The sequence below is a fragment of the Aulonocara stuartgranti genome (assembly GCF_965226115.1).
Source record: "Aulonocara stuartgranti genome assembly, chromosome: 22".
Taxonomy (NCBI): Eukaryota; Metazoa; Chordata; class Actinopteri; order Cichliformes; family Cichlidae; genus Aulonocara; species Aulonocara stuartgranti.
The window spans coordinates 29352488-29474383 of NC_138957.1; the positions used below are offsets into that span (position 1 = coordinate 29352488).

Consider the following 121896-nt stretch of genomic DNA (forward strand, 5'->3'; position numbering starts at 1 on the left):
AGCTTTCAGTCACACAGACCTAGTGATCAGTTGGTGATCCCCGCCTCCGGGTTTGGCCGGTGGCTGCTGCAGGTTCGTGGCTGTTTCCAAGTGACAATGCTCACAAAAACATCCAACTTTTAAAACTTGACTCAAACTGCTGCAGCGAATATGTTTCCATATTTTAAAAGAAAATCGTCTCTGTTTACTGTTTCTTGCCTTTGCACTTTTAACAGTTTCACTACCACTCCACAGCAAATTAGAAAGTGCTTGCAGACAAACTGGCATCTTGGGTAACTATGAAAATCATGCAAGAGGAAAGGACAGAAGATTAACCATTAAGTCTCATTATCCCACTATCTCATACTTTAAAAAAAGAAAAGTTCATGGGGGAAACATTGAACATTACTGGTTCCCAAAAGAAATGTGGTTAGAAGCAAGACTGCAAAAAATCTTAGAATTTGGATTTTCTGACCTTTTAAGGAATCAGACCAGGACATAAATAAGTTCTTGTGTACATACATCCACTGGATTCAGAAATCTGAGCCGACTGTAAGGACTGACCTGCACGAAACAGGTTTTCTGTTTTTTCCTGTAACCTGGCTCAAAGTAAAAGCCACAATCTGTGCATCTGCAATCAATATCAGTGTGTTTACCAAGTAGCTTTTACATCACCTGTAATGATCTGACATGTTTTGTGCGACTGTGGAATTGATCGGTATACTGCGTAGGGTTAGAAGAAAAGCCATTTAGCAATTTACTTGAAGTAGAAAAGAAAAAACGAGCAGTTTTTACCCTTTACATTAAAACAAAAGAGACAGAAGCCAATGTTTCCTCCAGTGTGAGTATTCTTACAATAAACATTTTTCACGTTATCCTGTGCATTCAGCTAGTAACTGTGTGCAGTCATTTTTGAGATGTAAACTTTATCTCAAGAAGTGGGAGTAAATTTATTTGAAACTTCATCCTGTAATCAGTCAAAAAGACATTAGTTTGCCACCAACTGACAGGTGATTTCTGAGAACCGCAGAGGCAAATCTCCACAGCAATTACCCATTAGCAACAAGGACACAATCAAAAACTGTAGATTACCACTTAAAATCACGCTCCTTGTGTGACAGGATATAATTATCAGGCAGGCAGCGGGATGCAGGCCGGGAATTAGATGAATCACATTAGTGTCCCTCTGGAAGCTAAATAGCAGTGTATAGGCTGGATTTAGCTTAATCAAGAGTCAAAACAGACAAGAGTAAAGTTATTAGATAGAATGATACAAAAAAAATGCACTGAAATACATGATACAGTTAGAGAAAATGAAAATAAGGAAAAATGGGCAGTGAAGGGAACATATGCAGGTAAATGCAGTGATAAGAAACTTTATGGCTCATTAACTCTGAAATGAATGTGTTTCAGCCCAATAAAACGAGGTTGTTCTGTGATAATGGGACTGTAAGGTACATTATAACACCCCGGACTGAGACAGCAACAAAGACGAGGGGTGGTGTAATTGCAGCTCTCTTGCTGCAAGCGTGCAGCCTTCAGCTTTTATGAATAAATACATGTAGAAGAAAACGAACTTCACAGAACGCCTGTTCAAAGAGAAATCGCTTGTTTTCTGAAAGGACAAAAATATTTTGTATTAAACAGCTTCGGTGTTGAAACCATGTGTTGTAAAACCTAGACAGTGAAAGGACCGAAACCTTTAATGAATTTGCCACCAAGTATTGCTTACTGGTCAACCATCCAAAGCAACAGACAGTAAATAAGGGAGGTGAGGAAGAAAGTGTGGGCAGGGTGGAGACAGGTGAGAGATGATGTTGAATATGGAGCTGCAAGGCGGAAGAAAAAGAGGAAAATCACAGAGGAGCTTCATGGATTTTTATTCAATAATGTGAAATAAGACCTGCAGAGGGTTGGTGTGAAAACAGATGATAGCAACAGTTGATCCAATGTGAAAATCCCTAAAGGGAGCAACTACGAGAAGAAGAATACTAATATACTGTGTACACATCAGCGAGTCACAAAAAATACATATTTCTTTATTACAATAAGTGTGAGCTTCCAGTCATGGAAACAAACACCATCTGGAAGCCTGAAAAACATAAAGACATGTATTTAAATGATGGATGTAGCCATCACAACATCACCCACTGGTTTCGGGAATCTGCATTTTGATGCCTCAGTGTCAGTTTTTTGGCTGCCACCATGTTGTTATTGTTTTATTGTTTTGATTATTTTTTTGTTTCTTGCTTTTTTTTTTGGCTTAGTTTGAACTAGAAGATACTACATTTGAACACGAATGTTACGCAGGCTCAGAAATACACATACCTGCTAATTAGTAACAGATTAATAAAATACCAAAATTCTACTCACAAAAACTGAAGCACAAACCTCGTGCATGATCTATAGCACACAGCAAGCCATAGCATATGTCTGACAATTACACGAAAACAGCACAAACACAGTTCAGTGACTTAAATTAGTGCAGATGCAGACAGCAATCAGCTAGACGTACTATTTTAGCACACTTGCCATGTCTAAGGATTTTGGGACTGAAGAGTAAAGAAGACATAAAGCTGTCCTTGCATCTTTTTTTCTGTTATTTTTGATATGTTGTCTTTAAAGATGCTTTAGTCAGCACTGTGGAACAATCAAATTACTATGCAATCCCTTTAAACATGCGTCTGCATATGAGTACGCAACTCTGCAAGCAAGATCTTAGCTATCAGAAGCTTTCTGTTTTCTGTTTGTAGTCTGTGTAACATTGCTCAATCGCATTTGAGCAGGCTTTGTATTGTAGATTTAAAAAATTCCCTTGAAAAGCAAAAGGAGGAGAGTATTTGAAGAAATTCAATCTCAAAGCCTTCAGTTCTCGTCTGATGACAATTTCCCTTTTTATTTCCTGTTTGTAAATTTATCTACGTTCGCAAACACTGACGGGAACAGAAAACAGGAAGTCTTAGCCTGGATATCTACCGGCTTCACCGACAGATTATCAAGATGGTATTTGGTGAATTTCCAGATTGATTATTTTGTGCAGTGTCAACGAGGCAGAAAATCATCACTTTACTGTGCAGCTCCTGAGACCCTTTATCCTCATATAGGTTTTTCTCCATCTTATATTTCTACTTTGTTGAGCAGTGTTGGCTTTATTGTGTTATTCTGTAAAATAAACCAATTGTCTCCATATATGCAAACACACTGTTAAAAAAAGAAGTGCGTAACAACTACATAATGAAGTAAAATCTTCCTGTTCAAAGTTGAAGCAGAGTTTTTGCATGTAGCAGGTCCAGCTAATCTCACACAGCTTGGAGAGATTGAAACTGCCCCCCAAACATGAGGTCAGGTCACAGGAGAGTGAAGCTTTACAGAGCTCCAAACAATCAGTCAGCTGTCATTCATTTACAGCTTGCTCATAAACACATCAATTGCTGGTGGAGAGTGAATACTGAAATGTCCTTAGATGGCCAGAGAGATAGATAGAAATGACTGTTAATGCTGCTCTGTAAATACTGGACTTGTAAATAAGTAACATTTGATCCTGATAAGTTGGTATGTTATTGCTGTCACGGTTCTGGGTCGGTTCGACCCAGCATTTTGAGTTTATTATGTTTGGGTTTATTTTTTGAATGATCGTTTTTGTTCCTCTTGTGCTTTGTCGATTATTATTAGAATTCTATCTTTCTGTTTATTCGTGGTCAGGATTTGTTGTCTCATGTATTGTTTGAGTTTCATGTATTATTTTCTGTCTGCCCCTCTGTGTTGAGTCCGTGTCTTTGAGTAGTGATTCATGTTTCCTGTTTTATTGTGAAAGTCTCTGTCTTATGTTAGTGTGTGTGCAGCTTTGCTCCCCCTGTCTCGTTAGCCCTGTTCTCTCCCAGCTGTGTCTCCCTCCTGTTGCCCATTCCCTCATTACCACCCTGTGTATATAAGCCCTGTGTTTTCCCGTGCTCGGTGTCGCGTCGTACCTACTTGGTTTCTGTTTCATGCCAACAATAAAAGCTGTGGTTTTCAGTTACATTTCGTCTCGGAGTCCTGCATTTGGATCCACATTTCCACCTGCCCGCACACAGAGCCCTGACAATTGCTGTCTTTACAGTCTATTTCAACCAGCAGTGGAAATAGCTCCAGGTACAAAATTCTACTGTGAACAACTCAAAATGCACTCAGAAATGATTTGCAATGACAAACTAAAAATACTCAGTTTTTCCTGTCCATTCCAGTATACGTGTGAGAAACTGGCTAAAGGTAAAAAAAATAAAGCCTTTTTTTCCTCAACACAAAACACAAGTTCATTCAGCGTACATGATTATTACATTTCTATCTAGGATCCTCTAAAACGCTGACTGTTGACCACAGAGGCTATGCTGTTACAAGAAGCCTTGTGGCTCCCTAAATATATTTGTAAAATATAAAATACTAAAAACAGAGAGCTAACGGTGTTAGCTTGGCTTAAAAAACACAACAAAAGTTTTAAGGCGTTGCTTCCAGTTATGCTAAATTAAGCTTGCTGACCTCTGCATTTCAGTGCTATTGACCTTCTCATTCACTTTTTTTGAAGACTGCATTGTTGTGTGTAATGAGCATCCATGCTCTCCTGGTCATCGGGGCAGAAGTCCAAGTAGAGATGCCCAGACTGTCGTCTCCTTGGCCACCTCCTGCAGCTTTTCTCTGGGGACAGCAAGATGTTCACAAGCCACCTCAAGACACTGAACAAACCACTGAACTACTTCTTAAATGTTAGTCTGCAAAATGATTACAATGAAACTGATTGGGTCTTTGACAGAGTCTACAGCCTATAATTTTCTGTGATTAAATCAATAATTTCACTTAGAAAAACTGGTTTGTAAAAAATCTTTCAATGAAATTTGAGATCCATTAATTAAAAACTGAGTAATCTGCCTCATTTCAAGTTGATGGCACTTTCTGTGGTGATGTAGCATCCACCGTCCGTGGACAAACGATCATGCAGGTATGACATCAGCGACTCCCTAATTATTTTCATCCGTGGATTGATGCCATCCGGGTGGAGCTCCATTCATTACCAAAGAATGTGCAATCAACTCAGGACTAATTTACCTACACAAATCTCCTGCTGGGAAAGTTTGTGGGTTTGTTTGTTTTAATTGTTTAATCATTTAAAAAGGTGCCAATTACACCTGCAGAGAAGTGCGTTTCCATCACGAGGAGATGAGCTTTAATCACAAACCAATTGTTTTTGTTTTTTCAAAACCTCTCAGATCTCCTCACAGTAAAACTGACAAATTAATGCTTAAACCATTTATTATCACTAAATGTATTTTATGTATTGCATGTTGTGTATCCCCCCAGCGCTGCAAATCGCTACCTTACCATGGTGGAATAGTTTGTGTATCCCAGGGATCCCAGGGGGCTTTTGCCCCCCAGTAGGGACTCCCATGGCAAACTGGTCCTATGGGAGGGCCCAGACAAAGAGTTATTAAGGAGTCCCCTATAAGTATACAAACAAGGGAACAGTTCAGCCTGCCTGGGAAATGTTTTGCCTTTGTTCTGCAAGAAGCTGATCATCATACAAGGGCACAAAACCCTAAAAAGGATAAGGGGCTAAGCTGCTGGGTGATTACCAGTCTGTACAATAAAGATGGATGTAGCTTCTTGGAATGGAGAGTATAAAACATGGACGTGACCACCATTTTCATTTCTTGGAGCCAGAACATACCTTATATGGGTGAAGAGCTGGTACATCAAATTGCCAGCTAAAGCTAGCAGGGTTGGTTTGCAAGGGACATTCATAAACTGTACTGTCACACATATTGGTCAACTAGTACTAACATGTGCTCTAAAAGCCATCAAAAGGAAGAACACATCAAAGTCCCTGATTTTAACATGGGAGCCTCAGTTTGAGGCGTCATGACCAGTGGGTTATGTCCATCTTTTATATACAGTTTCGTGACGACAGACCATAACGCATGGACACAGCCACTGTGATGCCGTTGGCCAAAGCCGTCTTGGTTTTCTGGAGTCTAATGTCATGTTTGAATGAGTTTTTCATCATATTTAGACGAGAGAGGGAGCACTAAGACTAAGACACAGGTATTGGCTAATTAAACACACAGCACACCATATTATTTGGCTGATCACTGCATTAATACGTTTTCTGTCACGCCAATGTGATGCTGTGTATTGTTTAGTACCTCTGTTCCTGCATTTTTGCTAGGATGTGCTATACTGTACATCTTGGTCATCCACAATAAAAAAAAATACAGCTCTTATGCTGCAGTCTGTTAATGTGCCGACATATTTCTGCACTGCAGAGTGTACTGCAAAGCACAGATTCATCTAATCCTCACAATGACCCTGTATCTACTTCTTGTGCTTTTCTTCTGCAGTGAGTTACATTTTAATCAGTTGACCTTGAAGAGCAATTTCATAAAGCAAATTATTTTAACCGAGCGTTATAAAAAGTTATTTAAACTGAAACTGTAGCCTGAACCACTGCACCACCCTTATTGTCTTTCCTATTTCATTATGATTGTATCCGTCTCTATATATGAATGAGTGTGCTCTGGTGGCGAAATATGAGTCAGATGCATGTCGCCGTCTCAGGAAACTTGATTTTAATTTAGAGCCAGACTGACCCTGCAGCGAGTGAAACTCATTCAGAGAAACTGATTAGATTTTTACCAAATTTATTGCTGTTAGTCACAGAAATGCTCTTTTAATAAAACTCCCTCAAATCTCAGTTTATAAACTCAGTTGGTGTTTACCTGAAGACGGCAATATTAAGGTTTGGGAAATGCAGACTTTGAGCAGTTACAGTTTCTCATTCTCTAATTCTCTGCGGCTCGATGGCTTGACAACATGTTTTTTTTCTTTCTTTGTGTCTGAGTAAACACACAGCCCATCCTCAGAGACATTAGCAGCTTTGACAGGCTGCCTTCAAGTAATCTCGGGATGCTGGTACAGCTAATAAAAACAAGCGGTGCGTCCTAATGCAATTGCACACAAATAATTAAATAAAAACAGAGTGAAACTGGATTTTCCAGAGCAAAACAATTATATAGAAACTAGAAAAAGTTGATTACCCACAGCCTATTGTGAGTCTTTGTAGAGTCAAGGCAAATGGCTCAAAAAGCGTCAGAACTCAAGGGAACCGAGGGCACAAATTGTGGATAGTCTTTACAAAACTGCCCATTGTGAGAAACAAGCTAAATTGCTCAGGCAAACTGCTTTGATTCTGTAGTTTCATTAAGACATGCGGCGTCCATCAGTCGTTCCACTTCATGCAACATTGGCAATCTCAAGGCATCAATATAGGTAATACTGTGATTGGTTAGAGCTATTCTTCTATACTTTGTGAATATTGGCAGGCTGATTCTGGCTGATTATTGTTACCTTCAGTTGAATATGAAGAGACACTGATATAGATCCATTTCTCACAGAGGCTAAAGGTAATGTTGTGTTTAAGCTTTTTGCTTTTTCAGAGCCAGTCCCTCATTCTACTGCTTGTGCAGCTTTTTCTCTCTCTCTCTGCTTTTTCTTGTGTTACAATCACAAAAACAGCAAGCAGACCATCCCATTCTTTTTACAGAAAAGTCCATTAGTGTTTCTCTTCAACCTCTGCTTATTTCTTGGTCGATTGTATGAGTGGCCTTCTTCAAGGTTTCTTAAAGAGGAGGAAGGAAAGGTTGCTGCTGAACAAGCAGCAAGGCAAGACTCTAGCTTTGCCATAAAGATGTGAAAAATTTACAGCTAATGCAAACGGCAGCTTTTCTTGTGTTTGATGCTGGAGAAAACACACAAAAGTTTAAACTGTGAACTCCATTATCCAGCTCAGATTTCTACAGTTTAATAGATCAGAGGAAAAATATGTCAGACACAAAATATAGTCGCAGCTTGTATGACAAGAACAGCATTTCCATTTAAATGTTGCCCACCTTAAAAACGATGAGAAAAAAAAAGTCCCTTTCGAATACGACATGATTGCATTTTTAGGCCTCTTGAGATTTTAGGTTTCAAGAATAACCACTCTGTTCAAGATTGAGGCTGATGCAACAGAAGCCAGTGTGATGTGTGAAACATGTTTATGGAAATTTATGGAAATGAATAACAGCCTCTTTCATTTTTCTGATTGCAAACGAGCCAAAGAGAGGGATTTCCTCACCGTTCACATCCTCACTGACCATCTGACAATACTACAACCAAGCAGCCTCCAATGAACCACTTATTCATTATGAGAAATTTACACCATCCTGTTAAAAGAATGTATTTCATCAATTAAAAAAACTCAGTAGAAATGCAGAAATATATGTTTAAATCTACAGAAGTCATTCAATTAAAGTCTTCAAATATATGACCTGATTTTTTGAGGGTAGATGCAACTGGTAAAGCTCAGGATAACTAATGGCTCAATCACACTAGAGTAAAAGTAGGATAGCACCCTCTTGAGGTTTTTTGCTGTCAGGCTCTATTACAAATAGTTATAGCATACAAAGGTGGAGGGTGTTCAATCATCAACCTCTTGGAAACCAATTTTGATTGCAAACCAGTTGCACAGGTTGCCTAGTGGGAGGCAACTTGTCTCCAAAAAAATTGCGGTCTGACTCGGACTGACTGCAATAAGTCTCAGACAGACTAGTGAAGACTTACAAATAGTTGCAAGGTCTGCCTGCACCAATGGGAACAACTCATCTGTGAAGGCGATATTCCTACATAAAGGTCTCCATGTCATTTTGCAATCTTAGCCTTGATCTGCAGCAAATACACATCTATTTGTGGAGGAATTTGTGTTTCAAACCTATGAGTCTGATTGTAAGTATTTAATATGAATTTCTGTGCATGCAGATTTGCAATTTTTTCCAAGTTATCACAGTTAACAGTGCTCGCTGCATTATCACAGATGTAATTGCCAGCATAACCCCATTCAACAGACAGCAGAACGACTCCATCTTACTCCCGTATTTAGTGCAACTGACCTAGCCAAGGCCTTCGAAGCAACGATTTCAAAGGCAGCAAAATCACAAGTCCATTGCAAACGGTAACAATGATTTTGGTTGTGCTGCTCTCAAACTGTTAAGATTAATGGTTTATGTCTTAGTGAAATTTTGTATTACATTATTACCGTAAATGTTACACAACATAACATAATAAATGAAATATCTTTATTGGATAAAGCGAGGTTCAAAATTTGTATTTGATTTGATAGATTTAAATCGAAGTTTTCTCACAGAGGAGTATATCTTTTTTGAATCAGCTCACATATCAGACTGACAGGAGGAAACACATCTACTGTATATTCGCCATGGTCTAAGGAAAGAATGTGCAATACACACTTTGTAAAAATCTTCAGGACAGAGACAGGACAGGAACTAGAAAGTTTTCTGAATTTAGATGAAGTATAACGTTCCATCAGTTTTACTGGAAATGAGAATTCAAATTTTAAGTAACAGAAAGGTCATTCCTCTGATTATGTGACAAACTGAGCCGTGTAGGAGTATGTTGTCCGACTTAAGTTAGCACAACATGTAACGAGCAAAGACTTAAACACGCCAGTGTGTACCAACATCCTTGTTTTTTTGGGGTTTTTTTAGAATTGTTGTCGGTCAGTTAATGAACTACAAACAAAGTGACAGACCGCACCTAAAGCTGTAACGCTGCATGAGCTCGAAAGGAGACCCGAAGAACTGAAGCAGAGCATCGATACAATAAAACACTGAAGTTTATCACATGAGACTGAACTGATCCAGTATCGCTGCACTGTTTAGCTGATGTTTAGCTGATGTTTAGGTAGATGTCTGACACATTATGGCACTCATGGTGCCTTGTTTCTCTGCGTCTCTACACTAATAATAATTTACTAAAACTATTTGCTAACACTAAACAATTCGCAGAATGCATGAGTGCCTTTAATACTTAGATTAAATGTTATGTTACATGTTTATTCATATGTTATATATATATGTCATTATGCAAATAAAGAATTTTACTGCAAATAGGTAAATTGCATAAATGTCCTAAAGAACATACCTACATGTATGTTTTGGATTTATTCGCAGAGTGGTTTGAAAGAAGTCGAGTTATGGAAGCCAAATAGTCCAAATATGTTTCTCCCTGTGATATCTGCCTCATTCATGTCAGTAATCCAGTCACAGAGGGAAAAAATCAATTCAAGAAACATTTATTTTGCACTTTTTTCTGTAAGAACATGATTTTTCACTTCTTGATCATGTAGATTTTTGTAACACACAGAAGACATCTGAAAAGGGAAACACGAGGAGGGGTTCATCCCGCACAAAAAGCACAAAGGATCATTTTTCAGCTCAAGCAGATAATCAGCCTTTAGTGTGGAATGATGGAGCTCTCAGGGGGTAGTGAGATGAAAATCTAACAGAGTCCCAAATCTAATTATTATTGACCTTTAGAACAAAGAGATTACTGGAGGTCAGGATGTACAGTCTCTCATTGGTCGCTCTGAAGCCCAGGATTGGTTTGTCGGAGTCCAGGCTGGCCACCTGTTGCTTGGCAACCTGTCCTACCTGACGGCCCTGCTTCCTGTTGAAGAGGACGGTCTCCACCGGGGAAGGCTGGCGGTAGATGAATGCACGGCGGAGACATTCACACAGTGAAGCGTAGGAGAAGTTTGGAGCGCAGGTGGCAAACTTCTTATCTCGTTTGGATGCCTGGACATAACCTGCAAAAATAAATAAATATAAGATCAGAGACATGCAGGGACAGTTTCTAACCTTCACTTTATACTGTCTCACTGAAATAAGGACACAGAGTGTTACTCCAGATAAGCTTGATTTATAGTCCTGTGTTCTGTGACAGCAGTACTAATACCTGCTTGGAAGCTAATTTGGTTTCCACAAGGATGAGCAGCATTTTTAGGACAGAAGGACTCTAAAAGACAATTTAAACTCACCAGTCCAGAAACATTAAGACTAAAAGCCACCACTTTAAAGTGTGGCGGGCCACATAGTGCAGCGTCTATGTGCGGGACAACAGATGCCATAGGGGAGTTGACCGATGTGCTGACATTAGCTTAAAGTGATCTGATGGCATCTAACAGCAACCTCTGCAGCTGTAGCAAAATGCAGAATGGCTCTTTGAGACTCTTTGAGGCTGGCTCCAAACACAAGTTAGCAAAAATATGAAAACTCATATTCATCTTTATAGCAAATCGTTCTGTGCAAGTAGCATTTTTTTAAATAACTTACTTATTAAATTTGATAAAAGTCTCAGGTTGCAGGAACTAGCTGTCTCTTCACCTCAATTAATTCAAGTCACTGAAGTGGACATGTCGGCCATATCCATCCAATAAGTCCGTGCTTCAGATTAAGTGAAATTCTATTATTTAATTTATCTGTTAGTCATTTCTGTGATCTACAGAACTACATTAGACAACAGCTGCCTAAATGGCAGGGTGGCCAGCTGGTGTAGCTCACGTGGGTCTTACAGGTTATAAAAACTGGCTCAGATGAACTGTTCACCTGGCATCATTTGTTAGTTTATGTTTAACATGCTCCATTTTATTTAAGTAAACATCCTGTGTCGACTTCCACGTATAAACAGATAGGTGTGTCTGTGCTGGACTTGGCTGATAACTAAGGTACAGTTATGGGTACGCTGGTACAGTTTATAAGCGCAGCTTGCTAGGCTTAGCCGATAACTTCCACGCTTTCAACTAAATATAGTCACGAGGAAAAGATGGCAGAAGTCATAAAGTAATAGTGGAGGCTTAAAAAGCCACAAGCCAGAGGGTGATGTCACAGTGGATATATCCTCCTTCTCTCTGTGGAGGAAACCAACTACTTAAATTCTAAGACAATATCTTTGTGATGGCATGATTGTTTCTGGTTGTTGGAGTATTTCTCTACCTCAACAGCTAGTATTTGAAGAAGCGAGGAGATGGAGCTGCTAGTGAGAGGAAAAGAAATCTTTTTTTTTTGGTCTTTCAGGCCTGGAAATAGCACAGGCGTGAAGTGCTGTAGAGTGCTATGGCACGGTGTGTCGATATGTGGTTGGCCTAGCTGCTGCTGGCGTGGGCTTGAACATAGAGAATAACACACACACACTGTTCCACAGTCATGTGTTTCTGACTTAATGCACATTCTCAGTAAGAGGCACTTACATTTTGAAATAACTGAAGTAATTCAGAACCACAAAGGTTGTGAATAATCTGTCTTATCTTTGAATCTCACAAATGGAAATATTTCCCTTATGAGCCACACGCCCCAAACTACAGATAAACAAAGATCACATATGGCATATGAGATTGTTTTGAGTTTCTACACAGTACGTTTTTTTCCTGTATTCAATGTAATTATTGTTAGGACGAACAGGAGGGAAATGCAGCTCTTTTCCGTACCTGCTGGTCCAGGACTTGAAACTAACTTGTTACAGGATCAATCTACCTGCCACTACCCATAACCCTACTCTCTCCATCTAACAGCCAAGCGTAAAAAGGTTTTTGTTTTTCCCTATGGCATAGTTTTGCTGCACAAAGCTCCAGGCGCGGATCCAAATCACAGTATTGGGTGAAGAGAGGTTTAAAAATCTACCCCGGAGTAGCAATGACAAAAACACAGCTGAGGAAAAAGCTAATTGCAGGACGAATAAGAACTCAAGTGAAGCTAAAATATTTCAGTCCCCCCAAACATTCCTCAGAGATCCATGTTTTTAGAAGGGTGTTCAATACAGAAAGCAGACGTGTGATCAATGACCCAGAGAATTCAATTAGCTAGAAAGAGAACGCACCACAGCAGACATGTTCAGTTAATAGTTACAGATACTGAAAAGGTCTAAATAGATGTAACAGAAAGAAAAGAAACAGTCACTGATTCATTCATTATTTAAGTAATTTATCAAATTACTGTAAATACAAAGAATTTTCCAGTTTCAGCCTCTTGAATCTAAAATCAGAGACAATTAAATTCCTTTAAAGATGCCCCCTTTGAAATTTGGACAATTAATCAATAAGTCAGTTAGTTTGGCAGTGATGCTTTAAATCATGTTAAAAGCTGAAACACTGACAAAGCTTTTCCTTTTTTGGCAGCCTGTCCAGGACAACAGCAAGGACAGGCTCCAAAATCCTGAACTGCATAAGTAGTTAAGAAAATGGATGGATGGACGGTTCACTCCTTAAGCTTTGAACAACATAAGTCTTTGATCATTTGCTTTCACTGAACTGGAAATTGCATATTTGCCAAGGTCACTTCAAGAAGACCAAAGAGCTGGGCCAAAAGCACGAAACAGTCATTCTTACTCATCTGATTTATAAAGATGTTTATAAGTGTCGAGTCATTTTCATACTGGGAGATGTGCACAGGCCTGATTTGCACTCCCACAGTTTGCATTCGTCCGTGTAGCTGCACTAGCTATTACATCTGTCAGTGTGAAGCGCTGCAAAGACAAACAGCTATTTCAGCTGTGTCAGTGAGTTTCTGCACCTGCAGCAAACCGGCTTTCATTAGCCGTGTAAACCTGTAAAATCATCAATAGTAGCGACATCCTAATAATCAGAATCAAATACAGAAAATGCTGAATTCTTCATTGGAAAACACTTTACCTATATAAACTACATTAAGTAAAAAGACCACCGCATAGAAAGAAACAGTTGGATGTTAATGAGAGTTCATGATTATTCGTAAATAACTGAGTTACTAAATGCCCCTCTAATTGCACCTAAGGTTTCCATCCACCATCGTTTATTTTATCGTCTCATCACATCAGCCACATGACTCTAGAAATGTTAGACAGTGCTGTAAAGTTTCATTTAGGTGAGTGCGTGTAATTGCTTATAAATACCAGGTTGCTCCAGTACGCCTTCACATATGTACACATTGTTTGTACATCTGCTTCCTGATATTAGTGACAGTGAGACTTTATTGTTCCTCTGCTGCTGAAAAACATCTTTCACTCTTGCAATCTGATGAGCCACTTCCTGCATGCCTAAGATTTCCCATCTGACACCACAGCAGTTCAAAAACGCAAAACCAGCAATTTCTCTCCTGCAGCTCAACATTTGTCCTTAATAAAATTAGCTTGTGTAGTTGTGTTGTGTAGCAGAGCCTTAAGCAGCACAATCAATACTAAACACACTACAGGTTTATAGATTTCAAATCTCTGAAAAGTATTATCTAAGGAAACATATCAAACACACACAGATATATGCAAGTTAAATATAAGAGGTTTTAAGAGCTTCAAAACACCAATCATGGAATGGAAGCACACATTAACCACGCTGTGGTTTCATTATTGTGAAAATAAAAACAAAAACAGCACCGTTGCCCTCACATATATACCACTGTCCCAAGTTTAAATCACCTTCTATCTGACCAATAAGCATTTAGGGACACCAGCTTTAAACCAACAGGAGTGTCTGTTATTTTCAAGCTATTTGACAAAACCATTATCCATCTGCCCAAAGAAAAACAGCCTGTGCAGGTGGGTCACACTACAAAGCAAGGCCATAACAACGCAGTGGTACTGCCTCATTTACATGAATAGAGGGGCCATAAACTCCATCACTGCATGCTGGAAATTCTTGTGGGGTTTTCATTTATAAAGACTATAAGACCACATAGTTATAGCTACTATAATTATAGTAGTTATGGTTATAGTAAAAGAGACTGTGCCACCTTACTTCATAGTTCTTTTCTTCTCTTATTTTTGGCATTTGACAGTCAAATTATCTCTTTTCTTTGCAGGAAAACCCCTACCTATTAACAAACTTTTTAAGGACTCTTTCACGTAAATACATTTAATGGTGGTGTGGCATAGTCGTTTCTAGTACGTTACAAGGATGATCTCTGGTACTCAAGCATCCACATTTTGAGTCCTGTTTCTCTCTGTGCCTTGTTCCGACTGATCGAGGTAATTTCCGAAAATATCACCAGGGATCCATCTGCAGTCCAAAACTGGATGATATACTCCAAACAGAAATGTGCTGTTTGGTAAGTGCGCCTTCTTAACAAAAGAGAAATGAAGAAGTCACGGCTGTCAAAGTGCTTCAGGTGTCTGTTGTTTTAAGATGAGAAGAGACAAGTGAGGAGATAAATTACACAGACCAGGAGACTGAAAGAGACGCGGCTCTGGAAACAGGCGCAATCTCAGCACATCGGTGAGTGTCTGAGCTAACAGACACGTTACGATGCAGTCCTCACACTCAGGTATATTATCCAGAGCAGTTTAAAATGTTTATATGCAAAGCCGTCCCCGTTATCATTAACTACACTTTTAAAGCAGTCATTTAGTTGTCTATCCTCTGAAGTTGTGAAGCAGCAGGAGCAGCAGCAGCAGGAGCAGCAGCAGCAGGAGCAGCAGGAGCAGCAGCAGCGTGATACTGGACTTAAATGTAAAGTTATCAGCGCGTGAAATTAATTATTCATCTTATGCTGTCTTTTTTTTTTTTGATCATAAAGATAGAGTTTTACATCAGTTTGACATTTACTGTGACTCATACATCTTGGGATAAACTTTGCACTACAGACATAGTGGCGTACCTTCTCTGCTAATACAGGTGATTTTTTACAGAATAAAAGCAACTCTTTCTGCAAAACGATATTTCTGTTTGGATTTGAAACAATAATATTTCCTCTAAGCCCTGACTGTAGTATCATTTCCTTTATTAAATATAAAGCCGAAGCTACTGGCTAGCCATCGTCCCAGTTTCTGCCTCTCACACACAGCTGGAGGTTGTTTTAATGTTAACAGGCCCGAGAAGCGCCTGGGAAGCAACATTTATTCCTCTCGAGTGGCAAATGGCTGCAAACAGTGTTGGTTTGACAACATAACCATATTTGTTAGGCTTAAAAGGCGCTGTAGTGTGTTATCATGAAAGATGTGCTGAAAACCGGAAACTCAGCAACTGTTAAAGATTCACTGCAGCGCTATTGTATGAAGATTTAGTATAAAACTACAAATGCTGGGACCTGTTTGCCTTCAGTTTCAAAGAATTTGTCTTTTTTCTGCTTTGAACCTAATATTTGTAAAACCAGGTTCAATTTGTACTTCCTGTCATCAACACCACTTTGTGTAAACTGAATAGTAAACAATTTATTAGGACCCAGCAAAGAATTTTATTTTGAATAACTTATCAGTTGTTGTTTTTTTTCAGTGTCCGATCAAGGTAGAAAAATAGTTCCAAGACAACAGTTCAAGGTTTCACTTCTTAAATGTAGCCAGGGCACTGTTGTTAGACTTCCTAGTAAGAGAAAGTCTGAGTTTAAAACTTGTTTCTGTTATCTCTTTATCGATTTGAAAAAAATTTAATGAACCAAACCTTCATAAAAGAAAAAAAAAACACTTCAGTGGTGACTCAAACTGGTGATGTCCAGCTTTCAGGCCCATACTTTTCCTATAGAGCTGACTTGGTTTAAGATGCTGACACCGAGGAATAGGAGGGGATGGCTTTAACAGTCTAATGCAGGGGTCAGCAACCTTTAACACCCAAAGAGCCATTTGGACCCGGTTTCCACGCAAAAGAAAACACTGGGAGCCGCAAATACTTTTTGACATCTAAAATGAAGATAACACTGTATATATTGTTTTTTACCTTTATGCTTTGTGTGAACAACTAAGGTGTGTTGCTTATGAAATCCATGAAGTGCTATTTTATTTATGTAATTAACACATGTTGAACTCTTAAAGAAATATAACAAAAGGAAAAACACCCAGCTGAACTAAAAGGATCCATGTAGCAACAAAAACTGTTGTGAGCCGCCATCCTTATATCGCCTTTGGGCTTTTGGAGCCTTGACCTGACTTTTAAAAAATAATTGGAAAAAAAGCACTATGCTGCTACAAAATGAAAAATAGATATTTGCAAAAATCTGCCTTTGTGACCAGTTTTGATCCTGGAGATGATCTCAGGGTTTCAACCATCTTCACTAATGCTGGAAGCCCACTGGGGGAAGCCGCTGGACCAAACTGTGACTACAGCACATTTCAGAGGCAGATCTTTGCTCCTCTAACAATATGTTCCGAGCCTTATTTTTCTTTTTTGAGCAGATGAGGCAGGCAGAAAGTCAAACAGAGGAAAAAGCTTTGAATATCCAGTCAATTCTCAAACTACAAACACTCTTAAATGGCTAAAAAGGATGGGCACCAGTACAGTTTACTGATTGACCAGGTGCCCGTATGCCTTACGGCCCAAAAGCAGTGGCTGAAGTTCGAGTCCGACCTGCTGTCCCTTGCTGCATGTCTTTAACTGCTCTCTTTGCCCAAAATTAAAATAATAAAAAAAAAGGTTAACAGGAAACTTTGTAGCAGAGGCAATGTAACAGACCTGAGTCCAGGGGGGCATAAATTAGGTTTCACTTTTGACTGAGACTGCAGATTTGTACACTGGCAGCTAAAAGCCTCAAATCCTACCACATCTTATTGGATTCCTTTACAGTGACTGGGGAATCCATGACAGATCTCAGAACTCATTTTTAGCCAATTCGCTTTATGACATTGTTTATAGTCATGCTGGAAGCCCCCAGACTGAGGCCATAAAGGGATGCAGCTGGTTAGCGACAGCACTCAGATAGGCTGTGGCTGGTGTTCAGTGTGACAAGAAAAGTTTCCACGCCATCACAGACCTACTGACACCAGCAGTCTGGACTGCTGAGACAAGGAAGGCTGGTTCAGAAAGGATTCATGCTGTCGAGGGGAAGTGACTACCATCTGCAGTCTGGGACAGAAATTCAGAATTACCAGATCAGGATGCGTTCTCTCCAGTATTTGTACAGTTTCTATGAGTCTGTGCTTCCTGTGGCCACAAATTTCTATTGTTTGCCAACAAGAATTGAGGTCTTCTTCTGCTTGCTTGGCCCATCTGTCTCCAGACTTCAGATCGGCACAGATGAAGAGCTTTCCTCTCATCTTCTCATCAACAAAGCATTCCTTTCAGCAGAACTGCCCCTTATATAATCCCACGTTAGCTCTACAGACTGTTGTGGCAAACAACAAATGAGCATTTTGGATCAGACCAGCCTGTCTACTACCAACAACCATGAGAGAACAGATGAGATTTACCTTCATTCAGATGTCTGATGTGAACATTAACCCCTGACCTTCATCTGAATTTTATGCATTACACTGTAGCCTCATAGGATAATTGTACAGGTGTTCCTTATGTGTTTGGGTTTAGTGGGTCTATAATTGAGGCAAATTCACAGAGTAAGTGTTGCAACTTTAAACTCTTACCCAAAGCATTGAATGTGGCGATGTGCTCCCACATGTTACCGGGTTGATCAGGACGAGGCTGCCAAACGAGAGCGTCCACGTCATGTCGGAGGCAGAGGCACGGCATTTCGGATGGGTTCGCGTCAACCGTGAACAGGTACTGGTGACTCCCTAGATTCACCTGGAGACACACAAACATGAGGGTTTTATGTTGATGTCCCGAGGTTGTAGAGGTTCAGCAGCAAAGACAAAGGTGGTGATGGACTCGTGAAGTACTGTGATTTTTTAGTTGTACGAGGTGATTTCTTTCTGATCTCCTCCACTGCACGATGCAGATAAAACAAAACATGAAATGCTATTCCCTGTATTTTGCATCTTAACCTGAGTTCAGCAGGTTTGTTTGTATTTGCCTCATACTAAATTCTGATTAATGTGCTTGTCCTAACTCTGTGTGGTTTGCTGCTATTCTGTTCCAACTCCATTTGTTCTGGAGAGAAAACGACTGTTGTTATGACATAACTCCTTTTCGGCATCTGACTGTTCACACTGATTCCTCACTTGATGAAAACTGCCAACTTGTCTCAGAGGCTGTCAGGCGGCGTTGTCCTCCCCATCTCAATACACTTTTGACAAGCATTCAAAACGCTGCATAAACCAGCTCATAAGCTGGTGGATGATTGTAGCAAACAATGAAGAGCCATTTAGGAAGCCGTCATCTCTCCTCTCTAAAACTCATTTTCTTGCCAGTTGTGGTTGACTTGGAGTGTGAGGCTTTGGTACAGCCTCTGTGTGTGTTTATGTGGGGGAGGTGACTGATAACGATGCCACTGCCTGCCCTGTGACATGACTAGTGAATACGAAACAAACAGTGGAAATACAAATAAGTGTACCAAATTAAATTGACTTAAATCACAAGTTTGTGAGCTGCCAGAGGAGGACGAGTGCAGGTTTCATTAATTTGAAGGTTACTGCATGTGATCTCATTGATTAGTTCTCCCTCTCCCTATAAACCATTTAATGTTACTACCATGGATCTTGTAGTAAGTAAGCAGTCAGCGTGACTACATCTGATGAAAGACTTCAACAGGGAGTCAGAGGAACAATGACCTATTCAGGCCTAGACATATAAAAAAGAAAGCCTGTGATAAGATACTGAGTAATCTCTGCTATAAAACAGTACCACTGCATACCAATACATGCTTCACATTTGAAAACATCACCGTTAAACGCAGTTTCAGCTGTATTAAACTATAAAAGTGACAATTAGCACTACATTGGCTCAATACTGGCTCTGCTGACTAATACTGACATACCAACATCCAGGGTTTCTGCATACAAATTACATGCCTGGTAGGATCACTACCACCTGTGGCTTTTAATATATGAATCAAAGAAACATTTTTTAGACCAGAGTTAGAAGTTAGCTAATGGTAAGTCCTTAAAAAATTAATCACATAACCACACACTGTAAGGTTTATGCAACAGCTGCCATAAATTAACAGTACTGGTAATTATCAAAAATTAAGTTCTGTTTCTATAGCTCTTTGATTGAAATTACTTTTTTGTAACTAAAATATAATTATTGTTATTATCCATGAATTTCAAATAGCACATTATTTTTTCATTCAGATGCCAAATTACAGACATTTACTTGCATCCCAGAACATAAAAATTAGTCCCAGTGGTTTAACATGCTTGACTGATTTCTAGGGACCCGAATAAAATTTGGGTTTAAAAATGTGAACTCAGTTTGCTATTTGCCTAATAAATAGCATCATTTTTTTTTTTTTAAAGATTTTTAAAAATCTGTTTTCTTGTTTTTTATTACATGTGGTCTCATATATTTGTTAAGCACTGTAGGCGAACCTGTTTTTGCCTGTTCTTAGCATGATTATTGTACATAAAACTACCTACGTGTGGATGAGGTAAATAAAACTATTTTCAGAATACTAATATTCTGCTGCTTGTTTCCAGGAAAGGAAAAAAACAAAAAACAGAAAAACAATCTTAAGCCTTTTATTGCATTATTTTCACAAACACCTTTCTCTGCAGGGGGTTCAGGTCTCACCTTACAAGCTGTGGCAATTTAAACCCAGACAAAAAGTAAACAGAGTGACACTAAAAAGATTATAGAAATAGTGATTGTATTAGTATTGTATTGTATTTTGTATTGTATTCTACTTTAGCTTCTTCACAAAGCCTTTATTGAATAAGAAGGATTTAACTGAAGGGAGCAGTGGATTATCCTTCTGAATCCAGAATTCCTGCTAATTCCTGTATTAGCTTCAACACGGAGATACAATATTCACAACTGAGAGTGATAAAAAAAAAATGTAAAAGAACAGGCGGAGCTCTTAAAGAAACAGAGGACTTTTGTCTGTCAGTAGGAAAGGTTCAATCTAATGCAGCAACAGTATAGGAAAGAATAAGGTGAATGTCTCACTGTCTCATCTTTTCTTCCTTCATCTTACGTCAGTTTTCCTGCATCTCCACAGAACGTGCACATAAGAAAATGCATTAAAAAAAGGCATTAAGGCCACTGAATATGATTAAGAACCGGGGGTGGTTAAGTTGCCACAATACATACTGCTTAAATGGACCTAAAGAGAAGTGCTTTATGCATTCAGATCGTTTTTGTTTGAGATGCTCTTTGGAAAGGAGAAGTTTATATAGAATATATACAAGTATTCCAAGGCACTTACTTTCAAACGACATTTAAAATGCATTAGTTTTCATGTGTAATCTAAAAGAAACAACCTCCCTGATGAAGGCTTATAAACTGAACTTGGCATTTTTTAAGTTAAACATAACTTTTAAAAAAATGGCCTGTGTATTGCTACAGTGGAAATTCCTCAAAAAGACACACTCTCCATTTTTATTGTTCTGATCAGTTTGAAGTGAGCAGGGTTCAGCTGATGTCATGCATGTATGCACCAATCAGGATCTTATGAATGAAAACACAATGAAAAATGTGTCTTCAATAAAATAAATTAATAAAAAAAAATGGATGACTTGTTTAATTATTCTTTATTTCTAGGCTGAGGTATTACCCTTTCATTTCATCATGATGTCACCATAGCTCTGTGAAAAGCCTTCAGTTGATCCAAAACACTGGGACTACAAAATCATATTTCTCCATTTAAGCATCTCTTCACTAACTTTTTGTAAAATCCAGAATACAAAATAAAACCCTTCTCCCTTAATGACCAAGCTCCATCATATCTTAAATATCTCATAGCACCATATTATGGCAACAGAGCAGAACTTAGCCTTCAACTATCGGGCTCCTCCTCTGTAGAATCAGCTAGTTCGCCTTCCTGCAATGTCAACAAATGCCATTTTTGTCACATCTGCAAGCATAACTCAGTTACACAGCAGGCCTCCTTTTGTGTCACTCCCAATTCTTGACTGTCAATCCCAACTTCCCATCAAGAGAGATGATTTTACTCCAAATCATGATCCAAGTATTTATTGCCTACATTTAGTGTGAAACAAAACAAATGAAAAAGAAGCAAAAAAGCAAACCACGGTCTCCTGCTCGATATACATGCTACTTAAGACTGAAATGTTATCTCTTATAAGCAAATACCGCTGATGCCAGTGCATCAAAGGCACTGATCCCAAAGGAAACCTTATGCATACTGGGGAGATGCAGGTGGCATCTGAAAACATCACATTATATTATGTACCAGGATTAGAACATGTTGGTGGAAGCACTATTTGGCATTAACATTTGGTCTTCTCTTTACAGCACCTCATACTTTTTCCTCTTTGTTCTTTTTTACCTGAACCATAACTGTACATAGAGGTAGTGCAGGTACTGTATCTTTTGGATGCAGAGCAACATGTTTTTGTTCTGCAGTCACTCGCGCCTACAACCTGCCCAGTGTGGGTTTGTCATTGCACAATACTCATCTATTCATTCTGCTCTCTTTTCACTCCAAATAGTCGACAGCCACCCACCCTGTGGTTGGTTCTGTCAGAGATTTCATCCAGAAACCAATCCAAGCCTTTTTCCTCACACATACTGCTGCTTCCTTAACCCTTTGAGGTCTCAATTGTCACCGTGATGACATCAACCCTAAACATAAGCAATCAAAATATGTAATTTTAGCTTTAATTTAATTGCTCTCCCAAGTTTTGGTTATTCTTAAGGTTGAAAACATCCAGTTCAGAGACCTTTGATCTGTATCTCAGTGCTCAATCACTGCTTTTAACTTCAAGAGAAAGACCATGACATGGTTAAAAAGCTGCGTAAATAAGCCAGTCTGTGAGTTAAGACATTTTTAGGTATATTATATAGCGGTTGCATAATATATGCACAATGCAAGGTACTGCCACTGAAGCCTGTATAGAAAAGTACTTAATAATTACTCATACCTGCTAACATTTTCAAAAAAAGCAAAAAAACCTGTCAGTAAAAGCTGTTTTATTTTTAATCAAATGGTTTATAGATGATGACAGGAAGTGGGAACTTGGTATTGCAGAAAAGGGGAAAAAATGCATCTGTATGCAGGGGCCAGATGTCTGTTATAACAGCTGAAATGCCAACTCCCTCTCATCACTGCTGCCGTCACGCTCTTAGAAGGCTGCTGCTCACTCGCCTTTACAGAGAGAGGACAAAGCGTTGTTTACTTACACTCTAATCAGCCCGAGACGCTCAATTTTATCTTTTAAAAACCATCCAAGTGTTTTGTTTGACAGCAAGGGAGCCAGCTGCACCAAAGGGCAGTCAAATATGACCTTCAGTTATAACCAGAGTGTAAAATCAAAGCCTTTTTTTAGGAAATTGCATATCATAAATGTGTGACTCTACCTCCACCTGAGGAGGCTGGGATGTCTCTCCCAGTGATTGTGCGTGTTTGTGTTGTAATACCCATTGATCAAACCCCCCCAAAAACAAACTGCAGTTCAGGGAAGCTCTTTGTGCTCTGCAATTGTCAGATGACTAGTTTGTAGAATCACACCTGTCCTGGTCGACAATGCAACACCTGAACAGATGCCAGCTTCACACCACATTTGTATCTTCACACTGAAATTAAGCACCTCTACACTGCCTCTCGGGCCAATTGAAATAAAAAAAAGTTAAGTTTTGTAGCTGTTTCACAGTGATTTCCTCGTTGCTGTAATGAAATACACGAAAATACAAGGTACACAGTCGTCCAATCTTGATTGTAAACCTTGAGAATGACACACCTGTCTTTCTGAGAGTGTTCCTAACTTGATTAGATGTTGTGAAGGTGTCTTTGTAAACTATTCCAGTGAACACCTACTATATACAAGTTCAATACTTGGAATCAGCTGAAGATATTTGCTGAATTTGTAACAAATAAAAAATGTGATAGTGTTTGGAAGAAAGAATTTTTACAAGTCTAACAAATTATAAATTAAACTGCACGACCAGTACCAGTCTAAATGAAAGGATTAGAAGGTCAGAACAATGTGAATTTCCCATTGTGTCTTAGATAAGACAGATCTCTCCTTTAATTATTTATTTATTGTTTGTAAATTATAAGTCATAACGGTTCTGGCAGAATTTGCTTAAAATTATTAAATTTAAGTTGCCTTTGATGTAATAGCTGAGGAACCAAGATAAAATATAATAAATAACAGTGCGGTAGTCTGTTTCACAATGTCATCATTGTTTTGTCTCATCATAAATGCAGTGCACTCGCTTTCTAATGAGAACTGGCTTCTGTCGCTCCTTAAAAGCCCATATTTGCACTTAGTGACTGTGATGTTGACTGCATTAGGAAGGGTTCACAGGCAGTCATGGCCAGGATGTTAACATATAGAAATTTGCAGAAATTTGCTCGTTTCTGAACATTTTAGCAATCTTATACTAACCCCAACAGGGTTAAACTGAGTTCCCTTCCAGACATAAAGTCATAACAGTATGACATTCAAAGGTCGGACTGTTCGTAATAACTCTACCTCATCCAAGCAGGAAATTGCTGGCAAATTTAACAGCAACAAAGAGCGTAGAAGAGCTCTGAACAGACGAAGCGCTGACAGACTGCCATCAACAAACAGAAAACTTTTTCACAAGAAAGAGCAAAACACCCATTCTCAGAACATTCAAATATATCTTATAACTTAAATGTCTGAAAACGTTTCAATCCAATTATCATTTTATGGTAACAAATGATATCATAAAATACTTTCTGATCCTGCTGCACAGCTTACATGATGCTGAGATAAGCACGGCTGCAAAATCCATTACAGGTGTCCAAAGTAGATGTGACTCAGCCTCCATCTGAGGAAAGCACACAAAAACCATTCTTCATCTTTTTCAGGTGGGATCAGAACCGCAGACAAACACACAGTCAAAGGTGGCAAATTAATAGGAGGAGCCCAAATTTTAAGCTAAAAGGCTTTCTGAAAAAGGTCAGGTATCCTAGTGGGCAGGCAGGCGGCTGAAGGATTAAGGTGGATAAAATGAGGTACGGAGCCAAAGAATGGAAAAGTAAGGCTTCCTGGATGAAATCCTGTACACAGACACGCTCACGCATCCATGTACACACACACACACACACACAAACACACAGATTTAGCCTTCCTTCAAAAGACTGATGGAACAGAAACAACTACAATCAAACTTATTTAAGAGCTGCAGGTTGCCTGGTTGTACTATTTGCAGAGTAAATGAAGGGAGAAACATTAAAGGGCTTTTATTCCTATTTAGCCCTTCATCACAGTCTGAGCAGAAACACTGTACTGGACACTCACTAGTTGTTATTAGGCTTTCATTAAATAATGAAAGGCTTCAATTTTACAGAGTTTTTGTGACGGGGAATTTTTCATTATGAACACAGGAATTATTTTGCCCAAACGAAACACAGAAAAGTGAAAAGGGAACATCAGTGACGGATGTACTGTGGTCTAATATTCACACATGAATAGAGCTTTTGCAATTGGCTATATACAGTATCCGGGCTGGTGGAAGACAAACATCCAGTTATGCTCCTTCAGAAGTGAGGTTGAAACTGCTGCTTTTACAAACACGTCATCGAGTGGAGTGTGCAATAGGATGTTGTTGGGTTTTTTTTTATAAATGTGAAAGCATACTTGACATGTCCTTAAAATACAAATGCAAAACCCATTAAATCCTTTCTTTCCTTATCAACTGTGAATCAACTAAAATAGATGTTGTTCTAAAGAAACTGCAAACTGTGACGTCCGTTTTTCACCTTGGGGCGAATAATGGACAACAAAGACAAAGTTGCTAATTTCTCGTCATGCAAACTGAATGCATTCAAGAAGCAAAAAAAATGCAAATAATATAGGGATGATATTTCAGTGTGCAGCTTTACAAACCTTCTGTTGGAAGAGTGCAGTAAAAACATTATTTAACACTTTGTATTTTTGCTTGTTTGGTGTGAGAGGAAATAAAAAGTCACTTATTTGTTACATTTGTTTAAAATGTAACAAATGTTACAAATGTTTAAAAAGGATAAAAAGTAGCCACAAAACTCGGTGACCCATGTGACTGATTTGCAACTGGTTGCTGGTAGTCCCGAGGCGAAATTAGTCCTAAAAAGGATGTAGTCCTGCACCGAAAACCTCCTTACAATTGTTTTGGTTGCTAGCAGATTCCCACGGATGACAATAGTTTGCATGAAAGACATCGACTCATCTAGAAACATCTAGTCTCCATCTACTCTCAGAGTGCTGGTGAACTTCAAAAATGCGATGCAAACTGTGAAGGGTGACCGTTCACTTTCAAAGTAAAAACTGTGCATTTCAAAATATGATGACTGCGGTCAGCGAGGCTCAACTTTTAATTTTAAGATCAACATTTGGTTTCTGGTTTGTTTTACACTTCAAATTTTAAATGGACTGGATCTTTCTTACCTTCTACTCTGCCTGAGCACTCAAAGCACTCCATACTTCAAGCTTTCTATAGATAAATGAAAAGAATTTCATCTCTTTTGTTTAACTATTATATACACAATCACACTTTCTAACTTTCCAAATAGAACTGATATGAAGACACATAGCAGCTGCCTCACTCAAGGTTAAAAAACATGAGACAGCAAGAAAAGAAAGACTTTTCTGGCATACACCATTATCAAAATGCTAATGCTAAAATTGATTCTCCCTAAAGACTGTCTGGGTTTTGACAAAAGGCGCCCTAGTGATCCAAAGTGTTTTATATTCAGTGGACAGATACCATCAATCTCTCTGGTGACAAGTCCACATCGTTGTCCATACAAAAGGAAAAAGTCAATATATGACTCAGCTGTGATCTGAACAACAATATAAAATCCCCTGAAACAACCAGAAAAAAATGACAGGAAAATGAAAGCAAAGATCTCAGACATCAGAAAGCAAATCTGCACTTTGATGCAGCACATGAGATCAGATCCATTTGTCAGCGATGCACAGTGCCTCTAACCACTTGACCACCCAACGTGGAGCCATGTTGCTCCTTGATGAATATATTGTGCACACACAGGTTTATAAGAATAGCCATCAGGTACAACGTTTCACCTTCTTACTATTCATATCACGAGGATGAGTGATGAAGTAGGTGTGCCTGTTCTTCTTCAGTGGGCCTTTGTGGTGCTCTCTGATCAAGTGCCTTGTTAAAGGGCAATGCCAACAACAGCTCATTCACCGGGGCAGACGCTGAATACAAACATGCTCACACAAAGCATCAGGTAGCTAACAGTGTGCTTGAAGGAAATAACGGATGGACAGAGGTGACAGCTGTCTGGAAATGTTAAATCTGAGGGCTCAGAATTGAAGAGCTGGAGACTCAAAGTGTTTACCGGTGAAGAAGAGAAAGGATACTCACCACCTGAGTGGGCTTGAGTGACTGCTCATCAAAGTGTGTGAGGCTAAAGCTGTCTTCAGGAAACCCATCGCAGTCCTCCAGCTCCTGAGAGTTACAAGGGGGCTTGTCCCTGTCAGGGTTTCCATTCTGGACAAAAAAAGAAAGCAAGACAGAGGCCATGGTTACACTTGCTTTGCATTTATTAACATGTAAAAGGCAGAGCTAGCACCAAGAGTCTCAAGTGGACCCAGACGATACTAACGAAGGGCGAGGATTAGAGAGGAGCTGCCTAAAAATGCTGATGAACAGGCAACTGTGAGCGACTCTTGAAAACTAGAGAGCTACGATGTGTACAAGTCGTCCAGAGGAAGAGGGCTCAGAGCAGCTGAAGAGGAAGGGAGCAGAGATGGGAGACCTTAGGGGAGGAGGGGATGTTAAAAGAAAGAAGAAATGTAAGAGAGGTCATGAGAAAACCTCCAAAGAAAGCAAAGCCAATATTTCAAACACATACTGCTGAGTGATTTAACCACACAGAGGGTCGGGTGAATATAAACTGCTTAAAGATTTTCCCACACCTTCTATACCAAGAAACCCTCTCTACCCATCTATTTTAATACGTATGCACTATATATATAAAACACAAGTATATAATATGTGGCAGTGTGACAAATCAGAGAAAAAGACAGCTTTAAAGGAAATTGATGTTTACAAGAGTATTGTTGTAACATGAGGAATAACTTACTTATCAGGAACATTAAAAAAAACATCTCATTGATAACTTCCCAGTTATCCTTGAATAAGTTTAAGTTGTCATGAAACTCCACTTTTACCATTACGATGGTTTAAAAAAACCTATAATATCTTTATATTTCAATCATATAGTATAGCAGTAAAACCATTTTTGTATTTCTGTAATCTGCCAGTATAGTACATGCAAACTCTTCAGTTGAAATTATATTTTTAATGCCTAAAATATAATAATGTAATTAATAACTACATTTTGCACAGCCTCCATCTTGGATCATGCTAGCTGTGGTAAACTTCTGCCTCTATGGATCTGGTAAATGTGCTGCCATGATTGGAGCCTCTTTGCTGTCTTTTAACCTGGCCTTTTCTAGCCACTGGTAGAATGTTCGATCGGGGCTCAAGAGTTGGGAGTTCGCCTTGTAATCGGAAGGTTGCCGGTTCGAGCCCCAGCTTGGACAGTCTCGGTCGTTGTGTCCTTGGGCAAGACACTTCACCCGTTGCCTACTGGTGGTGGTCAGAGGGCCCGGTGGCGCCAGTGTCTGGCAGCCTCGCCTCTGTCAGTGCGCCCCAGGGTGGCTGTGGCTACAATGTAGCTTGCCATCACCAGTGTGTGAATGTGTGTGTGTGTGTGTGTGAATGGGTGGATGACTGGATATGTAAAGCGCTTTGGGGTCCTTAGGGACTAGTAAAGCGCTATATAAATACAGGCCATTTACCATTTCATGTCACCCACCTCCTCCACCTGTGGATGGTAAATCATCTCTAACACTCACTCACTCAACACTGGAGACGTCCAGGCATTGTGAGGAATTTTCCTGTCTTAACATCAGTATTACTCCAGCTGGGTTTCTGATGACCAATAGTGTGCATGTACTGATAGTTTGGATCTTATTCCTGCCAACTGGCTTTTCAGCGCCTGTTTTAACTTGTGAAAGGTATTTGGCTGAATCTTCATCATGGTGCCTGTTGGCCTGTGGTATACCCATGTCAACATGAACCAAGATCTCTAAAGAATATTTCCAGCAGCTTAATAAATCTATGGCTCTTTAATAACATCATATCCAATAAGCTCTATGTCACAGATATTTTAAGTCTAATTCTTCTTGCTCGTGGGATGGAGGGATTTTGTTTTACTTCAATGCAATCCTGCAATGTCAACTTTGAATTAAAAGTATATAAAAATACAAAGTTTCTTTCATACTTTGTATTCTAAGGAGCTTGGAAAGAAAAATGACTGGACTTCTTTACATTTTTTGAGGATGTTTCACCTCTCATCAGAGAAGCTTCTTCAGTTCATTCATTCATTTTCATATGTATGTGTTTCATACCACCACTCCCGTCTTTAATTTTAATTTGCTGTCATTAAAAAATATACATAATAAAAATATACAGAAACTGGACAGGATGGGGCTAGTCATTTAGAATATTGGTTGTACAGATAAAAGATGTTTCTCATTATATTTAGCACTGGATTTAATCAGTGTAATGTGAAGAGTGAGCCTCACCAAGTCTTCAGAGGTAAGGTGAGTCAGTCTTTCATGAATGAGGGCGGCCTGCTCATCACTCATCACATACTCCCCTCTCTTGTCGCCCATCACCAGCTCCGGCCACATGGGCCCCTCACCACGCTTCTGCAGGGTCACCTCCAGGCTGGGGACAGAGTCGGAGAATACAAAATTACAAATCATACATGTATTACTCATTAGCAAAAGGGCTGTCGATGAAATAGCATTACATTTAAGCACATAATGTGCAAACAGGCAGCTTCAGAAAGCTCACTAAGCGATTTTCTAAATTACACAAGATGGTTTAAGCTGCAAGTTCTTCTTCCACAATTTAAGAAACTATCTGAGAGCCTGCAGAGTATTTATAGTACTTTGGATGAAAATGATGCAATCAATGAGTAAACATCCAATCAGTAGCAGCTTAATAGGCTAATTTCCAGTGATGATGACAAAGGTCATAGAAAGGCTTGGAAAGATTGAGACGGGCAGAAACAGTTTTGACATGAATCGTCTTTCTCTGAAGCAAGAAGTGTCTGAGGCTGTGCTGCAGAATACATCAAGGAGAAAAACTGGAATGTTACCAACTCCTATCCTAATATCATTAAGAAGCTGCAGTATTACTTCTCGTAAAAAGATCGTCTCTGTCCTTTCAATGGAATGACTGAAATTAAGACTAAATTTACAATAAATCAAAATAACTGCAACATCATAAAGCCTTAGTTTGAGGTGTATTTTGAGTTTTTTGAAATAATTAATCCAGGAACTCAATTAATGCAATTTAATTCATGTGGTGGGAATTTCCAGCTTTGGGTGAGTTGTCCGGCTGCTCTCATTTGCTACTTTTCTTACACGATTTCAAGCTGAATATTTTAGAGATTTATTTCAAACTTTTGACAAGACTAGATAATAAAGAAAGAGAAAATGAGTGGCAGATTGATCAGGATCAATAATAAACAATAGCTGGGCCACTTCTCCAATATGTTTGACAAAGCTTTAATGTTTACTATCAAATTCAAACAAAAAGCTTGTAACTCTAGCAGCTAATGTATTAAAATCAAATGCAGCACAAATTGTTTCTGCATACTTATTTATTACTAAGAATAAAATAAACATTTCGGTTTCAATTTTGTCCATTTACACTTAAAATCTATAATAAACACCTTAATAAAGGAAATTATTATTTAAAAATCGGGCAGCATCGTGGAGCGGTGATTAGCACTGTTGCCTAACAGCAAGAAGGTCCTGAGTTCGACTTCACCACCTGGCCGGAGCCTTTCTGTATGGAGTTTGCATGTTCTCCCCATATTTGCGTTGGTTCTCTCTGGGTACTCCGGCTTCCTCCCACAGTCCAGTGACATGCACATGCGTGGGTTGAGGTTAACTGATCATTCTAAATTGCCCATAGGTGTGAATGGTTGTCGGTCTCTATGTGTTAGCCCTGTGATACCCTGCGGGCGATAATAGACGGATGGCTCTTTTCAAAACTGCATTTTATATTTACTTGTGTTATCTGGGGTGGCTGTAGCTCAGGAGGTAGAGTAGATCATCTACTGGTCGGAGGTTTGTGGTTCTATCCCTGGCTCCTCCAGTCTGCATGTCAAGTATCCTTGGGCAAGATACTAACCCTAATCCTAAACCCTAATCGATGATTGGGTGAATGTGGTATGTTGTATAGGGCGCTTTGAGTACTCCGGGAGAGTAGAAAAGTGCTATATAGGAATCAGTCCATTTACCATTTATCTCTGCCTAATATTTACATTTTTCTAAAGTATGAAAAATATGAAATAATAATAATAATAATAATAATAATAATAATAATAATAATGAAGGGGGCAAATGCTTTTTCACAGCACCGAGGCTCCACAGTCACTGCAAAGTACTACGTGCTTTTTTCTTTTAAGCAAATGCAGCATAATGAACTACGTTGGTGTGTAATCGTGTTTCCTTGTAATGAAATTACCGCCGGTCACTGGTATAAATGGTGCACAGAGTGATTGTAAAGTTTCACATTTCACAACATGCAGCTTAACAGTGTCAAAACACAGTGATGATCATCAGTTCAATGAGCATGTCAACCAAATCGTTTTCAGTCAGCAGCAACATTATGCAATGTTAATTAAATATATCAGAGACAGTGAAGTAACAGAAGCTGGCAATTAGGCTGTAAGCATGCGATATTATGACATTCACATAAGTTTAGCTGACTGATTCAAATAAATTGAATCTGTTACAGTCAGTTGTTACAGCCCACTTTGTGAGCAGCAATATAAAAGGCCGACTGACAGCAGAGTTTACAAAATAAGAGTTTTATCTAAATAAACTTTCAGTCATTTGACTACAGAGGGGTGGCGGGTGGGGAAGCTGTGATTACGGTTTCCCAGACTGGGCCTATAACCATTTATTCTCCTTCTGCAGTCTAATGGTTTTCAGTAAAATGTTTTCCTCTTGTTGCAGTTATCTCTCACTGCGTCATTTGGGGATGTTCGGCCTCTCATAGAGAGGCCGAACTGCTGGCACCGGGGTGCACATAAGTGGTCCGCAGGTGCGCATTCGAGGCGTGCAGCAGATAAGAAGTTGCAACGTGCGTTTGCGTACATATAAAAGGCACTGTTTTTGTCCGCTAGAGTGGGATTTTGTGGCATATTCTGCACCACATCTCTGTGCGGTCATCATCTGTTTGAAGCCAGCTCACCTCCTGCAACCACTTTTCCGAGAATAGGCACTTCTTTTTGCGGTTCAGACTCCTTCTGACATTTCTTTGGAGGTGGAGGAACACCAAAGTGCGCCCCAGGGCAGCTGTGGCTACAATGTAGCTTGCTATCGCCAGTGTGTGAATGTGTGTGTGAATGGGTGGATGACTGAATGTAGTGTAAAGCGCTTTGGGGTCCTATGGACTAGAAAAGCGCTATACAAATGCAGGCCAGGCAGGCCAAAGTAATTGCTTAAAGTAGCTTCTTCGACATCTTTAAGAGTTCTAAACAAATGTCTATCCCCCTCCAGAAAATCTTATGTACGCAAACTTGCAACTTCTTATCTGGTGCCCGTCTTTTATTTTGACAGCGAATGCGCACCTGTGGACCACCTATGTGCATCCCTGTGCTGGCATACTGCCTCCACAATGGTCTTGCTGTGCGCACCACGTTATAGAAAGTCAGGAGGTGTCATACAATCTGACACTACACCAAAGCAGCTATGACATTACTTTTGGCAAATGGCCCCACGCTCAAGGACAGCAAAGGCAACATGAAACTTTGTGTTAACAAAATTATCCCAATGCACGGCCCAAAGACTTGCACTGCCTGGGTACAGCCAGCAGGGGGCTGCACATGGATACAAGCATCTCTAAAGACAAGTTTGAAGCTGTTTAGTTGAAAAGCAAGAAGACCTTCTGCTCACAGCTGATGTCACCACTGCTGTCACCTCAGCCAAGTGAAGGTTAATTTTAATCTGATAGGTTCTGCTGTGAGGCAGGCAAGGCAGAAACCAGAGACAGAAGGCAAAACATGGATGCAGAGGGAAGAGAATGGGGATGCAAAAAGGGTATAAACAACGTCCCAGTAATTTAACGCACAGACAACCAGAACATAAAGAAAACAAAAGACCAGAATCTCAACAATACAGAACTATAATGCAAAGATAATCAAAACAAGAAAACCCATGAATGTCCGCATAACTCAAAAGTGTGGACCAACAACAATTTGCCTTCTACCAACAATACATGAAAAGCCTGCAAACTAAATGCTTTCTGTATATAAGAGACCTAGGTTTCAGTAAGATATTGCTAACCATGGTCCACTTTATCATTGCTCACTCACTGAATCCAAGCATAATATAGCACAATGTACCTCATGAAGAGATCTGCCTCGGTTTTCTGAATGACATCACTCCCTCTATTCTGATTTTACTGATAAAAATAGTGAACTTTCTACAGCGTTCATCTGTGTGCGCACACTGCAGCTTCTCTCTGGCCTTCAGACTCCGGTCTCATTCTTACTCTATTGTATTGCTGAATGTTATGAAATCAGTCTATATTTGGGCAAAAATGAGAAGATATAAAAGAGACAAAAAAGGCAGCTTCTTAATTCACTTCAGGGCACATGGAAGAAAAATGGTGCTCAGCTGTCTGTCTATGAAGCGTATAACACACTAGTACTGAGAAAATGTTCAATCGAAACAATGGAAGAACAATTGGGGGAGTGTTTTCAGGTATTTGCATTAAATACAATAATTAAAATTCAGTCTGCAAAGAAACAAAAATACAATTTCACATTTTTTTAAAACAGGAAACAAATAAACTGTGTATTTTGCTGTCTACCATAAACTGTTACGGACAACAGTCAGCACTGCCGACAGAGGTGCGATTTCTGTAAGATATTCCGAGCTCAGAAGAACTTCCGGATATGAACTTCATCCCAACCTCACACACACAGAATAAAAGAAAGTGACACTGATGGTAAAATGTATCTCTGAGAGATAATCAGGCTTAGAGAATACAAAATAAAATGATAGCTTCTCACATTCACCTCCATGATTTAGTTTTGTTTTTTTTCTCTGGACACAACAAAGACAGACAGACAAATGCATTCATACTCCCTGCCTCTCAGATACAAGAGCCTTTAAAGTTATCAAGGATTATCAGAAATAGACTGTGTAATAATAATAATAATAATAATAATAATAATAATAATAATAATAATAATAATAATGGATACTTTATTGATCCCCATGGGGAAATTACTTGTTTTTCTCTGCATTTGACCCATTCACTCAGTGAAGCAGTGGGCAGCCCACTAAGCAGGCGCCCGGGGAGCAGTGTGTAGGGACGGTACCTTGCTCAGGGGTACCTCAGGGTAGCCGTTAAGTGGATTCGAACCGCCGACCTTCCGATCATGGGGCGACCACTTTACCTACTGAGCTATCCCTGCCCCTTGGTTTAACGTGGTTTCACACTGAATGGAGCACTGGAGGACTTGTATTGAAGGAACAGGAAGCAAAGATGGTAATAAAAATAAAAGGTTTTATACCAGAGGATGTGACTCAACTCATATTGAGTACTGGATCAGCAGAGCCAATTTATATGAAAAGTATTCAGCACTAACTGAATCATAGTGGATGAAGTTTGTGTTTGTCAAATGATGGACGGAAGATGTTACAATACCCTTAGTCAAGTTTAAATTAGTTTAATTTAAACGGGAACGGGAATGAGGATCAGCACCTCCAAATCTGAGACCATGGTTCTCAGCCGGAAAAGGGTGGAGTGCCCACTCCGGGTCAAGGATGAGTTCCTGCCCCAAGTGGAGGAGTTCAAGTATCTCGGGGTCTTGTTCGCGAGTGATGGGAGAAGGGAGCCGGAGATCGACAGACGGATTGGGGCTGCAGCTGCAGTAATGCAGACGCTGCACCAGTCCGTCGTGGTGAAGAGGGAGCTGAGTGTAAAAGCGAAGCTCTCAATTTACCGGTCGATCTACGCCCCTACCCTCACCTATGGCCACGAGCTGTGGGTAGTGACTGAAAGAACGAGATCGCAGATACAAGCGGTGGAAATGAGCTTCCTCCGAAGGGTGGCTGGCCTCTCCCTTTGAGATAGGGTGAGAAGTTCGGCCATCCGGGAGGGGCTCAGAGTAGAGCCGCTGCTCCTCCACATCGAAAGGAGCCAGCTGAGGTGGTTCGGGCATCTGACAAGGATGCCCCCTGGGCGCCTCCTGGGTGAGGTGTTCCGGGCATGTCCCACCGGGAGGAGGCCCCGGGGCAGACCCAGGACATGCTGGAGAGATTATATCTCTCGGCTGGCCTGGGAACGCCTTGGTGTTCCACCGGATAAGCTGGAGGAGGTGGCTGGGGAGAGGGAGGTCTGGGCCTCTTTGCTTAAGCTGCTGCCCCCGCGATCCGGCCTCGGATAAAGCGGATGAAGATGGATGGATGGATGGGAAGTCTGATTTCTGAGAAAAGCTCCGTAAAGCCTTTTGTGGCTTCAAGATAACAAATGTGATCCAGCTCGCTTGTTGAGGATGACAATTGGGAAACTAGACAACATGTGGACATCGTGTACTCCTGCACTGATAGGAGTCACTTTTCTTTTCTTTTCTTTTTTTACTGTCAGTCATAACTCAAACAGTAACACGCGGGTGGAAGAATATTTTGCCGCAAGAGAGATTGGAAGGCTTGGCCCCAGGTCTTCACTGACCAAGAATATTTTAAGTGAGTGTCAGCGTTTCACTACTTCCTGCCTGAGTTTAGTCCTGCTTTCCTTATCCGACACTTTTGTGAAAGCTCTGCTTACAGGTCTGCATGCAGAAGTTTGTCCAATTCAAGGTGCCTCTTTCCCAGCGGCCCCAATTTATTAATAAATAAATATTCTTGAATAACTCAAAGCCAGGCTCATTACCTAGAAGCAATTTCAATTCAATTTAATTCAATTTGCCTTGAAACACATAAGCAGGAGCTACTGACCCTGAAAGCACAGCTAGCGGGGTCACCGAAGATATAATAACACTCAGTGAGTCTGCTAAACACTGTCAAAAAAATCCCACATAATGTGATTCAGTGTTGTATAAAGAAAACTGAAAATAAAGCCCAAAAAGCAACTGAAAGACAATTTTCTATGCAATACATGGATTAGATCATGTTTATGTTACATTTGTTATATATGTTATACCCCAGGATCTCAAAGTGGTGCTTTTGGGCCAATGGCAACCCCAGAAGTGTGAGAAAGAAGAAAATTGCATTACTGTACATTTCACTCATCTATGCTGGTGTCACACTATGATACTGCAGAGCAGTTTATGACAAAGGGAGTTTTTCTCTTTGGTTTCATCTGTTCACTTGTAGCCTTCAAAGCAGACTGAACTTATGTAACACTGAAAGTTTCAGTTGGTTTCATAACATTTAACATCTTATTCTTCTTTAAAATATATATAAAATAGCGCAAAAATGAAACATCATACACTGAATTGAGACTTATAACCATAATAAACAAAATATATTATGTTTCCAGACATCATCGTGACAAATAACTTTTCCAGTCCTGAATTTCTTTATTGTGTACTACACCAGCGGTCCCCAACTCCCAGGCCACAGACCGCTTTGGTACCAGACCGCGAGAGTTCAAATTCAAATTCAAATTCACATTTTATTTGTCACACACACACAACCATACACAGTATGACATGGGGGTGAAATGCTTGTAGCTGTACAATGCCCGACCATTAAATGACAGAAGAAAAGTTTTACAATATTTACAATTTACTACAAAAATTTACAAATTAACTTAGGAATTTACAGTAAAGAATGTGCAAATAGCAGAAGAGATTATAAAGATAAGGATTATAAATTATAGGAATTATAGGATTATAGGAAATGTGTGGTGGTGCGTGTGGTGACGTGTGTGAGAGTCCAGTCTTATAGTGATGTGTTGGGAGAGTCCAGTCCTACACCTGGTTCAGGCCCCGAATAGCCTGGGGGAAGAAGCTCCTCTTCATTCTCTCTGTTTTGGCCTTAAGGGAGCGGAAGCGCTTCCCAGACCTCAACAGTGAGAAGAGTCCATTGTTGGGATGGGAGAGGTCCATCATAATCTTCCTAGCTTTGGACTTGCACCGCTTGGTGTAGATGGACAGCAGGTCAGGGAGCTCTGATTGAATGATGCGTTCTGCCGAGCGCACCACCCTTTGCAGATCTCGTCTGTCCTGCTTGGTGCTGTTCCCAAACCAGGTGCAGATGTTTGACGTCAGGACGCTCTCGATGGTGCAGGAGTAGAAGTTCTTGAGCACCTTCAGTGGCAGATGGAAGTCTCTAAGTCTTCTGAGGAAGAAGAGACGCTGACGGGCTTTCTTAACCAGGGTGTTGATGTGACAGGACCATGACAGATCCTGAGTGATGTGGACACCCAGGTATCGGAAACTGTCCACTCTCTCCACTGGCGTGCCACTGATGATGAGGGGTTTGTAATTCCTCGCCTGCTTTGTAGTGAAGTCCACGATCAGCTCCTTAGTCTTGCTGATGTTTAGGAGGAGGTTATTCTCCTGGCACCAGGTCTCCAGGTTCCTAATCTCCTCCAGGTAGGCCGTCTCGATGTTGTCGGAGATCAGGCCCACAACAGCAGTGTCGTCAGCAAACTTGACAATGGAGGTGGTGTCGGATGTGGCTACACAGTCATAAGTGTACAGTGAGTACAGCAGGGGGCTTAAAACACAGCCCTGAGGCACTCCAGTGCTGAGTGAGATGGAGGGGGAGACTTGTTTTCCTACCCTCACTGATTGGGGTCTGTCTGTGAGGAAGTTGAGGATCCACTGACACAGTGATGAGCTGAGTCCTAGATCCGTCAACTTGGTGAAAAGCTTAGAGGGAATTATTGTGTTGAATGCTGAACTGTAGTCCACGAACAGCATCCTAACATAATTCCCTCTGCCAGTGTCCAGGTGACTCAGGGATGTGTGGAGCAGGTGAGATATGGCATCGTCTGTGGAACGATTAGTCCGGTAAGCAAACTGAAGTGAGTCGATGGTGGGAGGAAGTGAAGAAGTGATGTGATCTCTCATCAGTCTTTCAAAACACTTCATCACAATTGAAGTCAGTGCTACTGGACGGTAGTCATTGTGGCAAGCGGGCTGTTGTTTCTTTGGAACAGGGACAATAATGGACCGTTTGAAGCACGTGGGAACCACAGCTTGGGCCAGGGAGAGGTTGAAGATCTCCGTGAACACCGGTGCTAGTTGATCAGCGCAGGCTCTAAGGACCCGGCCAGGGATTGCATCTGGTCCTGCTGCCTTCCTGGTGTTCACCCTCCTGAAGGTGTTCCTCACGGCATGCTCTGTGATGACGAATGCATTTTCTTCACTGGTGCACTCCGAGCGCGCACAGCCGTTTGTTGTTTTAATTGCTGCGGCGTCGAAGCGAGCATAAAACGTGTTCAGCTCATCTGCCAGTGAAGCATCTGCATTCATCATTGAAGAAGCTGGTCGTTTATAGTCCGTTATAGTCCGCAGTCCTTTCCACAGGCTCCTAGAGTCGCACTGTCGTAGCTGTGACTCTAGTTTTTCCCCGTAGCTCCGCTTTGCCTTTCGGACCGCGCTGCGCACGTTGTAGGACGCAGCCTTGTATAGGTCCATATTACCGGAGACAAGCCCTTCATTGTAGGCAGCGGTGCGTGATCTCAGAGCGTCGCGGATGTTTTTATCCACCCACGGCTTCTGGTTGGGAAACGTTCGGATGATAGTTCTTTCTGCTGTGTCGTCCGCTAGTTTCCCGATAAATCTCACAACCGCTTCCGTAAACATGTTGATGTCATCAGAGCTGCGCCGAGTTGAGGCTTGGGTGTGAAATTTATGGTTTTCAGGGTTTTTATCGTTGGATCTTTTCCCGTGTTGTAGTTGTGTGTCTTATTTTGAAAGAAATATTTACGCGTTACCATAGCGACCAGAGAATATTAAGGGGCAGAGAGGAGGATGTTACTCTCAATGGACGCTGCTAATAAATTTACACAATTACCCAGTGAATTCATGTTCATTATTATATTTACAAAACACCACAGTTTTTGTCTTGGTCGTATCATTTTATTTTGTTGTAATTATCCGCGACACCTTAAAGGCCAATCTGTGAAAATATTGTCTCACATTAAACTGGTCCATGGCGCAAAAAAGGTTGGGGACCGCTGTGCTACACCATGCTGCTCAGTAGATTAAGCATATTCTCCACCAATAGCTAAAATCACAATATATAATATGCATGCTGGGCCTGACCCTAGCATTAAAAAAATTGTCTTCTATAAAATTTTGGTGAGTCAATGTGAAATGTAGCCTCAGTTCTTTGTTCTTATGAGACAGTTGTGGCACCTGGTGTGGTCTTCTGCTGTTGTAGCCCATCTGCTTCAAGGCGCAATGCGCTGTCAGTTCCTCCATGTTCTCTGCACACTTTGGTTGTAACGAGCAGTTATATGAGTTACTGTTGCTTTCCTGTCAACTTGAGGCAGATTAGCCATTTCCCTCTGACCTCTGGCATAAATAAGGCATTTTCTCCCAGAGCACTGCTGCTCACTGGCTATTTTTTATTTTGCACACTATTCTCTGTAAACCCTGGAAATGGTCGTGCAGCAAAAACCCATCTCAGCAGTGTGTGAAATATGCAGGCAAGCCCCTCTGGCACCATGCCCTGCTCAAAGTCACTTAACTCACCTTTCTTCCCCACCCTGATGCTCAGTTTCAACTTCAGTAAATCGTCTTGACGATTTCTGCAAGCCTAAATGTAATGAGTGCTGTCATTTGATTGGCTGATAAGACATTTGCATTAATGAGCAGTTGAACAGGTATACCTAATAAAGTAGTTGGTAAGCATATGGTATTAGTGTGCTTTAAAAGCATATACACGTGCTGAGGCGCTAACTATAAAAACCTATAATGAATCAATCCTGTTAATAATGTTTATAAATATATTGACTCTCAAGACAAAATTCACCAATGAAATGCTGCCTCTCTCTCTCTGATGTTTGTATTGGCACATAAACACATTTGATTTAAAACACCATTAACACGTTTAATATTAAATAAGTGGCAGGAACAATTTAAGGAATTTAATTCTTTCTTTCTAAAGCAAAAAAAATTAAATCAATCAATTTTTAAAAGCTTAATTCATTAATTCTTAATTCACCGATCCCTGGATGGTTAGTTTCTGACTCAACATCCAAACTCATAACATGTTTCAGGCTTCTCAAATCCCCAGAGTGCTGCATTAATCTTGTACACATTCAATATTTCATTCATGAAGATGACGACTGTGCAGAGATTTATTGTGTGCAGGTTTATATATAGTATGTGAGATATTTCTGTAATCTACTGCAGAGGTGGGAAAAAGTATTGATGCCACTATATATTGTATTACTTATCATTTTATTTTTATTAGAGCATGTACGTATTCTAACATTTTTCATTGCCAAGTGACACCTTCATGAGTCTGTGGCAGTTTTTAATTGAATGATGGTGAAGTGAACAGAAGTTAACTAATATGTTGTAGAGAGGCGGGGAAATGGCGAGCAGAGGAACAACGATGGAAATAGCGCCGTGTTACGGTACTGTTTTTATCCTACGATTTCAACTCCAAAATATAATGAAGAAAAAAAATAATCCAACTTCATCAACACTCCACATTTCAGACTGCAAACCTTTTGTCATTTTTGATGATCCAGGCGCTGGCCTCGGGGTCTACAGATGCAAACAGCTGGCCTTCCAGCAGTGGAGGGAAACCCTGAACTCCAATGGTCATGTTGTCTGCCGTCAGCCTGAACTGCACCCCCTCTTTGGTGATACCCTCGGGCATGCGCACACACAGTGTGACGTCCTCGGTCGTCTGCTGCCAAAAGTAAATGGGATCTGAATTCAAAGGGGAAAGAAATGTGTGGTGCTGAAGTTAATGATCGTCCTGAGCCAGCTGTCTCTGAGTCATACATAAAAGATCTGATAGAGTGCAGACATTGAAGGAAATTACTTTTGAATATTCAGTCAACTGCAGATAGGAGACCATTAAAATAAATGGATCATCATAGCGCAAGTGGGGATGACCACGAATGAGCTCACAGCGAAGCTATTAAGGCAATTCGTATGCTGAATTTTAATGTATTGAATTATTAAAACCTACAAATTTCAAGTGAGATGAGTAAACCAAACAAGCATCTATTTATTTTCTAATTATTTCAACGTTTAGTTTATGCAACAACAACAAAAAACCCTTCAACTTTTGCATTATTAACAGGAAAACTAAATTATACTACAACAAAAAAGTTGTTTTGCATGTTACGTTCTGCTATATTGGGACAAAACATCGGCCACAAACAAAAAATGTAAATGAATCAACTGGTGGATCAACAGAAAGTTTTAAACGATCATTTTTTATAATGAACTAGTGGGCTATTGATAGTTGGGCAATCTTTTTAAATAATAAATCTTTTTAAAAACATATAGATTTTAATAATTGCTGTCCATCATTGTTTTTTGTTTAGACTGATCCACCTGTTAAGGAGGAGACAGAGTATATATGGACAGATATACATAAGTATTCTATAATCGTTTAGATTAATAAAATAGAAAAGATATAATTTGGTCTAAAATGGGTCATGCAACATGACAATGAGCTCAAGCACAACAGCAAATTCACACCATGATGGCTAAAAAACAAAAGAATGAAGCCGCTGAACTGGCTGGCGTCCATGCGACTGCTGTGGCTGAACCGTGACTCCGAAAACCTCAATGAACTGAAGTAATGTTGTAAAGAAGAGTGGACCAAAATTCCTCATCAACAAAGCTTACAGGAACAATTACTTTAAGGTAGTAGAAGCACTAACTGACTCCCTTTAGCAGCCCTAACTACTGAACAGTGGGGCACACTCAGTTTATTACAGAGCTGTTAAGAGTTTTCACATGACTGTATGCATCCCTTATTAGATTCTTTACTTATAAAAGCAGATGTTTTTGGCATTATTTTAACATCATGATCTAGCAGAAATTCAAAAGGAGCCTCTTTAAATAACAAGTTATAATTAACAAGACAGAATCAGTTGCACAGAAGTCCACACTCCTGTGTTACAGTTCAATTTTGCCAAATTACCCTATTGCCCCTAAAATTACAAAGTAAGAGTATAAACCAGTATGTGGCTTTGGAGAATCAACACAGAAAACATAGTTTTCTGTCCTCTGTATGTGTAGTGTTTTAACAGAACAGCTACCCTCAACAGCCTCAGAGTGATTTTATATAAATGGATCACATGAAGGAAAGAATTTTACCATATTTATCATAAATGATGGAGGAAGAACTAAATTACAGCGACATTCTTGCGACTGTCATCCGTAAAACAGGCCTCATATTTATCTCTTTGCAGTGTAATCTTTGGCCTGCTTCTTTTGCTCCTCCTCCCTTGCAGATTCCACAAAACCACATCTGGTGGTCCAGTGGCCTGGTTTCCTCACCGTATCTCTTATCCATCTCCATCTTCTTATCTCTTCTTCTACAGATAGTTGCTTCACTTTTCCCCCCTAGTCTTAACTGAAGATGTTGTTATGCCAGTAGATCTTTAACCTCCTAAGACCCAAACTCTTTCATGGCATGCATTTTTAATTTCTCTTTGCTATTTGGGCTGTTTGGAACCTGATGAATGTAAAAACAAAGAATTACGTTTTGTTTTTTTACCTGATTTTTCTTTCTGAGAAAAATAAGAACAAGTGGATATCAGGCCCTTATAGAGCAAAATTTAGTATTTTGGTCTAGACAACCCAAAATGTGATGTCCACATATGTGGACCCAGGTCCTAGGAGGTTAAAATTTTCCTTAGGCAGCTGTTGATAAAGGTATGTATCTTATCTTTACATACCCTCCAAAATTTTGCACTGTAGAGAAACACTGATTCCACAGTGGAATTATTGAGTTCCAGATGTTCTCCAGCTGTAAGAATGCAGCTCTTGGTTTGCCCATTCTCACTTTTACATCCGTGTCTGTTCCTCCCTGCTTGTAACCAAAGGAACCGACTTATTTAAGCCTGGATTCTACGAGCGTTACTCCTTCTATGTTGGAAGCATTTGTTTTCCAGTGACAATAAAATGCAATAAAGTAATTCACTTAAATTTAGTGCAACGTTCACTTGCCAAGCTAGCAGCTTTGATATGGTTTCAAGCCAGATGCTGACTCATGATTTCTTTAATGCCTCAGTATTGCTATGCTAATACAAGCTTTTATCAATGAAGCGCTGCTCTTACTCGAATGAAAGAGCCTGCCACATAAATCAAATGATTATCCATTAGCACTAATAGCGTATTTTAATACAGATCCAGATTTATTTTTCAATTTCAATTAGAGTATTTACGCAACAAGTAAAAGGAGTCAATTATAATTAGAGCGTAATGTACATTATGGTAATATGAGGAAGCTGAGGCACCGAACTGCTTTCTTTGAAGGCTTTTTTCACAACCATGACGACCACGTTTCCGCTCCAGCCTGTTCTCACCATTCCCCACGAGCCAACTTTCTGCTGCCTCTGACTCAGCACACATCAAATCTTTCCTTTCCTTCAGCTATGACGACGCCTGTGCTGTGTGGTATGCTATAATGAAACATAACACGAGTCGTCACGGGGAGCGTAACCAGCATCGGCAGTAATGCTCAGAACAGATGTACTCTGAATAAAGTGTAAGTCATAAAGAGGCAATGTTTGTTAAAAGCCTTGTTGGAGAATAGATGAGCAGCAGGCATCATGTTGTTCTTTAGATTCTCCTCTAAAAGTTCACAGATGCTTGATAAAATGACTTTGGCTTCTGAGAACATAATCATAAATCTGTTTGCAGCCTTGTCCTTGAATGGTGTTTTCAAGACTTTATTTCTAAAATAAAGTCCCTTTGACTCCTTTTCATCTGTTGCTGATCCAACAGGAGATTTACGCAATATTTTCTTTCAGGCTGCAGCTTTTATCCTGTTTTGTCTGTTACCTCAGGTGAAAGGTTTCCACTTTTCTGTAATGCAGCTGCCAGGTATTTAAAAAGCAGCAAAGTACAGCAACCTGATCACTCACACAGCCCGCCTCATTTCACTTACTGAGAAAACTAAGAAATTACCCACATCCAATTTAATTTTGTGGCTATCACCACATTAGTTTGGCAAAATATGAATAAAAGTGAGAAAACTAAAGGAAATACTGCTTCTAGTCAAACTGATCATTGTTTATCGCAGGTCTTTTTAGAGCGCTTCTTAAAACAGCACCTCAAAAGTCTTTACAGAAACCACATGCTCTGCAAAAGACGAGGAAAGAAATATAAGTCTATAAAGGCAGGTTCTTAAAAATATTTTTTAAAATATGGGACAGGCAAAGCTGACCTGACGGTAATGGGCATTAGAGTTACTGAGCACAGGAGCTAAAACAGTAAAAGCCCTCTAGTACTGAACCTGGATGGTGGGACATTTAAGAGCAGCTGAGTGGTCCTGGTTCAGAAATATAAGAAGGTTTGATGCTTTAAAATACTTTCAGTGTGCTCAGGAAAACGTTTGATTTCTGAAAGTACAGGCGGCCTCGACAGGTCAAATAAAATCAGAGGGAAAAATGCTAAATATTGTCAAAAGCCTGACTCCTTCACTTTGATGTATGTTTTGTCTCTGGTTTGACAAATGAGGTTGAGGTTAAGGTTAACCTCCTATCCTTAAACGAATCTATTTCCAAGGTCGAGAGTCTCCCTCTGATCTCTCCTCCTACTACTTACATAACTTTTATATGCAGAGAACATCCTTAACCAGTGTTAAGGAATAATACCACTTCATACCATTTCAAATTGACAAGCAGCAAAGTACTGCTAATTGCACACACACACACACACACACACACACACACACACACACACACACACACACACACACACACACACACACACACACACACACACACACACACACACACACACACACACAAATTTGTAGATCAATTTTTTAAATTATAGAAATCTAGCTTAGAAAACTCGCAGAATATAGAAAAAAAACATTTGTAAATAAGGCATTTCCAGTTTGTTGTATCCCTTCAGGGGTCGTCTCAAAACAAGAATGCTACAGACACATATTGCTGCACTGTTTACAGTCCTACATCGGCACCTGTCAGCTACTGAAGGTCGTTTCCATTATAATGATTCTCTTTGCCAGGCCTACATTTAACATGCACGTGTATGAAAGACATTTTTATGCTTTTCTGATTAAAATAAACAAGCCACGCCTGTCCTATTAGTAATCACCTGCAGCTGAATATCATGTCTTACTCTGTGGTTTGCATAGCTCTTAGCAGACTGAGCATGTCACATTGAAATGAACTGACTGCATGAGTTTAGAAAACCATGCAAGTTTTGTAATTCACACCTATCAGCACTATTTGGGGACTGCACACACATACTTATTGGTTCCCTTTAGTAAATCTCGCCCTTGCTATCTTGCTATGATTTTGAATGCAACCCAAAAAAAGGTTGATAAACTCGCTCTTGTCTTTCTAACTTCTTTGTCTTCTTCAGGGATCACCACAGCCCATCATCTGCCTCCATTTCACCCTATAACAATAGCTTCTTCCCCATAGCATCATGGTATAACAATCAGGTTAAAAGCTCCACTGCCCTCTCAATTAGACATCCCCCAACCTCATCAGCACCAATCACCTTTCCACTCTTCATCCTCTTCACAGGTGCTCTCACTTCCTCCTTACTCATGCTCTGCCCTTCTGAATCCCTAACAGTCCTCTATCTGTGCTCTTCTATCTCTCTCATCATTTCATGCAGATCATTTTGTTTCCAACCAAATTATTTTATTTTATTATTTTATCTTCACTTTCTTTCCTGCATCTATTTTATCTCCCCTCGCTGTGGGCGAGAAATAATGCAGTTTTTAATCCACTAAATTTGAAGCTACACTTGCTAGTTACATTTAATATTAAAGACTTCACTTGAAAAACATACAACACTCTTAATAATTCTGAGTTGAGCTTACAAACAAGCATAGTGTACTTGGTGTCTCTCGCCACGTTTCAAATGAATTGTTGGGAGTTTCATTCATTACGGACCTCATTCAACCATGTAATTAATCTGTCTGACTGACTGGAAAAAATTAAATGATCCGATATTTACACAAAAGTAAAGATTAAAGTACAAAGAAATGAATGAAAATATATGAAGCAGAACATAATTTTTTCATCTCTCCTTTCCAGTAAACTGACTCCTTGGCACCTGACATCTAGCTACCACAAACAAATGCTTCAGAGAGTTAGTTTTAACGATGTCATACTGTTATATTTTCCCTAGTACTGTTAATAATAAAAAATTTGAAGCCTCACACTTTTGCCTGTATAGTGTTTGTATTTATTTTTTTCTTGGTGCTGTTCTAACTTTAGACTTTTATAAACTTAAACAGAAGATAAAAAATAGCTTTTGCTTCAAAATGAGCACAATTTCAAGTGGGGGACCATCTCTAATAATGAGGGTTGGGTACACACCCACGACCAGAAGTTTTCATTTGAAGCCTGCTTTTTAAGCCTGAAGTTGAGAACTAAGTCCAGGGTTATGCGAGTCATTTACAGTGATGTACACTGTGAATCTATCCCCCACAATGAGACTGTCAATGCAGAGCTGTCTATAATGGCTGGTGGAGTTCAATCAGATCCACAAAATATCAACAAATTTGCCTCCAAGACATTTTACCTAATTTCCAAAACTGAAAATCAAGTTAAAGAATCATTAGTTTGACAAGCTGAAGGAGATCCAGTCTGCATCACAGAGGCATAAATGTAAAAGGGACAGAACAAGACTTCCAGGCAGTGATCTAAAAGTCCAGAGGTGCACTGGAAGAAGATCTTGAAGGTGAGGTTTTCGACTATTCCCTTTAACCCCACTTTGTCCTTAATTTAATTACGATTAGAACCGCATGATTTTTCTCAAGCTGCAGTTTCTAAAACATGAGGTGTAAGTGTTTTATTATCATAACAATTAAATTAAAATATTCTTTCCTGTAAGCAACTCTTAGAACTACCAAATAACAATAAACATGTTTAAATGAACCAAAAAAGCAAGATTAGCATGAGCGAAATCATGTAATTGATGCGCAAACATCTCTGTACCAACCTTTTCATCTATAACAGCCATCATAAACAACATACGCTGATTATTGCCAAAGCCTGAGCAATTAAATTGTTCCAACTATGCAGCATCAAACCAACAGACCTGCTCCATATTTGGTGTAGATGTGAGAAACTAAGAGTTGTTCATTATCACCTTTTGTTGTCAACAAAGAAACTAACAAGGCAGGAGGAGGGTTGCCAAATCTTCCATTTCATTTTCCCAATCTTCTTTGCTCAGTGTTGATCTTTTTTGTTTATCTGTGTTGGAACTCAGTCAGCTGAAGTTTAAAATAATCCAGTTTTGTACGCCTATGCATCACTATAAATGACTGAACTCAAGGTTTTTGGTGTCCTTGTATCGGAATAATCATTTCCACCCACTTGTTTTGGACATATTCTCTGTCATCTATATACTTTTTCTATACCCACATCTCGTCTCCTTAACACAGCACCAAGTCACTTCTATCTTTTCTGCTCCCTCTCTCGTCACTTACAAGCCTCTTTGAACATGTCTCCTCTCTTGACATCTAATCCATTACCTTTTCTTCGAAAGGAGAAAGTAAGAGTGCTGATAAAAGGATTGCCTGAAAAGCTGCCATTACTCTGCTTCGGCACCATCAACATGCACTTTGCCCTCTCTGGGTCATGTTGTGGTTTTTTTTAATATATCTTTTGAAGGAGAAGGTAGCTGTTTGTCTGCTTGTTTAGAGGTTGTGAGTATAACAGAGTTTAAAAACAAGAAAAGGGCCAAGATGGATACGAATGTTTAGTTCAATGTTTTTTTGCTGTAAAGTGGATCTATTATGAGCTTCCTTATTTTCTGTCTATATATGATGGATTCTCATACAAAAGATGGTCAAAATTTCAAATAATGTGCACAAATAAGCCCTGTCAACCAAAAGCTTCAAACCGCTGTAAATACTTAGTTTCAAAGTTTTCTCTATTCTTGACTCTGTATGATGTCATGTTGAAGGGATCAAATGTTAGGCTGACTTTATCCATCATCGTAAAGTCCAGGCTCACCTCCATATCAGCCTGTGTGACATCAGACGTTACATATTCAATAATCTCACTGCTCTCCTTGAACCTGTCTTTGTCTCTCTCCCCATTTCTCACCTGTACGACCGTTGTCCTCTGTCTTTCTAAAGACACAGATACGTTTACGTAGCCTACTGTTCTTCTTGAAACCAGCCCGAGTTTTCCACGACATTCCAGCAAATGTTAGAGGGCTTTCAAACCGATACAGGAAATGTTCCTACTTTTCATGACCATTCAAGCTTTTCTAATAACATTAAAAGAACATTTCGCTGCCTTTTCATCTTTACTTGTTTAATTTACGCCTTTATGTTCCTGAGCCGACGTCGAGAATCAATCAAAACACTTTAAATATCAATATGACACCTTTGACCACTCAACTTGTCTTAATTGGCTCCCTCACATGAAATATAGAAAAAGAAAATATTTTAGTGATGATTGAATTTAAGCCACATTATGCAAAATGCAGAAATTCCACAGTCACGGACACTTTATTAGGTACACCTTGGCTTGGACCCTGTTTTCCCTTCTGAACTCTTTTAATTTGTGATGGCACAGATTCAACAAGGTACTGGAAAGATTCCTCAGAGATTTGGAGCCACACTGACATGATAGCGTCATAAAGTTACTTCAGATCTGGCTGCGCATCCATGATGTGATCCTCATGTTCCATCACATCTCAAAGGTGCTTGTACTGGATTGAGATCTGGTGACTGTGGACGCTATTCGAGTACATCAAATTCATTGTCAAGAAACCAGTTTGAGCTGAATTGAGCACTGATATGAGGCAAAAATCACGACTCCAATGTTACTTTAGTAACCAGGATTAAAAATTAAATTAAATTAGAAATAACAAACAGGTAATTTTTATAATAATTTAAAAGTGAGTGGATTCTGTATACCAAATAACTTTTTTCCCACTGTCTAAAATGTGAGAACATGCAGCCCCTGAGTCAGAGTTAAAGAGTCTCTAACTGTGGAGCAGTGTGCAGACAGGGTTTATTTTCGGCATTATTAATTAAGTCATTCCATTACTTAACTATCTAATAAAATTATTCATGACTAGTATGCTGCAGGCCTACAGCAAGTCATCCAAAAAAGGGAAGAAAAAAAATCCCTCTCACTGCTGAATTAACTGAACATTTTAGTCAAAGCTCGTCAGCGAGACTGAGAGAATATGCTGAAGGCGTCTCACAGGTCCTGTGCAACAGGAATAAATGGCCTGGAAACACATCTGTGTACACAGACACAGATCACCTGACCTGACAGAGACCTCAGTCTGATTGGGAATATTCTGCCGCCCGCTCAGATGTTTCTATGGCGACAAGTGAACGAGTCGGTGTGCGCATTCAACCAGCAGCTCGGAAAGGTAATGAGCGAAAGAAGTCGACGTGACAAGCAAAAGCAACCGCGTAATGAATCTTAACCAGAAACAGTCCAATTACAGAAAAGGTGGGAGGGGTGGCAGTCGCACGTCTCATGGTGGAAGGCGGGAATGCCACTCGGATCTTTTATTTCACTTTCTGTCACCGTTTTAACAGATTCGCAGACAGCTTGACTTTCAGGTCAGTTTCAGACAGAATTTTTGAGACAAAAAATAATCATAATAAAAATACATCACTATAAATAGGATAAATGACAAGCCGTGTCACATTATTTTTAAGTGTTTTCTCACAGTCTCAAGCCTGAGCAGCACCGAGTCAAAGATTCTGATGAGGACAACGTGACTTTTCCTATATTAGGTCTGCACTCTGCACAAATTCTGTTGACAGAGATCAGCAGGGTCAGAAATGAGCGGCGGCACTGTGGTAAGGACAGAAAAAAAATGAAACAGGACTTCTGTTCCTTGCCAAGAGTTAAAATTACATGCACTTCTAAAGCATTGTATATTAAACAACAGCTCAACAGTTATGTACTATTACTGCTGATTTGGGTTTCTTGCATCTCAACACTCCTTGAAGAAGATGAACTTGTTTTTATTAATTAGGATTTATTTTGGAAAGTTAACTTCATGAGATAAAGTTTGTATTTTTCTCATTCTGACAGCTCAAATGCAAACACTAAAAAACTAAAAAGGAGCATTACACTTAGCTTTATTAGATACACATAGCTATAAGAATGCAGTCTAAAGCAGAAACCTCTGAGGAATAAAAAAGATGAATATGAAATGAAGCCAATACGGCAGGAGCCAACTACTGCAGTATTGAATTACACTTCTTTGAATGGCCAATTAAGCTGGCTGCAAATGTAAGTCCATTCTGATCAGCTCTCAGGCCGTGGTGAGTCTTATCGATAATAATGACGAATCAGTGTACAGAGACGAGGTACGACAGCGAACGGACTGCTGAACAAAACAGAAGAGACGATTGTTGACTTTAGAAGATCAGGGGTATCCACTCTCTGCTGGAAATATTGTAAAGGCCACAAAATTCCACAGTGTTCACCTGTCAAAAACACCAGCTTAATAGCCAAGAAGGACCAAGAGCGTCTCTCCTGCAAAGGCTGAGCAAAGTCCATCTCCTGCGCCCCCAGGCCTGTCGAGAGGTTCCTGAGCAGCTGCATCACTAGTATGGAAACTGCACAGTAACAGATCTCAAAGCACCCTGCAGTGCACAGTGAGAACAGCTGAGAAGATCATCCGAGGCTCTCTTCCCTTCATCACACACGTTTATTTTTCCACACAAACTGCATTTGAAAAACCCACCAGCATTGTGGATGACCCCACGTACCCCTCACACAAACTTTTACCCTCCTGCTATGTGGCAAGAGGTACCAAAATATTCAGGCCCTCACTGCCAGACTGTGTAACGGTTTGTTCCCTCAAGTCATCAGACAGCTCAATACTCAGGAAAGGGACTGGCAACAAAACTGCACAGACACACACACACACACACATAGACTCCACTAAGTATTTGTACTCTGTATTATATTTTAATTATATATTGCCTTATATATCGCATCGTGTGCTCCTGGAGGAATGTTTTTTAATTTCAAGATGTACTGTATTATCTGTATGTTACCTATATAATAAACCTCGATTGGATTCTTTTTCCACAGGCCGTCGCTCTGATGAACACTTATATCACTCATATATTGCCTTTACTAAAACATCCAGTATACCTGCTGCTAAACTAAAGCTGCTGTATATAGTCTTTGTTGTGCATACATGTACAACTGTGAAGTTCCCATGTATATACTGTTTTTGTGGTATCCATCCATATTTATTAGTCTGTTGTGTTAAGTACATTGAAAACAATGGAGAAAAAAGGGCCTAATTCCTTGTGTGTGTACACATACTTGCAACAAAGATGATTATTGCTATGATATTGTTGAAATGACAGTCAAAGCTACTTTACTTGATTTTAATAACCCTTGTGTTGTCCTGGGGTCATTTTTGCCAGGATGTAGGGCAACAGGTGTATGGAAATCCCGAGGACATTACAGGGGTTAAATAAGCACCCTTAGAGCCTGAAACAAAGGCTACTACTTGTGCATTTAATGTTATAACAGCAGGCGCTGAGTAACATTACTCAAGCTGCTCGCTGGCAGACTTCCCAGCGGCACCTTTTACCCACCTGTCTTCTCCACCTCCATGGGCTCTGGCTCGGGCTGTTCCACAGGTCTACCATCCACATGTGTAAAAACGAATGGCTTCTCTGATGCCAGCATCAGTCCCTTCCCTTTGGGCTCCAACGCTGCATAGTGAGGCACCGACTTCCCCCTGAGGACCCTCCTCTTCTTCACCTCATACTTTTTCTCCTGACCTGCGTGTGGAAATCAAAGGACACAGTGATCCCTGTGTAAAGTAATCTTTTCTAAACTCAGACGGAGACCAGGAGGAGTAGAAAAACATCTCATGTCAAGAAGCACTGCATGTACAGAACTCCCAGCAGTCATTACAGAGCGTGCTCAAGCCACTTATATTAGAGGGGATTGTTTACTTCTGTAGGTATTTTGTGCAAGGTATTAGCTTTTCAAAAGATAAAGAATGTGCCTGCAACCTGATAGTCAAGCAAAGCAACTGTATCATGGTTCCTTTCCCTATTGGTGATTTGTTTTAATGGATAATGATGTCATCTTAAGGATAATGCATTTTTTTCCCCATTTACTCAGTAACTGCATCTTGGTGCGAGGATACAAGGATGTGTTGAAACTTTTAAGTGTAAGCTTTATGATCAGTCTGTAAGTTTATACTTATATTTTTTAAGTTAAAAGTTCATTTCAAATGTAGCGTTTATTCTATATCATCTCAAAATTACCAGTTTGAATGACTAAATTGAAATCTCTCTTTCATGGACAACTGACTGAGCTTCAGATTCAAAAAGCTGGAACCTGCAGCTGTTTATCTGCAGAATATAAAAAGGAGACCTTGTGACAAGAAGGCAGACCATTTGCTAAGCCAACAGGAAAAATAAATCTGTGTGAAAAGTGAAAAAGCAGCTCCTGGCTATTCTACATTAACATCATCCGCCACGCTGCCCTTCAGTAAGACCCTTCTACTGCTCCAGTGATTCTACTGGGCAGCTTCCAGGCTTGGGTTTGTGAATGTGAGCAGCACAGATTATCACTCAGTGAAGAAATCATGAATAAGTAATAAATGAAAAACATATACTCACTTTAGTATTTTAATATTTACATCTGGTGGCATTTTTATTAATATATGCATATATATGTTAATAAAGTAACTGTCATAGTGAGAAGGCTTTATCAGTATTACCTCTTGATTTTAATTCATGAATCTTTTACATTTCTACAAAATAAGCAATGTTTTAAACTATGCATTTAGCACTATTATATTTTAGCCTAAAATTAGTTTAAGATGAGAGGGGAAATGCTAAAACATCAAAAATGAGGTATCAATAAACAGTTTTATAATCTCTTATTTATAAATCATAAAGACAGCGTTAAAAGTTTGGCTCAGAAAAACCTGGGCATGAGTTTGATGATATGATTTTGTGCCCTTACACATGTTTTATTACAGTGATTCCCAAAGTGTGGGACGTGGCCACCTGGTGGGCCGTGAGGGTACTGCAAGTGGACCGCTGTAACAAAAGAAATTCACCTGGGAACTACACACAAGTACGTAAAGTTACATATTTATATAAATGTATTTATGTATCTAAAATGAATTAAAAAGTGGTAATAGGAGGTGGTTAGTTTGTGATATTACTCTCAATGCTCTTGTATTGATGTTTGTGTCCCGGTGGCAGGTCAGTCACACATTGGCCTTAACACTTTGCAAATGACTGGGTAGCATTAGCAATTTAATAGCCAACAGTGTATGGGGTTTATGTTTTTTAAAAAAATTTTCACGGAAATCCATCAGTTTCTCTTGTATACTGATTAGAGGGAAGAGTTAAGCTTGGGTGGGCACCGTGGGATTTTCTGGTTTTAAGTGGACAGCAACACTCTTCACTTTGGGAACGACTGTTTTATTACATGAAAAGTGACACTTCACAAAAGGTGGCCACCAGTCATATGTTTGAGGGGCTGGTGCTACTCCAAGTCCCCATTTGGCCATGTTCCTAGCCCAGACCAAATAGCCTTGATTAGCATTAGTAAAATATTAAGCAAATATCAAAGGGATGCATCTTTAAATCCAACAAAATGAAGAAGGGACTCTCGAAAGGCTGTCGTTTTTTTTCTACACAATATTTGACTCATCAGTCACGGTGGTATTCTTTCTCGGCAAGCACCGAGGACTTTAATGAAAATCTTTCTTGCCAATGTTTGCTTCAGAGTGCACTAATCTCATCTGGGACATAATATTTAAAGTCCATTAAAGGAAGAACATGACTAATACGCTATTACGGTTTAATTAAGAAGGGTTTCAGTTTTCTACTGAAACACTGTTAACAGAAAAAAAGGAGGCAAGGAAATTAAAATTAAATCACAGGCTTGAAACTGATATACTAATCATTTATGACACACTGGTCTTATCTTACTTCATGCTCGATTATCATACTCAGTCAATCATCGCACCACCCACCTTGTCCTGCAGTGTTGGCGACTGTGATCCACTCGAGAGACACTGAGTATCCACTTCCTTTGGTTTCCTCCGGGTCTTTCTGGACACGGAGCAGCAGAACCTCCATGCTGTGAACGCCAGCCTGGACGTGTGAGACGCTGTGGAGGATGGTGAAAGGTTCCCCCAGGTCTTCATTGAACAGTGGCTGCAGGCACAGTAACAAGATGATTTTTAGGAATCTAACAGGGTACTGCTGCCAGTATGGGAGAAAAAACTGTCACCAGAATTTTGCAAATGTAAAGATCCTCATGTACAGATATGCTAAGATAAAACGAGTGATTTAAAGTAAATGATCTGTAGTGCTACCAACACAAAGCCTCAAAATCCTACATCAAGTTGTTCTCAAGTTATCGTATTCACAAGAATTTCAGGTAACTTTAACTCCGACCTATGAGCTTGAGGTCAAAGTTAAAGGAATTCAAGCTCGTACAAGGTTTTTAGTAGATACACCTATGGGACCAAAATCCTAGGGGTCTTCCTGCTCAAGTTATTGCATTTATTCAGAAAACTTGACCTCTGACCTTGACTTTGAGATCTAGGTAATTGAAATTCAAACTTGTCGTGGATTTTTAGTAAACACACCTATGGCATCAATTTGAAGCTCCTACACTGCCTTGTAAGTATACCATACGAACGGCAGCACAGATGATCTAAAGTTTGTGATCATTGTTCAAGGTTAGTCTTTAGTCAGTCACACAATCTTCAAGACCACCAATCCCAGATGATTGGCAAGTGGTTGCTGAAGGTTGCTGGCAGTCATTATGTGAAATTGGTGGCTAAGAGATTATAGGGTGCTGCACCAAAAACCTTCTCATGATAGCTCTGATTGCTAGTAGACTGCCACAGTCGCCCATAATTTAATGGAAGATACCGAGTTGTTTGTCAAAACATCAAATCACCTTCGAACCACAGGCGATCAAAGCAGTCTGTTAGCAATCAAAGCAATCCCAATGACATTTGGAGTTGTAGAGGTCTTTACAACCAATTTCATCTAGTGACAGCCAGCAACCACTGGACTGCAAGTTAAAGAAATCAGTCGTGCAGCTACAAGTGAACAAACTATTTAATCTGCCACCCTGCTTTCATTGAGATTTATTTCGTTATTCAGCTCAAGCCTCTGTTACCTCTGCTTTATATAATCAATTGCTGTCCCAGACAGTCTGAATATTTGCCATGTACATTTAAATCTTCTTCGCAATTCTTGTTAATCATTTGAAACAAGTTAAAATGCAGCTGGAAATGTGACACAGTCTAAGCAGAGCTGTATTGTCTACTAAAAATAAGACTAGAATAGCTTTTGAATGAATTGACCAAGCAGAGATTTATCCTTGCATTATCTTTTAAAATGGAAGAAATGATAAAACGTAAATAGTTATACATATTAGTAGCTATAGGCACATGAATATAGCTGTGAGATGTTTTAATGGAGCATCAAGTGTTGCTAAATGGCTTTAAATGGTCTACTCTGCACTCGAAAACTGAGACATTTCTCTTTATTCTTCCAATAAAATGCTAATTCAAGCTAGTATTTCTAAATCAGGGTCTTCAGCTGTCTGGTTGAAGAAGATGATGCGATCCCAAGAAGCCCAAATTGAATGCATAAATATCTGGCTTATGAGACACTTTATTATTGTACACATGAAACACACACACACTAACATAGACTGAGAGATGCAGCGTGCTTTGGCTGGTGTCCCTAAGTGCTGAATCTTAAAAATAGAACTCTGGACGTCGGTAACTCGAGGGTTTAAATCTTCATTATAAATTCCAGTCTTGAACTTTGCCTTCACAAATGCATCAAGTGTCCCTGTTCAGAGAGGGAACTCTCATTTGTAACCATTCCCCACTGAATTCAGCATAAAGCGCACAAAGACTTGCTTCCTTACAACTACAATTTCAATTTCCAAAGCCCGACCAAGCTTTTTAAACACAGAACGCTTGAATTGCTCCGACAATATCCTCTGGGGAATAATTAGACATTCCATAATCAAAAAAATACAATTATTGGCTATTATCTTATTAATAAACTTCTTAACTTGGATATTCAGTTTAATGAAATGTGATAAATGTAAATATTTTAACTTTAAAGAGTACTGACCCTTTAAAATCTGCTCTCAAAGTACATCTACCTGTATTTTTCAGTGGTCCTGGATGTAGAGCCCATAAAGAGATAACAGAGTATGTTCACAATGGATGCAGAATTTTTCAAAGCGGTTCAATAACATCAGTGTAGCTGATCCACCATTATAAAGCTGTTATGTACTGTTACAGTTTTGACTTGGTTTTTCAAATGTCACTCTGGCCAAAGGAGGATTTTTTTCATTTAAATATTATCCCAGGTGTCTGTTCGTCATGGAGCCCAAGGCTGTCCTTTTTGGCCTTTGAGTTACTACTTACTGAATGTGAAATTTTTAGAGCACCATCTGCCATGCTCACAAAAAAAGACATTTCTATTATGAACAAATCGAGTGAAAAGATGGAGCCTTACAAAGTGTGACCATGTCTGAATACTCTCCGACTTGCCCATCTCGCTCTGATTTTCACCCAAATCCTTTCGCTTCCCACTGAAGTCCACTCTTGCAAACATATAGTTTCATAGTGCATGAAACTATTAATCACAGTCCTCAAATCAGTATTTAAGAGTCACCATAATGTTGCAAACATACACAGTGTCAGATTAGTTTGCGAAGGATGGCTAAGCTTACCAAATTAGGGTTTCTTTCCTTCGGTTGCTTGGGTATACTGTATTCCAGTTTATTCTGACAAAGCTAAGAATAACACATTTAATCAAGCAGTATTTCAACTAATACTTTATTTAATTGCAATCCTTTTTGAAAGGCCACCATCTGCTGACCAAGTTGGCTTTCCTTTTAGACCAAGAAGCTACGTCCATTTCTCATATATAGTTTATTACCGTCACCAGCAGAAGTGTCTCACTAGGACCACAGGTACATTAGAGCCCATGAACAGGTCAAGTTATGCCCAATAATTAATGTCTAATTATCTTTTGACTGACTACTAACCCAGCTTCTCTTGTGCAGTACTGACAAAGATATTTAGTGACTCAAAATTACATCATCAGAGACATTTGGACATTCAAAACACCTCCAATTTTGCCCAGTTTTGACCTAATTTATGACAGCTGTGAACACGCCAATGAGCTAGTGACTAACTGACTTAACAACTGTCAGTTGCAAATGCTAATAATTAATTGTGCTAAGCCAAGAAAGCAGAAGAAAAAGCAGCACCGGTATTACAATAGTACACAGAGGGAATTCAGGTTTGTGTCTTTTTACCTTCACTTCAGCGGCAAAAAATATTTCAAACACGTCTGTGCGTCACTTACAGCAGTAAACACCACGTCCATACTTACTTCCCACTTCATATGGGAGCTGTCTCCCCTCTTGCCTGTGCGGAGGAGGTACAGTCGACCGCTACCATCCGACAGAGCTGCCCAGGTCGCCGAGGTCAGGCTGAGGGAGGCGCAAAGACGATCCTCACACTGGCTGGACTCGACGTCTACACGGTAGACCTCTCTCGGCTTCCCCAGGGCGGTGTCCTGAATTCAGAACACAACAGACCCGTAAGCCAGTACTGCATTCATAAAAAAAGATTAGGCCATTTAGATTCATTCCTATCTGCAGAGGAAATCTCAGTGTGCTGGTGTATGAGAATGAAACAAAGTCATTGTGTATTTGATTACTTGATTAAGTCAGTGCATCAAATTTCAGAAACAACAGAAAAATGCCTATTTTAATATCTCAAAGTGCATGTTCTGTCCAGTTAACACTAAAAAAATACATTTATAATATGTTAACACCAATTACTGTACTGCTTGACTGTTAAGGGGAGGAGGGATGGATGAATGGAATAAAGACCGGATATCAAGTAAGCTCATTTCAGTGCTCTAGATGGAGAACAACATGGCAAAACTGATTTTGTCACCACTTCAGTTTAGCATTAGAAAATATTGTAGGATACTGGGAAATATGTGATGCATGCACTCTTACAGCTAACATCCAATCAAACAATAAGAAGTCCAGTCATGAATCACAAAGACTCAAGACATTGAATAGGCGGCTCAACTCCAGAAGATGAAAAAGGTTGCTGCTTCCATCCCATAAGAGTTTTACAATAAGCATCTGGGTCGAAGACATAAAGTCCAAATGATTTTGCATTAATTTCTTACTGTCTAAAGTCTTATAATCTAAAGAATGGTACAATGAGTAAGAGAAAACATGTACCCGTCAGGGACAGATACAGTTAGCAGCTGTCATGTGGCCACTCATGTGATTCAACAATCTGAAAGCCTTATAGATAGATATGCCACCACATGAGCATCACAAATTGCGTGAAGACAGAGTTTTTCAAAAGGACTGTGGAGAAGCTACCCCGTTGTTGCCATGGAGCGTGGCACGGCACATTATATCGCTACACCTTTGGTATCACTTTCTCCAGCATCCGTGCCGTTAATGCCCTGAAACGGAGTGTGAAACGTCTATGTGCAATGTGCCGAGCAACCGAGCACAAAAGGCTGAAGGATGATAATTATCATGTGATCACTGTAATTAGAATTTGAGCAACACTTTTCCATAAATTTCATTTAATGGTGCCACTGAAAACCAGAAACACTGTCTCGCAGGATTACAGTGTGATGATCATCAAAGAAAAAAACTCCAGTGAGACACCAATTATGTCTAATTATGGTCAATGGTGACTAAGACATAAAAGAAGGCTCGGTGGAAAAGGTCATGAGAACGATTTTGCTCCTCATCTCAACATCTTGGTACGGGGTAACAATACCAATCAGAACCTTGAGTCAATTATATAATCGCTCCTGTGATTAACTGGAGACCTACAAGGGCTCATCCAAACTTTATGTGCTCGGGTGATTCATACGACAGACAAAAGACTGCACAGAAAGTTGTGGTTCACACTAAATACTAAGAGCCACGTTTATTCTGACATTTATTATTTTGCATCTTGACCAAGAATAAAAAGAGGTTAGAAATAATGTTATATAATTTAACATAACTTTTAAAACTCTTGTGTTTCACAGACATCCTTTCTCTTCCCACAACCTGCTGATGCTCAAGTGTTTGGTCACCACCTACTGGCACATCAGGCGCATAAAAATCCTTCACTGAATACACCATCACAACATCAGGTCCATAATATGAAACGTTATATAATGGAAACATAAAACAATACTATAAAACAAAGACCTAAATTTGCCTAAAATCATTTGCAAAGACTCCAAACTTAGAAGTGATTTAGGAAAACTCTCGATTACATAAATTCACATGGTGAGAGTCAGATTTCAGGTTAAATCCATTTGTCATGATGGTAAATTTAATCCTTGATCTAAATTATTAGAATAAATAAAATTCTTCAGCTTCTACGATTTACTGTTATAATACATGGGAGCTCATCATGTCTGTGAATGCTCTACGATGTGAAAAATAAAATAAACTGCTTCACAGCATGAGGCTGTGAAAGCTATCAGCGTGTTGCTCTGCTGATGACGGTCGAGTAGACCCAACTTGCATTTTTCCAGCTCCGAAACACTTTAGCTATGATGACTTTGTCAATGCTGGGTTTATTATAAGATGTAACAGAATACTGACTAGAATCTTTACCCATGAAACATGTAACCAGCAGCTTTAATTACCTCACTGTTATTCTGAATTTGGAGCACATACTAATGGCACTAATGTATGCACATGGTTGACCTGTGGCTCGTTTTTTCTACAGCTGCCAAACCAAACTGTTATTATGCTGGCAAGTTAACTACCATTAGTCAGCTGTAATTAACCACACAGTGTAATGCTTTAACTACTCAGTTTGTCTTAAGTGTTACATTAAATTTTATTCCTCTAACGCCTAAAAAGATAAATTAACCTTATTATGCAAAGCGCAAAGACTTTATTTAATCACCAGGATGAAAAAAAAGTGGCAAAGCTTCTTCTTTCTGCCAGTTTCTCCTCTGCTTAGGGAACTCCTAAGTAGACCCTGATTAATATGCTGTCAGGGCTGATATATTATGTATTAGCTATTTACCAATATATCAGTATCTGTAATTATAAAAACCAATAAACGTACATTTAAAAAGTACGGAAGAGACAGAAGAAAGGCCCTTTCAACCATGAGTGTTGTAAAGTTTTGTCAACCTGAGGGCAACACGTGTTTGGAACGCCACAAACAAACCAACCAAATGATGCGAACAGAGCGTAAACATTAATGTTTATATGTTTGTTTGTTTTCAAGGTGCCTGTATTTGTATAGCACTTTACTAGACCTTTTACACATCCAGTCATCCACCCATTCACACACACTGGTGATGGCAAGCTACATTGTAGCCACAGCCACCCTGGGGCGCACTGACAGAGGCGAGGCTGCCGGACACTGGCGCCACCGGGCCCTCTGACCACCACCAGTAGGCAACGGGTGAAGTGTCTTGCCCAAGGACAAAACGACCGAGACTGTCCAAGCCGGGGCTCAAACCGGCAACCTTCCGATTACAGGCGAACTCCCAACTCTTGAGCCACGATGACATTACATACTTGTGTTTTTGTTTGTTTGGTTTCTTTTTGCGTAGGAAAAACTCCAAGCAAACTGAGCACACTTACCATGTTCATGTGTGGAACAATGAGCAGCATCACGTAAAAATAGTGCAGTTGTGAATACACCTTAGACGTCAATGGAGGGGCAACAATCATAAATAGGCCAAAAAACAAGAGGATTTGCAAACTCACCAGCGTAACGGTGAGATTAAGGACCCGTCCTTTGCAGTCCACAAAGTAAACACTGTCCTCATACCAGGGGTCTAAATGCAGGTAATTATACATGCCAAAGGCACGCATGTGTTCCAGGGTGTACTGAGTATCCTTCAGCTTGACCTCCTCCACGGCTGCGGCAGATATGAAAAAGAAAAGATTAAATATGGCAGTAATCAAATTTCTGTTATTTATGTTTTTACTTAAAAAGCAGGTTAACCTTCTGCCTTTCCTACAGTTGCTTTGTGGAAAGTGTTACATATGTCTTAACATATCTTAATATTTCAACATTTTACTCTAAGATGAACTATTGGTGACAAAAAAACTGCAATTAACTATTTTTACAGCTACTATTTGTCTGAATTATTCCCACTAAATAAAGTATTGTTGTTGTTTTTTAAAGCACATTAATCACCTTGTAATATGCATACCTGCATCTACTGTGAGTGGATGTCTGTGCAAAGTGTAAGCACCTTTTTATATAAGTAAGACTGTATCGAAACCAATGTTATAATGAATTCTCCTGTTAGGCACACACTTCATAGATTCTTGATTTTTGGCCCACACTAGCTGTTTTATAATCTGGATAAGAGACGTAGTAGAAAACACCTGGATGCAACTCAGGTGAGCTCAGCTGGCCTGTTTCGATTAAAAGGAATTAGCAAGCTTTTGTATATGATTATGCAAAATATCGTTTTAATCACTAAAGTACATTTCTGGATCAGCAGCCCCACCAATTTAGTATTGTTCAAACTTAAGTTAAGATCTTGAAGTTAAAACACGTATTACAAAACTAACCTTATAACGTAAAGTAGGTGCAAGCTCCCTATGATTGTTTTTAAGTTATTTAAAATTGGTGCACTTGACTTGTCCTGGCAATATAAATGAGTTATGTATGTGTATGCAGTTCAAACTGTAGTAATTAGTCACTTCAGCGTTAATCTGTTAATTTTCAGTGGTTTAAACAATGCTATTGTTCAGATTTTTCTTAGTGATCATGTGAAAGCTCATTAGGTTACAGTGGTGGGCCTTAAGATCTCATTCTGAGCCACTGAGCTACAGATACAGCTGCCAAAATATTATGTAGCATCAACAGCTGACGTCGTCACGTAGTGGCAGCTAATAAAATGTCTGAGATAATGTCAAATAACTTACATTGCTATTCCTGTTTAATGTTATACTGGACAGAAGTTATACTGGACCTTTATCAGGGCTAGGCTAGCACACTTGCTAACTGCACTGCATTAAGTTTTTCTCACCAGCATCCAGCTCTATGTTGTACGTCGGTATGGCGTCCAAGGATAACCTGTAACTCTCAAAGTTTGGGTCCAGCAGGTCTCTGTTGACCTTTAATGAGTAGTTAGACGCAGTCATGTCTTTTTCAATGAGACTGGCTTATTGACAAGTTGATGACAGCCTGTATGCAGCAAGAGGAGGAGGGTGAGGTGTAGCCAGCGTGATACACATTTCCTGTGTTTTCGTCATTGTTTTCTCACACGGAGCTATTTTACGACGGACAAAACCTCCCAGGGCGCAGGGGAAGTTGAGTCCTGAGCTAATTTCTCTTGAAATGCTTAAGTAACTGTTTTAATGTAGTGTTTTCAGTTTAAATGTATTGTATTATATTTGTTGTTATTAAACAGGTATTTTGAACACTAATGAGACTATCATTGGTTATTCAGGTTGACGTTGAAAGATTAACCGCTCCAAAGCCGGAACTTTTAAGCGTTGAACGTTTTTAGACGGTTCAGTTGCGTAAAGGGACCTTATGTTCCCCAGCTGATCCTTCTCGATAACGGTAGCGGCTACCTGATAGGGAGCTAAATTAGACATTATAATATATGTTTTTATTACTCTCTTTCTTCCGAGCTGACTGTGTCGGTGTGTGTGTTTAATTTCAGGCGGATCATGAGCAAAGATTCCCAGATGAGGGCTGCAATAAATCAGAAGCTGATAGAGATGGGGGAACGGGAGCGGTAAGCGAGTCTTTCGCTGCAGTGATTTGATGCTGGATGGTTTGGCGTGGTTTTGAATTGCACAGATTAAGCCACATAATGTGAATTAAATGTGTGGCCGCAGGTTGAAAGAGTTGCTCAGAGCGAAGCTGGTGGAGTGTGGGTGGAAGGATCAGCTGAAAGCACACTGCAAAGGTATTTGACTTGTTCTTATGTTTGTGTCCGGTGATGCTGTCGTGGTGCTATAAAAACAAAAGTCACTAAAGTCATTACCTCCCGTTTGAGCCAGATGTGATCAGAGAAAAGGGCCTGGAGCATGTCACAGTGGAGGACCTGGTCACAGAGGTCACACCAAAAGGCAGAGGTACAGTACAGATGTTCAAACGCAACAGCAGGGGGAGGAAGACTGTTAGAAGTGATGAGCATACTCATTTGCATCGTTGGTTTAGATGTACATGTCAATTTATTTATTTAGCACTGCACATAATCTTTAATACATCTTTGTGCATGCTAACTAACAAACTGCTAATGTTGTAGGTCAGCACTACTTATTGATTACAGCTCTTACAATTTCAGGTTTCCCTGATATACAGTCTTGAACCACCCCTCACTCCTTTATATTTTTCTTCCAAGGAGCCAGACGCTGTATTTTCTCTAAACTGTTTTGAACTGGTCTTCAGTAGTAGTTCTTCAGACTTTCTGAAGGTCTTTCAGAGTTTGTCTTTGGACATTGACTGCCCATTTGAAGATGCCTCAGTCATTTTAAATGAGCTTTAGCCTAGAGAAGATGGCAGTGTTTCTGGATCATTTTCCATTATTTGGGCATATTGGATATTAACCATTATTCGTGCATGGCATGGTGATTTCTGGAAATGTTTCTGAGCTTCGTAGGAAGTTTTAGAGGGAGCTGGTGCCTCTTAAAAGTCATATTTTATCTACCAGGCCAACACTATAACATACATAGAAAAAATATTAGAAACAGCTGACAGGATGACAACTTCTGACAATAAAAGTATCGTGTTGTGTGAGTATGTAAGTTTCTATTTTGTGTTCTGACTTACCTCTCTTCATCTCTTTCCTCTGCAGCACTTGTACCAGACAGTGTGAAGAAAGAACTCCTCCAGAGAATCAGAGCTTTTTTAGCTCAACATGCAACCTTGTGAATGACACACTTCCCTTTTTTTTTTGTTTGTTTGTTTGTTTGTTTTTACTCACAGTTGATCCACGAGTGAAATCCAAACTGTTGTTTATTGTGTTCATTTTAGTGCTAATTTTATTTTTTATTGTGTGTTTTCATATTGATTTTTAGTTTATGCTGCAGTTTTGGAGAAGAAAAATAAAGTCATGCCTATTTTGGTCATTCTTGTTGTAATTGCTACCTGTCTGGTTGATCAAAACCCAAAAGTGCAGACAAATGAAGTCTTAGTGCAAAAGGCAGTGGACACCCTCGACCGGTCCCCAGTCTGTCGCCCATGTCGAAAAAACAAAAACTTATAATTGCATCATAAACTTTGAAATGTTATTTATTTACAGTTGTTGGGAAAATACACCCCAGAAATAATAATGTTGATTGGCAGTAGGTTTTACGGATCAGGAGTTAATAAAAAATGATCTGGTCTTAAACACGTCTTGAAATTAGATAAATATTATCTCAGATAAATAACAAAACATAACTTGCTACACAAAATACAAAAAGAGTGTGAAAAAAAGTACATCATTACTGCCTCCATAGGAATTAAGAGGCTAAGCAGCTGCTAATCAAATGCACTTGAATAGCTGATCATCAGCAAGTGTGAGCACCTCTATAAAAGTAGAAGTTTTGGCAGTTCCCTGCTCTGGAGCTTTCAGGTGTGTGTTAATGCAGTGCCATGGTGGAAGGACATCAGCAATGATCTCGAAGAAGCACTTGTTCCAACAGTCTTGGAAGTTTGTAAAGGATATTTCTAAACATTTTGAAGCTCATCATTCTACGCTGAGAAAGATTAGTCAGTCACAAGTGGAAAATACGTCATAGCGTTACTATGAGAGGACATCCCAGCAAATTTTCCCCAAGGAGTAATGCTTAGAGAAACTTTGATATATGAGCTACAGCTCAGACTCTACAGGCCTCATTTAGCTTGTTAAATGTTAAATTCTCAATTTGCTGTTCATACCGCCGTAGTGCAGGCAAAATGAAAGGGTGTTTGTTCAGGGTCTTAAAAATATTAGAACACACGCACACACACACAAACATCATGGAAACACCCCACTCTGCACAATCAGACACACATGCATCCCAGATGCATCACTGTAAAATAGTCTCTTTAAAAGAAAAAAAAAGATAACTATATAAATAAAGAACTGAGTAAGAAAGATAACTAATTAAAACTAATTCTAAAGACTGCTGGGTATAGTACTGTACATAACCAAATCAACAGTTCAGCATTCTAACAGCTTGTGGGAGGAAGCTGTTGGAGGCTTCCTCCAACAGCTATAACCGTTTGCCTGATGGCAACAGTTCAAAGAATTGAGGGGGTGTGAGGAGTCATTCACCATTTTCAGTGCACTGCTCCTGCTGTGGCTCTCGAAAAGCTCTTGGACAGAGGGGAGGGAAACTCCAAGGGCCTTCTGAGCTGCTCTAACTATCCTCTGCAGTGCTGTTTTGTCTGACATACTGCAGTTGGAATACCACGCTGATATACATGTACCGTATGTCAGAACATGCCTCTGTCAAAAAGTCCTGAGGATGCTGGAGGGGACAGAGGCTTGTTTCACCCAGTCCCTGCTGGGCCCATTTTCTGATCACTGAGATGCTCTTGTCCCAGCTCAGGTGCTTCGAGATCTGAACACCTAAGAACCTGATGTCTTCTACTCTCTCCACTGGGCAGTCGCTGATACTGAGAGGAGCGTGCTGGATCCGTATCTTCCAGATTATTCACTCTACACCAGCCCACAAGACGTTCAACTTCTTTCCTGTACATTGATTCATCATTTCTGCAAATCAGTCCCACCACTGTGATATCATCTTCAAACTTAATAACTAGGTTCCCCTCATATCTGGATACACAGTCATGTGTTAACAGCATGAACAACAGTGGCCTGAGAACACATCCTTGAGGAGATCCAGCGCTCAGCATGGTGGGTTTGGAGATGTTTCTCCCAAGACATGTGTGGTGTTCAGCCCCAGTAAGTGGAGTTTCTCTAGTAGTCTCTGTGGAATGGTGGTGTTAAACACTGAGCTAAAATAAATAATATGGAGTATGGCATAGGTCCAGATGGGGGATGTCTGAGTGCAAGGTGGTGGTTAATGCATCCTCTGTGGAGTGGTTAGGATGATAAGCAAACTGGAGCAGGTCAATTGATGCAGGAAGGGTGGCTGTGATGTGTGGTTTGATAAGCTGTTCAAAACACTTCATCACAGTTGGCGTGACTGAGGGAGATGTTAAAAATATCATTTAGGACATGTGCCAGCTCACCAGTGCAGTCCCTGAGCACATGTCCTGGGATGTTATCTGGACCTGCAGCTTTCCGTGGGTTGACCCTGGCTAGGGTCCTCTGGTATCTGCTGCACTTATGATAACAGCTGGCCCTGCAGATAATGGAGGAGAACCCACTTTCCCTCTGTATGTTCGGTTTGATGCCTGGAAGCATGCAAAGAAGTTATTAAACTTGTCCGGAAGAGAAGCATCATCTTTATTGACCCCTTGCAATTCATCAGTGCCTGTACTCCCTGCCATGTTCATCTGGTGTTTCCTGTCTCGCAGAGGTGTCTCTCGCAGACCTGGCCACAGGTAGAGCAGTCTCATGCTCCACCAGGGTCTCTGGTTGCCACGTGCAGTGAAGGCCTTAACTACAGTGACATCCTCTTAGCAATGTAGCTGTTTACTGCCTCTGCGTGCTCTATGTTTATCTGGTCTCCCTGCGAGGCTGCTGTCTTGAACACCCCCCATTCGGTGTTCCTAAAGCAGTCTTTAGTGCCGAGGCTGTCCTGAGGCTGCCAGATCCTGGTCTGTTTTCTCACTGGTCTGCTGCACTTCCAGAATGGTTTGTAAGCAGGCTCAAGCGTAACAGAAAGGTGATCAGAGTGGGTGAGGTGGGGGTTTGCTTATTATAAGTACATGGAGAGTACCTGTGTTGAAGAACAACGTCATGTCATTGCTCAAAGACATTTTGATAACAATCTCTTTCCTGGAAGGGGTTTGTTACTTTACATTTCTTTTAAATACCTTGAAGGTGTTTTGTTGGATTCAAGTCAGGTGAAATAGTTAAAACAACTTTTTTCTTTTTGTTCTTGAAACACTCGTGTGATTTTTGACAATGTGCTTTGGATGATTATTATGCTGAAATATTTCTATGATGTCAGGCTTCTGAAGGTAAACAGCGGTTTGGCATTCGTGATTCCATCTGTAAAGTCATGAGGACACCCTTCGAATTATTTCATATTTATGAATATTACACCCACTTTGGTGAATTTAATTAAGCAATCTTTCTATGCATTGTTTGGATTTTTTAAATAGACATAGTCTAAAGGAAAACGGGCCACCAAGAGACTGGTCTGTAATCTGTCAGTGAACTATGTTTGACATTATTATTATTATTATTATTATTATTATTATTATTAGTATTATTATTAGTATTATTATTATTTACTGTTTGCCAGTTTTAGATCTGTTTTCTTTTTATGGTTCAAGGCACAAATTAGTTGAATAGGAAATCTACAATTAATATAAGGTTGCAAGCATCATAAGGAGTTTTATTTATCATTGTTATGATCACAGAAAGTTTTGCAAACACTCAAAGACTGAAATGCGAAGCACTACTGTACGATATGTTTTATAAATGAAACGTGGAATAACATGACAATAACAGAATAACATGAAGACCACTTCAAGAGCACATTGTGCAAGTGGAGAATGATTGCACTTTAATGCAAATTTAATCCAACGGTCATGAAACGGTGTGAAAAAGTCAAAGGCTACACAAAGACCATATTTACTGAAGGACTGAACAAATGCAAAACGTGTATAACTTTGCATACTTTAGCTTTTTATAGCTCCACTTCTTCCTCCACATGTTCATCGCTAATTACGTCCCGTGTTCATGGAGCCATTATTTATCACGGTTTTTGACTCACTTTCGCTTTTGTTTTTAAATGCAGACATCTTGAAAATCTGATAAATGCAGCAAAAACTTCTTCCAGTCTCCTCCCAGTTTCAGGTGAGGGGCGGGACCCTGAGCACGTTATAAAAAGGTAGTGCGCGTCCCTGAACTGACAGTTTCCCAATCAACAGGTAAACAAAATTTTCTCACAGCAGGTGAGTTTTGTTCACTTAAATGTCACACTGGAAAATGGAAAATAAAATTTTTTAAAATAATATTTGTTTTAATAATTGTACATTTTACCACATATATTTATTCTATGGCTGTCAATAAATTTCAATGATATTTTTGTTATAAATAGTACTTTTGTGTCACGTGATTCACAATCGGTCGAGAGAGGGGCGCAGGTGAGGCAGCAAAGTAACCTGGGAGCTCTTCAGGATGGAGGTCAAGTGGAAGGCCGCAGCTCTCCTCTTCGCTCTTTGGTGTTGCTGCGGTAAGTTAAGTCAACTTCTATTCTAAACTCAGTTGTTTTAGCTCGCTGTTCACACTCGAGGAAAAAAGATTTCTCATGCGGTTTTAATTCAATTTTGCAGATGCTCAGCGCATAACCTCCGTGTCCCCACGCATAGGAAGCGTCAATGGAGCCACACGACTCACCATTCAAGGAGATGGTAGGAGATCCGTTATGAGGTTTAGAAGTAAATTTAAAAAGTAGTGTGGGCATTATTTTACTTTGTAAAACAAGTTATGATGGATTCTTAGATATAAGTCAATTTTAAGCTATTCTGTAGCTAAAAGATGCAGCTGAAGAAGATTTGTTAATGCAGTTGTAACTGTCCTGAGAGTCCTTGTGCCTGCTGGCCTGGTGGGATGATGCTGAAAGATGTGACTCTAAGCCTCAAAAACAATTACCTTCTGAGATTTTGTTGCCCCCTTTTTTCCCTTCCAGGTTTTGCACAGGAGCGGCAGTTCCAGCTGAATCCAGTAGACGACATGTTTGGAAACCGTGTGACCCTGGTGTCAAACACCCTGTCAGTCCCCTGTGATGTGGAGAGAGACTCCACACACCGCAACCAGATTATGTGCTACACCAGGTACAGTCCAGGCATACTTTAGCAGCACGTCTGTATTTACTTATTTCACAAGTTACTTAATTATTTCACAGGCACTTTATATTGTCACTTAAAGACCCTACAATAATACAGAAAAAAACCCAACAATCGGACGAAAAGCTATGAGCAAATACTTGGCAACAGCAGGATAAAAAACTCCATTTTAACAGGAAGAAACCTACGGCAAAGCCAGGCTCAGGGGAGGCGCAGTCATCTGCTGCAAGTGGTTGGGGGTGAGGGAAGGGAGACAGGAAATAAAACACTTTGCCTAAAATAAGTTCCCCTCTGAGCGCCCCTAGTCGTCCTTGTGAATAAAAGATTAATTAACTTTCTAGATAACTTAGCTATAATAGCTGTTGTTTAATACTGGTTAATTGATTAGTCCTTGCATATTGGCTCATTTTTACCAAAACTTTGTACTGTATGCATAATGTATGTATGTGTAATTGTATAGAATCTATATTTGCATATTATTGCATAAAGCTAGAAAGTGGAATTTTATTCCAGTTTTTCATTTTTTATATTACATTTAAAAATAACACAACACAACTTGTACAAACCCCCTGCAGAAGTACTCTGTAATATGAGTCTTAACACTGAGTATTTGTTTAGTTAGGAGTCTGGCTGTTGATGTTCAATATACTGAATATTATAATGATGGCTCTTTTTTAAAGCTACTTCCTGCATGTCATTGCCATCTAAAATCATTTCTTTGTCTCTCACAGACCCATGCCATATGATTATTATGAAATCCATGTCAGCGTGGATGGTGTTCCAGACAACAGCATGTGCCGTTATAGTTCGCTCTGCATCTTTACAGTAAGTCTGTGTGCAACACATACTTTCATTTATCTGTGTTTTGGATTTGTTGTGGTCATTGGTTTTTTTATCACCTTTACTTTAACTCTTTTCAGACTGTTTGGTATCGCACGCCTACTATTGAATCTCTGAGTCCAGTCAGTGGTCCTCCAGGTAACGTGTGTGCTGCATTCAGTTATTTTACTGAGTTCACTTTGAACTTTTGTTAAACCCACTCTAATGACATGGCAGGCACATTGGTGACCGTGTATGGACGTATCTTTACCGATGTATATGGAAGCAACACAGACTTGAGCTCAAATGGAATCAACGCCAGATTTCTGAGGTAGAAAATGTTAAAATAACTGAAATTGTATTTCTGTAAACCAATTAATCTTACCAAAGCAGCAAAAAGCAATTTTATAAAATGAAAAAAGGTCACGATTTGAAGATAATCTGTTAATATTCTGTAACAGATCCAGCCTCATCCATCAGTTTTCTTAAACTTTATTTGTACACCTCTGTAATCTTCTTTTTATTGCAGATCCTACATGGGAGGAATGCCTTGTGATCTGCTTAAACCCAACTCAGATGAACGGTAAGTTGTTCACCTGCGTGCTTTCTACATTGAATATATTCAGAGCACTATAAAAGAAAAGAAAAGTTATTTCATTTTTTGCACAATATATCTTAAGGTATAACCTCCAACTGGTTTCTCAATCTTCACAAATGGGATACATGAGCTGCAAAATGACGGGGACGTTTGTTGGTAGGCTGGCTTTCTTCACACTGAAATTACAGCTCTTCTTAATATATGTCACTTTCAAGTTTTCCAAACAACCCTTTAGTAATATATTGTGTATCCAACAGGTCATCAAAACCTGAGTTACATTCTTGATGCAGACTTTGGGAGGTAAAACACTTCAATTGTTTAATGTAAAATTTGTGGCTTCTGAACATTTTTAGCTGTTGCAGATGATAAACTGAAAATTGTGCTGAGAAGAAGCCATTCTTTTTTCTTTATAATCTGTAGGAGTCAGGCAGTGAAGAAGCTCTACAGGGTTTCAGCTTTGGGCAAGCTGTCCATGTTTCAGACCTTTGCAGGTACTTAGGAGAGCAGATATTTGTTGTTCACGATGATTCAGTTCTTACATTTAGTATTTATTCCTTGTTTTTGTCTTTTTCTTAGAGGTGACAGGGGTCTTTCCTTCAGAGGGTAGCATCATGGGTGGAACTCTGTTGACCGTTCAGGGTCGTTTTTTTGACGAAACTGATCAACCAGCACGCGTTCTCGTTGAAGGTAATCGTCACCATCGGAACAGAAACGCATAAAAACACTAACCAGCAACAGCCGTGTCAACTTGTTTTCAGCACAAAGTGTTCAGTATGAATGGATGAATGATACACGCGTTTCCACTAAACAAATTTCTATGTGTTGTTCAAACTACAAGGCACGCAAAGGTGATTATCCTTGTCAACACAGCAGCATGTCAGCATGCGTTGAAAACAAAACCACTGACTTGTCAGACAGCAGAGGAAATAACTTTCCAAAGCACAGAAGCACAGCACACCATGACAAAAATGCTGCTTTTCCAAGGGCTTTGTGAGTCAAGTAGTATGCTGCTGACTTTCAGTTATGGTACATATGCAATAATAATAGATGTGAGACTGTAACTGAACTGTAAGACCCAATATGTAGACAACAGATATGGAATCACCATTTAAAGGCATTCCTCTCCACAAAGATAACGATACAGATCACTAAATTCAGGTGTTTGCAATGCATTGGAAATGTATGTCAGCTGTGATGTGACACACAAATGATCAGTAACAGACTGGAGAGTGTAATGTGGAGACGAATTATTTTTTTTATGAGCTTTACAGTTAGAAAATATGAAACCAAACAGTAATTTATTCTCTAAGTATTTATATATTTGCATATTTGAAGTTATAGATGATTTTAAAGATGTTAAATGCAGAAATAGCCATTGAATTGTCAGCTACAAAACATTACCAGTTAGAAAATTGTACAAATGTATGATGGTAGAAAGAAACAAAGAAATAAAATCTAAGTGGTGATGGAAAAAAAACATATTTGCAGAAAAATATATTCATACATCGTAATAAATTAGATTTATATTTATTTTTAAATAAGTTACAAAATGACTAACGGGAAGAAATAAAAAATATATTAAACCAGCTGAAAAATAAGTAAAGAAAACCTACAACACACGTGAATTTTATAATAGATTATATTATTGTGTTTTTGTTTTAAAGGTAGACTTTTAAAGTTAAAGCTGGATTATAGGTGGCGGTTACATGGACTTAAATGTCATTGAAGTACCTTGATACTCATTGATGTACTTACATACAATACTTTGTATTAATTGTGCTTTCTACCACCGTCGAGTGGTTGTAAAATGTTTCAAAATTCTACATGTTAGGTAAATAAACCCCCCACATGAAAACATGCTTTATTCAGCTCTGCTGTTTTTTTCTGCATGTGTGTGTAAAGTTGATGTGAGCTAAAATGTACCTTTAGCCGCTGATGTTTGATATTTTTCCACAGGCCTGCCTTGTGAAGTCCAGAGTGTGGACGATGACAGAATCACATGCAAGACTGCAGAACACCAGATGAACAAGAACGCAGCAGTCTACCCGGGTGAGAACGTGTCGTCTCCTCTGATGTGTTTGTCTTTTAACCGGCACTTGTTTTGATCCATCCTGCCGCTGTCATACCGTGTAATTATCTAAGTAACACATGGGAATCTGTGGACAACTTGAAGAGTGGAAGAATTTAAAGTATCTATTTGTCAACAAATCTGCTGTCTTAGAGATTTCATCTTGTTCTTGTCACCTTTTATCAAGACTATGACTTTGATGTGCTGTGTGCTGGAATGAGATAATCATTCCAGCACAAACAATCACTTTAATCGTGCATCACAGAAAAGTTCTCAGTCACGATGACGTGAATGGAAAAAAACACACACGTGCCTTTTAATGTTTTTCAATTTCTACCACTGTTTCTATCAGGAACATAATCACCTTTAACTTTTCTTTAAATACACATTGGTTCCCTGGATGTTTTATCTTTGTCATATTTCAGCATACACAAACAGACCTAAAAACTGACTGTACAGGCAGGCTTAAATATAAAGCACACCCTTTACTGGTGGATAGGAAGCAATAGAAACTACAAAAAGTGAGAGAAGAATAACAAATCCATGCTATGTTTGCACAAAGGGCTAATTCGGGAAAGAAGACAGAGCTGTGAAAACACACATATCCAAGTAATTCAGGTGATTAAACAAGAGGAAACCAAATATAAGACATAAATGACAAGTAACTAGTAAACAAATAGTGAAAGCCATAACTAAATGGGGAAATACAGAAACATAAAATAACTTTCTGTAGCAGAAGAGACACAGGAGGATGAAACACTGAAGGAATAAATTAAAATAACAGAAGCTGGAAGTAAACACTCAAAACTGAGGCCAAGGAATAACATCAAGATGAAAATCTACACAGTAAGACAACTAATAACCAAACATAAAAATATTTAATAATAAATACAACTTGAAAGTCCCAAAACTGAAAGCTCTGGTGGTGACATCACCGTATCGAAGAGGTGGCTGACACAAACACATTGTAGCATATGAAAGGTCTCCAAGTTCTATCAGTGAAGACCAGATCCTGATCCACAGCTGTGTACTTCACTTAAATATTCATAGAATGAAGGTTAAATATTGTATTAAAGTTATTTGTACAAAGTCCATGTTGAGTCTGAGGGGGTCGGTTAGGAATTCGGGTGATCTGTTATGACCCATATACCATCTTAATCTTTAACGACTTGTTATTTATTGTTCCTTTGCTGTAAAATTTGCTTCAAGATGCACAAAACTTATTTAAATGGATTACCAGCTTCTGCATTTACCAAATATGTATTTCAAAAAAATGCTCTTGACAGATTAATCAGATCTGGGCTATGAGGAGATACTGTCATATTATTGTCCAAAAAAAAAAAATCCTTTCACCAGAGATTGGTGAGATCTGATGATAAAAAATAACTCACCTGTCCTTTGTGTTAAAACGGGGTCAAAAGGCAGCCGTACCGGCTCGCTGCATGCTTGCCTTTTCTGTTTTTATTTGCTTTGCGTTTTCCGTGTTTGTCTGATTCAGGCCAGTCTGGTTTTCATCTGTCGCCACTGGGATTTTATTTTGTAACACTCTGTTGACTTTTCAGTATTTGAAATGAGTTCATGTTTTTCATTATTTACTTCGTTTGTAGCTTTTCTCACACTTGTAAGCCTTTTATCTTACTGTTGTTCATCTTGACTGATTTTAGTATTTAGCTCAGGGACAAAAGCAGTGTGGCCCTGAAATACATTAACATTGTTGCTGATATTAGTCTATTGATTGCTTTTATCATAGATTATTATGCTAATATGCCATCTCTTTGGCATTTCATTTTCTTTCCTTGATTAAGCGACTAACTGTTTTTGCATACCTCATTTTTACTTTTTATGTGAAGGCGGAAGAGGCTTGAAAATGGAGGTGTGGAACAACTCGCGGCCCTCTTCTCTCAGCAATATTTGGAGCTACAACAAGAACACAACTGGCTACTGGTCTCAGTGGATCGACTCCATGCCCTACGTCTTCCCCAGAGAAATGGATTACTTCACCACACGATTTACAGGCTTCTTTGTCCCTCCTGCCACCGGCAACTACACGATATACTTGAACTGTGATGATCGATGTGATCTCTATCTCAGCAACTCGAGCCGCCCTGAAAATAAGGTGTGACAAGATTTATTTTTTTCAAATCACAGTACAGTTTACTGTTCTTAAGTGATAATAATTTCCTAAATCCTTTACTTCAGGTTAAAGTTGCATATCAGCCATATTATGTCATTGACTACACACAACTGGCGTCACAAAAGTCACAAGTACTGGCCTTGGAGAAAGACAAACCGTAAGCCTGGCAGCCTGCAGCTTTATTTACCCCAAATCATTCATCCAAAGTATGCCAAAGATTTTATAGGCATACCTAAAATAACTATAAATGTTTTGTTTTAGGTATTACATGGAAATTCTTCAACAGGAATATGGCGGTGCAGCTACCATAAACTTGGGATTGTTCCAAGGGGAGAGTTCCTACACAGAAGACCAGACGGATGATGCTGTCAATGAAGTCCAGGACATTGGTGCTGATTACGACGTGTTTGATGAGGAGCAGGTACAGCACGTGGTAGCTACACCTTTCAGAGGTGTCATACGCCCTTACCTAAGCCTGATATCAGACTAGTGTATATAGTAATGTACTGTAGGTATGACGTTGCAACACTGTTTGTAATGCTTTAAAGTTACAGGTGACAGTGAAGGTTGCTCATTATTTGTTGTTCTAGCTATATCAATAGTTGTCTAATGGAAGCCTAGTCTAAGCTACTTCCAGCTATTTTATTAGAAATAAATCAAATGACCAATATATTCACACAGCTAAATATAATAAAGTTCTGCTGAGTCCAATATATTTTCATGGGTGTGATGAAGACCACTCAGAATGCTTCAAAATGTCTTCAAACTATATGTTTTGGTATTTTATTTGCCTGGAAGACCTCTAATGGCAGAAATGCTGTGAATGTACAACTCATCCAAAAATATCTGCAAGTCCTCCAAAAGATGTAGTCGGACGTTTGGGTAAATAAACAGGAGCATGTTTGGTTAGTTAGCTTAGAAAAAAAAAAATAGAAAGATGAGATACAGTAACATGCTACAGGTTTGAGCATTAAATAGTGTTACTATATCCCCCTCTGTTGGACAGAGCTAGGCTAGGTTTGCTCCTGTTTTGCAAAAGTTGCAAAGTGCATGGGAACACCTCTGATCTTGAATTGGATAAGCTGAAGAAAATAGATGGAATGATGTTTTTCATAGCTTTGTGCCTCATTTCTGCACATTTTCACTGTTAACCAGGTGGTTACCTTTGACATGTGGCCCGCCAATGTGGCTGGAGTCAAGGAAGTCCAGAACGTGACTGTGAGCAGCAGCTGTTCTGACGCAGTCTGTAGTAGCGCCTTCTTCAGCCTCGGCTATGGACGTGCCATGACTGGTAATGTGAAAAACACTGAGTAAACTTGGATTTGGTAGCCACAAAAAAACTTGCATATCTTGGTCCAATTTGATGGAACCCCAAAATACACGTTGTTTCTTCATCTTTGCCTCGTTTAGCACCGATCGCAGTCAGCGCTTCAGCAGCTGAGGTAGAAACAGCCTTGAACGGCCTGTGGTCCATCAAACCCGACAAAGTCATGGTCACCAAACAACAAAGCAGCGAAGGGTCTCACTTTATAGTCACTTTCAATTCTGACAGAGGTATGAAGAACCAAAGTGAGGCGGATGCATAAAATAATTAAAAAGAGTAAGCTTGTGTTGAGCTTTGCAACTGACTTTCTGTTGGGTGTTAAATTTGTGCGTTTTTCTCTCTTGGCTTGTAGGTGACTTTGAACCTCTTCACTTTGAGGTTTTTGGTTCGGACACCAACATCACTGTTGCTGAGGTTACCAAGGGGAGGGGCAACATGAAAACCTTCACTCTGCTCTGGGGAGGAATCCCTACAAAGCCCATCCCCTTCAATGCATCCAAATCTGAGGTCTGTATTGTAAAAAAAAAAAAAAAAGAGTCCAGTGACCGTCTCAAGTTTAGCTTTTTTTTTTTCTTGTCATATTATTCACAGACTGATTAGGATGAAGATTGTTGCTGAAAATAACTATCAAAGATCCTGCAAAAACTGAATTTTTACAGTTTTGTTAAAGGTGTGATGTCTTGAGGTAACTAATGCCCAGCTTGTGTGAACAGGTTCAGTCGGCTCTGGAAGACCTGATGAAAGCAGAGTGTCCGGGGGAGATCTTGAGTTTTGAAGGCACTGATGTGAAATACTTCAAAGACTTTGAAAATGACAATTCGCAGGTTTGTGGGGACAAATAAAAATACTAAAACAGAAAAGAAATGTCTGTAAGTCTGAAACAGAAAACTGTGAGAAATGATTTCTTAAATTTTTAGAGAATTTGATTGTGGATTCTCAGTTTTCTGCTTTTTTCCATTCATCAGTTCAATATTGCAAACGAAGGCACGCCTGTAGATCACTCTGGATTCTGTGGCCGGTGGTCGCTGAAGAACGCCGAGATCCTTTTCAAGGACAGCTACACAACAGAGTCTGGAGATACATATGGACCGGTTTCATTGGACAAGCACCCAATGGTAAAATCAATCATTTATGTATTTATTGTTAATGGCATTGTGCAGCTACCTTTTTCACAAATATTCATTTAATTTTCTTCCAGCTTTGCTTTGCATACAAGGGAATGTTGAAAGATGAAGTTGGAATGAGGTTCACTTACCGGGACAGCAAAGGCAAAACGCTAACACTCACAACAAAGATCAACACTATCTTCAACAAGGGCTCCAAGTCAGTGCTAAGTCCTAAAAGTGCTTTTGATTTATCCAAAATGTGCAAAGATACTAATTACATATCGGTGCAGCGTGTAAATAAGATATTTTCTTCACAGATGGAGTTACAAATGCATGAATCTGCAAAGTTCTCTGCAGACACAATACATTGGGAGCAGATACAGTCTGCTGGAGTTCTACCTGTACAAGGATACTTCTGGTGAAGATTTCTACATAGATGTCGTTCATATTGGAAAGATGGCCACTGCAATTGATGAAAATGGTACAGAGTTGGATAGTACTTATTGTTTAATTGTACAGACAGTATTCAAATATCTTAATATTCTGCTTTATGTTGTTACATATTTCTATCCTACCGTTTTGCAGAATACCTTTAAATGTATAACTTTGATGCCTGTACAGGGAGTCTTAAACACTTGTTTTCTCCCTAATTAAATATTGATAAACTTAATTTTCCTCATTTTTTATTGCACAGCTGTTCCTAACAAGAGGAGGCCCGCTCCTTTTGAGGATTCTGGTCGGTCCTTCGAGTTGATCTCCGTCAGCAAACATGCATCATCTGCTTCACGGATCAGCTATGAGATCAAAGCCACACCTCTAGACTGTGCATTTGATTTTCCACTGCTAGGCGTTGGCTTCCTGCAGGTAGGATTTAGATGTGTTAATTTAGATGTGTAAAATAGAAATATTGAATAAGAAGTCATTAGATTTCTGGAAATCACAAATGTAACGTCGGTTCAGTTCAGGTTGGCTTCGTTGTTAAAAGTCAGCAGACTAGACTAGAAGACTAGAAGCTTAGGTTTAGCAAGCTAACCTATATTCTTAATGCAACTGGGAAATTTTCAGGCCTTTTATTGTGGCTATCAAGGCAAAGATTTTGATTTCTGACTTCTTGTTATTGTTCAAAAAAGGAGATAAATCTAAACTACATTTTCACCAAGTATTAGTTATCTGATGCACTTTGGCAAATGTCTTTTTGACTCTGCGCTTAGACTTTTTACCTGCATCCAAACAATGCCTGTTAAGATGTGATTGCTTAATAGAAACTATGCTACAAACAGAAAACCAAAAAGCACAGGTTATATACATCATGTCTTGTCCCTGTCCTACAATGCTGTACATATCCAAGTGCAGAATCTGAATTTGTTTTCTTGGTCTGCAAATAATGAGAACAATTTTTGGCCGTTGAAATCCTAACTTTTTGTTAAAAATATATATATATATATATATATATATATATTGTGTTGCTAAAATTAAACGGGAGAAGAAGGGGCTTTCCCAGTCACGCCAGTACTGTGGGATCTTATTGGAGTAACCGTATGAGTTTAGGCTTGTTGGCTTGTGTTTCTTGGAAAACAAATCCACACAAAGAAAGGACAGAGGCTAAAAGTTAAGCCTGCATTCCTGTGCTATTGTGTTACGGTGTCTACGGATTGTCTCAATAAAACAAACCAAAAGATGATAAAGGAAGAGTGAGTAGATATAAAGTTTCAAAATTGCCTCAGTAACAGTATTTTGAAACCAGATGTCCTGCTTAAGAGATCAGTGTTGCCTCAGCAATGTGAATGAAAGCAGTAGAAATGTACAGTGACCTGCAGCCACGCGTGCGATATAAGTTACAGTACAGAGAGGCACCTTAATGATCCTGTATGCGTGTCATGCCTCCACCTGCTCTACAGTCATTATTTGGCTAACAAATTAAAGCAGAAGCAGCACCAAAGCATAATGTCAGCTATTTCAGTTAAAGCTGACATTAATCTTTGCGCAGTTTATGTGGGTTTTCTGCTTCATGTTGTTTTAACAGGTGTTCTTTTCCCATTTAAAATCCAGCTTGTAGAACCACATTTAGTAGCAATAAGATGAAGGGTTCACATTTGACTGTTATACAGAATAGTTCATGATTACCTCAAAGACTGCATGGCGCCCAGTCCTGTGGCTGCAAAACATGATCCCAAATCATCACCCCTCCACCAGTGTGCTTGAGAATTGGTATGGGGTGTTTGTACCCATCCAAAGAAGCCATACTTGTTCAGTCTTTTTTTAATAGTACTGCCATGACATTTAATATTTACCATGCCAACTGAGGTGTACTTCTTGGTTTTACTTTTTTTAATACTTTTCTAAGCACTGCACAGTCGAACTGTGGTTTGAATTTCAATTCAATTCAATTTTATTTATATAGCGCCAAATCACAACAAAACTCGCCTCAAGGCGCTTCATAGATACAGAGAAAAGAGGGGCGGGGCCATCTGCTGCGACCGGTTGGGGTGAGAGAAGGAAAACAGGATAAAGACATGCTGTGGAAGAGAGACAGAGGTTAATAACAGATATGATTCAATGCAGAGAGGTCTGTTAACACATAGTGAGTGAGAAAGGTGACTGGAATGGAAAAACTCAATGCATCATGGGAATCCCCGCAGCCTACATCTATTGCAGCATAACTAAGGGAGGATTCAGGGTTACCTGGTCCAGTCCTAACTATATGCTTTAGCAAAAAGGAAAGTTTTAAGCCTAATCTTGAAAGTAGAGATAGTGTCTGTCTCCCGAATCCAATTTGAATTTGGGAAGATTTTGGAATTGTGTTAACACGTACCTGAATGCCACAGACTGACAAAACCTTTAAGATGAGATAAGATAAGATAAGATAAGATAAGAAGAACTTTATTTATCCTGAGGGAAATTCTTTCGTCATAAATATACAGAGGAGGTCACACTTGTTGATGATCAGTTAATCAATGGATTTGATTAGCAGCATCTGGATGCTACTTACTATCTTATTTCCTTTGAAAACAGTGAGTGAAATTCTTGTGACAGGATGTATTTACAGAATAAAGCTAGTTTACGCTGCTCATTAACATAAGTAAAGTAAATGCAGAAAAGTTAAAAAACAGCATACATCATATTGGCATTTGAACCAAACATACAATATAATGAGCACAACATCCAGAGAGTCCTTTAAACACTGTCCCACTGTCCCACAATGAGCTTAAAGTGAGTTCACTAATGATCCATTTTATGTTGATAAAAAAGGCCTTAAACCTGGCACACACTTTACAACCAGGATTAAGGTTGTAATCCTGTGATATCAACACAAATTGAAATGTGTTGATATTTTTTCTCTCCACTGTCTTTTGAAGATGTCCAACAACAGTGAGGACGCGGCTGAGTTTAAAGAAGGAGCTACCACAGTGACCATCGCCCGCCCTCACCGAGCCTCCCCTCCTCTGAACGGCACTTTTGATGCGATGATTTACGGTGGTCGAGCTGAAGGTAGCGCTGACAGACATTAGTAGAATTTGCATTGTAACAGCTGCCTTGCCTGCATCTGCGGTGTTCCACAGATAGGATTATCCAAATGGTTCAATTCTGTGTGACCTATAACTAATTACTGACTTCCACGCTACTCGTATGCCATTGTTGCCATTGTGAAGGATGACAGGTTGACATTAATCCAAAGTAAATGCACAAAAGCTCTTTTTAAAAGTTTACAAAGCTTCTGAAGGCTCAAAGAGAAAGAAACAGGGAGCTGAAGCTTCAGGTAGTGTTAGCTCTGTAACGTTATGTCTGCGTCTCTGAGGTTCACAGATGAAAAACTAATGACTTATGGTGTTTATTCTTAGATTAACGTTAGATTAAAAACATAGCACTCTAGAATCAATACATCTGCTATAGCTTCAGTTATTACTTTACCACTTTTCCACTTTGAATTCTGCTTTGAGTGTTTCTGTGATATATAAAATAGTGAAGTACTGCAGCTTCATGAGGGGAAACCTAATAGATGTGGTACAAATATCATTCATTTTGGGATATCTTTACATGGCTATCATTAAAAATGACAAAACAAGTCCTTGTTTTTAGGTTTATCTGTGGACATCAGTGAGGAGGACCTGAAGTATGCCCTAGAGGGAATTGCAGGGATGGGCCAGGTCACCGTCCAAAAGTCTGGAACCTGCAGACGTCCCCAGTGGAGCGTTAAGTGGCTCACAAAGCCAGGAGACCAACCTCTGATCCAGGTCTGACTGCACCGCTTCCTGTTGTGTTTGTGTTCCTTTATGTCTTTGCTCTTTTACCGTTTCTCTATTAAAATGTAAATTTCATTTCCCATCAAATGTATACGTTTGATAGGAAAGGCTACTTTTTCTCTAATAAAGAAAACCGCATGAAAGACCAAAACTGCCCAAATCGAGAATAAATAGAAATAAATGAAGATCTCCATCAATAACATAGTATTAAAAATGAATGTAGACTTTGTGTATAGTGACTTTTTTCTGCTAGATTAGCTAACAGCTTCATTTCTGTAATGATCTCCTGACTCAAAGCAGTCATGTGCTCTGTGACCCCAAAACACTGAATTACAGTCTGCTCATTTGCATTTTTTAAAGCAGAAAATGCATAAATAAATACAATTTGTGGAATATGCTACAGAAAATTAAATAAAAAGAAATGAACACCATATTAGCTAAATGAGGCGCTAATAGAAGTAAAAATTAATGAATGATAAAATGTTAATAAATATTAATTTATGTCACAGTTTTAAAATTTTAAACTTAGTATATTTCATTATTACATTTTATATTTTCTGGTGCATTCACTGACGTGACTTTTTGATTTTGGCACTTTTCTATAAATGTTGCTTAAAATTACTATTGTGATACAACATTAGATACCTGGAAATATCCATATTAGTAACAAAAGCTTCAATGACATGAATCCGTCATAACAACATGTACATAAAAGGTATAAACATACATCATACATTGTGATTTTCACTCGCTACAGTTCGATTACTCGTCAGTTGTCGGGGAAAATGTCATTATTTCGGCCACGGAAACACGAAAGGGAGGTCTGTGGATTCGAAGCCTGACAGGAGACTTTTTCCGAGTGTGGGAAAACAAACCACAGGTACGTCTGCGAATCAAAAAGCCTCCAGGCCAGGTGGTTTTAAGTTTCAAGTTATGTGTGTCCAACCGTCTGCTATAGCTACAGCTAATCTGTTAATGTGTTTTTGTTAGCGTGCATCCTGTAGAGCAAGTTTTGTTTTTTCTGTTTGCATAAAGCTGATGTATTGTTATATTCCGTGACTGCAGGCAGCATGTTTGACAGCAGTCTTTAATAACTGTCTCGTTATGACCGCTTGCAGGTGGAGGTTCAAATCAACGGCATCCCATCAAAGTGTTCTGGTGACTGCGGCTTTATATGGTCCGAAAAGAAAACTCCAGTCGTGACAGGAATCAGCCCTTCGCAAGGTGTTCAGTTCATCACCAAGTTACTGTTACCTGCTGTACTTTGTAACTTTAGTTCCTTTGACTCTGATCTCTTTGCACATTTAACTTTAAAAAAAATTTATTTTGTTTTAAAGTAATAAAATAAAAATGATAGTTATGATTAATAAAGAATAAATGAATTATAGAATAGATGCACAGAAATGACACAGTGAGTCAGAACTAATGTGAAGCTTAAAAAGCTGGTGAGTCTGGATTTAAATGCTGTTTGTGATGCAGTTGAACTTATCTGAAAATGGAGACAGTTGTGGAGTTTAGGAGCTCCAGCTTTGAACAAAACACCCACTAGTGAAGGGTTTGTTATCCAAAACTTGTCAATCAACACCAGTTTTTGACAGTATTCGTATAAAGCCTGTTGTCAGTCTCATATTATTTGATCAAGTCCTGGAAGTTTTGTAAATTATGCCGTGTGTTTTTATGCCGTACTGTATGGTGAAGGCAGCTTATATAATTTAATATAATGTTTCAGGTTCTAATGGTCTGGGGACTCTCTTAACTGTCACTGGGACTGGCTTCAGCAGTGAAAATGCTTCCATTATGGTGGGAAAGGCCAGGTGCCACGTTGAAGCAACCACAGGTGAGTAAAGTTATTTTTGAGAAGTGAACATTTTACTCTAGGTTCTCGTTAAGATAACTCAGATGATACTTGTCTCCAGGAGACTAACTATAACGTGGGAAATATATTTCAGCTACCACTCAAGTATGCAGACTTGGCAGCACCAGTGCCGGCACCTACCCAGTGTTAGTAAGCTTCCCCTCTCTGGGCGATTCACGCTTTTCAGACAGAAACTTCCTCTTTACCTACCAGCTCATCGTGTCTTCTTTCGTCCCGCTCTCTGGAAGCGTTGCAGGTACAACCACGATCCTCTATGTGAGCCATGAAACACCTAATTCTGCGAGACAATTATTGTTTTATTTTTTCCTCAGGAGGGACTCTGCTGACAGTGAGAGGCTTTGGCTTCAGCCAGAACGCTACAGTTACTGTTGGCAGTGCAGAGTGCACACTGATTGATTCAACTGACACTGAACTGAAATGCAGAACACCAGCAGTAAGTCCCCACACTGCAAACTCATTTTTATACACAGTGTTTACCTGCAATAGCATGCAAATAAAATAGCTGTCGTGTAGTGTGCTGAGAACGGAGTAAAAAGTACATGAGCAGAAAACAAGAAGATGCAAACTGGAATATCCAGAGTTGGTAGAAATTAGTCAAATAATTTCATATAATTTCATATTTAATTATCCAATCCAACATCCAGATCTGTAGTTACATTGCATTATTTAAAAAAGACTGTAACACTTTTTTAGGTACACTAAGAATCTAAATTTAATGTGAGTACTTGCTGGATCATGCATAGTAATTACAAGACATAATAAAATAAAAACAAATATAAAAAGCTTGAAGCTTTCTTAGGATGTTTTAAAAATGTTTATATATCAGTGATTTTTTTATTTTTTTTGTTGAAGTTAATCCAGCAATGAGAATTGAAATTTAAACTCGGGCTTTAGCCACTGACGTATTAAGTGACTTACAAAATTTCTTTACGGTCAAGTAAATGCATTGGAGTCGCTATTAACTTGTTCTTTTCACTAATTTTCCTATTAAAACTATTTCAAATGACACTTTGCGTGGCTACTATAATATATATAGCATATGTATCATTGTGTTAATTTTTGTAGTCAGTCAGACGTCACTAACTACTGCAGTCCTTTCTTGTGATGTAGCGTACTGACAAAACTGTTAAATGCATTAACACAACAGAATATTTGAGTAACATTTGTTATAAAGAAATAAGTTCATACTACGTTCACCACCAGGCCATTGGTCATATCAGACAGAGTATGCCCAGAAATGACATAGTTAGTTATATAGTCTTGTCATAATAAAACTTACATAACTTAATGTTATGTAACATTATATTATTTCCCGTCTTTAGCTCTGAATAAGGTACTTACTTTTATTAAAATGCTTATTTCAGGGAGCTGTGGGATCACAGACGGTCACGGTGTTGATGGGAAACATGAGTCAGACGGCCATCAGCTCCTTCACCTACGATAATAACCTCACCCCACAGATCACAGGCCTGAATCCCCTGACCACCACTGTGATTGGTAAGCAGCTCCTTTTTTATGCTGAATGGAGCTGTTGTGTTTATGCATCAAATAACCTTTAACACAACTATAGAGATTGTATGATTCATTTAAGTAAAGATTAATGAGTTTAATGAGGATGAAGGTGGGTTTTGTCCTTTAAAGGTTACTTTCAGTCCTAACTGTCTGCTTCCCCTTTGTGCTTGAAAAGAAAAGGATTCAGTGTTTCTTCATTGAATTTCAAGCCTCTTCATACACAAAGTAAACCACATATAGGCACAGTGCCTTTGTTATTATTCAGTTAGTGCTATGAAAACAGTGAATCCAGAAAATATTGAAGGCTTATGTATTTTTGTCAGTAACTTTTACACAGGACAGGTTACATCACATGAAATGTGTCCTTGAATATATGAACACAATGTATTTTAATGGCAGAGAGAGCCAAAATGTTGACGTGTGCTGTGTGTGCTGTCTGGGCTTTGTTGCTCAGAGCTGGCATGTTTCTGACCTGTCAACAGCAGCTGAAAGCGTGTGTAGAAACCTCAATTGTTATAGTCTTGAGTTGTGTAATGCTGATTTGCAGGTTTACCCAGTTTTAGCCTTTTAAAGCTTTCTTAAGCTTGAGAATCTTGGCTCAGGGGGCTAGCGAGGCTTACCGTCTAATTATACTAAACAACTAGGAAGAAATGACGCTAAAAGAATTTCTATTAATCTGCAGAACAACCCGTGACATTCATGACATACAATGAGAGCCAACGAGGTGACAAGTGCCAGTCATCTTGGCACTTTAATGACAGAGGCTGCTACGTTGGAAAAATGAGTTGGCATACTTGTTTGTCTTTCTTTGTGCAGGCCACCGAGTTCTCACCATCCAAGGTTTGAACCTCGGGCAGCAAGACAATGACAGCATCGTGCTTGTAGGAAGGAGGGAATGTGTCACTGTGCTTTGGACGGAAGCAAACATCACCTGTCTTCTCCCTGTGCTGCCACCTGGCATGCATGAGGTGGACGTACAGGTTGGGAACAATGGCTACCCCCAGACGAGGTACAGCGTCTGTCAAAGATACACTGAGTGATTTGGAAGTACTATCACGGGTTCATCTTTCGCGTGCAAAAATGAAAGACTGTTGAATTGTTTTCTCACGTGTCAGATGGGCCCAGGCGCATTCTGTGAGGGTCAGATACAAACATTGTTTTATATTTGTTTTTTCAGTCAATATACACTGTATAGACTGCGCCAAGGTTCCTGACACTAGAGTTTGATCCCTTCAAAGGAGTAGAAAATAAGTAGGACAACAATAAACAAATAATATGATAATAAATACACAAAAAGTGGAGCATGGTTTATTGCAGACAGAGACAGGATTTGGGGTTGATTTGAAAATGTGATTAAAATCGAATTAAATAAATAAATATCGCTCTCTAGATGTATCTATATCTATCTATGTATATACAGTGGGACTCACGGGAGTTACGTTCTAAAAAATAAACCTGCGATAGGTGAAATCTGCGAAGTAGCCAACTTTATTTTTTACAATTATTGTAGATGTTTTAAGGCTGTAAAACCCCCCACTACACACTCCAGTGTTATAGAATGAAACCAAAGGCACCCGCGGTTGCCTTTGACGATGCAAAACGTTTCAGTGTTGTGTTTGTTGGGGAGAAGACTTAAAAACATGCAGTACAGCACTTCAGAGTCACACTGCGGGCAATCCAAGATTTATGTAAATTTGCTTAACGCAATTATTTACGAAGCTTAACGCATTCTGTACTGTACAGGAGATATGGCACGAGATTGACTAAAAATGGTCTACAGCCAATCAGGACGCAGAACACAATGCGCTGTAAAAAATAAAAATAAAAATACAACATAAAAAAAGCATGCAAAATTGCGCAAAAATAAATAAATCCGCAAAACAGCGAGTCCGCAAAAGGTGAACCGCGTTATAGCGAGAGACCACTGTACATAGATCATAGACAGATAGATGAATTTATCTAAAAGCAGATATCACGTTCTGTTAAGTGCATCTTCCCAGTGAAAAGCTTTTGCTACTCAAAAATAGACTCGACTTTCTTGGAATATTTAATAAAGATGAGTAATTTCTTTCTCTACCTGCCCAAAAGATCTTCTCTCCATGAAATGGTGCCATGTATTTGTATTCCCACCATTATTCATGAGGACAATAAAGGAAATTCTTAAGGGTATTTTTTTTTTTCAGTTAAAATGTACAACAAATGATGTTTTCTACATCATTTGTTGTACATTTTTTCTTTGGAATGATTTTTTGACCCAAATCATTCCAAAGAACTTCTTGGAGCAAATGCTGCCATCTTATTTCAAAGCTTTATCTGAATGATCTTTGATTTCAGTGGTCACCGGGGCATACAAACTGCATGTACAGAATCATTTGTCGAAAAGTGATTAAAAATTTGGTCGAAATTATTCTAAAGTTAGGTTTTAATAAGATGCCATAGATACCAAAACAAATGACACAGTTTAAGATTAATTCTCATAAGTCTATTATTAATGCCTTTACCTTAGCTGGTCTGTTTTTTTGTTTTACAGCAATGGTGTAAACACGACCATTGAGTACATCCTGGAAGTCTACAGCGTCTCGCCGTTGTTCGGTTCTTTGATGGGAGGAACCAAGCTGACCGTTTCTGGCTCTGGGTTCAGCAGCAACGTATCTGACAACACTGTGTCTGTTGGTAAGCAACATGTGATCCAGTCGTAATTATGCCAACCGTGTGTTTTACTAGCAAATATATTTAAGCAATTTATATGAATGGAAGTTAATGATGGTGCAAAAGCTTGCAAATATTTAAAAACGGTGTAACAGAGCTGCATCACTGATCTCCTTCATGTTTTCTGTTTGCGTTGTGACAGGAAACGCTGCTTGTGAAGTGACGGCCGCCTCAGAGAATGAGCTGCAGTGTGTTGTGCAATCAGAGGAGAAGACCCACATCGTTACCAACCAGGGATTTGATCGCGGTAGTTTTATGTTTCTGTGCTTTGTGCAGCTGTCAAACTAAATCTGAGAAGCTGAAGTTGTGTACAACAGAAAGAGGATTAACTTACAGAAAACATACACCTGCGAGGAAGTTGTTGCCTGTAGTCTCTATGCAACTAAAATGCAACTGATTCACAAAGAAATGTCTCAGATTGTGTTAGATATCAGACACTTTAATCCGTGTGTGTGTTTGTTGGTTCTTTGTGTAAGTCTTATTCAACGTAACCATGCGTTTTCCAGTTTATGGGCAGGGAAATGCGTGGAGTCCAGCCTCACTCACCGTATTCATTGGCGACACGGTAATGTGGCGTTGGGAGGCACCAGCCTTTCAGGAAGTTGGGTACCGGGTCTTCAGTGTTTCCAGCCCAAGCGGTACCTCTTATGAAGGAGGACCTTTCACCAGTGGAGAGACCAAAACTGCCCAAGGTAGAACTAGAGTCAGCTGTGCACAGATTTATGAAAAGCTTTTCCCTTCTTTATCTCCAATCACCAAAACAATCCACCATAACTTCAGTGTGTGATTTTGTTAATTACGTTTGTGTTGCTATGGTTCTTCTTTGTTTCCCTTTAAATATTCAGATATAATCCTCCGGACTCTCATTTAAAGTTTTATTTTATCCCACATTGATCGCTGTGCTTCACCCTGTGTACACTGGACAACTGAAATTGTTTTATTTACTGGATTTAGGGAGTTCAAAACTTTGAATGGAATATTCCCGCCCAAAAAGGAAACAGTATTATAAACAAATAAAACAGTTTCATTTTCAGAAATCATTATAAAAAAGTAATAAACTCTGATTTGTACTTACTCCATGTTGATGATATTAAACTCTGGTTTATTGTTGCTGTGCTGCACACTGTAGCCGCTTGTAAAACATGACCTCATTACGTCTAGATTTCATGAGTTGTATATGAGAATGACTGGACACCTTTCATTTAGTGTATGTATAGAGATGTCATGATAAGCTACACGTGTTGTGCATGAATGAGTGTGCTGTGTTACACCTTTCAACATGCGTGAGCCATACTGAACTAGATAAGCGCACAGCATCATGACTTGACGTGACGTCTTTACAATCTGGGTCTCGTGTCCCTCAGGATTTTTCAGCTACCGTTTCACCGCGCCCGGGGTTTATTACTACAGCAGTGGCTACATAGACAATGCCAACCTCAGACTCCTGCAGGGAGTCGTGAGAGTCCAGAGTCGGGAGGAAAAGAGCAGCGAGGTCTCTGTCCGAGTGAAGGGCATTGAGGCCAGACATGTGGCTGGAAGTAAGTTAATATAAGTGGATAAGAAGTTATGATTGATTTATCCAGTTCTAAGGTAGAATAAAAGGTAATGATCTCTACTTACTACAGGTTCACGTCGTGTCTCCAGAGCAGCGCCACAGTGCATTGCCTCCCCGCAGTGCCAACAGTCCAATCAGACTGATATGCTTTCCCTCAGTACCTCCGCCTGCTCCACTCCCATGGTTTACTCCATTTCTCCCAACCAGGGCTCATACCACAAAGCGATCCAGATCAAGGGCAAAAGCTTCAGTGACGTGGCCTGTGCTAACGAGGTTAGCAGAACTTTTTAAGACTGCATCATTGAATGAATTAAATGTAAAATATCTTCTTTGGTCAGTGATTGTCTTGCATATCCCTTCTTAAAGACCCATGTTATACATCAAAATACAACATTGCTACATAACTTCGTTTTAGGATGCCGGAGAGAATATTCAGTATGACGTAAATGTTTGATATATAATATAGGTCAATAAAAAAACAACAGTACAGGCTGTGGCACTCCCAGAATCTTTTGAATGGCCTGATTAAATCATTCAGCCTTTATTTAATAAAATGTCTGGAACATTAGAGTGGCAGTTCTATTCAGTCATTTCCATGGGATATTTTGTGCTATTCAGATACAGACTGGATCAAGCATTCTGAGGAAAAGAAACTACAATTAAATTAAATGATTTGTTGATCTGAATCAGTTTGATTTGACAGTTGAGATCTAAAAGTTGAGAACTAAAACTAATGGATAAACAGTAGAAATAGACAGCCATGGATGTGACTTAAAAAGATAAACAGTGGTCAAAAAATGGAAATAAATTGCTAGCTAATAAATTCTTACCTAATAGGCTGTTTAGAAAAGCATGCAGTTGACATTGTTAGCTAAGTGTACCAATAAAACATAGACTGTACATAAACAATGGACTTGGCCACTGTGACTTCACATATTGCTTGGGATACTGAGTGTTTTCACCCAGCCCGTTCTCACCCCCGCAGCATAATATACAGACAATTTATACAGACCCGAGGTGTTCCTGAGGAACGCGAAGCTACGCGCCGGGTTACGGATGAAATCCAGTAGAATGACGCTCCCGCGGTAATACATGTCCCAGCCATGTATTCCAGCCCTAACCCTAACCTTAACCAGCACTTTAATGACGTTAGATAGTGTTTTCCAAAGCGATTTAAGTAAAACAAATGTACATGTGTAGATTCATTCCAACGGTTCTCATGTTTCCTCATTTTTCCAATCTCGTAATATAGGAACGTGTTGGGCACCCGGAAGTGTAATATATCGATGATTTGTCATCGATATTTAGCATAAAATGTTACATTTTGGGAGTGAGAGCATGTTGTTTCACCATTGTCGTGTGCAGAAAAAGCCATTAGTTAATGAGTTTGCCCAGGTTTCTGATGCAAACGAAAAACATTGAACTTCAATCAGCAACTCATCAGGGAAGTATTGGGGGGATTAGACTTCTATATATCCAAAAGTAATTTTGCAACCAGAGCTCTCGCCCCAACCCCTCTCGACACCATAAGATAGAATACAGACACAAGACACTTAAGCATTTGCACAAATAACATTGCTTCATTAAAGCATGCTGGAAAGCTCGGTAGTTAGCTAAGATTTTGAAGAAAGTAGTAATTAAAGATTAAACAAATGAACACTAACATTAGCTAATTGTATATTAAAAACAGTAGTGGTTTAAATGAAGTTGTAAGGATTTTGTGGCTGTAAGACCTTAATGCAATGTACTTAAATTAATAAAACACTTGTGTCACTATAATGAAAGCATTCAAGCACACATGCTTAGTCCTAAACTTCAATTAACACATAGCTAATTTCATTATACCATTTAGAAAAGTCATTTTAATCCTAAATCTCAGTTCTTTGACCAATAAATGTGTTGTCATTAACTGACTCGATTAGCCTTGATATAACTCTTGTTCAGACTTGTTACCCACAGTGGTGTGCTCTGTGTGCTGCAGGTGATGGTGGGAGATCAACCCTGTCAGGTGATCAACAGCTCCCAATCTGAGATTAACTGCCAGCTCAGTCCCAGCAGTGAACTTCCCATTGGCCTTGCTCTCCCTGTGGCCGTCAGAGTCAACAACCTAGGCAGCGCCGTCATCGCTGTGCCAAATGAGCTTGAGCGTCGCTTTGTGGTTCTCCCAGTGGTTGACTCAGTCTCGCCTCCTATTGGAAGCCCCACTGGCCACACTAGGCTCCTCATCCGCGGTTCTGGCTTCTCAAAGGGACTCGTAATTGTAGCCAGCGAGCTCTGTCGCATCCAGTCTCTTAATTACACTTCGATCATCTGCGACACGGCGCCTTCTCAGCCACACATCGGTGATGTCATCTTTTACATGGGCCAAATCCAAAGCGCCTGCCACTCAAACTGCTCCTTCCGCTACTCCTCGTCCGTCACTACCACAGTTACCGGCATTTCCCCGGACAGCATTGATGATGTCACTACTGTGACCATCTCTGGCTCAGGGTTTGGCAGCAGCGTGGATGATGTGGCAGTTTTTGCTGGGTTGACAGAGCTAGAAGTAACCGCTGTGACCGACGGCAAAATCAACGCAAGAGTCAGCGCTCTGCCTGCAGGTGACCACTCAGTCAAAGTGATTGTGAGAAGCAAAGGCCTCGCTTCTGGTCAGGTCACCCTGAGCAGTAAGGCACAAGCAACCCTGAACCCCAACGTGGGCAGTCTGGCGGGAGGAACGCCACTTATCTTCACAGGAAATGGCTTCGCTCGAGGGAACACAAGCGTGACGGTCGGTAGGAAACCCTGCAAGATTCAGGAGGTGACGCCGGGTCGTCTTATCTGCCTGACGCCTCCTAACACTGTGGGGCTGGTGACCGTCATTTTGCAGGTCTTCTCTGTGCAGTATCCTCCTCTCAGCTTCACCTACTCCACCGCCCACACTCCTGTCATCAGCTCCATCAGCCCCACCACAGGTAACTATGATGACAGAAAGATAACAAGCAGAGGCTAATGCAGTTTTTGCAAGATGATTCAGTGAAATTAAGCAAAACAGAAGAACACAGAAAAAAGTCACTGAAATTTGGAAATTGGTTCAGTCTCATTTACCTTAATTTATCATTATTATTACTGAACAGATAAAATATTATTCCAGCTCATGACATTTACAGATTTATGTGTCATTCGGTACCGTAATATATGTATAAAGCAACAAGTCATATCTCAGATTCTTTATTTATACAGTTTCTTCATCTTCTCTGTTTATTTCCTGCAGGACCGAGCGGGTCTGTCATCACCCTGACAGGTTCAGGCTTCGGCAATGACTCTCAGCTCATCACCATCACCATAAATGGCATCCCTTGCAATGTTTCCACGGTCTCTGACACACAGGTCCAGTTCGCCGCAGGAAGCAATCCAGGGGCGACATACCCAGTCATGCTGCATCACCAGGTCAAAGGTTATGCCCAGTCAGGAGTCGTGTTCACGTATGAACTGACGCTCAGCAGTGTGCAGCCCAGTGAAGGTAAGCAATATTAAAACTCTCTGTTTATCTGCATTTTATTAAATCATGCTTACTGAGGGAAAGAAAAACAAGAAAACACAGACAGACCTAATCGTTAAATAAAAAAATAAAACCAGATCTTTTTTTTTTCTGTAGATGCATAAATCCATATTTACTGGGGCTACTTAATTTGAAGAATATCTAACATTCCTCTTAAACTTTTTTTGTATTGAATATAAAGCAATCAAGTAAACAGAATTAAGAAAACAGAACAAATGATGTCTCCAGGGAGAAAACCTGCTGTCGGGAATAACAATGTTGGATGCATTCAGAATTTTTGTGAGAGTCGCATCTGTCTGACAGTATAGAGTTAATTACATAAAAAAGGAAGAAATAATTATATTTTTCTGATAATTTTTATTATTTTTAAGTTGTTTATAAAAAGGAATCAAATAAAAGAAGAACTGATCATTTAAAAATCTTGTCTCAAAATACTTCACAGTGAAATAAACTGTGCAGCTTTTGTCTTTTTCTTTTATTCTTTCATTTCTTTTGATCCTCTAATCAGTTTTTTATTAGCCTACTAAATTAGTTGTTTCACTTTAATCTGCCGTTCAGGTAGTTTCGGTGGCGGTGCGCTGCTATCCATCCAGGGCTCTGGGTTTGATCCACTCAACTCCACTGTGCAGATCTGTGGGGAGAAATGCCAGGTTCACAGAGAAACATCCACATCCACCCATCTGTACTGCCAGTCTCCACCTCACAACAGTAAGTTTTACCTAAAGCAGATGATCATGCAGATGAAAAAATCTCAATCACTAATATCACTAATAAAATGTGAGTTTTGAAAATGTGCATGCTGTGAAATGCAGCCATGGCATGCACAGCGATTGATTTCTAGGGTTATAAACGTTGCTATTATTACTGCTAAGTAATGCACTGCAGTGTATTTTGAACATTTCTTTCCATTAGTTGGAAAGAAGACACATTACCCCGACAGCACAGTAGTGTATCACACTCTGTGGCTAGTGTTAGGCATTATGTAGCAGAGATGTGGGTTTGCACATTGGGAAGAGGTCATTTCTACGTCGCATGGTGCTGCTTTGCCCATGTTCCACCTCTCTGTGAGCTGCATAGAGAGGGATTCATTAGCTTTAATGTACCTTTCTCATCTAGAACACATTGGGGGTGACGCTTAACTCTGCTTAACCGATGACTGATCTGGGCTAGCCTGTGAATCCTTGCTGGATGCGTGCCCTGGTCACAATTTAAACTCTGGTCTGTTGCTCCAAAAATGAAAATGAACATGATTTTTACAGGAAAACTGATTGCTGATGGTATCCTGCTTCACAAAAAATTAAACTAAGATTGTTACAAATTAGAGATTGTGCAGTGTGAAAAGTCTGAGCAGCACTGTTACATTACCAAACAAAAAAGTTCACAACACCTTCACTTCTAAAATCCAGATCCACAGCTTTAATAATATTAATAGCTGCTAAATGCAAACTAGTTAAAAAATATGTCCGTGACAAGCAAGATTTAATTTATTTTACCTTTTAAAGTACCATATGTGTTTTTAGGGACAAAAAAAAAATACTTATTATCACATCAGTAGTTGTCAGTAGCTGGTTTAAGACACCAACTGAATTCCCTAAAGGCCCTAAAGGAGACAGACTGTGCTTACGAGGAATGCTGTCAGCCTTGTCACAGGGCAGAAAACGGTCACATTTGATAAGAAGATAACTTGATATGGATGATGAGAAGATTTTGTTGTTGCGTGATTTGTCTGTCTGTGTGTGTGACTCCGTGTGTGTCCTGTATCCTTGCAGGCACTCAGTCAGAGGTCAGCTGCGTTGTTGCCGTCATTAACCCACATGATGCGGTCAACGTGTCAAACGGCTTCACCTATAGATCTCAGCTGACTCCAGTGATCACTCAGGTTTCTCCTCGCAGAGGCGGCACTGCTGGAGGCACCCGGCTCACAATCACCGGCTCTGGTTTCAGGTACAGCAAAGGAAGAAAACATTTCACTCAATTGAGAGTGCATGGATCACTGATCAAGAATAAGTGCTCAGCCGACAAAAGATATCTGTTTTTGCTTTCACTTTCTCTGCTTGGGAACACGGGGATTACAATCCTGACTAATAGATTACAAATACTGCTTTTTGTTGAGCATGTTTGACACATAATGAACTGTATTAGTGTCTGCACACATATTCATTACCACTAAGGGCCATAATTTTGTTTTTTTACACAGTCATCTGCCATCAGCTCTTTTTAAACAATGTAAAACTCACAAAAACTAGGTGCTGCCCCTCGGCTGGCTTCCAGAAGTTTCCCATTTGGATAACTGGGCAAACTGGGAGTTGATCTTAAAGAAAGATTACTGAGGAGATCACTGAATAAAAAGAGAGTTACAAACCCATAATAGGTTTTCTTCAGTCTGTCTCTCTTGCTTGCGTTCACTCCCCCTCCCATATTACAGCACTGACATTAACGAGATCAACGTGACGATCGCAGAGTCCGTGTGTGACGTGCAGTCCGCCAACAGCACGCACATCATCTGCGTGACCAGCGCTCAGGGGCAATCTCAGGAAACCAAAGTCAGAGTCAGCATCGGAAACCAAGGCATCGCCAAGATGGTGAGGTTGATTTGTTTGTGTTTAGTAAAGTTACGCTGCTTCAAAGGACGGAAACAGTGCTGTCTGACTGATTTTATTGTTTCTGATTACATATTTTCATCCAGTGTTTTTTGTTGTTCTTTAGGACAACGCAGATTTCTTTTACATTGACGTGTGGTCGTCCAAGTTCACGTGGGGAGGTCTGTCTCCACCAGAGGAGGGCACATTCGCTGTTATTACTAAAGGCCAGACCATCCTGCTGGACACCAACACACCAGTGCTCAAAATGCTGCTTATTCAAGGTGCAAAAATTACTTCTTATGCAGTGTTTGTGAAAATGCAAAATTTGGAGAACTGTTGCAGAATAAGATAAAATATTAAAATAAAAAAATTGAACGAAATTCAAACTGTCAGAGAAACTCAAGTTCTTTTTGCGTTCAGGAGGGACGTTAGTGTTCGATGAAGCCGACATCGAGCTGCAGGCAGAAAACATCCTGATCACCGACGGCGGTCGGCTCCAGATCGGACAGGAGGGGGCGCCGTTCCAACACAAAGCCATCATCACGCTCCACGGTCAACTGCGTTCACCTGAACTTCCTGTTTATGGAGCCAAGACACTGGCTGTCAGAGAGGGCGTGTTGGACCTCCATGGTATGCACACACAAATTTATATTCATAAACACACATAAGGTATAGATCAGGTATAAATCAAGTTCCACATCCTAATTTGTAGTTCTTACATTTTTTTAGGATCTCTTTTAAGATTGTTCTGTTTAAATGCAACAAAACACTCATTATGAGTTAATACAGATGTTACATTTTGTTTGTAATTCCACAGATTTTGTCACTCATTAAAATGAATAACCAAGTTGCATTTTAATATTGTTGTTTTCCTACATTTTTCTGAAGTAAATATTGAAATAAATACTTCTTTCACCCTTGAGGTGCACGATCGTATCATGTAGAGTCAGAAACAGAAGGCGTTCAGCAACAGAAACCTCAAATAGCTTTGACCCAATTATTTCAAAAACACGCATTGCATGTCATGTAATAATATCATGTAATAGTAAGCTGACAGCATTTTTAGGTCTTGGTGCTCAAGGTGATTATTGTCACCTCATCTGTTTCTAAGGAACCAGGATAATAATCAAACAATAAGCCCCAAAGTGGACCAGTTTTGTAATAGTTGCTCAAGTTTAAAATGACCTTTTTTATAAAATCAGGTATTCCTGTGCCGATCCCCTGGACCCACTTGGCCCAAACAGCAAACAGTGGCTCAAAAACATTGAACCTGATGAAGGCGGTGACGTGGAAAGTAGGAGATGAGATCGTTATTGCCACCACTGGACACAGGTACAGCTGAGGACTGATTCATAAAAGCATAAATCCAAGTTATTCATCTGAGCTATAAAGCCAAAACATGGGAACTACATGCATTTAATTGAAATGTTTAATTTACTGCGAAAAGAAATGGACAACAAAATGTAAAATTACAGTGATTAGCAGCTGATATTATCTCAAGCCAAATTTTCAACTTTTTAAAAATTTGTGTTAATAATCTTAAAATTATTTTTACAATTAAAAAAAGATCCAGTTGGAAAGAAAACTGGACTTTAATATACTTGTCTATTAAATTGGTCAAATATTTCAAATAAATGTGCTTATTTAGTTACCTAAAGATGTGGAATGTGGAGAAAAATGTGCAACATAACAGTATATTAAATAAATTGCAGCAATTAGCATTTTTGTTGCAGGATGCTAGTTAGCAGCTAATTGAATTAACATCTCTAGTTCCCTATATTTAAAAAACAGAACATGTTGTTCACTTTATTACTGTAATAATGAATATGTGAAATAAGATTATGTAGTAAGCAAAGAACAGAATAAACTAGCCCTGCTGAAAGCTCAATCTTATGGTTTAGCTGAGTAGCAGTAGCTACCGCCGCTCCGATTCTCTGGTTTTGCTAACCTGGATAGCGGGGAAATGTGTGCCAGGAACTGCTGACAATCAAAAGAATGGAGGGTTAAAGATTACAAAACGTCACTGAAATGCTGTTTTATACATTCCAAAAAAAAGGTTTTAATAAATCTGCAGAAGGGGTAAAAATATATTTATTTATATTCCAGGCACAGTCAAGGAGAGAATGAGGTGAGGAGGATTGCCGCTGTGTCGGCTGATGGAATGACTCTCACCCTGACCGAACCGCTGAACTACACTCACCTCGGGGTGTCCGTGACGCTGCCTGATGGTACGGTGTTTGAGGGCAGAGCTGAGGTGGGGCTCCTCACCAGGAACATCGTCGTGCGAGGTTCACAGAATCAAGAATGGAATGACAAGGTTGAAGCCTGCCCGGGCGGCTTCAACACAGGTACTTAGTGATAATGGTGGATGAGGATTTTCTTCAGACATATCAGATGGGTTTTTTTTGTTATTGTCAGCCTTAAAGTAAAATATTTTTCTGTATATATAGCTTGAACCCTCCTCTGCTGTATCTGCATACTAATTCTGAGACAAGAGCAACACTGTATTTAATACATTTTTGCACTTCTGTGTCCTTCAGGTGAGTTTACCACCCAGACATGTTTCCAAGGACGGTTTGGAGAGGAGGCTGGCAGCGATCAGTTTGGAGGTTGCATCATGTTCCACGCCCCCAGACCAAACGAGAATCTTGCGATTGGCCGATTGGAATATGTTGAGGTAAAATGTATTTTCATTCTCTAAACATTTCTATACTATAGTATCTTTTAAAATTATTATTAGTGTGTTAAAAGTTTGAAGTCTTTGTGCTGTTGTTCTGCAGGTTTTTCACGCCGGACAGGCCTTCAGGTTGGGACGTTATCCCATCCACTGGCATCTGATGGGAGACATCAATTACAAGTCGTACGTGAGGGGCTGTGCGATTCATCAGACCTTCAACAGGGCCGTAACAATCCACAACACCCACCGGCTTCTGGTGGAGCACAATGTGATCTACAACATCATGGGTGGGGCTTTCTTCATTGAGGACGGCATTGAGACGCAGAACATCCTGCAGTACAACTTGGCTGTGTTTGTCAAACAAAGCACCAGCCTGCTAAATGATGACGTCACTCCCGCCGGCTACTGGGTCACAAATCCCAATAACATCATTCGCCACAATGCCGCTGCAGGGGGAACGCATTTTGGCTTCTGGTACCGCATGCATGACCGCCCTGATGGCCCTTCCTACAACCCAAACATCTGCCAGAAGAGAGTTCCCCTTGGTGAGTTTTATAACAACACTGTGCACTCTCAGGGCTGGTTTGGACTGTGGATCTTCCAAGATTTTTTCCCCATGAAGAACGGAGGGTGCCAGTCCTCGATCCCCGAGCCCGCTGTCTTCCGTTCTCTCACCACCTGGAACTGCGAAAAGGGTGCTGAGTGGGTCAATGTAGGCGCCGTGCAGTTCAACAACTTTCTCATGGTAAACAATGAGAAAGCAGGCATCGAAGCCAAGCGTATCGTTCAATGGGCTGTGAAGGGCTTTGGAGAAGACGGCGGGGCGACGGTGTCCAATAGCACCTTTGTGGGTCACGTGGATGAGCTCGGACTAGGCAGCGACTTCTGCACGCACCGCGGCGTCATCCTGCCTTTCGACGACGGCATGAGCGTCATTAACAGCAAGTTCATCAACTTCAACCGCAGCTCCTGCGCAACCGTCGGGGTAACCTCGATCGACGGGGTGTGTGTGGAGCTCTGTGGTGGCTGGGCTGCCAGGTTCAGTGGCATCCAGTACATGAACTCACCCAACAAGGCCGGCTTCAGGTGGGAGCATGAAGTGCAGCTGGTGGACACTGATGGCTCCCTCACAGGTAATCTTTAGTGATTTTATTTTCTCACCATTTTCTCTCTTATACGTGTATAAAGGTTCAGTTTGTTATGTAAGAGTAATACAAGCCTTCCAAGAATCATGTTGAATTAATCTTTTCAGAAATTCTATTTATTCAAACATTCTGCTACTTTTTCATTATGCATTAAATAATCAGCCAAAGCTAAGTAGTGTGCTTGTTTAAGGAAATTTTAAACATCACCTTAATGCTTAATACACTTCTGCTCCTCTATTAAGAATGTTTTGTAGCAAGACTCTTTCTGATTGTTTTAAAGTAAACGTAAATGTGTATGTTCTTCACATGTTTTGGCTCTTCAGTCGGTTTTCTGCTTATTTTCAGGAAACATAAATCATGTAGTTGTGCCTATGAGCGACCTGCTGGATCCTGCTCACTGCTCCCAGAGTGCCGAGTGGAGCGTGGGTTTCCCCGCCGCTGTGTGCGACGAAACTGTTAACTTCCACCGTCTGGCATTTAACAACCCCTCCCCGAGCTCTCTGGTGGCCAAGAACGTCATTCTAACCAACTCACATGGTATAAAAAACTGTATTCGCTACTTTCAGATCTCATATAGTTGTAGAAGAAGCTGTAATTTGTTTTTGTTTTCTTACCTGTGTTGACATCTACTGGTGTTTAGAAGGAACTGCAGTAGAGATTTTACAACAACTGAAAATGCCATCAGGAACAAACTGCAGAGAATAATATTTTATCTTTATAGGAAATGTTAGATAATTATTGTGCATTAATAAATGCAAACCTCCTAACATGTAAACAAACAAATAAATATGTGTGCTCTGTCTCTTAAATTAAACTCAGGGAGCTCCAGGGTCCCCTTTTTGAAGAAGAGACTAACTCATCCATTTGGATGGATGGCCTTGCTGCCCTCTGGACAGACGTACAACTGGTATTTTGAAAATGTGGATCACGTGACCAACATCACTTACAGAGGAAAATTCTACAGCTTTAAGGTAATCACGTCAAAGAACACGTGAGTAAAGTATGTTAAATTCGATATAGGGCTTCGCAAACACTGATGTTTGTCGCACGTTTCTTTGCATGCAGCGGGATCAGTACGTCATCGTCAACCACAACTTCACACAGAGTCCAGACAGTTTCCAGATCATCGACACGAGAAACGGCTCATTGACGCCACTGAGCTTCAGCAACAACAGGAACGGAGATTGGTACTTCAATAAAAGCTCCAACAACCTCTACTACATCGGTTAGACGCACCTTAATATGGATATATTGTACTATTTGATTTATCCTGTATTATTTTATTAAAGGAAAAGATCTTATGCATTTCCTATATATAATGTCACTATAATGTGTAAATACTACAATGTAAAAATGCCCAAAGTGTCTCGAGACACTCACTTTCTGATGATTCTCTACCCATGATGTCAAAGAGAGCAGATGTCATTAATGTGGTAATCTCAGGTGTGCAGCTCTAGATGTGCCCGAAATTCCTGATGTGCCCAGTTGATGAAATCACAAGAAAGCGGTCCATAAGTTGACAGAGGCGTTAGATAAAACGAGATTATACAAAGTGGATTTTCCTAACTCTCGCTCAGTCTTATATGTTAAAAAGCTTTTTCATTACGCTGCTAGAATAGGAGCAGAATGTTTTTAAAGAGAGAAAATTGCGTTTTTAATGAAATTGTTGCATTTGTTAAATAGGTTGTGCAGCATGCAGTATGTTTGCTGTGATAAAATATAAATAAGCGTTAAACTCAGGGAGGCCTGCTTTATCATCATCCTTCTTTTTATCAACTTTGCTGTTTTTGTACATCTTACCTTCATTGGGTGCGTGCTACTCTTGCTTGAATAAAGCATTCAGTAACACTGTTCTGTTCTCTTTGCAGTGTCTGGGAAGACAAGCCAGCGCAGGCGGAGGTCCAGCGTTGACCGATCTATGATTGACGTTCAGACAAACTTTGCGGTCTTCCGCTGTTTCTACCCCAACTGCATCCCTCCAACACCACCGCCTCCAGCCACTCTCGCGCCATTACCTAGCCGCCGACCTGGTAACTTCATGTAAGTTGTTTATTATCTTTCTATCAGACGTTTTATGCATTTAACTTTTTCTGGTGTGGCCTTGGTCTATCATCAAAATGTCTGTTTTTCTGTAGCCGATGGTCCAATGCTTCTTTCTGGAAAGGCTCGGCAGAAAACAACTTCACCGAGCCAACAGAGGGTGCCGACGTGGTCATCCCATCAGGTAAGAAGCTTAAAACTAGGAGTTTTTTTTGACAACATTTGAACACAAAAAGATTTTTGTTTTTTTAGGAGCAAGTTTAAAAATTAATTGTCAAAAAAGTTAATTTCTGAAAATAAAACATCTATTATAAGTATATTGTGACTAAAAATGCCTCTTTATCCTTGCTAAACCACAGGGCAGTGGGTCGTTTTGGACACCGACACTCCTCTTCTCAACAAGCTCACAGTTATCGGAGTCCTTGAGATCCCCGACACCATGAACAGCTCATCTACCAGACAGGCTCGGTCTGTACCCGCGTACAACACTGTGGCTATAGATGCTGTCTACATCTCCATCCAGGTCAGTGTGATCAGTAATCTCTCCAAGATCCTCATCCAGAATATCACTTTAACATAAATTTATCAGCATTTATCTCCAGCATATATTTCATTATGACAGCAGCTCTGAGTGTGTATTTGCCTACTACATAACATGATAATGTGGAAGTCACAGGTACTGTTTGACTGAGCACGATGAGTTAGGTGATGTTAACATCTGTGACTCTTTCAGGGCGGCCGACTGATTGCGGGATGGAACGACGAGCCGTTCAGAGGTCAGCTGTACATCAAGCTGAGAGGGAACCACCGTACTCCGGACTGGCCTCTGCCAAACGGACCCAACCAGGGATCCAAAGTCTTGGGTAAGAAAACTGCTACCGACTCGTGTACTTGCCTAACCTTTTTTTCGACTGTAGTAAAAAAGTTTCCGTGTATGTACTGCAAAGATAGCTCCAACTGAAGAGACTGGTGACGTTTCTAAAAGCCTGTAAGTGCAACAAGACGAACCTTGCAGTTACATGATAAACATCACATAACTAAAAGCTAATATAACTGAAAAAGCTAAGGAAGCAATCGATGCACTGCTTTTACCACATGGCTTTAAATCTGTGTGACATTCTCAGTCCATCATTCCCAACAGTATTCAGATTTGTCTTGCATGAGCCATAAAGCAAATGTGCCCTTTTTACTGTCCATACTCCTGCTCAGATCCTTATTATTTGTGATGCATAATTCAAAAACCAGTCTTAAGTACAAAATGAACATTTTTTTTGTTGTTGTTGTTGTTTCCTAAAATCTCAGAACTTTTAACTTAACCCTTCCATACCTGAATTTTGACAACCTCAATCAGGATTTTTTCTTAAATATTTTTATTTATCTTTAGGCATGACAAAAAGGTGTTTGAACTTCATTTTTTAAAACATGTACTTTTCAAAGAGTTTTTTACATGGCCAATTAGGTGGACAACATACGTTTAGACTTATGAATGGAGTATCGACTGACACATCAGTGTCCAATGTAGTGGTTTATGTGCAAGTATACCATCAACACTGACACAAATACAAGAAAACAGTCTTTGAATAGCTGTAGTGACCACTGTGCCTGAAAGGCTTAATATGCAGTATTCAAAATGCAAATTTATGTCTTTGTTCATTTTCTATGAATTTTAAATTCGATAATAATCAATAGTGACAGTTATTCTAATTTTATTTAAATGAATAATTCAATTTAACATAAAAAATTTATCATCTAAAATGGCAGAAATAATATATTTTCTTGTCCAACAGGCGTGTTCGGCACACTGGAGCTCTATGGACTTCCTCGCAATGTTTACCGCACCAAACTCGCCGCTACTGCTAACGCTGGATCCAACACACTGACCCTGTCGCAGTCGGTCGACTGGCAGGTCTGTATAGTTTCCTCTAGAATGTGTTATTCCATTTTTTTATACTACGTACTGCATTCACGTGTTGGGTGTTGAAAGCTGATTGTATAACATCCAACTACAGTCCTGAATTTTTATTCCTTGAGCAACAAAATCAATTTATTCTCCTTCTACCAGATTGTCGAGTACCTTTACTCTAATTACTTCTCATTGGAAGTGTTCACTTTTTGACACGCCTGCTTCAGGTTGGAGACGAGGTTGTAATATCCACCAGCAGCTACACCACATGGGAGACGGAAAAACGTCAGATCACTGCCGTGTCAGCGGATGGCTTCGTCCTGACCCTGAACCAGCCTTTGACCCACACTCATATTGGTGAGTCGTAGCTCAGGACTTGGAGTTATTGTTCTGGTGTTTCTTTTACATCAGCTGAAAGGATTTGTTCGGTCTGGTTATATGAGTCTCAATAAAAAGCCTTTATGTGTATGTGTTGAAGCTGTAAGAATTTAACTTTAAGGTGTATTAATGAGGGGAAAAAAACATTATAAGCAAACCTGTAATATAGATCCGCTGGCTGCCTTCTTACTATTAAGGAACCACCTCAGTTATTAACTGATGTTTCCAAAGCAACACGCCATCAAACACTGAAATGTCTGCGTCATCTTCTGTCCACAGGTGGGACTGACTCTGTGTCAGGTACGACTTTCTCCTACACTCTGGCAGCTGATGTTGGTCTCCTGACCAGAAACATCAAGATCATCGGTCAGGATTATCCAACTATGATGCAAGACTCGTTTGGAGCCAGGCTGCTCGTCGGCACCTACTCCTGGGGGGGAATCAACTATAAAGGTAAAAAAAAGACATCGCCCTGAAGACGTGGATGCTGTGGTGGAGAAGGGGTTGAAACAGCAGTCAGTGATGGAGTGTAGTAGTGACACTGACAGAGGGAGGGAGGGGAAATGTTTCAGTATAAATAGACTGAATGGATATCAGTCGTGAGGATGACTCTCAGACTTTCTGTCATCATAATTTGCAATTTTGTTCTGAAGGCAAAGCTCAGATCAGGAACGTGGAGTTCTACCACTCTGGCCAGGAAGGCTGGACTGACTACAGCGACCCACGCTACTCTGTGGCCTTCCTCAATCTGGGAGAGGTGCAGCCCACACGCACGCACACACAGCATCTTTCCCAGCAACTGCCTGATCATAGAGGAGGATTAACAACTGCAAATATGAATTTTTATATCTTGTAGCAGAAGTTTATTTAAACAAAACTGCTGCTTTTGTTGTTTAATGAGAAGAAAGTGTCTGTTAAATCTGTTGGGGGGTTTTTTTTCTGTGGTGAAAGGTGACAGAAAAAGAGTCATACATTCAGGGCTGCGCTTTCCACGACGGCTTCTCTCCGGCAGTCGGCGTTTTTGGAACAGACGGCCTTAATGTTGATGATAACATCATCCACCACACTGTCGGAGAAGGTAAACACTGTGCTGTCCGTGGCTCTGTTTTTGTATCTCATGAAGGCAAAATGGTTATAAATTTGATTTCAATTTCTCTTCTTCTGTGTTTCTTTTTGTGTTTTCAGGCATCAGAATTTGGGGAAATAAGGTGAAACTGAGGAGGAACTTGGTGATGATGACACTGTGGCCTGGATCGTACCAAGGCAGAGAGGAGCCTTTCAACTTTGACTGGAATGCTGCCATTGAGGTTTGTTTTCTAGGAATATCCAAGGAATAGGAATATATATCAACCACTTAAACGTAAGTAATGTTTGTTTATAATAATCATCTGGTCTCTTCTTTTTTTTTTTTAAACATATTTCAGGTTAGCGAGGGGACAAACATCGTGCTGCAGCACAACATTGTGGCGGGTTATGAGAGAGTGGCGTATCGCATTGATGGCGAACCATGCCCAGGTGACATAGATGACTTTAATCAACAGTGACAGGCTTTATGTCCGGTGCTGGTGCAAATTTCTTCCTCTTTCAGAACAGTAAATTACAGAACTTCTTCTTGTGCAGGTTATATAAATGATAATGAGGCTTGGATTCATAACGAGGCTCACGGCGGTCTGTTCGGGGTCTATCTGAACAATGACGGTTTGCCTGGTTGCGCCCACATCCAGGGTTTCTTTGTCTGGAGGAGCTTTGACTACGGCATCTACTTCCAGGTATTAAAAACCAAGTCTCTGCTTCCTACACTTGAATAATCAGCCAGGTTCACCCAAAACAGGGCAAATAACCTGAGGGTAACAAAAGGAAAGAAAAAATCTGGGCATTTAATGAGAAGAAAAACAGGAAAAACAGGCTATGTTGGATCATGCACGTACATTTGGTCATATTTTACTGCATCAAATAGCTTTTTGCCATAATTTTCACAACGTTCCAGTTGCCTTTCCAGAAAGCAGCTTTAGCATTAGAAGTATAAGCTGACAAAAGCCTGTTTGAGGAATTTGTTCAAGCAATATGTAACAAACTTAATATGTGTTTGCTTTAAAAGGGTCCATGCTTTGTCTGAAAATAAAGATATAGTAGATACAATGATACCCTTTCCTCTTCCTCTCCCTGTCACAGACCATCATGAATGTCATGGTTTCCAACGTGACCCTGGTGGACAACGGCATGGGAATCATGCCTATGATCTATGGTCCCCCTTCTCTCTCCCATGAATTTGCCAATAAAACAGTGCTAATTCAGGTGAGATGCTTTATTTTGATTAACTGATTGTTGTTCTTCTGTGGGAGCTTTGTCTTTGCCAAAGGATTTAACTCAAATCCCTGTTCCCCCAGAATTCATTAATTGTTGGCAGCAGCCCGAGCTTCAACTGCTCAGACACTTTGCCAAACATCGACTTTAATTTGGCCACCACTTCAGGCCATCGGGCTCCCAGACCTATCCAAGGTAGAGTTAAACTGAAACTCTTAGATACAGATTTTGTCAATTTAAGAATAAAAAAGTAAAACCTGAACCACGTATACATGCAAATGCTAATAAACCTCTTTAACTGATGTTTCTGTTTTCATTGTGTACAGGTGGCAGATCTGGAATCTGCTGGCCAAATTTCCAGTCTGCCCACAACAGTGCACCAGCTAAGGCTCATCATGTAAACATGAACTACAACTCTATTAAAGGGCTGATGACAGTCAAAGGTTGGTTCAGCCTCTGCGATTTGGAATCAAACTGACTTTTTGAAATGATGCTTGGGAGCTTTTTCCCAGTAAACATGCTTCTAACTCCTGATTGCACTGGCTTTCTTTGTAGACACAACATTTGTCAACTTCAGAAATGTCTGCTCTTCTGAGGCAAACGTCATGTTCATCACAAACCCACTGAATGAAGACCTGCAGCACCCTGTGCAGATTTCAGGCATTCAGATGATCAACAGCACAGACGAGGCCAAAGTGTTTATCCACAGACCTGATTTGGGGTAGGTCACTCCATGCTAACAGATGTCCGGTGCTAAGGCTTTGATTAGAAATCTGTTTATAACAGAAACCTAAATAAATAAAAGGCAATAACTTGTAAAAATGTGTTTTTCACATGGTGAAGACATGACATGTTTTGTAAGTCAGCTGGCAAAAATGAACCTTTTATTCAACAAAGTAATCTTCACAAACTGACACCGCTTGTATGGTTTTGAAAGTGTAGAAGTGAAGTGCTAATGTTAAACAAAACTACAATCACATGACTGGGACATCACCACCAATAACCTCCACTCTTTGACATAATGATGCAGATTTTACGCAACAAAATGCATGAAAAGCTTTGACCTTTGAAGCTGGGTATTTGTTGATGTATTTTATGGAAAATGTGATCAAGTAAAATCTAATGTTTTTGTGCCCCAGTAAAGTAAACCCTGCTGACTGTGTGGACATGGACTGTGACGCGAAGAAGAAGAGCTTGTTGAATGACTTGGATGGGTCGTTCCTAGGGGCAGTGGGCGCCGTGGTGCCGCAATCCGAGTATGAGTGGGGAGGAGATCCCAGGAGGGGGCTGGGCGACTATCGCATCCCCAAAGTTATGCTGACAGCCCTCAATGGCAGCCGAATCCCGGTGAACCAGATTGCTCCAAACAAAGGTAACTAGAGCTTGGTGGAAGAGATACAATAGTGTGTCTGGTAAATGTTTATTATTTCCGTTGATTTACAATCATCAGGCTCTATTTCTTTAAGTTCAAGCTACTGAACTCAGTTTAAAATGATATCTTATCAGTTAATGAATACATTTTTCCAGCCAGATACCTTAGTGTCTGATATTTCCTGTCTTATTTCTTACATTGGTTTATTGCTTAATGGGTAAATTTAGTGTTCTGTGGTGGTCATGAGTTTTACTGGAAAGTGTTATATATCTAGTTAAAAATCTGTGCGTAGGTGTGATCAGGAGAACATGCACCTACATGAGTTCCTGGCAGAGCTACAAGTGCTTCGGCCTGAACTACAGGATGTTGGTGATTGAAAGTCTCGACGCTGACGCGGAGACCAGACGTCTGTCCCCCGTCGCTGTGGTTGGAGACGGCTACGTGGATCTGATCAACGGTAGGATAAGGAAACGTTTTCCATCGTATGCTTAAGATCTTGGGTGTTGACGGTCTGTTTAAAAACAGCAGAATGAGTTTAAAACTCTGTTTTGTGTGTTTGTGTCCAGGTCCTCAGGATCACGGTTGGTGTTCTGGCTACACCTGCCAGAGGAGACTTTCCCTCTTCCACAGTATCGTAGCCACTGGTCACTCCTTTGACGTCTACTTCACGAGCGTCAGCCCGCAAAAGCTTCGCCTCATGATGCTCAACTCTAATCCATCTGAGGTCAGGCCACATTTTCAAAAATGCTGTTCTGAATGTATTAATTGTTTTTAAGGAGTAAAACTTTTAAAAGGCACTCCTGAGATAAATCATTAAAAAAAATGCCCACAAATACAAACCAGATGTCTAAGTCTTCAGATCAATCTACATTCAGTAACTAAGTGTCTTTTTGTTGTTACATTTGTGCAGAGCATCGTGGTGTCAGTGTTTTATTCCAACCCTCAGCGTCTGGATGTGTATGTAAATAATCAACTGATCGCTCCCACTAATGCTGAGTGGAATGCTGATAACACTAACTACATCTTGAAGAAACCGATCCTTGCAGGTACTAATGGTTTACACAAAGATATCATGTGCCGACTAGCATCACGGCTGATCAAAAGGACTCAAATGCTGGACTCACAAAGCAACCTTTACTAAGCAGAAGGTAAAAGTCCAACAAATTCCAAAACATAAATTAACAGTGGAATCTAAAGGTATCAACAAAGGCAAACACAAAATGCAAGACACAGGAGAAAAATGATTACCAAAATAAAACAGAAAATTGTGTGACAGCGAAACACAGGACACAGATGTGGAGACTTCACAACATACAAGGAACACGGGGGAGGGAGGATGGAAGTAAATATAAGGTGCACACAAGCTAAAACTAGACTTGAAAAAGTAGCAATAACTAAAACTGAGAATATATTTGTTAAAAAAGCGACCAGGAAATACCTGCTTCATAAAAGAATAAAGAAAATAACTATAAAGACAGGAACCAAAATAAAAGTGAAAATGAAAACAATGAAACCCATCTGAGAACCCAAATATTAATGCAACAAACAACAACAACAACAAAAAAACAAACTATGATCCCAAACCCTGATCAAGGTTTGACTTGGTAACTAAAGTAACTAAATAGCTTGATTCTCTACAACAAAGAAGTAACGTGAGTATTCTAACATGTTCTCCCCAACAATGTCCAGCGGAGAGAAAAGTACATCAGGTTCATCAACCGACTCTAAGACGTCTTTCAGAATCTAGTGGACGCCAGCCATTTTTATAAAAGATGGCGGGCTAATGTCACGTAGCCCTTTGTTTGTTCTGTTAAATGTGTTTTTCCACCCTTTTATGCTTTAGATGAATACATATTTTTTTACCTTTTGTCTTAGTTTAAAGTATCTGCATTCTTAATTTCTCGTCTTGTGCAAATAATCACCACAAATATTAATCAAATCAACAGGAAATGTTACAAGGATCTGTGTTTGTCATGTATGAATTATATCTGAAGATGATGATCTAAGATTTTCTGTGTTTAATCACTCCAGGTCAGTACGTCCCCGAGCTAAATGCCACTGTGGGCACCAACTACTTTGACCAGGACTATAAGATGCTGAAGGTCGTGCTGAGAGGCTCTCAACCAGTGGAGATCCGTACTGCCCCGGTTCTCGTCATCGCCTTTGGGTTCCCCGCAATGACCGACGAGGAGTTCTATGGCAACAGCCTGGTCCAGAACCTCGCCGTGTTCCTCAAAATTCCTCCCAACATGATCCGCATCTCCAAGATCATCAGGGAGAACGGAGGCGCGCGTCGCAGGAAGAGATCCACGGGCCTGACGGTGGAGGTGGAGATCAAAAAGCCTCCTGTCCAGCAAACCACAAACAGCACCAACGGTTAGGAAGAAGGAAAAGTGCCACTTTATTGCTCATTAGGGTCTAATCTGTTCAGTTAATCATCATGTTTGCTGCCTGTGTCTTCTCAGATGACGAGGACTTTACACTGCTGAAGAACATCGCTGATGAACTGGGTCAGGCAGCAGTGACTGGAAACCTCAGTCAGTCCATCGGTTTTAACGTCTCCTCCATTGGCATGGTCCCACCTCCTCCTCCATCCTCTGACCCCAGCTGGAATGAGGTGAAGCAGAATAACATCTGCTCTGTAGACACTATAACAGCTGTTTTGATATTAAGATGATAAAAATACATTACGTGTGTGATGAAATGTCTCATATTTACATGGTGATTTCCTCCTTTTAACCTCAGGTGGCGACAGAGGAAGTAACGAGAGAGGAACCTACCGTGAATTACGTGTCCGGCGTGGACCGCCTGCTGCTGATCGAGGAGCCGATAGCCGGGGAGTTTGTGGGTCCTCTTTACCAGCAGCCCAGTCTGATGGCTGTGGATGCAGAGGTGAGGCAGCTCGAGATGTTTTACTGCACAGCCAGTGTTAAAGCTGATGTTTTGGGAAGGATGTGAGGTTGGTTTATCTAATTTTTGTATTATTAGATGATCTTTCATTTCAAACAGTTCATCCCCTTCTACCTTTTATTTAATTCATTCATTACTAACTCAGTGACCCAATCCATATAAACACTGCAAATTTCTCACACCTTGCCTGGATCAGGATTGGATTATTTTATATTTAGGATCGTTTTAGTAGGACTGAGTATGACTCATCTGGTATTCTAGAAATGTACATTTCTCAAAGTTACCATGATTCTTTTGTTTTTCCTTAATCCAATATAAAATTTGTTGTCTAGACTTAGCTATCATTCACACAGAAGGCAGTTTCACTGTAAATGTGGAGTGGACTCGAATGAATAATTAGAGTAAAAATAAGGAACATTTTTGGGACATTTATGCGTGAAAATCAACAATTTTACCTGAGTGGATAATCTGGACTTTCTTAGATGGCAGGCATTATTTATAAATTTCACCAGACAGTGAGCACAACGGTCTATGCGAACGTCGATGTGCCTGCATGTTTTTATGACCACACTGCCTTGTTTGGGGGAAGTTTACGTCACGGTGCACTAGCTACCCCTGCACCCCAGGTGGCACATTTCCAGCAGACTTTGAATAAGTTGAATACGTATAACAGGAATGACCCTCTTAGCCATTGGGTCTCGAGCTGTTTGTGTCCACAATGGAATATAATCAAGGATTAAGTCTGTTTTCTATATTCGTCCATTGTGTGTGTATGTGTCCATTCACACTGACCTTTGTTAATGTCTGCAGGGAAACTGCGTCTCCGTGGGAGTGACGACTCTCATGGTTACAGCCAGCCTGAAGGACTCTGATGGAAACAGCGTTGGTGGGCTTGAAGGAAACACAACCATCCTGTTCAGAACCTGCTGGGCCAACTTCAGCGACCTGTCCATTGTTAACAGCGGTGCGTTCACACATCCTCACCTGAACCTAAATAACGTTTGAAAACTGGCAGATTGAAAACAGCTGGTGCAGTTCATGCATGATAAAAAAAATTGCAAAACCAATATGTGCATAAAATAAATATCAAGCATTATTTATGAAAGCAGAAACTGATCCTATTAGGCGTATAAGTATCTGTTCTTCATCTGCAGGTGAGAACCTGACAATGGTCTTCACTTTGAAGGACTGGGGCACCACATCCAGAGCCTTCTCCATTAAGAACACTCCCACCACCCAGATCCCGACGACCAGCAGCAACATTACAGAGCCGACACCTACCACGACCACTGGTCAGGTCACCGACGACAGCATCTTCGGCTCTGGCACCACTGCTTCTGCTGGCGCTCTGTGCCTGGCTAGCGTTATCTACACCGTGGCCTGCTGCTCCGATGCTGTCCCCATAGGTTAGAAGAGCTCAGCCCGCTTTATGAAGGATAATGTAAAGTCACGTTAACATGAAGGACGAAAACTAACCTCTTGTTTAAAGTTTATTGTGAGTGGTATATTTTTCCATTGCTTATAGCCTTCAGATCAATATCCATTAGAACAAAAATCTTCTCAGGTAAAAGGGATTTATGAAGAATACAACAACAAATAATCATTTTTACTATTTCATGAGGTAAAAGTAAAGCTTTTCTTGAATGATTTTGTGCATTAGATGTTAATTTCTGTTAGTTTTTGGGTTCTTTCATTGTATTTTGTGTAAGATTTAATATGGGTGTGAGGTCCAAATAGATTACCTCTACTTTTAAAAAGTGCAGCAGTGAAATTGAAACTGCAAACAGCTGAAGGAAAACAAGAAATTTTGCAACAGTTTTCTGCATGTTAATGATTGTTTGAAACTACACTTTCTTTTCAATAAATTGTGTTTTTTATCTTTAAGTGAATCTTTACTGTGTCACTGTCTCTTGACTTGTTTTTTTCTCATGTTTTTGGGGCTTTAAAAAACAAAGCTCGTTGGTCTGCCCTGGCAGCAAAGTGGATAGAGGCTTTTCACTGTTAAAAGAATAAAATACCAAAACATAATATTAAAAGCCCAGACCGCAGCGCTGTAGGCAACATACTGAAACGGAGCTTATATCTACTCAAAGAGAATGTGATTGGAGGGGAAAGAAAGGTATATGGAGTCCAAATTTTCATGAACATTGGCTTTTGCCACGACTCTTTACGTGGAGCGTTACAAGCAGCAACTTTGGGAAATCAACAGATCCAAAAACAAATACAAAATCAAATCACTTGGAAATTGTTTTGGATTATTGATTATTCATTATTTTAACTGCTTCAGTAAACATGAAACCATAGTGAAGCCCAAGATTTAGCAGTGAGGTAATGGAGCTGAGATTTGGGCCATGGATACAATGTAAACAAATTATAAGGACAAAAGCGTTGGGCCACGCCTCTTGATCTTCGAATTCAGGTGTTTTCAGCCCCACGGGTGTCTACAAATGTTTTTACTGAGGATGTAACTTTAAATATTCCCACCATTAAGAACATTTTAGAAGGGGCTGTAATAAATAATTTTAATGTCCCAAAATTAATTAAAAAAATGAAATAAAGAAATAATGAACAGCATCGTGACGCCTTTTTTTCATACCATGCAGAAAAGTGTAGTATAGTTACGCAGTTATGTCTTTCTTTCTAGAGTCTATTCTAGTCATGAATCTCAAATATGAGGATATCTGAATAATGTGTGGATTATAATAATTATTTCTATCTGCTGAGCACAGACTCTGTCCACGGTGCTGAAGGACGTTGCCTCTGTGCGCCTTTCGTCTTTCGTATCAAAGCAGTATCTCTTTGCTTCACTAGAGGGCATTACACTCCACAATAAACACTAAAGAAATAATGCACCGAGGCAACGTTACAGGACTCGTTCTGCAGAGAAACTTCCAAAACTCAGGCTTAAAACTGAAAATCAAATCAATTCTGATTCCATTTAAGCAGGTTTGGTGAGAGCGAGAAAAGTCAGCGCAGTTTCATGCACCATAGTCTTTTGAGCGCACATCTGTCTTTCCGTGAGGAGGGTGGGGGGTGTCAGAGGAACAATTATCTTTACAGCCTAATTTGCCCTCTCCTTTAAGCCTTTAGAACAATGTAGGCGTGTCCTCGTCTCCTGTGTTTTTTAAACTGCGCGCCGCCTGTCCCTCTGAGCTGTGCGCACTTTGCGGAGCAGCCACTTGCTGCACAGAGGAGCGGATGCAGAGTCCAGCTCTGGTCCACCCCGGCCACAGCTCAGGCTCCGACTCAGACTCAGGACGAGCGCAGAGGATGGATTTCTATCACTTCTCTTTTCTTTGCGGGGCTCTTGTGTTCGTGTGGGGCATGCCCTGTTTCCAGACTCTCGTTATTTTCCCTCCAGCTGCGCCGAAAAGCAGCAAAGCGGCGAAGATTTTTAATTCACAAGAAGCGTCTAAATATTTTAAGGAGTTTTACGCTCGACCCTCACAGGACAGATACAACAAAGCAGCACCTAAAGACTTAATTGAGCCGCATGACTACATGTTGTCTATTTACAAGACATTCTCCACGGCGGAGAAGCTGGGTCTCAATGCCAGCTTTTTCCGTTCTTCAAAAGCTGCAAACACTATTGCAAGTTTTGTGGACAGCGGACAAGGTATGTGGAGCTCTGCCGCGTGTGTGAGTGTGTGCTTGTACGTAGTATTGCTGGTTCACCTGTGACTCATACTCTGTCTCCCAGTTTAATTCAGTGCAGACTGCATTTGGGATATTTATCTGTCAGATTCCACATCTTTGTGGTATGTAGATCATCTCAGTGAGAAGGCATCTGACCCTGCTGTTTTAATGCTTTCCACAGATGACCTCCCACTCTCCCCTCTGAGGAGACAACAGTATCTGTTCGATGTCTCAACCCTCTCAGAAAAAGCGGAGGTGCTGGGAGCCGAGCTCAGGATTTACACAAAAGCGTCTGGGAATTTCAGGATATCGGAAACAGAGCCTGTCGACATCCAGCTCCTCTCCTGCCACGACCAGCAGCTGCTCGACTCCAAAACACTGGACCTGCAGGGTTCCCACAGGCCGAGGTGGGAGGTGCTGGACGTGTGGGAGATATTCAAGGAGCGACAACACCTGAGCCAGGGGAAGCACTTCTGCCTGGAGCTCAGGGCCGTGCTGGACAATCCTGAGAGGGAGCTGGATCTGCATCTTCTGGGACTGCACCGACATGGGAGGCCTCAGCAGAAGAAGGCCATCTTAGTGGTCTTCACCAGGTCAATGAAGAAGCAGACACTCTTCAGCGAGAGGAGGGAGGGGAGAGCCTTACTGGGCCTCGAGAAAAGCCCCAAAGAGAGGGGCCCTGGCACTAAAGCCAGCAGGAGACGCAGGACTGCTGCATCCAAAACCCGCCATGGGAAGCGACATGGCAGGAAGTCAAAATCCAGGTGCAGCAAGAAACCCCTGCATGTGAACTTCAGAGATCTGGGCTGGGACGACTGGATCATCGCCCCGCTGGACTATGAGGCGTACCACTGCGAGGGGGTGTGCGACTTCCCCCTGCGCTCCCACCTGGAGCCCACCAACCACGCCATTATCCAGACTCTGATGAATTCAATGAACCCTAGCAACATGCCTCCAAGCTGCTGCGCCCCATCCAAACTCAGCCCCATCAGCATCCTCTACATCGACTCAGGAAACAATGTGGTGTACAAGCAGTACGAGGATATGGTGGTGGAGTCTTGTGGTTGCAGGTAGTACGCCCAGCAGGGGTCGTGGCTTACCTTGACCTCCTGGGAATTGAACTGCATCGCAGTCAACGTGGAGGAAAGCCTGTATTTGAAATAAAGAGAACTTTAGCAAGATGGAGACATCAACTATAGTTGAGAAGCATTTTTCTTTCAATTATGCATCCAACACAGTCATCTTGATACCTCAAACATCTCTTTCTGTCCATCTCCTCATCCTTTTTTTGTTTTTTTAAAGAAAATCCATCTAGTCACTTGAAACTCTGCAATTACCACAGATTTGTGGACAAATAAATATGCATCTCATCGCCAAATTAATAAAATACTAAATGCAAAAAGTTGAGCATGTTCTTGCAAAGATTTTGATGAAAAGGATGATTTCATATCTGTATGCTAAACCCTGCAGCTTGGTCGTGTCCTAAAGAAATAAAATTTATTCAAACAACCACACAAAGGTAGTCCAGATAAATAAATCCACCCTGCAATAAATGTGGATGTAAATGTATTCAGAAAAGGCATTACTATGTTATCTTTACAAAAACAGGTTCTGGTAATACAAGCTAAGTATACGCAAAGTGGACGTTATGTGGCTGTCTGTTCACAACCATTTAATAACCAAATTTGTTGTCATAGTTAGTCAAACACAGCAAAGAAGCAGAAGCCACCACCATCTGTAAATATCAGCGTATTTGCTGATGGTCTATTACCTGTCACAAGACTGATACAGGTGATGATTCAGACATGCAAACTTTCCACTTTATGATGAGCTCAGCTCCTTCTGGAAGTTAGAAGCGTGAGAATGGTTTCCATACACAAATCCAGGAATCTTCAACAAAGAATAAACCTTCAGTTAATATACTGAACCTTTCAAAAGATCAAAAGATTGGATTAAATTAAATGTGTAATTTGTATAACTTTTAGACTCTTTATATAAAACTTAAAGGATTTCGAAAGGAAACTATATTAGCAATGAATCACCCACAACAATAAAACCATCTGCCAAACTTGGACACAGCTCTAACCCATGAGGGCATGGAGACAGGATGTCTGGTACCAGAGACCTGGTTCTAAAACATTTTAAAGAAGTCAAAAAACAGCTTTTAAGCGATTATTAACAATGAAATAAATATCTACTTTGAGTTTATTAAGCAGAGGTGTATGTCATCAGTGTGGTAACTTCATTCTTAGTTTGTTTCATATCTATAACATCCACTTTGCTCAGACACAGTGGCAGTGGCTCTTTTGAGCTCTGTTCTTTAAATGTGAGGCTTCCACGGATGCTTGGATTAGAATGGGAGTGGGGAGTCTGGAGGTTAAGTCAATGATCTGAGCTCCTTATCATATTCTTAGGTAGTTGCTTCGGTGTAGATGGGCATATTGTGCCCACTGCCATCGAGGAGTCTACCTGTTATCTTACTTGTCTAATGAACATCCACATGAAAGCCAGAATCTTAGGTTTCCCAGCAGATCGCTGCATTGTATATGGTTTATGTTATTCCCATCAGCTGTCAGTGGTTTTATTGTTTTGGCACAATTTTTCTCTGGTCATTTTCAAAAGAAGGCCTTGGAGTAAAAAAAAAAAAAACTATCCAGATCTCTTCATCTGTTAGCTCAGTGGTTTATATGATATGTAATAACTTTACATCCAGTTTCACTAGAACAATAAAACGTGTCCAGTTAGTTAATATAGAATTTTTGCTGACTGAACAAACTGACTGATTCCGCTCTTTCCAGCTGTTTCTTCTGTAAACCAAATCATTAACTTCAGGTAAACATGTTCCGCATAATGGAAGTTTTGATTTTTATCCCTGCCAGGATTAAAATAGCAGATTTTCAGCACCTGACATGGCCTATGACTCAGGGAACGTCTTCCGATCGACCAACGTTCACATCTTTTCATCAAAACCATCGTGGGGTTTCGCACCGCTTTATGTTTAAGATGATTATATAGATGCAATAACTTTGTCTGTAATGCACTGATGGTCAAAGGTGCCATGTGTAAATATTTGGTATGGAAATAATAATTTAAGTCATGTGAGTAAATTATTGCATTTACTTTGGCCGCTTTGTTCTGTTACAACTTCCAGACGGTGCGAGTTACACATCTGGAGGTTCAGGCTCAAATAAACACACATGGGTAATGTTTTTGTAAAGAAATGTGACAGATTGTGAAATATCAGATTTCTATCAGTGTTTTTAATGTATATATATAAACAGGAAATAATTATCCACTGAGACAAAAAAGAAAAAAAGATTATTTTTGGTGTTGTGTTTATCTTAGCGGCACATTTTAACTTTTCATACTTTATGCTCTGCAATATTTACAGGCATCCAAAAATAATATATTACAACAACTGATAGAGACAGTGTTGTGGCACACTGTGTTTTATTGGAACCTCTCATTTCTATAATAAAAGTGTGCTACTCTATGAAGCAGAAATTCCTGAATAATGTATTTTTGCAGCATTAAATAGTCTAACCAAATTAACATATAAAATGTATAAAGATGCACATTAAAACTTACAATGTTTTCTTGCTGATGTTTTGAATGTATTTATTTATTTTTTGACAGTTTTAGTGCTAGTACCATATAGTGATTACTCTTAACATGACTTTTTTTGTATTGTAAAAAATGCCAGCTCTTTATTGGCCCAGAGTCTGTAAACAGTAAATTAAACAACATTGTAACAGAAGGACACTGAGACACCTGGAAGATGCAAAAGTAGCATAACCAAATTGAGCCAAATATCAGCTGGTCTACACCTGCAGGAGTGCTGTTGATTCTCTTACTGACCCCAAACTTTGCAATATCTTCAAAATGAAGCATTAACTACTCAAACGCTGGTAACATTTTAATTAAATTAATGTAGCAATTGTCTTAAAAAAAAATAAAGAAGAAGAAGAAGAAGAAGAAGAAGAAGAAGAAGAAGAAGAAAGGAAATACATGAATGTTTTCAATATTAAATTAATATATATATTTTAAAGGAAAACAGAAAAGCTCAAATTACTGGACAAACTGGGCTAACTGCAGATTAGCTAAATTAAAACAGGGTTTGTCATGCTAAAAACACCTACTGCTAACTGTACAACAGGTGTAAAGGAAAGTGTGATCTGATTACACTTAAAGGAAAAACCTCCGCTTGAATTAAAGTAACTGTCATGTATGTCTATAAAATAATCTAGTAGCAGGTTAGCTTAGCATAAAGACTGAACAGCAGCCTAGCTTACCAATGTCTTAAAGTACAACTGCTGCTAAAATTAATCAGTTAGCAGCTGAATCCTTTGTTAAAGACAGTTAAGGGAAGGCAAGAAGTGATTACGTCTGGTAACAATAGAGGTAGCTGTATTTAAAAAAAAAAAGTAATATGGCCTACACTATATGACATTTTGTAATAACATAATTTTTTTAATGGCTGTTTTTGTTTTCATTAAACAAACAATATATAATGTCTTAATAAACTATATTTTAAGATGCTCTAGCTTGGCTGTGGCCACTATTTCCAGTATTTACAGTCCATTGTTTGCAGTTATGGTGTTTTGCTAATAAAAATAAATTAGCATCATTGTGGCTTCATCTAGTGGACAAAATAAAAAGACTAAAAATGTTTGTGTTTTGCCAGAGAAATCCAAAACTGCTTTTCATCAGTAATCCTGTTTAATAGTTTGATCACGTTTTCCAGTAAGCTTTAGTGCTATCAGGTTTTATAAAGTGCTCTCACAGCAACCTTTTAACCTTTTTTTACATCTAAATTTTATTTGATAAAGCTTGAGTACACTTCTCCAGGTTGAAAAGTTTCCACATAGTCAGCAAATAACTCTGTTTTACCTAATTTATAAGCAAAAATATGAAACCCCTTTGCTAGTTTCCCAACTTCAATTTAAAGAAAATAGTTTAGACATCTTCTTCTCTGTTATAAAAAGATAAATATTTAACTCTTCCATGATGGGTTGTCCAGTTTATACATTAATTACTTCAAATAGAGTGAGAAGCAGCTAATTATATAATTAGATATGTCAGATTTTTTATTCTATACACAAGAGAAGGCTCCAAGGTTGACACAATACAGAGTACACACGGGTCTTTAGGGGGACATTTGTTGCATATTCAGCTTCAGTTCCAGCACAGAGAGCTGAGCTGTACCTGCTGCTGGACAGTTTGCAGGGTGAAAGCAAGGTCAGCAGACATGTGGAACTAGTGCCATCTTCCATGGGTGGGCTGTGTTTCTCTGTGCTGGAGGTCGGATGGGGAGGGAGAATGGATGGGATCAATATGTGACAAACAAATTGGTGTGCGGATGCAATAACTGACCCCGCTTCAGTCTAGAGCCACATTGAGTCCTTTACTTCACAGACAATAGTGGTGGAGGATCTCAACATCAGATTAAGCCTGCTTTTGCCCTAACTGGGTTCAAAGGTCAAGTGGCCCATTGTCTCCAGGGACTGCGGATATTAAACAATGTACTCGTCCCCTTAGAAAAGAGCTGCAATTAAGAGGGAAGAGAGGAGGGTGAGGGGGAAGGAATGCGTGCGATGCTCACTGAGGGCCTCGCTGTCAGTCTCCAAACAACAAGGTGAGATATAAAAAAAAGGGGGGAGGCGGGTTTGAAGCGGCTGCTCGGAGCAGCCTCGAAGGACAAAAGAGTGGAATGCAGCGTCTCTAAAGAGGAGGCGTTTCTGCTCTGTGTCTCGCTGTGGCAGATTTGCTGTGAGATGGAGAAAAATATTTGCTGGAGACACAAAGACGGGTGTAAATCGAGTGCAGGATTCAGCTGCTGTTATCAGAGGAGGGGGAAATAAGTGGGAACTCATGTTTTTTTTCTGACTTTTCTGTGATGTTAAATGTTTCACACATGCCCAGAGTGCAGTCAAGAGGAACAGAGAGTTAAAAAGGGATAAGGACAGAGATCTGGAAACAGATATTTACAGAAGTACGGGAAAAAAAAAACATCAAAGAAATGTCAGACAAGCACGGCAAAAACAGAGAAAATACTTTCCCCTTAAATATTATCCAGCACGTGCCTCCCTTGTTTGCTTTTAGAAGTGAAAAGTCCTCTCACCTTGACCTCTGTGTTTACTCTGGTAAACGCAGCTTGTTAGAGGCTTTATGGGAGAAATCCTTTCTGTGGAGTCGGATGGCAGCAAAGCCCCGACACAAGAGGGAAGTCACTTCTGTTGGTCAAGTAAACTCTGGGAATTGCTCTTCCTCAGACCTCACAGGGCATGAATTTAATGCTTTTTCAGGTCTAGATACCCTTCAGTATCTAATCAACAGCATTTCAAAGACTGCATTTCAACTTAAGCAACATCTTTGAAATATTTTTATCGAAATCCTGTTTAAAATACAATTGAAAAAAAGTGGAAAATTGCTGAAATAAACATGCATGTATTGTGTTTTTATATATTCTGTCCTAGCTGGTTAAGGTGGAAGCTTACATATTATTTAACTGGTTATGTAAGGTTGCCTTTAAGATTAGATGCCTTTAATTTTAGACACTGGTCTCAGTATCTTGAACAGTCTGCTGCACAGTATACGGGATTCTGCCTCAGTGGACGGCGAGGGCGTGTAACATCCTAAAGTCTTAAACTGATTTTTATATTTCTTTTCAGTGTCTGACTGTTTTGATTCATAAGCTTTGCAAGTGTTTGTCACATTATAAATTAACCAAATTCCACTTTAGACGTATGCATGTTGAGTTGAGTTTCAGAGCTGACATTTCATTCAGTCATGAAATACTTGAGTCAAAGCTCCATTGATATTCAGCTGATACAATAACTACTTTTGAACACTTTGCTTGGAAGCATGCATATTAAAGTTCATTACTCTCACATTAATTTAACAGTAGTGGAATTAATATTACCTACTGGGGCTTTAGTGAGCGAGTGCACAAATACTGAAACACTGAAATTTAATTAGTGTGGTCCTTTGGCCAGTTGCACACCTGGAGAAAATGGATTAAACAGGTGGGAGCAGCTCAATTATGCAGACAGGTGTGCATTGTAAAATGTGTCTTCTTAAAAGCAAGAAAACCTCTCAGGTTTGCACTAAAAATTGTGATAAGCATACAGAATACACTTTAAAATAATTCAGACAAGTAACATAAATTCCTGTTTCAGTTGTTCTAACAGGAAGTTAAATAATAGGACATTCAGTAAATGTTCTGTTATTTGAGTGAATGGGTTAAATGCAGAGAGTACTTTCCCTACAAGGGATTAATAAAGTATACCAAAAAAAATCACTGATGTCGGAAAAAAACAACTCCTTTTCCACATTTGAAAAAGTTACAAATAGAAAACAATCAGGTGTAACCTGCATCAGCTGGAAGGAGTCTCCACTTTATCAGTTTGTGCACTGAGCGTGATCTTTGGGACAATGACGTCCATCAACACCAGGTTAAAAGATGAAGTCATTTTAGTTTGCTCACTAACAATATGAAAGTATTTCAGTGTGACGACATGTTTCATTTACAGTGTGCAGACAGATTTACGCTGTGCAAGCTGCTCCTCACATGTAGCATCAATCAATCAATTACTGCACTAAACATTTTGTTCTCCAGATTTGAGATAATTTATTTAAAAAGTTGTAACTTATTTCTTCTGCACATTATGCAGTAATGACGATACTGATAGTTAAGTTAGTAAGTTAATTTACCACGTTGTTACATGACTCTTTAATTGAATAAGTGTTGAATCTGCTCCTGACTGTGCTTCCCTTTAAATTTAAAAGGCACGGGTCAAACACCGGGGAAAATATCTGACGATACCAGAAACAGCTGTCAAAACATTAATTACAGCACAGGTTTTTTTTCAAAAACTGTTTAATTGTATTATTTTTTCTTTGTTGCTCTTGTCTTATTGTCATATTTTGATCTCAAATTCAAATGCCTCAAAATTATTTCAATTTCACAGGTCTCAGGAGGATTAACTTTTGTCATATGCATTTAGCTTCTCTTTTAGGGCTTAGGACTTGGCAATATTTGAGTTTTGGGACTCCACATTGTAATAATTTGGCACTTACAGCATGTAAATGTGTTTGTATTCATCCATTAATACCTGCAGTCACTGCTCTATAGGCTCAAACAAAATAACTTTGGTTTAGTGACTTCCACTGTTCCCCATCTGAAAGCTCAAAGCCCTCTCTGTCTCTCATTTTTCCTCGCTGTAACCCCTCTCTCGATTTCTTCTCTCTCACCACATGTACTTTGGATACACATGCTATATTTCCGCGCTTTGAACAGGAACCTCCAGTTGCATTCCCATACTCGATCTTTCTGTTCCTATACAGTCTGTGGCCTCGGGTGAAGGTTTCATGAGAGGGCAGCGGGCACGGAGCCACATATTTTAACATTTTAAAGACCCGCGTTATCCACAACACCTCATTCTGGTTACGTTTTATAGACGTTGGAAGAGTCCCGATACCATCCTTCATCTCTGTGATGCACCTGAGGGGAAGAGGATGTGAGCCAGAAGGGGTGTGTCTATGAAGGAAAGACAAACAGCAGGAGCAACAGAAACAGAAAAGGAACAAGAAAAGGAAAATAAATGAGAAGATGTGTGTCAGAGAGCAGGAAGGGAAAGAAGAATGGGATGACAACTGAGGGAAAGTGAACAGAGATAACGTGACAAACAAGTAAGGAAATATGAAACTGAAAGAAAAAATG

At 39.8% G+C, this 121896-nt stretch overlaps 4 protein-coding genes across 4 annotated transcripts; 3 read left to right on the forward strand and 1 right to left on the reverse strand.

Annotated features, from left to right (window-relative positions):
• Positions 1–10119: 10119 nt before the first annotated feature.
• nudcd1 (NudC domain containing 1) lies at positions 10120–62103 on the reverse strand. Its single transcript, XM_082521506.1, has 10 exons — positions 61861–62103; positions 60581–60735; positions 57199–57384; positions 53787–53970; positions 51373–51561; positions 40310–40517; positions 29161–29305; positions 26930–27055; positions 18151–18310; positions 10120–10648 (listed from the first exon to the last, which is right to left on the reverse strand). Exons 1-10 carry the CDS (start codon positions 61973–61975, stop codon positions 10359–10361), a joined length of 1758 nt encoding a protein of 585 aa, XP_082377632.1. The 5' UTR covers positions 61976–62103; the 3' UTR covers positions 10120–10358.
• Positions 62104–62331: 228 nt separating this feature from the next.
• Positions 62332–63916, forward strand: LOC309698812 (transcription and mRNA export factor ENY2-2). Its single transcript, XM_082521507.1, has 5 exons — positions 62332–62399; positions 62503–62577; positions 62681–62751; positions 62846–62920; positions 63643–63916. Exons 2-5 carry the CDS (start codon positions 62510–62512, stop codon positions 63717–63719), a joined length of 291 nt encoding a protein of 96 aa, XP_082377633.1. The 5' UTR covers positions 62332–62399; positions 62503–62509; the 3' UTR covers positions 63720–63916.
• A 3227-nt stretch (positions 63917–67143) lies between these two features.
• Positions 67144–111399, forward strand: pkhd1l1.1 (PKHD1 like 1, tandem duplicate 1). The gene is made up of 77 exons (XM_082522531.1): positions 67144–67850; positions 67997–68131; positions 68232–68309; positions 68588–68732; positions 69476–69569; positions 69665–69722; positions 69801–69894; positions 70093–70146; positions 70244–70317; positions 70419–70461; positions 70582–70652; positions 70738–70848; positions 72118–72210; positions 74080–74345; positions 74429–74520; positions 74625–74784; positions 75519–75654; positions 75774–75917; positions 76040–76194; positions 76401–76511; positions 76653–76802; positions 76886–77010; positions 77111–77274; positions 77488–77657; positions 80150–80282; positions 80871–81025; positions 81792–81914; positions 82153–82258; positions 82764–82871; positions 82984–83145; positions 83222–83343; positions 84275–84407; positions 85239–85431; positions 86953–87095; positions 87274–87378; positions 87638–87823; positions 88496–88669; positions 88757–88959; positions 90668–91640; positions 91940–92188; positions 92786–92935; positions 93997–94171; positions 94653–94809; positions 94934–95090; positions 95230–95439; positions 96012–96141; positions 96916–97157; positions 97350–97486; positions 97590–98619; positions 98977–99168; positions 99451–99602; positions 99697–99856; positions 100500–100671; positions 100767–100855; positions 101031–101194; positions 101405–101534; positions 102459–102577; positions 102802–102931; positions 103232–103405; positions 103606–103709; positions 103904–104030; positions 104138–104259; positions 104377–104467; positions 104573–104721; positions 105125–105247; positions 105340–105451; positions 105583–105699; positions 105812–105977; positions 106396–106628; positions 106921–107085; positions 107195–107352; positions 107539–107674; positions 108660–109004; positions 109094–109245; positions 109374–109520; positions 110349–110502; positions 110693–111399. Exons 2-77 carry the CDS (start codon positions 68077–68079, stop codon positions 110947–110949), a joined length of 12639 nt encoding a protein of 4212 aa, XP_082378657.1. The 5' UTR covers positions 67144–67850; positions 67997–68076; the 3' UTR covers positions 110950–111399.
• A 1137-nt stretch (positions 111400–112536) lies between these two features.
• gdf6b (growth differentiation factor 6b) lies at positions 112537–116533 on the forward strand. Its single transcript, XM_082522533.1, has 2 exons — positions 112537–113154; positions 113356–116533. The coding sequence occupies exons 1-2, from the start codon at positions 112737–112739 to the stop codon at positions 114246–114248; spliced, it is 1311 nt and encodes a 436-aa protein (XP_082378659.1). The 5' UTR covers positions 112537–112736; the 3' UTR covers positions 114249–116533.
• The last annotated feature ends 5363 nt before the right edge of the window (positions 116534–121896 follow it).

Coding starts and splice junctions, on each gene's coding strand:
- pkhd1l1.1 (XM_082522531.1), top strand. CDS start 68,077: ATGGAGGTCAAGTGGAAGGCCGCAGCTCTCCTCTTCGCTCTTTGGTGT. Junction 70,147..70,243: donor AAACCCAACTCAGATGAACG/GTAAGTTGTTCA, acceptor ATATATCTTAAG/GTATAACCTCCAACTGGTTT. Junction 82,259..82,763: donor AGGAATCAGCCCTTCGCAAG/GTGTTCAGTTCA, acceptor ATAATGTTTCAG/GTTCTAATGGTCTGGGGACT.
- gdf6b (XM_082522533.1), top strand. CDS start 112,737: ATGCAGAGTCCAGCTCTGGTCCACCCCGGCCACAGCTCAGGCTCCGAC. Junction 113,155..113,355: donor TTTTGTGGACAGCGGACAAG/GTATGTGGAGCT, acceptor TGCTTTCCACAG/ATGACCTCCCACTCTCCCCT.
- LOC309698812 (XM_082521507.1), top strand. CDS start 62,510: ATGAGCAAAGATTCCCAGATGAGGGCTGCAATAAATCAGAAGCTGATA. Junction 62,752..62,845: donor GCTGAAAGCACACTGCAAAG/GTATTTGACTTG, acceptor CGTTTGAGCCAG/ATGTGATCAGAGAAAAGGGC. Junction 62,921..63,642: donor GGTCACACCAAAAGGCAGAG/GTACAGTACAGA, acceptor TTTCCTCTGCAG/CACTTGTACCAGACAGTGTG.
- nudcd1 (XM_082521506.1), bottom strand. CDS start 61,975: ATGACTGCGTCTAACTACTCATTAAAGGTCAACAGAGACCTGCTGGAC. Junction 40,518..51,372: donor CATGGAGGTGGAGAAGACAG/GTGGGTAAAAGG, acceptor CTTTGAATTCAG/ATCCCATTTACTTTTGGCAG. Junction 18,311..26,929: donor CACTCAAGCCCACTCAGGTG/GTGAGTATCCTT, acceptor GTGTGTCTCCAG/GTGAATCTAGGGAGTCACCA.